The sequence below is a fragment of the Channa argus genome, chromosome 21 (assembly GCF_033026475.1).
Source record: "Channa argus isolate prfri chromosome 21, Channa argus male v1.0, whole genome shotgun sequence".
Classification (NCBI taxonomy): domain Eukaryota; kingdom Metazoa; phylum Chordata; class Actinopteri; order Anabantiformes; family Channidae; genus Channa; species Channa argus.
In genome coordinates this window covers 12,227,724-12,371,528 of record NC_090217.1, presented here as the reverse complement: position 1 = coordinate 12,371,528, position 143,805 = coordinate 12,227,724, and the positions used below count along the sequence as shown (strand labels likewise).

The window sequence follows — 143,805 nt, the reverse complement described above, 5'->3', positions numbered from 1 at the left end:
TGTCCTTAGTTGCTAGCAGCAATTTAAATTGTCTCTAAAGCTGAAACAATAATCGCTTGATGAATCTGTGACGAATGTACACTATAGACAATGTTTCCTATTGTCTATTCACGTTTTTTAGAAGAAACACTTTCTCTAATCTGCACACTGACATTTTCAGAAGGAGGTCATAGGGTGGTAGATTTATTTAAATTTGGTTTCACTGCCTTCCAGAGATTTTGGTTCAGCTCTGATAAGGAACATGTGAGTTCAAGTTGTGTCCTGGCCTGTCAGCTTTGACTGGAGTGTTGTTCTTCAGATGCCAAAATCCAAATCCTTAAGTTGGATCCCCTGTGCGGTCACCACCCAAGTTGTTTTCTACTCCTATAAAAAGTCCAGAGAGGAAGAATCCTACAGGGTCAGTCTCCTTTTTTTTTTTTTTTTTTATCGTAAACGAGTGTATTGTTGGTCAGACTGAAATATTTTAGAATAGTTCAGCAACTATTGGATGTAATTCCACAAAAATTTAAACATACATTCATGATCCTGAGAGATTAATTCATGAGGAGCAGGATATGTACAATAAGAAGCAGACAGGGGAAAATTAATTTTCTGAATTTGTGGTTGTGCTACGAAAGATTTAAGAAGAAGGATGCTGAGTCTTTAAAACGACTGAAAGCAGTGCCAAGACACCACGTTTGATTGTTCCAAGTTCAGAATTTCACACAAAGAATCACGGGTGCCAAGATTAAGGTGGATAGATGTTCTGAAGCGAATAGGCTAAAACCTGCTAAGCAGTTGATGCGGGGATTAAGGCAACATGGAGACTCTCATCCTGTGTCAGCGAAGTCTAAAATCAGTTATAAAGCAACAGGAGACAATCCATTTCTCAGAGAGACTTGATGGCTATGGTTTGTCAAAGTAGACGAAAATGGGGCAAACTTCAGGATAAATTTAAGTGCTCTTGACTCTGGGGTAAGTCAGCCGACAAATTTATCCCCCATTAATGATAATAATACCCTTCTTGGGCTATTTTCAGCCAACGGTGGTTGCCATCAGATACATTTTTAGCCTGCTTAAATGCTCTGGGTTTTTTTTTTTCCAACTCTTAGTTTCTGAGGGAAAATAGATGCTGGTGGAGAAACCTCAGACCGCAGCATTGAACTACGTCAGGCCCATTAAAACGCCAAAGTTCCCTAAGTATAGGGAGCACTCCTCATCACATCCCCATACACTCTCTCTCCTCTCTCTGTCTGTTTGAGGGAGTGTGTGTGGTGGTTATGAAGTCCAGGTTTATTTGTCAAGTGTGATGATGTAAATCGAATGTCATTCAGTTGGTGGATCATCCCCCAGCTGCTCCTCTATTACAGTACATGGTCTACATTTTGCCTTGATGGCTGACTAGCATCTCCATCACTGCGGTGCTCCGGGTTCATTTTAGACAGGAAGCCTTGAGTAACACCGTCTTTGACATATGTCTTAAAACAACAATGAGGTGCTCATACAAACACCGAAACAAGCTTTACCTGCTGTAATCATTGCTCCTAATACTTCCAAGAGATGTAAGTTATGAGCGACAAAATCCACAGTTCGTGATCTGTGCAAAAAAGTGTTAGCAAGGTATTTGAAGAAAGTTTAGGGCTTCACGCTTCCAAATTTGTCACATTAAGTTGATATCTTTTGATACAGCTGCCTTTCAAGTAAAATCCCCTTTTTTGTTACTATGCTTCTATTGTAACTTAACTGGGAAGCACAAAGATGGAATTATAAATCATAAATCAATGGCTTTTGGCTTGTCGCCACAGTGGAACGTGGATCTGGTCATGAACAACATGAACAGGAATGTGATGTTTGTAAGTATAAACCACAAGAACAGATAAAGACAAAAAATTGCGACCCACAAAACCACAGTTTTCACACGATTTGTTTTCTGAATTTTCTCACCATTATTTTTGATACGTCGATATTTTACATAAAGCAAAAGAAGAAAAATATTGAGGACAATGTTGTCATTTCCACCCACGCTCTTTTTAATTGGTTGCCAGTGAAATGACATCAGGGAATAGGATTTCATGACCCGCCACAGTGTATTGCACAGTAGGAGGTCAGCTTGAGCCAGTTTGATCACCATTTTTAGTGTTTATTTCACAGAAACATTTTGTGTCTCTAGCATTTCAGGACATGACGCCTACACTTTTTTCTTAAGCATTAAAGGATCAGCTATCATAGTGCAACATGCTCATGTATGGTGTGGGGTCTCAAAGTCAAAAATGTATGTTTGCAAGGGCCTTTTTTCAAGTATTTATCATCAGTGGCATCAGTTTGGAATAATTTCACTGTAATGTAGAAAATCTGCTTTCCCCATCATATTTTCAACAGCTTGATGATTACAAATTGCAACAAACTTGACTTAAATTAGTCAAGTTTATTCTCATTTACAAAATACAATGCACGGATATCAAGGTAAATGAAACAAAAACTTTGCCACGTTCCATTTAAATGTGGGCAGTCGCACCCTCTGGCAGGGTCACACCCTTTACACTGGATGCGAGCAGATGTAAACAGGTATAGTAAGATTGACCAATTATACCAACAATAGACTTCCATTACATTAACGTTTGCCCATAGTCCTTCATTTCTTATAGTGTGTCAGCGTGTTGTGCTGTTGCCAGATGCAGTTGGAACTTTACCTTTCAGAATGAACAAACAAAGATATTTGGGGTGTAGATGTGTATCCACTGGAGTCAAAAACACAGTGACACTGATGGTCTTTAATTGTAATGTGCACACATTCATGGTGTGTCAGTTCCTGTATGTTGTATCAAGAAGGAAAAAGGGCTTGTGCAAAATTTAAATTCACACACACTGAGATGACAAAGTTATTTTAGTATGATGAGTGATAAGGAAGTATGAAAAAAAGACACATGTTGATTGACGAGACCGACAGGAAAGACAAGACCCTACTACAAAGCAAGTTTCATTCATTGAATATTTGCTTTGTGGGAAAGGATTTCTTTGTAAGCCCTGCCTTTTGAAGGCCATCACACCCTCTGACTATCATCTGAGGAGCCCACACCTTTGGAAACAAGTTATATTTGTAAAGACTGGATTAAATGTCCGTCTTACCACATATCATCAGACAAGGTTGTAGAGGTGTCATCCTCCTCTAGTCTTTTAAACTGTGTAATGAGGGCATTGGTTCAGATTGGTCTGTTTGAAACTCAGCAATTTGCTGTGGTGCAGGTTCACTCACAGTTGTTGTGCCTGATGAGCCAGTGAAATTCTTCTACAACACTACTTGGCAGCTTGTTAACTTGCAGTGTTACATAGTATCAGTTTTCATAGTACTGTAGTCATATAACAGATTACGTCACTGGTTTAGCGATGTTATCAGCAGTTACAATATGAATTAGCATGTCACCATGATCAGAAACCATAATGTGTTTTTTTAACATATAACTAAGGAGAATGAATCATTTCTGGATAAACTTATCTCCTCAAACATCTGTTTTCCAGTCCACTCACATGTTAAACTCAACGAGCTTGAATCTAGCTAGCTGCTCAGGTGCAATAAAAGTTGAATGTAAATGTAGCTGGTTTAGCTTCAAGCTGCTTGACAAGCAGGAGAATTGTTGTAGGGATTTGTAGCTGATATTTGTCAAGTGCTCTGTTAAGTTGGCGTTCATAATTTCCCTTTATGTTAGACCAGATGTTAGTTTATGGGATGATTTGCAAAAATAACACAAATAAAAGTACCTCAAATAATACTGATTTAATGTTTCGGAAAGCATTATTGTAACTTCATTTGTTACTTTTAGTGAACACATATATGTAAAATATTACTTTTGACACTGTACACCATTAACTTTCATTGTGAGACACGACGGAATGGATTATTTATTTATGACAATGGAAACAAAAGAGGCCTGTGCTTTGATCACATTAATGATACTCATGTGTTTAAATGTCTGCAGAGCACGTGTGGTGGTGAGGTGATTCTTATAGAATTACGGAGGGTATAGTTCAGTTATTCAGTTGTTGATTCTGTTTGAACTTCTGGCAATTTGGATGCTTTCCTTTAAAAACCTGTAAAAACTTCTCCTTATCTCCTAATATCTTGCTATAAGATTTATCACAATGCTGAACATGAAATAGTTTCTCCAATGACTTCTCTTACCCTTTACACATCTTTCTTCCTCCATTTTGAACTGTCTCTGAGCCTGAAGCATTCATTCATCTGAACCCATTTGTCTCACTCTGCTTCCATGGTGATGTTAAAAATATTGTGGTGTATTCTGTTTATTCAAAGCCAAACAGGAACTCAAAACACAGTGGCATCACACAGTGGGAGTCATTGACCTTTATTCTCTTTTTGTTTTGTTTTTTTCTGTCTACTGCATCTGTGATGCTCAGGTTTGTCTCTATACAGAGGTCATAGTCTGTGAAAGGCAAGATTTCTCTAATAGCATTTCCTGGGGCAAGAAAACTCCAAACTACACTTTGTTTGTACACAGCTCAAAGAAAAGGTTCCAGGGTGGAAAACATCATATGCATACACCTTATACGGTCCGGGATATTGGGGCCTTTATGGCTGCATATAAAAATAAACAAGTGTGCTGTCATCACGGAGGCTGTTATATTCTAAAGCCAGGCAATTAAAAATGTGCTGATAGTAGCAGGGCAGCAGCCGAGAGCTGAGCTGGTGCCAGGACTCCATATGTGCGAGAGAAGAATGAACTCACAGCTGAGGTCACAGGAAAGAATGGCACATGTGGGGATGACTGTGTAGTTTGTGCATGTTGATGTTTGTATGCTTCGATTGTGTGCATTCACGTGTATTTTCTTTATGTGTCAGAATGTAAGTGCTTTTCTTACTTTTGCTTACTCTGTGCATGCTATGAGTGTGTGTGCATCTCTGAGTGCTAGCAGCCTACCATTAACTGTTAAAAAAACTCCCACTGGTAAAGATGATAGGCTAAGTTTAATAGCTGCAACATGACAGCTTAATAGGGTGTGAGCAGGGCTTCATTATTCGGTTTCTGCCAGAGTCATTCAGTGAAGATGAATGACATCTCAAACTCATAGACAAGCATATGTGCATGCTTGTTTGAGATGTGGCATGCAAGCTGACCTATGTACTCAATCACTCATCTGTTCTGACACACACACACACACACACACACACACACACACACACACACACACACACACACACACACACACACACACACACACACACACACACACACACACACACTGTTTTAGAGCCTAACACAAACCCAACTAAACATGCAGCCTTCACCAGGTGAGTGAGTTCACACTTCACACTCTGGATGCTGTATTCTGTGTTCTAAGCCACTGCCTGTGCTGTCAGCATTTGCATGTATATAAACAAAATGGGAGGAAATTCTTTGCAATCTTATGTGCCAGTCTGCATTTTCAGTGCTGCATTTCTATTTTGACACTAAAATTAGTTTGGGTATGCTGCACCTAAAATATTGCATTGCAGTACTTTTGATAAGGTGGTTCATGTTGCAAAACACACAAATGTGAGTTAACTTGTGTTAAGACTGTTTCAAAGTTGAGCTGAGCACATGCCATCTTGGTGGAAGTCTGAAAAAAAAAAAAAAACACCTTATCTGCACAAGTTAAAAATTCAAATTTTTTTTGTTAAGTGCAACCTTTTCCCCACATGTATGTTTGATAGAGGAGTCAGAGTAGCAGAATTGTAGTAGCACAGAATCATGGCTCTTCACATTATTATTGTTTTAAGAGTGTGAAATTATTAGTAACATTTGCAAATATTTGTAGATTTTAAATATTGACATGTGCAGCATCTAAGTTAGTTACTGCAAGACAGGTTTGGTTGTTACTTGGATCTTCAAAATGCAGCATAATTAATTTTTGGAAAACATGGCAACCTTCAAAAGAAATTGACGTTGAAAAAAGGATTTTTTTTTGACTCTACACTTGTAAATCACATTCACATTACTGTACATGTCATCTAAAGAGAAACTCCTTCTGACTATTTATGAAATGTTCAGAGAAGCCAATGTGATTGGCCTATAGCACTACTGAAAATTAAGCATGTTGACAGATTCTCACTAATTGCACTGTTTCTTCATCCTGACAGTGTGTTCAATGCCTGCAGCTATGAAAATTACACTGGCACTCCCATGGTGTACCATGACTCTGTACTCGACTGTGCATTGTTCCCTGCATTTTTAAACTCAAATTAGTTGATTTTAAGAGCCTAAAATGTGCAACATGCATCCTGCATGTACAAACCTTGGTATCACATGACTACAGGCAATTTGTGAACCCAGCAAATATTGAACATCAAAGTTTTAGGCCATACTGACTCCCCACAGTGCCTGTGGAAACCCCAACCCGACTGTTTCCGTTTCCACCTCAACACCAATATACAGATAAGCATGGTATTATTAAAGACCAGAAGAACATAAAAGAAGTAGAGTTAGTAGAACTCAGATGCAGTTAGAACCTTTAGAACATGGTGTATCTACTGTGGAACCTTTGTTCAAGCAACAAAAGTCTGTAAATGTTCTTATACTGTATATGTGCATTGTTTTATCCCTAGTTTATTATTTTTATTGGGACATATCTGACTCCATAGATTATGTGCATTCCTACAGCAGACAATCCTGGGATCGTATTGTCCTGTGATTGTATTATTAGTTTGTTTGTAAAATTGCACAAACATCTACAAGGCATTGTTTACTGCAAGAGTGCTAATATAAACAGAGATAGACACACATGGGCAAGTCACAAGTCCATAGCCTGCAGCATCTAGCTAGATGTGGGGGTGGTTGAGCTTGCAAAGACTTGGTGAGTCTGAGTCGTTTATTCCAAGCAAGCAGGAGCTGGTTAATAAATGATCTCACTGAAAAGGCATAAAGACAGAATCGGTTATCATGCAGAGTCATAGATACACAGTGTTGGGGACACATCAAACCACTGACCCTGTGGTCCGTGGATGACTGCTTTACCAACTGAGCCCCAGCATGCTTAAACTACAGGCTCTTTTAAAAAAAAACATCTTCAGGAGAACATGCCACACTGGATGGATAATTAAGTCATTGTTGGATTTGATCTTTTTATGATTTCTTCCACCAACTTTGTAGCAATTAGATTAGTGGGTGGGGCTAACATATAATACTAAATGTGGAATTGCTATCCTAAATTATATTCTAATTTAATTTCTGACTGGATTTTTGCAAAAAACAAAACAAAACAACAAACCCCATTATTTTTACTTTGTCAGGATATACTTTACGTGTCTTTCTGCCTTTTGTTACTTATTTTTCCTGTGTTTCCATTTCACATTATATTTTCCATCTGCAGTCCTTGAATTGAAACATATGCATGAAGGTGGCCAAGAACATTTGAGAGATTTGAGATAAGGTGTTTTTTATAAGATAAGGTATTTGAGAAAAGATATTTTTTCTTTATTAAGTAACGATATTATCAGACTTTTCAAATGTATGCTGTGGTGTGTGGTAAAAAAAAACTATACTCAACATGCATCAGATAAAAAAATTTTTTTATTATCACCATCCTCTATACTTTTCCCTGGATTATATTCCTGACTTTACCTCACCCCGTTTTACCAACACACATTATCCCGTCCTTCCTATCGTGCCTGGACCTGTCTCTGTTTTATATGCCAGACGGGAGGGGTGTATGTCTCCCCTTTCTGTTTCTTTACTATGTCTTAACTGCAGACTGCACACGCGACTTCCACTCGTCCATTAATGCCTCCGGATCACGAACAGGTGGTTACGATAATTCCACTTGAAGGTTTTTCCAATGCTGGCTGCACGCTCTCCTCAGAGGTCCAAAGTAGAAAAAATATTATGGTGCTTATACATAGGGCAAAAATTTTTAACCTATGAGAAGCCATTATGGGATTTAAATAGAAGATGTGTGTCATTGTGTAAACATACACACCTAAAGTTAGAGAGATACGTAAGTAGTGATACGCTGAGTGAATATCAAAGCCCGTATAACATGAAAATAAAGTAGCATGAATCTTGTTCGACAAAATGACGACAGTTTCCTTTTGAACTATACCATACAGTATGTGTGCATATATTAGAAGAATAATAGTTGTGAAAATGTCTTTTACTAACTGAGTTCATATAATTTTCATCTACACTAGAACAATTAAAAAAACCTACTCAGTGACATTTCAGGCCACAGCCCTTTCTACATCAGTGAGTGTAGCTTTTGTATGTCAGTCCAATAACTAAAGTTTTTTTTTTTTAAGTCAAAAGTAGCAGAACCTTGAAAAATAATGGTCATAATTCTGGTACTATTAAACAAAAACATGTGTTATAATCTCATATATGGAGAATTAAAAATCTTTTAAAAATATTTAATCACAGTCAGTGTACTACAAAGAAGGAGTGCTCATTACAGTGGCCTCGCTCCCCAGATCAGCACTGATGAGTCAAATGATTGTGGCCTTGATGTCTACAAAAAATTTCTACAGAAAATATAATCATGAGCTACACAGTCAAAGCTAAACATGGGAAAGTCATCAGAGCTGGGTCACCTATGGGTTAAGAAAATTTGGCTTGTGCTCTTTCCTGTGTGAGCCTGCGCTGGCTTAGGGAAGCCCTTAAAAAAGAGTTAAGTAATGCCAGTTACAGCGCAATGAAGCTGATGTAATAGCCAATAGAGTGTGATTGCTTTATTAAAAGGGACGAGCAACGTCATGTCTTTGTTTTACAATTTGGAAAAAAAAAAGCCCAGCTGTGCAGAAACTGATTTTCACAAAATTAGCATCATTTTGCCTTCATTTTACCCCACAATGATGGATTAGTAATGTGTGACAAGAAGGGATTGATCTCTTGGAGACCGAGCGATGTGAGGCCAACAGCGGGTCGAATGGTGGAGTGGTAGTGATGGAAATATGAAGGAATCAAATATTAAGAGTACCGTGCTTTATTTTGGATGCCAACCAAGACTGTGAGCAGTGTAAACAGTCTCTGAAAAGCCATATTATCCACACAAGACATATATGCAGAGGCTAATTTATCAGAGTTAACATTGTTTTTAATATTTTCTGGATTACACTGGCTGTTTTCTCATTTTATAAGTAGGTCATATTCTTGACTGTTTCTTTCCACTCTTCAGGAAATGAAAAGTCATTCAACGAGAAATGTTTTCAGCATTACAAACGTGCAGTCAGATCGTGACTTCTTCAGAGAGCTTGATGTGTGCTCCTCCTTCTTTATGTGGTTTTCGAGAGGAACACACTAACAGAAAGAGCCTCAGATGGAAACAAAACAGGTGGTTCTGGCAGAGCATAAGGTTTTAGGCGACATACGGTACATCACCCAAACACATTATTAATCCAATCCAATATACAATCCATAACCACAGTGTGATAATAGTGAAATCCTGTGTAAGTCCACTCACAGGACTAAAAGATAGCTAATGGTCACCTAATTCCACAGAATGCACACTAAAATATGAAGTGATATACATGATATTGTTGAAATTAAACCAAATTGTCAATATAAGAAAGTTTAACATCACTGTGTGGCATTGCAGTTACAGTTTTGCATCTTTCCAAATGGCAACAGTGTCATGGTAAACAAGATTTAGCACCTGACCTTTAAAAAATAAAGAGAAATAAATAAATACAGATATAAAAAATAATAAAGAGAATATGTAGGGTGTGTGTGTATGTGTGTATGCAGGGGCGGAGGTGTGTTTAATCAGTGGGATTTTTCAGGCCTTCATCCACCAGCCTCCCAACTTGATTGCTTTGATATGTAGCACCTGTTATAGTTAATATAAAAGCCAGAGAAGCTGCTGGTTCACTGACTGACATGACAATAAGAAGAGTCCATGTAAACCTTTTTTCACTTCACTTCTTCGGTAATGTTTAAGTGCTTAAATGTTAAGAAAGTATTAAGAAGTAGCTTCGACCATAATTTAATGTTTTCCTCCATGCTACATACATAAAGTTTTCTTCCAAACTAAGCCGTAAATAAGCAAAATATAAAACTGAATGTAATTTGCCAACATAAGATACAGAAGCATTAAAGCCTTTGGATTGATGGCTGAACAGTACTTAGAGGATTCCTCTGTAAACAGTCCTCTCCACTACATGTTACTCTCTGTCTGTCTCCTCCTACTCCTCCAAAGGTACAACTGTTTTACCTCAGCAAACTCAATATTGTGATTGAATAACCAGATTTTCCTTAAAAAGTGAGAAGGACCAAGCATTATAATCAAATAAAGCCCCTCATTGGGTAAAATGAAGGGTCATGTAGTGAGAGAGTAATGTGTGCAACTTATGAGCCAAAGCAATGACTAACAGCTGATGAGTGGAAACATCTATAGCATAAAGGGAGAGTCCAGTGCTGTGTGTTGCCTCCCTCGTCCTCCTTCCACTCCCTCCTGCGCCCCTCCCTTCCTGCTTTCCCGCCAAATAAAGTTTTCTCGGCTTCATTTCACAGGCATGCGATCTCTATTTCTCATTTTGTGTGTGTCTCTCTCTCTCCCCCTCATTTTCCCTTTTTTTCCTTTCACTCTCTCTATCTCTGACAAATAAACAGGTGTCACGTGAGCTCCTCTTCCACTCAGCAGCTCTCAGAAGACACCGCCCTGTCTGGCCTCTGTGGCGACCTGAGCTGTGCCACGATTGGCCGGGGCTGAGAAACTGCAGCGAGAGGAACGGAGAGTGGCAGACAGTCATGGCGTGTCTGAGACAAAAACACGGGGCGTCCTGCCAGCTGCTGTCCCTCTGGGGTGAGAACTGAGCCTGGCTGGCTGCTGGACAAGACAGTGTGAAGGGTTCCACTGCAACGCACTGTACATCTGTTTTGCAAGCACACTTTTACCACATGTTGAATACTACCAAAGTGCAGATGATTCCTCTTTAAAAAAAAATAAAAATTAACCTAAATAATACATAGTACAATTTATTCCTGAAGCAATTATCTATGGAGACGATGTCATTTTTAGAGAAGAACCAAATTCAGGAATGAAACCCTTCGCTTGTAGCCTGGTTGAGTGATGAAATGACTAGAAGCTTCAACTGAGGACAGATTCTTGAAGCACCTCATGGAAAACTGAAATAAATCACACTTTTGATTTGTCGATTTTTGAAAGAGGCCTGGCAATCAGTGTCATTTTCAAAGCAATGTGAGACAACAGAACTCTATTTTTTACCTCCCGTTGACGGGTCTAATCATCCATTCCCAAATTGCAGCTGCATCCAATCAAAAACTCTGCAGGATTATTGAGAATGGAAATAGCAAACAGTCTTAAAAGTCATAAAAACAGGAAGAATGGACGCTAATTGAAACCTGAACAACTGGGAGATTTTGAACATGCACAGGAGGATGATAAATTCTGCTAACGTGCTTGCAACATATCCAGTCACTTCAAAGTTAAAAATACTTTGTTTCCACAAAAGATTGCTGCCTGTAACTGAGAGACTCGTTGAAACCTGACAGTTTATAGTTCAGCTGAAAGGTGTAAAACTAACAATAGTGTATCAGTGCTCAGTTCATCTGCCGTTATTGTTTGTAAAGTGATAAGCAATGTATTTCATATATATCTTTATCTGTTATGCTGGATGTCACATTCAGCTGGCAGCTGTGTAAAAACACTGCCTGCCTGCCAACATGTCTGAGTGTTGTGTAAATGAAAATAGCTGCCCTAAAGAAGGGTCAGTGTAATAGCACATTTGACAATTAAAACCTGTAATTAAATTCCCTGTAATTAAACTCAATTTGGGTCATACAAACAATCATTTGTATGTTTAAGCTGCTATTACAGCTTCCTCAAAGATGACCTGCAGCAGGCAGAAAAAAAGCTCTAATCTAAGCTGTCATAGTTATCAATACACAGTACTTGTGTTAAATGATATTTTGATGTATCACTGGGCCTCACAGGGGGTATCAGGCCATGCTGCAATAATATGTGGGGCCCCATGGTACAAAAAAAACATTCCTTATTTTCAGCACCTTTAAATTAAACTATTATTCTATACTATTTACTGTTTATTTTGTTAAATTATTTACCCTACTGTTTGTTTGGGGGTTTTTTTGGTGGGGGGGTCCATGTTGCTGAACGTTGCTGAAAACAGTACAAGACAGTAAAGAAAGGATAAAAAAGGAGGACAGTGAGAAGAAAGAATTTTACTTGAAGGATTTTTAGCCTGTCTCTCCCTGCCACGCCTTAAATGTCTCACTTTTCCCCCCTTTGAGTCATAATTAGGATTTTTACATGTCTGAGCCTGTGATAGAGCAGCTGCTTAACCTCTGTTAAATGATCTGTGCGTTATATCCAAATACTTAACTGTGTCTTATAGCAATAAGCCGGACATCCCACAAGCTGATCTGAGATCAGCTAGGGAGTTGTTGGGGTCTTGGAGTATGTTGGGTCATAGAGCAGATGGACAAAAGTATTAAAATAACAGAAATTGGCGTAAATAACTTAAAAAGACCAGAAAAATAAAAGTAATACTCTGCTTTAAGTCAGCCCTGTGTTGCTTTCCTGTCTTTACACTAAGTCGTCAGAAGAAATTTCCTCTTTCTTAACCACCAAGGTGTTGATTGAGCTTTTCACTGGTTCATCACTTGATCAGCTAAAAGCAACAAAACCATCTCCTAAAGCAGGAACGTGTTACCGAGCCGTGTCTGTATTTGACATGTGTAAGCCATTGAATTTAAAGGGGATTTAGGGATTAGATTAGATTTTATATAATTTTATTACATTTTTAAATCACAGCTAATGACTGTGTGTGTGTGTCTGTGTGTGTGGTTATACTACACCACTGCTTTATCTTTTATTACAAAGAAATGTAGTGTGTCCAGGTTTTGCTCCAACTCCTGTCAAGTTTCCCATTGTTGTATAGCAAATGAAGCGGTATATATTATACAGATGGCAGATTTAGCACATTCTCATTAACACAGAAACACTGAGCCAGAGATTTCAGACAGCTGCAAACAAAAGTAAGCTTTCTTTCTTTGCTCTTGTGTTTTTGGTTTTTAGGAAGACACAACCCAAAAAGACACTACCAAAAAAAAAAAAAAAAAAAAGCGCATGTGTCATGATCCCTGCTTAGGTGTGTGGAGAAATCCAAAACTTTGACACTTCAATTACTGTGCATGTTAGTGAACAGTCAAACAGCAACAGAAGCCAAGGTAAACCAGTTATATGTAAACAGTCTTAGAAACCATTTGAAACCAGCCTGCATCCATCAACAAGGTCATTCAGAGTGTGTTAGAGTGCAGTGCATCAGGACAATAACCTTTGCTCAGAAACTTCCTGCACTTTTGGACTTCAAAAGACCCCTAAGGAGCCGTCCTTGGTTCTCCAAAGCTGTTTGTCTTTCATCAGGATATGATGCATGATGATGTCACCAGATGACTAAAAAAACAGTGTTGGAAAACTGAAGATTCCTGCTTCGGGAATGCCAGGAACGCTTACTGTCAGCCATTTCTGCCCCGATGGGGTTATCAAGCAGCTGTATGAACTGACCAGAGGCTTTACAATAAAGAGAAAAACATCCATCTATCTGTCAGCAAAAAGTTTCTTTCAAAATGCCGACAGGGTCAAAGGACAACAGGGTCAAGTGTAATCTACATGACAAGGGGTGGGTACAGACAATGGGAGGATTTGTAGAAATGAAAGATTTTGCATGTGAAGCTTTGTTAGAGGTGTAAAATGTCAAAGCAGTTCTTATATGTTTTCTGTAAACCTTGACTAAGGATATTTTTAAGGAGTTATTGAAGGAAAACAGTATCCACAAATCATCATGAAATTTGGGTAAATATTGGACTGAACATGTAAATTGACCATATACTTCTGGTGCCACTGATGTAAATGAGTATACTGAAAACAAATTAACACTGTTTATTTCTGCGGTGTTTCATGGAAACGCTGGATCACAGACAATGCTGCTATCATCAAGAGGCAAAGGCGGAGGCATTAACTGTTTCCACAACTCCTTCCATGACTCACGAGTAAATATTAGCCTCACTTATGTCCTCTTCCCCTTTCTTCTTCTTTGTTCTAATTTTAAAAGCCTGACATTGACAAATAAATAAGCTCCCCTTGGGGTTTCAAATGAGTCAGCAAAGCCTTTTATCACACGTCGATGTGTCACTGGGTTCAGACGTCTGTAATTTGATCTGAGCTCAGAAAGAGCAGAGTTCTGGCCTTTGACCCATGGCCCGGCTCTGCATCCTCTCATCTCTCGTGAGATGTGATGCAAAGCTACAGAGTTCAAACAGTGCCAGGACTATTGTACATCTGAGCACAGTTACCATTGTCCTCAACATGTTTTTTTTTATGTTTTATTTGTCTTTTGTTTCTGTCTGACAACCTGTTAGTCTTTCATTTATGGTAAAAGAGGATGTTTATGATTAGGGCATCTGTCCCAAACCCTCTCCTGCTTTTATTCTTTTTAACCATAACCCTCTCAAGCTATTTTTCTCTTAGTTGCATCTGATTATGTGTTAGTAGACCACAGTGGGGCTGTGCTCTATACCTGGCAAACAGACATGCTAACCCTGAAAGACCAGGTACTTACAGTACTACACTAGTTAAAGGGGAACTCCAGTTATTTAGTTAAACACTTTTATTAAATCTCTCACTCTCTAAGACAGAAAAAATGTGCCAAACAGAGCAGCAGGTGTCAACATATCCCACGTTTTTAGCATGGCCCAGGCTGCAAAAATGCAGGATCCTACAATTCCCATGTAATTCAGTCGCATGTTCCCTTAGACTCTCCTTGCCTGTAAACGCCCACATTTTTCAAACTCCACACTAAGAGACCTAAAACACAAGACAAAGAAAACCTTGATGTTAAAATCTGTGCTGTAGCTCTTCATAAAAAAAGTTTTGACCAATAGTAACACCATGGAGCAATGCTTCCATGAGTTTTGTTCATATCAAACACACAGATGTCGCAAGCCAGTTTCATTCAGTTCTTCTGACTGACAAGTGTAGCAATGTGGCAGCAAATGTAGTGACAAAGAAAAGCACAACTTCCCAAACAAGAATGCAAACAATGCAAGATTGAGAAAATTCCTCAACAAAACTGTCTTTCCTAACATATTTAATGAGGAAGGAAATGCGTTCGACCTGAAGGACAGACACAGTAAACTGCACATAAACATAACTTTTCATTGCTTACACGAAACCTCCACAGAGCACCTTTAAAGGACACTATTCTGAATGTAGTCAGAAATGGAAGAACTACTCACAGCTGGAAGTACTTAAAACCAAATTGTGGACAGTGGTGAGAGAGCTCCAGGAAGATCTTGGAAAACAAAAAAAAAAACAAAAAAAATATGGTGCTGCATCTCTGGAAAAACATTTTGGTTTTGGTTCATTGATTAGTTTCCAGTTTGAACGCTGTCATTGAGCTCCAACATTTCGGCTTACCCGGTGCCTGTCAGCACGTCTTGTATCATTTCCTGTTTGTACTAAACATTGAAATGTATTAATTTCATGCTGTAAAAGTACTTTCACAATAAACATTAGCATATAATGTGTTTTTAAATTGTAACTCATGGTAATAGTAGGAGAAACACTGATGCACAAGAGCATGTACAGTGCACACTCACTTGTGATCAAAGACATTAATGAGTTACAGGCAGAGCAGGGATAGCGAGCAGTCGCTAAGCACAGCTGTGACAGATTTATGCAGCACACAACCTACGTTGCCCAGTGCCTTGATAACTGCTTTTACTCAAACTGAAACCCTGCCACTTGAATTGCATTGTCCACAGGCACTTAACATATGTGTTGCCTGTTTTTTAGTTCAGTGACAGAGCATTTCTTAGAACCCTGACATACTATTTCACTGAAAACTAAAGCATGCAGCAAGAATTCCACTTACAATATCTATAAAATACAAGATAACTCCATGCAGGATATGTTAACCTTTGCTGACATGCTGTTTGCATCCTGAGTGGGTTGTGTTTGTACAACAGAATGGCGGTATGTGATACAATGAGAGATAGACTGTTGATAACTGCTGTCTGGTGTAGCAAACCGCACAGGGCTGTGAAACCACTGCTGAGGTCTAAAGATGAGGAACTATACAGTAACTGTCAAGCTTGGACCCCCGAGCACACACACAAACACGGCCTAAAACCCCAGCTAGCACAGAACATGTGAAAGCTTTGTATCTGTCTTATGTAAAATCCCTCGCAGAAAAACAGCCTATTAAATGAGAATGATGTGAGAAAATTAGGAAAGTCATAGTGTGTGGAGCGATTGCATCATCCAACGTGTCCTGACCAGCCCTTTCTACATTAACCACAGACACCTGATCAATACTACACACACACACACACACTCCATACACACACATCCTGCACGAATTCCAGCACACGCTAACCCGTGACTCACATGCCCTGGCCTATTATTAAAAGTGGGTACATGATAGACATGTGGTGAAAGAAATGGCAGGAGCATGAAGAGGAGAAGAGGGAGTACGTCGAGGTCAACGGGTTCCTCCGCGCTCCACTTATTGGTCATACCACAGAATCACTTCTAGCTTCTCCTCCGCCTTCTCCTCTGTGTCTCAGTCTCTTCCCAACAGACATGTAGCCTTACCACACACTAACGGTCTGAGTCAGAGAGCGGGCCGCTTATGAAATCCAGGTTTGCCACATCGGCCCCTCTCTCGGTTAGATAAAAAGACACATAAGTCAGCTCGATCTTTCAGCATTCATCCCAACTGCGGCACTGAGCTCATTCACTGCTGTTACATCTCCTCCTGCGTGACATCACCTGAGTGATGTGTGTGCAAAATGCGTGCGTGCTTGTGTGCACGCCTGCACACTTGTGGCCTACATGTTGATACACGGACCATTTAATTTTCATGGTTCAGCCTGGTCACAGCAAGACAGTTGAACAACTCAAAGAGCTTGACAGATATTCAAAAGCAATATGGACGAACATACAGTAAACGTGGCCACACATATTACCCACATCAAAAGTTTGCAGCAGGAATTTACAGGCAGGAGATGGCATTGTTGGTTTTGCTTATAGGAAAAAAAAGCCATTTGTGATGTTTTGCACAGAGACATGCAAAGGGGAGATATCACAGAACATAGTCCAAAGCTTGGAGGAACACACAGAACACAGAGAACTGCTACACTCAAATAAAATAAACTAACCACACAATTAGAGGAGCTTTTTGGGGTTTGCTTTCAGTTCAATAAACACAGCTGAGTAACAGAGCAATGTAGTGGGCACTAAGGCACACAATTGGTTTCTTCAGAGTTTACATGTTGGTGTAGTAAAAGTTTCCCATCACTTCCAACATTCTCATTTTCCACTAGAGAACAAAATGGAAAATTTGCAGCTGTGGTGTAAAGGCATTGTTTGCAAATGACCTAAACATAATACCAACAAATAGTCCCTGACAAGAGATGATGCCTATAATTGACGCACATAGGCTCAATTATACATGTACACACTTGATTTATTTAATTTAGTTCCTTTTATGTTGATAGGCAACACCAGGTTAATTTAGGTCATTGTATTACTATGTAGTAAACAAGGGACAAATCTATGGGTTAATGCCATAAGAAAAGATGAAGCAACATATCAATATGGCTGCCACGTATTGCACAATGATTTTAAAATCCTCATATACCATATGCACTTTGACGAGGAATTTACAGCAGTTGTAAATGTACAAACTTGTCATGCTGTACAGTATCTCTACCACCTGTAACAACCAAGAATCCAAAGTACTGTGAGTCACTGCTCAAACATTCATGTTGTTGTGTGCATCCAACTGCTTCTTGACCTTTGACCTTACTGAGATGATAGTGATGATCACTTACAGCTGAGTTGGAAAGACTTGCCTGTGTATGTGTTTACATCATAAAGGGTCTGCTGATAGAAAGCTTTCAGACACTGTATAGCAAATGTGCATGCATCTCAATTACATGTATCAGATTAAAGAAATACTCAAACTTCGGCTGCAAAACATTATTTTCCATTTTTTTTATACATTTGAGATGGTTGGTTTCCTTTCCTTTGCTTTCATGACATAAAGGAACTAAGTGATGGCTTCAACATTTTTTATATAAACAATATTTAAAGTAATAGACTGTAGATTCTCCTCTGTCTTACTGACTAAAAAGACACGACAGACAGGCAAAGGTCTTGATGTGAGGTTGCCTAGGGCTGAATGACAGAGATTGCTCAGAATGCAACATTAAACAACACCTTTTTCGTCTCTGGTCGTCCTGTAATTAAATGTACTGACAATTTAAGCAAATACAAGGTCATCTAAGAGTCATGCTATAGGACTTTTACTCTGAAGGATCCTAAAACTGCTACAGATGTGGTTCATATCTAGGTTTGAAAACTGATTGCCACCATTTAAAGGTCTAATCAGAACAGTGTGGAAACATTTAAAGTAATATGAGACAACTAACTGAGCTAAAAATCATTCCAAAAAAATCAAGGCCATCAGTCAAAACAAAATAAAAACATAAATATTATTTAATATTCAAAGGGGGGGGGGGGGTGCTAATAACACACAGGCCAAATAAGCAAGCAGTGAGGATACCAGATTAAAATAAACAAAGTGGGTTATGACAAAAATTGAATACATCTTGTGTATGTAGGTTTTGACAAGTGCTGCCTGCTGGCATGCAGCCACTGTAGCGGTGTTTACATAAGGGATTGAGATAACTCGTATTTGCATGCAGTGGTTGCAGTACTCCCTCCACCCCCTATGTGTGTAATGTAAGGTTTATATCTTACATGAGGATTATATCTACAGACATGTTAATCTATACAAAGTCAGGTGCTAATGAATAGGATAAAACCAATTAAAGCCTGATTTTGAAGTCACTCGTTTAGGAAAACCAGCCAAACCTGGGGAAGTCCTGAAGGAATATTTAAAAATCAAAGCTGCAAATGGCATTTGTCTGTACTTAATCTTATTTCTTCCTGAAGAAACCACTTCCCAGTTAAATTAATAAAGGATTATTTTAACATTATTTCCATTTAGAGACATAGTTAAGGTTGGCAGGAACAGCCTTACATGCTTCCCTGATTCGGACAAGTTTACCGCCTGAATGACACTGTGGATAACAAGGCCTAAGTAGCACCACCCAGCCACATCCAAACTACATCTAGTCCCACCGAGTACATGCCCACTCAATCTTTTTTTTTTCCAGAGAGGGAAGCAAGAAAACAAGGATCTTCTATCACTATCATGCGGCCAGTAATTTTCCTACAGGGCACCCGTGGGAGCCATACATTTTCACATATGGCAAGCTGAGTCTGGATTTTATGGGCTGAATTGTTTTGGGATTCTGGGAGAAGAGAAGGAGTAAAACTTTAACTGTCTGTGGCAAGACGGAGCAGTAGAGGGAGAAAGATGGTTTGATCCTGCAGTTTTTCTGTTGTGGCATGAAAAACAGATCGAAGTTCAAAGCTGCAGCCTGTCTTTTTAATACGCATTGAAATGTAAAACTTTTATACAAAGAGAGCACTCTACACAAGTTTATGCGAACCTCTTGGAGAATCTCACACTGCTTTCACTTGCAGGGATTATTCCACCCCAACAGCACTCCAGTTCTGCTCACAAACACACACACAAACACACTTGATTTAATTGAGGGCTGCATTTTCACTGTGCTTGTAGTTTTAGCTCAGTTCTTCTGTTTGTTGAGACAAAACAATACCTCAGTCTATACAGCTTGATGCAATCTCACACATTGATTCCAGCAAGATGAAGCACCAAATAAATACCTCAACAGCCCAAAATTATATTGATTTAACCCTTATCATAAGAGATGTTAGTTCAAAATGTGTAAAAATCATAAGCAGCAATGTTTGTCCTATGTGTGCTTATAAGTTTCTCAGAGGTTTGGAGTACATTTTAAAATATGTTCTTCAATTAGTGAGGCCTTCAAACTTCAGTGATTGTGCACTTGAAAGCACTGCCCCCTGCTGGACCACCACTTAGAAGTTAAGACATTGAAAACACATCTAATATGCTATTAGATGGCTTCTACAGCTTGTGTGAATGTAGAGAGAATTATTTAATATTTTTTAACTCAAAGTCAATGTCAATTTGTGTATATTCATATTTTTTTTTCAAGTAAATGTGTCTGTGTCTCCTGCACTGGTTTTTAACCACTTTAATTATGCAACGATGAAATGATAAATCTTTACTATCAGCGATATATGACTAAACAGTACCTGCAGTTTTATCTCCAAGAATGAGGTTTCATGGTCAGACAGATAAGGAAGCACCTGCCTGTTGGGATCTTTTAGATAGTGGTTATCAGTATGTAGGTTAAGACACTAACTGGATCAGAAGAGAAATTACAGATGTCCAGAGGTTACTGGATTTTAAAAGAAGGTAATATTTCCAGACTTATTATTATTCCAAAGAAAAAATGTTTAAAAGAAACAGTCTAATCACAGAAAACCACGCTTTGAAAATCACTCTCAACTCAAAGCACACAGCTTGTGATGGCACATTGCTCAGCTCAGTTTTGAGAGATTTGTGTTTCCTGTATGACAACCTTCATCTCCCAGTGGGACTGGGAGTCTCCTAATCCAGGTGTAGTGAATTCTACAAGGGCGGATTAGGGTTGAGAGCTTTTGTTCTCAGGCTTTAGAACATATCCTGTAAGTTTACACATGTGCCATGACAGGATTTCTATCTAATAATTTCCCAATTTATAAATTGAAATATATAGATGTCTAGCTGGTGTGGAACCTGCATTTTAGGCAAAATCCCAATTCTTGGTCTTGTGATAATAAATCAGCTGGGATTAAGTATTTATGAAAGTTGAGTATTTATTAAAAACCACAGGCCACAAACTCAAAAGTGGATTGGATTGGAAGTGTGATGACGTCGACACAAAACAGACACAATAGCTGAGTCACTGGTATCGACCATCGACCCTTTAACGCCTTGCAGGTTATATTATGGTCATTTTTTCCTGTGAGACTGTAAAAATGACTTCTGCTTTCACAACCCATGAGGAAGTTCCCTTAGAATAAGCTTTAATTAAGCCTGTCCTTCTCTTCCAATAAAACCACACCCACATCTGGGAGGATAATGTCCTCCCACTTAACACCCCCCCTACCACTTCACTTCTCTGCTTTTGAAAATCATAATTAGTAGTCTTTTCTATAATTCGACATTCACTTTTGTATATTTTAACATTTGAAAGATTTATGGTTGTCTTTGAACTGCATTATTTACTTATGTCCATGGTAGTTTGTTTTTTGTCTGGGCTCTCTTATAAAAAGGGCCTCTAATCTTAATGAGAGCCGGTAAAAAGAAAGTCAAATGAAATAAAGCTTGACTCCCACGTTCCTTCCATGTTTTCCTCCTTCCCCTCCACCCTAAACAATCTGTAAACCTCTGATTTATTGTTATTACAGCTGAGCTGAATGAAAAGAGTGGCAGGGGCACAGACAGGAAAGGCGGTGAGGAGGGAGGTACTGACATGGCCCAAGGCTAAGAACCGCAGACAGTACATGGCCTTTTCAATGGTGTGGGCCGACATGGCATTTTAAACGCGCCTGCTGCTGCAACCTCGATTTCCTCACGTAGGCCGATTGTCGTCTGGTAGGAAATCAAACTTATTTCAGAATGACAAAGTTGGTATGTGCACTGAAAAGAAGTATCATATAAATATAAAGACATATCATGAGAAAATGTGATATATATATATATATATATATATATATATATATATATATATATATATATATATATAATTTTTATTTTTTATTTATTTTTTTTAAAATCAAATAAAAACCCAGATGTTTTGTAAAGGATTCACTGGTACATTCTTGACTCTTTTTTGGATTGTTCAGCTTTGATCTTTGATCTTTGGCTGTTCAGAAAATTTTGCAAACACAAGACCCCCAAAACCAAAAGTCAAGGTGACAGTTTAGAGCATTGATTACATATTCCTAACCACCACAGTTATGTTTGTCATTCATTTTCTGTCCAGCTAGTACCTTCAGACAAGTACTGGATGATGAGTCAAACAGCATTGGCCTCTTTGTGCCAAAATGATTGTTGTTCAAAACCAGAGAGCCCAGTAATTGTCCAGATGTTTCATAGTTTTGACCCTCCTTCAGCATTATACAGCTGCATACAGCCTTGCTGATTGACTGACTAATTCACTCAACAAAAACCTTCTGGGAATATGTTTGCAATCAAAATGTATAATCTCTTCAATGTGGTGAAGAAATGTTCCCAGATCAGTGATATTTCTGGCAATATCCAATAAGTTTGTATTCTGTGCAATGATGTAAACATCAGTCAAGAACAGTTACAAATATACTTTTTCATGTTCAAAAGGACAAGTTGAAAAGTTCATGTTCAAGTTTAAATCTGTGTGTCTCTTACATTTTGATACTATGATGAAATCTCAGTGTAACTTCATCAGATTTTTATCTGAATATAGTTTTCACCTGAGCTCCAGCTCCAGTGAAGTCAGTGTTGCATTAAGAACAACTTTACAACTATACATAAAAACTATTTGTTGCTCATTCTTAAATGTGTGTGTGCCCGTGTGTGTATGTATCTGTCAAATACCTGCAACACTAATGACCCAAAGAATTATACATAGGCCTCATACCAAAACTTCCTGTTTTTAAACCTTCCTTTAAAACGCATTTCTCCTCCTTGGCATTTAACTCAGTTTGAGTTGTTGGATTTTACTGTGTTTTACTGTTTGTTTGTTTTTTTTGTGTGTGTCTTATATCTATAATTCTTTTATGTGTTTTACTTTCTTCATATCTGTCTACTGCACTTTGGCCAATTGTGTTGTTTTTAAGGGGCTTTATAAATAAAGTTGGATTGGATCGGATTGGACTGGAAAGTGCCCTCTGTGTTTCCCCCACAATGCAGCAAATTCACTTGAGTACCCTCACAGTAAAGCAAACATGATGAAATGCACTTGGAGCCATTGTCATTGTGAGCATGTTTGCAATCATTTGGTTCAAAGCACACTGTGCCTAAACTTTTGCTGCAGAGCAGAGCTGTGGAACCCATCCTCTTCAGGGCTGCAGCCCTGCTTGCTTCCTAACTATCCCTGCCTTACGCACAGCTCCTCGAGCTTCTGGTTGACTTAACCAACCTGACCCAGGTAATCAACAGTGGGTTGCAAGCAGGACTGTGTGTTGGTGTGGATCTTAACCTCAGTGGATTTCACCTGTAATGAAGTGAGGATTTGTACATATGAGCAATGTATCACCACTGATTAATTATACCAGAATTTGAAATATAGTTTGAGGTATTAATAAAGTTGTCACTGTTCTACTAATAGTCTTCTTCTGCAAGTTATAACCTGTGTTTTTCATTGGTTTCAGGGAAGCAGGAGTTGTAAATCTCACTAAGCATCTCACTAACATTAACATGTTATCTTTCAAGTCCATAAAAAATGAAAATCATTTCATGTGTGTGACTTTTGTTTTTTACCAGAACACTAACACTAACACTAACTGTTTTCCCCCAACCTGCTGTTTCCTGCTTCCTAATGCCCACAGTTTCACACGCTATATTCCCACCATCCACCCCTCCATCTCTCACCCTACGACCACTTCTCCTTCTCTCTATGCAACAGCCTTTGTTACTTATTTGCTCCTTGCACACCTAAATCCCCCGTCTCTGCTCTCATCACCTCACCCTTCCCCATCACTTCTTCTTTACTAACACTCCTTTCTTCCTCTCCCACTCCCCTGTTTCTTCCTTCCTCTGATTCCCACTGTACACTTCTGACACCGTCTACCTTCTATCGACTACCGCTTTCCACTTCATCCATTAAATCTGTGTCCTTCTGACCGCTGAGCTACCAGCTGGCACCAGGCAGAACCCAAACATCTGGGTTACCAAACTCGGCCCATAACGGAGCTCCAAAGGATACGCAGCTGTATAAACAGCTTGTGTGTAAAAATGCAAACTATGCTGCCGAGCACATGGGGTCCTCACTAGGTCACAATGAAAAGAAATATTATTAATAATGATAATAATGACAGAGGAAATACCTTTGCTTGAGACGTGACTGTGTGCTCGTGTGACAGTAGGGCATGGGAAAGATGACAGAGGCCTCAGGCTAAGATTAGATACTAGTATGGAAGGTTCAGTAAGTCACATTAAAAGACATATTGCACTGCAATTATAGTTAAAGTTACAGTATCATCACAGCCACTACAATACCTATATAAATAGACCAACAGCATGATGATACCACTCCCATGTGAGATGTCAGACTACAGCTTATGCTGCATTCATTTTCAACCATATTTACAAGCAACCAAGTGGAAAATAATGTGAACTTGTGATTTCAAATTGGAGACTTTGGGAATTTCTGACTATTACGACATATCCGATCTGACACAAAGAATTGTGGAAGTGGAAACATGAAGGCTTACAAAGCCACCATAGACAACATCAATTATATTGCTAATAAAATTGATTATTATGCTTTACAGGTTTATCCTGTGTGTTCTAAATCTTGACATCTAAAAATGTGTAGGCTTTGTAAATTTAGAATTTTATCCAAGAGAAATATGAAGCTCATGGTAAGCAAATTAGCCATGTTAGGCTGGCATTCCTCAAATAGCAGCAACAATGCAACAGCAACTACGTGAGCACCTTTAAGTCATTTATATTTTGAAGAATAATGCAGAATGAATTATGCTTTTATCAAGACAATAAGGAAATGGAGTCAATGTATTTGGGATGTTTTAAAAATGTTGATAATGAATATCCGCAAAATGTTTCACTTGGTTTATCCCAAAATATCCAATACTGCAAAACATTGTCCAAATTATAAAAACATTCTAGCAGTCAATTATTTCTTCTCAACACCAGGCCACAGACAGTGTTTTATTACATGTGGAAAAACACAGCTCTTCCTATTTATTTCACTGTGTGCATTTAACGCAGCTGGGACCACCAACACTGGGGCTCCATGACAACAACACATCCTTGTCCAAAGAACAGTTTGGATCTGGTTCCACCTTTTCTGCAACATAGCATCGCCCAAGAGTATGCAAGCATTCATTCCGTGTGGATGATTTTGTAACATGAGCTCTATTTCCACAGTTTACAGTTTGGTGTCTAAGCTTTTTAATTACACATTTTCATCCCTCCAACTGGACCTGATCGTGTCATTATCTCACCATTACATACACCCCTACCAACCTCTCATGCTATTTTGTTACAAAAGAAGGTTTAATCCTGCCAGCAATTTTGTTTGTCAAAACACTGGCATTGAAACATAATTAATATAATTATTAATGTCTGTAGTAGTCATTTTTAGGAAATTGGATTATGCTCCATTCATTGGCTATAGAAGCCTATTATGAAAGGGGAATGTTAAAGCAGATGTTTGTGTTTTTAAAGATCTAGATTCAAAATAATCTTTATAAAATTATAGTGCATTTTTGCAATTTCTCACATAACTAGTTTGCATTCAGAATACGAAATTTCCAGACAGACAAAAGCTGAGGAATTCAAGTACCTTTTGCATTTAAAGTATGCAGACAAGTATGCATGTACTTAAAAGCATGGTACTTTCCAAATTTTTTCCAATGCAACTATGTGCGGTACGAAAGCTACCAAAAAGCTATACCCCCCTCCCCCCCACACACACAGGCAAAATACCCAAAAAGTCCCTTCTGAGCAAAGCTGAAGGACACACAAAGGCTTAGGTATAGTGCAACAATGGACCGGCACACAGTTCATGAATGACTAAGCCAAGCTAGATGAGTTTGGGCTAAACTAGGATTACTTGCATGTAGACCATAACACAAGTGACTACTCATACATAGCCTTTCAAAATTCAACAAAAGCCTGACCTGTCTTAGGTCTGCTCAGTGTACATTTTGAAGAATCCCAGATGTGGGCAGTTCAGTGTGTGTTGAGTGGATTATAATAGATTATCTCACAGGGAGCCATTGGCCTATTCTCTTTTCCTTCAAATTCCAAAACAACACTCTGGCCCACTTGAGAGTAGTCTGGGCTTGGATGAGCTTTGCCTCTGGCACAGAGTCATCAGCACAAGAATCTGGCCACCCTCCAAAGACAATATTTGTCAGAGTAGCCTTGTTTCAAACCTTTACTGTTTATTACATTCTGCAGCCTCCACTCTTTTAGCATCATAGATGGGGTTTCAGATTCAACCTTAAGATTCCAGTGAAAAGCCCTTTCATGTTTTTAATCACTCTAAAAACGTTCAAAGGGCCCAGTAAGTGTTTTTAATCAGTCTGCACAGCTGCACAGAGAGTGAAAAAAAGTGAATTAATTTTTCATCTGCGTCACATGGTTCAAATCATTTTCTTTCAGTTTTCTTTGAGGATTTGACTTGAGGAGTGTCCACTTTGTATGTCAGCCCAGTGGAGGAGAAAGATGTAAGCAGTCTGGATTTAAGAACAATTATGGACCACAATGAAAAAAAATTACATCTCACCCATATTCCCGAAGTCTTGAATGGAAAAAGCTCACTTGGTTTCACAGCATATCCAGATTTTAGATATTTTCACCTTTTGAAATTTCAGTAAATATAGAAAAAGTAATTTTTTTTGTATGAGATTCAGTCATTTTGGCTTTTATAGTATTAAAGTGTAAAGATATAACATGCATCTGTTGCTTAGTATATGTTATATTTGTTGATAGAACATTTCAAACCACCTGACCCTTCCGACACAGATATTTACCTGGTGGAAAGTAATTGACACCTGTTAAGCAGAATTCTTCACCACTTAAAAAAACTTAATAATGCAATAAGCCTTTAAAGTCAACATATCGGGTCAAGTATCAAAACGCCCAAATGTGTCCAGTCTTTAGAGCTGTCGGCTTCCTGCACCTGCAGGCTTGGCATATGGCAGAAGTCTGGACCTCCCATAATAAGTCAGTCATGATATTACAAAAATACAAAATGTGTGTGTGTGTGCACTTGTGGGGACACTGAGAGAGAGAGACATTTTCATTTTGCTGCTCTTAAGGCCGCAGTGAAACCACTTACCTCAGTTGAACATGTCATTTCAAGAGTCTCACCACAAATTTCAATAGAAATTTTAGTTGCTGGCTATATTTACAGTGTTATTGTGTTGCTGCGTTTTTCTTGATTAGTGAGTATAACTGCAGTGAATAAATTCTTTTCTTGTTTTTGCTTTTTGCAGACTTCTTCACTGTTGAAGTCTGCTTCTTGGCTTTGCCTCTAATAGCTAAAACACACCACAGGACCAGATTATTCTGTCTTCTCAGCAAGAACATCAAACTGCTTTGTAGATCAAAGTGACATGTGTGCCTTCACATCTGAGTGTGTGCCCTCACATTTCTGCGTTTGGTGCCAGCCCCTTCTTCTTAACTGCAGCCCGTACACTGTGGATGGCATGCAGCCACGGCTCAGGTTTTCCATCATAAAGGAGCGGAAACCCTTTCTGTCTATTGTTTGAAAGCTCTCCCGATGGCACACCAGCCACAGCTCTCAACAGTGCAGATTTGCAAATGTTCTGTGTAATGTTAATAGAAAATGAGTGCTGAGGTCTCCCTTGAATGACTTTCCAGCATATTAGTGCCAGGAAGCCGTTCATTTTAATGTCAGTGGTGTATTAGAGTTGCTATATAGTGTTTTGACTGTAACTATCCCAGCATTTACTCTAAATATACACACAGCATTCTTCTTCTGCCGAGCATATCTTTAAGGCATAGTTAAGTAATTACTGGAAATTTTAAAATAAACATATCCGGTGCAGAGTCTCAGTTTAGTTAACAGGGTGATGGCTACCACCCTTTCATCGTGTAGATCCAGCACTGTATAACACTTGATTTGATGCCTGGAGAACATGACACATGAACTCTCATGTGCTGCACAGGGCTTCTGTCCAGCATCTCAGTTTGGCGGCATCCTGCATATTTCACACCCTCTGAAAGAACTTTTTGTTTTTAAGACATCCTAGTTGCTGAAACAGGCTGACATGCATGGTATGTATACCACAGTGATATGCATTGAAATCTGGCCAATGTCTCACCATTACTGTTACAGCTCAATGGACTTTATCTGACTTTATCTGACACCCCACCACCACTACCACCTGGGCTGAAATACACAATCAAGACCACCTTGAAAGTGGCTAAGCAGCTGGTGGAACTACAAAAAGGTGTGAAGATAAAAAGCAAGACCAGACTACTGGAAAAATGCAAGAGAGTGGCACCATCTGAGTCTCTGAAGACTGCTAAATACAGGCTCACAGCACTGGCAAGTATGCTAAGGAGATATACCAAAGAGGCAGAGGCAAAAATGGTAAACGCCCTGTTCTCCAAAGAACCATCCTAGGTATATTTCCAGTTACAGTAGAAAAAACACAGTAAGACCAGAGCCATTCAAAGAAAACTGAGTAGTACTGAGTACTTAAAGAGTGTAAGGCAAGTGGCTGCAGGACCTGAGAGCAGACCACAGGCATCTTACAGAACAGAAACCAGTCACCATGACAGTACCAGACATTCAACAGCTGGACAGCACCCGATCCAGGCATGATCTACACCTACTGGCTAAAGAACCAAAAAAGCAGTGCATGAAAGTCTAGCAACACAGGTGAATCAGCTGCTAGCTGCAGGCTCCCACCCAGACTGGCAAAGACTGGAGAAGGACAGTGCTTTCATCTACCAAGGAAGCTGCCTCTCCACAACATAAAGATCGTATTAGGCATCACAGCCGCCAAGCTACAGGTCCACAAGATCTAGGACATGAATACATCTCAGAAACAAAACCAGATACTGAAACTATCAGTCACTCATAGTGACTGAAGATCTAGGCGACTGACCTAGGTCCAGCCTGGATTCACTGCAGGAAAGCCTATGCCACACATATTGATCTGGAAATACCCAGCACTCTAGAAACTCAACAGGACATTGAGGGCATTTATCAAGAAATCAATGGGACTGTGGAAAACTGTGACTATTGCACAAGTGACTATCAAGTACCGGACATACCGAGGTGATGCACTATGTTTGCTGCTGTTCTGCATAAACCTGAACCCCAATAGTCAGATAATCACAAAAAGTTGGTGGAAATACCTGGTCACTGATGAAAATACCTGGTAATTCAGAATATTCAGGTTTCTAGCTGCTTATTGCACCAGTTATGGTTAAATAACTTGTCAGCTCTGACATAATAATCACTACAGTAACTATCCAGTGGAGCCCATTCTGGTTACCTTGCATATCCTGGACCATGAAAACCTCTAGTTGAGCTCGTATAATGTAAAATATTGGTCCATCTCTACCAGTAAAGCAATTATTGGCCCCTAGCTACAGAAGATATTACATAAGGCTTCTCCGGGTGTGTTTTGTCCTTTTTCTTTAGCGTAAGTCATCAATAATTTCACTGTCTTGGTATTTGGACTGGCATCCACTGCTCTCAGCTATCATCAAGTTCAATCCCCATAGCCTGGCACCAGTTGAAGGTAATACAGTGAGATCTCGTCTTCTTCACAAAGAACAATTGTTTTGGCATAGATTTCGATGTGCTCTCATTAGAGACTTTAGCACTCTCAGTCGCTGCATTATCTGGGCTAATCAATGACTGTCAAAGTGCAGGAGGAAAGTTACATTGCCAAACCACACGCAGGATACCTGACACCACCTCTAATCTTTGGCTGCTTGAAATACCAACCAGGTGAACAGAAGCACAGACAGAGATATTGTTGTTGAAATGATGATGATTAATGACTGTAAAATAAATGTGTTGTTGAGTGCCATTGACTGCCTTCAATGTAATTTAATGCTACATCCCTCATTTCACAGACCAACTGTGTTTAATGTCATTTTGGTTAGTCATACTTTTAGTTATTATGTGCCCTATAAAGATATTGTTTTTTATTTCCTACTTATAATTAGTGAGAGGATCTGTACCACTCTTATGTTTGTACTGTTCCACAGCCAGTAGTCATCTAGCTTAGCTTAGCATAACAACTGGAAGCAGTCTATATCAGGGCTAACACAGAGAGCCAGACACAGACAGACAACCATTTCGAGTCACGATCACACTTACGGACAATTTAGAATCACCAATTACCTTGACATGCATATCTCTGAACTATGGGAGGAAAGTGCATGAAACCCATGAAAAAATTGGGGAGAACATGAAAACTCCATCGTGAAAGGACACATCCGGCATGTAGATTCAAACTGTAGAATTAGTAGAGGCCCTATTCTAGTCCCCCTTGTATCCAAATTCACATTAACAAATAACACTGGTTCAATGTCACAACTAAACCCAAACACTGAGTGCTACAAGTTATTACAGCTTGGATATCCTAATAAACATGAACGGCATGGCTTGTCACTTTCACAAGTGATGAAGCTAATTAACAGACTCAAGCTAGAACTGGACCCCCTCAGGCATTTCCTCTCAAACACCTGCTTTCAGAATGGGTTCCTGACTGGGCCGAGTTAATTTGACGGAACTCCCTTTTCACATGTGCTTCATGTCCTATAAGATTCCCTGTAACTGCCTGTGATTGGTGAGCAGTGGTGCACACCATTAGTTCGGAAACAGAGCATTTGAAAGGGCACGTGGTGTCAGCCAACCACTGCTTCTGATGGTAACACCTCACGTTCAAACACATAGGTATAGCTCTGGCCTCCTGTGAAATATTGCTTTGCATCCCACCTAAGCAAATAGTTTTTTTTTTTAAATTCAATATTACTTTTTTGTTTGGAGACAAACTACCATAGCAGATGATACTGATTGCAGGCACGCTGCATTAATACGATTCATTCTGCTAGCTCTGTTTTCTGTTGCCTTTATAATGAGCTGGTCCAGAGCCCAAACCCTTGGGAGCAGTATAATCACAGTTTAATGAGCTGTATCAGGACCAGTGCAGAGAGCTGGGGGATTTGGAGACTTCTTGATGAGGCTACAGGCCTGAACCGTTACCCCAAATGCTCCCATAACTGAACATCTGGATTTAATGGCAATAAAACACAATGTGTGTGACTGTTATTTAAGCCTGTATTAGGTTTGGCCAATCCAGCTCATATTTATCAGCAAATTAGTTCCCAAAAATGAAGGCTCCCAATGTTCAATTGCTTCATTTATCTTCTGCAGCAACTTGTACGTATACAATACCACCCGTGGTATGTGAATGGCACCTAGCGTGTACAGCTGTATTTGTAAATTCTATTGCTCTGGCATTTTAATTACAGAGAAAGAATGTTTTTATATTATTAAACTGCATTGTATGTTTTTCCTACATTATTTTATTTTCATTAAAATGCCAGTTTTCCCATGCATTCACTGCATATTTCTGCAGCCATGCATGAGTGCACAGGGTTGGGAATTTTATTTTTCCACGCTTAAATTAGCAGAAAGTAATAAGAACTGATGACTGATCAAACATATCTGTTGCAAAGTGAACCCATTCCAGACAGTAATGCTATCAAGTGTTGGACAACGTGAATATGTAGAAAAATATCCTAGGGTAGAGTAAGTGAAGTGAAGTGTTGCTCAACAGTTAAGCAGCGCCAGTCTAACTTGACAATTAGTGCTACTCCAGTTTCCAAAGTAATGGACAAATCTTGGCATATTATCTGTAGGCTACCTAATAATTAAGAGGGTGTGGTATTGGACACCAACAAACACAAACAGTCACCTGTAGGATCACTAATGTGACAAACTGCACTAATAAAAGGCAGGTTATTGTGATTACAGCTGCAGTACATGAGACTACAATTGTGCCAACCTTGGCACAACCTTGGGTTTGGGCAACAGGATGGGGAAAAAAAGTGTCAGAATTTTGACAGATTTGCCAAAGCAGTAATAAATTATTATAATTAGGGGTTAAAAGTGAAGAAAATTCCATAGCTGTTTTGAACTCAAAAGTTTTATTTGGATTGTTGCCGTACAGCAACATTTTAATAAAAATATAGACAAAGCAGTTTTTCATTTCACCCTGTGCAGTCAGTCACATTTATCTTACCAAACTCCAGGGGACGGTGCTGTAGCTGAGCTTCACCATGAAATGACAAAAGCACTGAAATATGTGGTCTAAGGGAAGGAAAATAGTTTGATGAACTAATAAGCAAAAATAGGCTTTGGTGGTGGTTGTGTAAATATACTTGAAATGTTTAGCGAAATCATAAAATCCTAGGCTAAGGGCAAAGTTTCAAAATCATCTGTACACATGACACATGATACTGCAACTGGAGAGTCTGATACCAAACACCTTTTCTTCCTGGAAAATAACTTGGCTGCAGAGTTGGAATATCTGGAACAGTTGTTTACCTTGAAGAACAATGACTACAAGTGAAAAAGTTTTTACCTGGAAGGCTGTTTACAGTGTTTTTCTATTGCAGCCACTTAAGTACATTTAGGAACTTCTTCACTGTAATTACACACACGAATACAAGGAAGATCTCAATTATATGAAACAGAAGACCTGAAGCTTTTTGAAAAGAGGCTTCTTTTGCTCTCTTTGCAATGAAGACAATTAAGTACCACAGCAGAAAAGATGTTGAAGCTGAGGTCATTTCAAATGTAATCATGATTATCCCTTATATTGTTAGATTATCTACCTTAAACCATAATGATTTCTTTTGCCTATCTGTCTCTTTTGCACACACTGCCTGAATTGTCATGGTCTCCATAGACAGGTAAGGATGTATGTTCATTCTTTCTGAATGGAAACTGACTGGAAGGAGACCCTTCCCCAGAGGAAGCTCTCTAAGAGACTGACAGCCAAGAAACATAAAAGGACAGAGTCTGTGTTTGTACAAGTGGTTCATATAGTCCCAGACATATTTCTAAATGAGACTTAGTTTCGGATAGCAACTTTTTCCTCTCTGAAGGGTCCAGTGAATTACAAACGCCGGCCTCACTTCTCAGGAATTCCTTTACAAACCCTACTGTGCTACACCTGTGCCCAAACATTACTATCTACAGCTTGTCTAGATATCATTTTTAATTGTAAGATTGTTTTTCATCTGTTCATCATTATGGTCATATATGATAGAGCCTACCACAGTTGCTAGAATATTTGTATTTATTTCAAGTTTATTTGAAATGTCAACACCTAATTGATTATAAAAGCTGCTGAAATGTAAACTGGATTTTTGCAGGTCTGGCCAGTTCCCTTTGTTTACTACTATTGTTCCCTTTTTATATCTTTGGTTTTGGGAGCGAGACGGAGAGAACAGAGAGAGAAGATGAAAAACAATGAGCAACGGGCTCCACCACATACTAATTGATAGCATGTGAATAAGGGCACACTTGGTACTAAACTAGTGTATGACCCAAACCCAGGCCACCTGCTGTGGTTTTGGAGAGAGTTGAGTTGATCCTCCACCAAAGCAGAGGCCGTTCTGATTCAGACGGTTTAAACAAGGACGTCCTGGCTAGAGTCCTTAAGTCAGTCAATCAGCTCGTTCAGTCTGAAGTTCAAAGTTGACAAGGTTTAAACAGAGGGTGGTTCTTGCGTTTGCAGCAGCAGAAAATGAAAAGTACTCCTCCTATATTAGAGGGGAAAAAAGGCTTTTGGGGAACATCATCAATCACTGTTTCTAAAGTAATGAGAATCCACCATAGAAAAGGTTTTTATCAATGCGTGTTTTTTATATTTTCATTACGGTCTCTTAGGTAAGACTACATTTTACCTTTTGGATATCTCATTTTGAAACTCATAAATCAAGGCATGTTGATGCCAAGTTTACTCCAATGTCATTTAGAAAATTTCATTAAATGTCTTCTGTTTGCTCTTTGGTGAAATCCAACTTTAGTTCAATTCCACTGTACTTTCCTTTCTAAATGTTTTTTTCTCTCTTGACAGTTTTGTACACATCAGCTGAAACCTCTGGCCGTCTCTCTGTAGTACAGAGAGAAAGGCCCGTGGTGGCTGCCAGCTACCAAACACACAACTGTGCTTGTCACTCCTAGGACACACCACAGTCAGTGGCTTGGACGGTACACAGATAAGATAACACATGGCCCAGCCACTTCCCCTTTTCCCACATTTATCAAAAAGAGGTTGAGTCACCTTGTATGAACTGTATTTCTGCTGTGATGTCCGTCATCAGCCAAGTAATGAGCAAACAAAACATGTAGCAAAAAAAAAGTGCATGATGGATGCAAATGAATTCTCGTTGTCAAGTGAAAACCTTTTGTTTTCCATTGTTTATTGAGGTCTGTAGTGCATAAGTAGCTGGACTGCATAGAAACATATGTGCATGTTCTGCATAAGGAAGTTATTGTCAATATTTTCAAAGCATAATGTCGTGTTCCAAAGATGTGTCCCAACAGGACCGAAAGCAAATTAATTGTCCGCATTGCTGTTTGCTGAGGCACCAGTAGCCTGTAAAACTGTAAAACTTTTCCTGCTCCATCTTCCTCCCACAACAGCTCTGGATTGATCATGTATTTGTCACTCTGACAAAGTCCACCGAGTTTAAAAATTCTGCTTGTGGCTAATAGTTACAACATACTTTTCACACAATTTGTGCAGCAGTGGTTAACAAGTAGAAAAGACCACACCAAGCTATGATGTTGGGTGTGGTCAGAGGACAATGGGCCTAAAACTTCCAACACACTGAGGCTAGTGCAGCTACCTCCGTCTAAATCCAGTGTGGCAATACTTTTTATTTTTGAAATCCCAAACTCCAGCAGAATATTGCAGGAGACATCATACAAAAGTAGAATATTCTAAAAAATTCTTTTTTTGTTGACTAAACTAGAGTAAATCACCCCATTTTGAATTTTAGGAAACTTTGCAGTTGTTTGTTGTCTGTACACATAGAGATGATAAATGTTCTGCACTTATATAGCACTTTTCTACCTATTAGCACTCAAAGTGCTTTACACTGCTTCTTACTCACCCATTCACACTCACAATCACACACACTGATTCATAACTTCGAGCATGATAATGTCTGCATACCTGCCCAGTTATTAGCATGATATCAATCGAATCACCTCACTAGTTTATTTAACCAGCATGAATCAAATGGCTATAACTTTATTTATTTATTTTTCAAAAGAAAGGTTTCCATTTTTTTCTTAGTGTTACATTCCTGTGTGTGCATGCACAAATAACTGTGATGAGGGTAACTAGTTTTTTCAGATCTGGCACTAAAGCACAATATCGCCCTCACTCTCTCTCTCTCACTCTCTCTCTCTCTCTCTCTCTTCCTCCTTCTCTCTCTGTTTCTCTCTCTCCCACACACACACACACACACACACGCACACACACACACACACACAATTACACACAAACATGCACACTTCCTCTGTATTACTGCTCACTCTAATGTATATACCATGTGTTTATGGTCTCTCCATGCCAAACGTTTACCGTTTCTCCCTCTGTTCCTTTCTAAACTTGTCAATGATTTTTGTTTTTCATTCTAAAGAAATTATGGATTTTAAACATTTAACACATTGTTCAGCATCAAATCAATTCACATTGTAGGTGGCTAAAACTCATTCTTTGACCTACAATAACCAATTCACTATTATTGCCTGTGGAAAAAGTTCCAAATAACCTTTCGTGGATCTTTCCAGACATCCTATGCAGGTAAAAACCTACAGGAGCACAAATCACAATAAAGAAAATAAAGCAAAATAAAAAAGGATGAAGCAAGCTGGGGTGTGTGTGTTTTCCTTTTTATCCCTGCATGTTTTCTATTACTATCATATTAAGTAGGGAGCAGCTAAAGCCAAAGCATTACAGCCGAGGTACAACATTAGGAGCAAAGAGACCTCAAGGACCCGATAGTATCTTGGCAGGATGTATGAGAAATGTGTGGAAATTTGCAAGGTTGCTTGGACAAAATATACAGGAGCCATTACCCACTTAAAACAAAAGTCGGTTACCATTAGATGTTGGCCTTTTTCCAGGTCATTATCATCTAAAATCAGTAGGGATAAAAAGATTTAAAGCCTAGAGACAAGCAACATAATAAAATCAAACAATTAATCCTGCATCTGAGTGGAGGTGTAGATCATGCTGGATGCACAGAGACAACAGCTAAAAGCACTTGTGTGACAGCTATCGAGGAAAATAAACATGGCCACCAAGAGATATAAGCATCTGTAATCCTCTGGAACAAATACACACATTGATGAATGGCTGAGTGACAGCTTAAATACAGAGCCTATTTGTATGGGCGTACTTCTTCATGGCAACATTACTCACAGGCTGCGTCTACAGTTGTCAGGCAATTTTCTCTCTCTGCAAATAGCACTTCTTTTCTGGAATGCTTTGCATGCCTGCTCATTAGATCTACTTTACAAAAAAATGCCTTCAATTACAGTTGACATCAAAAAAAAAAAAAAAAATGAAATTATAGTCAACAAATTACCGCTAGTGGCTAAATAATCTCCCATTTCTTATCGCTACACACATGCTCAAACATGAAACAAATTCAAATGTGAAAACCACTGTATATTCTCTATCCTTATAGCGAGCAGTACATGCTAGTAATGTAGTTTAATATTACACTGATTGTCTTGATTTGTCATTTTAACGGATGGTAGACTTTACAGGAAAAGCTTCTCATTGGCACTCGCATTGTTAATGTTGGCAAGATACTGTGTCAGGATGCTGAGGGGTAGGTGAAAAGTCAAGAGGCAGTGTATTCCGAAAGAAAACGGTGCACGCACGGCCCTGTGAACCTGCCTGTATGCAAACGCTTACAAAATTCACGTAGGCTATGTGCAAACAGAACTGAACATGATGTTAGCAGCAAGGTTCTCACGTCAGTCTGTTGGTCCATCACTCTGGTCCACACTTTCATATTTCAACAGCTGTTGGATAAACTGTCCAAAGATTTTGGACATTTGTGGTGAGAAAAAAGGAAAAAACTTTCTGTGAATCACAGATTTGTCCTCTGGTGCCACCACAAGGTGTACATTTATGGTTTTGTGTGAAATATTCGACAAATGTTAAATGGATTGCCATGAAATCCTGTCTCCCTCTAGATAAATTAGGTGATCCATTAACTTTTTATCCAACGCCATCACCGGGTCAAAGGTTTCATTACCACCACTGACATGGCTATTAGCTTACGCCGAAATCCCGAATTGACTCATTCTCTACTCTAGAATACAACTGTGCTTTAGTTTAGACGTTGCTACTTTCTTTGTAATGTAGGAATGAGTCCTAAAACTCAGAAATCAGTTAGCATTTTTGCCCATTGTCAATCATGCACCTTAAAGTCTATTGTTTTTATCAGTGGGTTTTTAGTTAAATGCCTGAAATAACATTTGTGATTAACACAATGTCAAAAAATTTGTAAATATCGTTTAACGTGGCTTAAAAAAAGTAAATCGTAAAATCAAAATCGTAACCGCTCTTCACGTTAAACTAAGCCAACAGAAAAATCCCCTTCACTTTTTGTCAACAGAACCAGGAAGATGCTAAATTCCCAGTTGGCCTACAAAAATGTATTGACCCTACAACACTCTGTTGTAGGCCTTTAAAAAGTGTTAAAATATATAGGTCATTAATTTCCAACTAAAAATTTTGATTCTCAAATAAAACGGGGTACACTACATAATAAATAGAAGAAACAAGATTCTGGACACAGTCCTACTTCATAATGCCACCTCTAGGGCAACAAACCTTCTCGCTAAACCCTAAAAATAAACTTTTGAATCTTCTTACTGCATTATGCTTCTGATTTACTAAGACATATTAGAATTGTAGGACACACACAGCGTCCACATACATAAACCACATGAAGAGAGATGAGTCCACGAACTGAATCTTACAGACCAGACCACCCTGGAGCTACTTTGACAAAGCCTCCCCTACGACTGGTCTGTTTGCATGGGTGTGTACGTCTCGGTGTGTGTGTCCAAGTCCACTCCTCAGGCTCCAGACAGGCTCCTCTCCATGTCTCACACAAAGTCAGACAATGTAAGGTGAGATAGGATAATCTAAAAAATTGGGGGTATGACCCTTTAAAGTTTTCTTTGACTCAAATCAGTGAGTGCGAGACAAAGACAGAGAAAAAGAGATGGATTTTAACCCTTGTCATCAGATGCCATGACTAATGGTGGCATAATAGTGGTGTGAATAAACTTGGACACATACAGCAGACCACATGCAGACAGGCCTGACTGACACACCCTCCGGCCTGGAAATCTATGTGTGTGGCCTGAGCTTTCCTGCCCCTCTCCCCCCACCACACACACTCCATCTCTCTCACTTTTCTATCTCTACCTCTGTGCCTCACCCCCTTCCTTCTTTTACTATTTGAGAATAAAGTAATCTAAAGAGAGGCCCTGAAGAAAAGGGTCAAAATTACAACCAATGATGCTTTTGCTCTCCTGAAAAACTACCCCTATGAGTCAAGCACCTTCCTCTGTTTTACCTCGCTCTGTCTTTTCCCCTTCTTACATTTCCTCCACCCTCCCTGCTTGCTTCTGGTCTGCATCCAGTTTTCAGGCTTTGCTGTTACATGGCTTAGCAGCAGGAAAATGGAAATCCTCCACTCCAATTTTTTTTAATTTGTACCACTCTACTTCTCCGGCTGTCAGATTCACCGTTCCTCTCTTCCTCTTTTCCACTATTCTCCTCGCTTTCCTCCTCCTGCTTCTCTGGTATGTTCCCCATATGCTTTGATGGCTTTGCTCTGAAAGGGGGAAATGATTCAGGCTGCTGGCATGTATGGCAGTGGTGCAGCTGGGCAGTGCACCTGCAGCTTTGAAAAACAAGCTGACGAGTGCATGTTCGAGATCCTTTCGGTCCATGTGTATTTGTGTGTGTTGCTTGTGTGCATGTATATTTTGCATGTGCACAAACTCCCAACCTTTTCTGCCCCCTTCCTCCCTGTTTTCCTTCATTGCTACTTTCATACTTTTTTTTTCGTTGTCATTTCCATACACTGCTCCCAGTTCTATTTAAAGGAGCAATCACAGCACCATGGGTTCCTAAGTTCCAACCAAAGAACTCTATAGTAAATTGTAGTTACATATTTGTCTAGGGATGACAAAAATGCCTGAGGCACCCTAGAACAAGTTCTCCAAAACTGCATATGGGACCTGGGAGTTACAATCACCATGACCCCAAGCTAATTCAAATTAGTCTGGGTCTTCAAAAAAAAAAAAAAGGCCATTTAATTGCGATTTTTCAGAAGATAATGTGTGAAAGAAAATTATTGAAAATGAAATTACATTTTTCATTTTTAATTGAAGACCTCCCTGTCTCCAAAAATCATCATAACATTGTGTAATTTGCAGACAGAACCTCCAGAGAGTTTCAACTGCAAGTTTGCAAGTCCTGAACTAAGGTCATTAAATCTATGGAGAGATTATAAAATTCAATTGTTGGTTGGTTTTAAATGGGCCATGATGTTTTCACGGTTTAATTTCTGCTAAAAATAGTTTGTAATTAACCAACAGTGTAGCATCTCTTAAAAGTGGAATCCAGTAAGGTAGTACTCACTGCTGAAAGGTACTTTGCAGGAAAGATTAGTTTCAACAAGCTATTGTTGTTTCTAAGTGGCAGATAAGAGTGTTCTCTCTCCCTGACTGAAAACACATGACATTTGTGGTTGCAGTGGTGAGAGATATTTCACAGGGAGGTTTGCAGTGCAGGATGTTCGGCTTTGGGGGTCAGCCCCCGCTGACTGGAAGTAAAACTATAATTACCTCCACACTAACGAGCCAGTTGTCTTGAGCCGCAGCCAGGTGTTTAGCAGGAAACACTATGTGACAATTTGGGTTTGGTTTACACAAATTAACAAAAATACTTGGGTTTCAAGAACCAGAGTAAACTAGAGCAAACATTTCGGTAGCTGACAGGGCTCTTCTCTTGCCACATGCATTCATAATCCAGAGACATCTCCTGTCCCATTCGTACTTTGGGACAGGAGTGGGATTTTCACATTTATTACTCTGTGACAGCCTCAGTGAGCATTGTATGTTTTTTCAGTGAAGTTGATCCAATTTATTTTATTTTACCAGTTCTATATACTAGAGCTTAATGATACACTCAACTAATCATTAGCCATTTAATCATTACATTTATCTTATTTAATCAAAGCTGAACTGTAAAAAGTATTACAGAAATGTAGTGGAATTTAAAAAAGCTTCTCTTGTTAAGTCAATGTATATTTGTTAATTTCCAGTTAATTTGACCTAAAATGTCTAATTTACTTTTACACTTTATAAACATGAGATGTTATGGCCAGAGATCTGTCAATTTAAAATGATGAGTTGAATGAATGAAATGCATAGTTCACTCAGCTCAGTTAATCTGGTTTAAAGTTTAAAGTAACAAAGCTAACAGATTTCCCAGAAAACATTGTTTACGTGTAGAAACATATTTTTTTAGCTTGAAGAAAATATTCATAATGGGAACTATTTGAATTTAATATATTTCATATTACATTATCTCTTTTCATAATGATACACAATTATAGTAAACAAGATAAAACTTAGTGTTGCATTCAAGACTGAATGAATGAATTTAAGAAGGATGTGAAAGCAGGCTTAAATGTTGTCTTTTTACCGTACTAATTTATGTATAAAATAAGCAGCTGCAGCTGGAAGTTCCTTATGTCAACAGGAAGAAATTATGGCTTTTTACCTTCAAGCTAAACATTTCCATTACATTTAGATATCAATTTACTCAGTATGTTAAACTAATTTAACTGTTATCCACTAATTATTAACCATTTATCCATGTGTTTAATAATTACCCATTTTGCCATTTAACTGTTCATCATTTTTGTAGTGTATTTCAAAAATTATCTGCTTTTAGTTTCCATTTAGATAACAATGTATCCTTCAGTTATAGTTTTTATCTATCACTTTTAGCAAACTCATTATCCATTTGACTTTTTTACTTTTGATCTTTGTAACTGTACCTCAGTTCCTGTCTTATTTAAAACATGTATCCACTTTTAGCTAAATATAAGCATTTAATTACGAGTTTGTGCATAAAATCTGGTTTCTGTTTGTATCATGTCCACCTGTGTATATGTATGCATACATCATAGTCTGTGTAATTGTGTGTGTGTGTGTGTGTGTGTGTGTGTGTGTGTAAAGCTTGGTGTTGTTTGATGCCCTCGGGGCCTTCAGGCTCGCTCACCTGGCACAAGCTGACAACTCTCAGACAGTACACTACTGTTGTCTGCACCTGTGTTATGCTTTCATGCTGACAAAAATGTGCTTTCCTCTTCGTGAGCAAAAGATGTGCTTTGTTTTTCCTGACTCAGAGACTAAAATAGTAAAGCTGCCACAAACTCTGAACCAAGACTCTTTGTAGTAAGAAGGGCAAATGACTTTGAACACACAAACATAGTTTGCCAATGGGTGGTGTGGGGATTGCTCACTGAGTAAAACTGGCACACAACTACTGACTGAACACGTTTCCCTGGGATTTGATTTACCTCTTTGGATTTTCCACTGTGTAACAAATTCCATGATGTAAACTCCATTGTTATGTATTTACTATAAAATAATCTAGTGAAACTGTGAAAAGTTGTTTAACTTCATAGCCACTGATGGTGATTATTGCTATTCCGTGCGCTGCTGTCTTTGGTGGTTGCTGTGTCAGCTTACAGCTGTTGTTTTGTCGTCGTGATTGTGTTTTTTGATGAGACCTGCCAGGGGGATTAAAGATGGAAATATGCTTTATGCTAACCCTGGTGCAATGCATCACATGGAAACATGTTTAATAGTGCACGTGGTTCGTTTTAAATAAATCGTAATCAATGAAAAAAAAATTGAAAGTACGTAGGGGAAGGTGCTCTAAGAAATGTACAAAGTTTGAAAAAAGATAACATCCACACTCACTGACCATTTCATTAGGTACAATTATACATTCTGCTGCAATCCACTAGAGCAGCTCGCTCATGAACTATAATTTCTCAGTTTTTAACTTTTAATTGTCAGAAATAACTCTGTTTATCACTGAGCTTATAGTAGGCAGTGGAGTCATACTGGTTGCCTTAGATTGTAAAGGTGTACCTAATGCAGTGACCTGTGAGTGGAGAAGGACTGGGAATTGTTTGATAAGGGAAAAACATGACAATGAAAAAAATCTAAGTACTACTCTTACCAAACAGAGACTGTCAACTTGCCAGAGTTAAACCACCAGTGTTATAGCCACTGCTGTCACTAGAATACCTGATAATAATAATAAAGATCAGGTAACCAGACATTTTTTGGTTGGTCACTGTCAGTTGCAAAGTAATTTAATCAGAGAAAATATACTACTGCCCCCTGGTGGATTCAGAAAATATAACGTCTCTAAATTTCGTTAATGCAGACTACTATTTGTAAGCAAATAATTACCCAAATTTTTACGCTCATCAAACCATTCTGCAATTATCAGAAGTAGCTGCTCTCATTTAATATGTGTAGCTCACAACAATATACTCAACACCATTATTTCTGTGCTGTACAGTGGTATTTGTACTAATCCATGTTGCTATCTGAAGACTATCATCACCAACCACAAACATACAGCAGATTCTTCCTTTTGTATTGATTATAGCCACACTATGTCTCTCATTAGTCCTTGAGAAAAACCTTCAGTCATAGACATGGCATGGATGAGAGTATTTAAGAAAGCTTAAACGATGATTTCTACAGCCCCTTGAAGTCTTTTCCTCTTTCTCTCTCCTTCGTGGAGTTATAGTTGCATTATTTCTTGGAAAGAAATTTCATTTTGTTTCCTGGGACAAAGAAATAGAAATGAGAAGTTTAAAGTGAGATCATTTTTAAGAGCTTGTTTGATTGCAAAAAACTCAGAGACATCCTTACCCAATCCTTTTAGAAATCGATTAACCCTTCTGTGTTCGTTCTCATGGATAGAGTCTAAATATTCCTGCACCCTCACTTCAAACAGTCCTGGGAAGACAAAAAGTATCATGAACCACTGGGTCAACTCGTAGCTACTGATCAAGAAGTTGCTGTTGCACCTCTCTACCTTTGAGAGCCTGCCTGTGGAGCTCTCTCTCCTGGATGAACCAGCTGAACATCTGGGTCTCCATGAAGACCTCCAGAAAGCGACGAACAGACTTAGATGTGATTGCTTTACGAAAACCCTCCCTCTGGAAGGAGCAGGGGACTGGGGAAGAGGACGAGGAGGAGTAGCCATCCTCCCGTTCAGTGATTATGAAGAGTGGATAGTGGCCCACTAACTCCACGTAGAAACGGACAAAAGCCTCTGACACAACGGTGCTAAGATGTTCAGAGTCTGGAAAGAGGAAGCTAGGAATTGTAGCACATTTACTGTACAACTATACAGCTGCAAGATCCTGTTCATGCAAGAAATCAAAGAGCTACAACTACAAATTTTCTCAGCGTGTTGGTCTATTTTCTTTATTATGTCTTACCACTGGGTGTGTCACCACCTCTTTCGTTGGCCAGCTCCTTTCGTCTCTCTAGAACATTCTCAAGGGCTGATTGCAGCTTAGAGGGCAAGATCGATTCCTCATCATACATCTACATGGAAAAGGACAAGATAATTAAAAATGTAAAGACTGAAGTAAGTCCTTCCACATTCACACGTATCATTCAATATTATCAAAAACACACAAACATCATTTAAAACCTGGATTACCTGTCTGAGAAATCGACTGTTCCCAAGATCCACTACCAGCACCTGTGCACAGAATATCTAAATTATTGACTTCATATGTATATTGATGCATTCATGTGACAAATCTGTTTAAAGTAGGATAGCTGTTTGTTTTTTTTTGTTTGTTTTTTTTTGGATTACTCAACCTAAAAGGTTGAGAATGATTGTCTCTCTAACCTCCTCCAGGGGCAGTTCAGTGAGCTGAGCAAGGGAACTGGACAGCAGGCCGACAATGAACGGAGTGGGGGTGCAGACAATGTCGAGCATCGCCGAGGGCAGCACGGGAATGTAAGTGTGCTGCCACACAAAAGGGTAAAGCAGTGCCACAACGGCATGGCAGCACTGGGAGAGGGTACTGCAATAGGGACCAAAGACACTCATGAGAAAATGTACAGCCAGAATTTATTAAAAATGGTCAAATACACATTTTATGCATGTTCACACGAAGGTGTGACGCCCTAATACAATGACTTTTATTGCTGTTTTCCAATGAGAGGTGGAGATGAGAGGCCAGAGGAACAGAAAAAAAAATCACTTGCTCATTTTTATCACTTGAGGGCAGTATAATTTTAAAATAGTCCACACACTGTGATTATTCTTCATGGTCAAACCCTTCTCAGAGAAGAAAGCAAGGCTGCATACTTCATTTACGTCATTCAACTTTGCATTCCTCTCCTCTACTACTGTGACTGCTCCTTCTCACTCCCACAGGCTTTCTCCTGCAGAACAAACAAACTGGCCCCAGGGTAACAACAACTCAACAGGCCGCCCTTAAAATATCTCTATGGCATGTTCCCTGATTCAAACTGGGGCTGTCTTAAATTTATTTGAAAAATGTGTGTCAGGACCACCCACGTGTAACTTCATAATGAAAACCTCCATAATGTTTTCACCTAATATCTGCTTCCAGCATAATTACATAAACAATAGAGGAATGCAGCCTCATAATTTATGAGCGATCAAAAGAGCTGTCAAGTACAGATTTCGAGGGGATGTGCAAATCTGCGGCAGAATATGACCAAACCTGAGTTTGTCAGCGGTGAAGATAACCCTTCGTTCCAGCAGCAGAGAGCCCAACACTCGGAGCAGCAGCCGCAGACTCAAGCAGGAGAACAGACATTCAAAGTCCACATGCTCCAGACGGGAATCAGATGGCCGACAGAGCTCCATCACCTGGAACATGGGACCAAATCATTTTAATTGGACATTTTAAGTAAACTGTGACCACTTTCTATGTCCCATCGCCCTGCTTTTAAAAATATTTTAGTCAATACCTGAAATATAAATCAATAAAATTATGTGATCACATTTCAATGTCCTCCAGCATCACTCACCTCAGTGCCCGAGCCGGGGAGGAAAGTTTTTATTGTAATAGTTCTGCCCGGAGCTGGAAACTGGGCCTCCATGATGGCTCTCATGAATGGCTGCACCAGAGCTGGAGACAGAGCCCTCCGTCTCTCCACCTCATCCAGCACCTACAGATCACACACAGACACAAAGACACTCTTTAAAAACGTGTTTTATTATGTTAGTTTCACTAATATCATCACTGGGGACTTGTGGGAGTGATTTACCTTGGAGAACAGATTAAAACAGCCAAGGTGACTGACGATACAATAAACCTCTGGAAGCCGTTTGCCTTTTCCACTGGGCTGAAAAATCAAAGAGGAAACATTTGAAACACACTCATCACATAGAAACACACGCAGAAACACACACTTTTCCCAGTCTCACACACTTCCTCCCAGACTCTGAGATGGACTGTTTTCCCACAGCACCCCGGCTATTTTGGCGTGCTTATTTATTCAGCCGTCATTGTGGTATTTAGCCACTTCCTGTCCAATAGCAGCACATTTCTTTTTTTCTATTGATTTCTATTTACCAGTAAGCGCCGACAGTATCCAAACCTCCTACTGCCATCCTCCCCAGTCAAAACAAAGGAGAACATCTCGCTGTGAGGAATGAGCCACAGTAAACACATAAATAAACATGTGATTAGCATATTTTGATTTCACATATGAGAAATATACAACTAAATATATATGTTCAAGATGTAATACTGACATTTATGGTTTTGCACATGGACTTCCAAGAAATATTTTTCTATAGTACAGTACAAGTAATAATTGCTACCGATAGAACTATTTTGACCACTGATTTAACTTTTGTGGTTATTCATAAACACGTTTTACATTCACATGTATTTTAAATATGTAACTTTACCTTGGGAAGTTCTCCACTGGCTCCCAGTCTTTAGCATCAGGGAAACAGAACTGAGGAATAATCCTTAGCTGATCCTCAGTCTCCCTCATGAATTTGAAGCTTCGCTCCAGCTACAACAAAAGACCAAACTTCAATGCATTTTCACTAAGTTTATTTTCATAAATGTGTATGAATATTTAGTTTTAACTAAGCAGAAGATGGTTTCGTGGACAAATTGAGTTGGACCATTTTCAATATCTTGCCTCCTCATAAACAAATAAACAAAAACGGCCCTTTTTTTTCTGCTTCTTAATAATTCCAGGCGACACGGGTTCAGTTTGGTCCAGCAAAATTACACCAAAACAATGAAATAACACCTGACCTTAGGCGGGAACTGTTGCGTGACCTCAGGCAGGTAGTGGGCACCAGCTTTCGACTTCTGCAGTGACACAACCAGGAAATATTCAAACAGTTTGCGCTGGTGGAGCTCCTGTTCCAACGAGCTCTTCCTGGTGTTTGTACCGTTGGGGACCTGGCTCCTCTTCGGCTGGCTCAGTATGGACTGGACTGACATGAGGCGCTGACGGTGAGCTGGGAGGTAGCAACACACGGTATGGTTGTAAACTGAAGATGTCTAAATATTTTTTAAAAACGTGCATAAAACATTACGAATATAATCTTTGATAATCTACCTTTTGCTTTTTCTTCAATTTCACTCTCAGAGTCACTGTTCTCATCTGTTACTGAAAGTAGAAAGTCAAGTTTCTTAAAACAAGCACACACATTTACATTTCGGGCATTAGAAAACACACTCGAGTAGAAGCATCACTTTGTCAAGATGTCACTAACATCACCTCTTCCTGAACTTGTCTCAGCATAATGATAAATCCTTCTTAGATGTTTCTTCCCAATTCGAGCCTCAAAAATGCTGTTGACCCTCAGCACAACCTGTTGGAAAATCTATGACTTAGTGTGGAGAAGTACTTCAGCATTGTTTTAATTGACTACATATTTATTAAGGACATAGATGTGAGTAACGATACATCAGTCGAAATGATTGGGAAAGCATTTCAGTTTTTGGGTAAAATGTCTAACACACACCGTTGGTATTCTACGGCAGGTTCGACTGTACGGATCCCCAGCAAGCCAGGGGGTGTGTTCGGTGCCTGTTGGGGTGGAGGGAGGACTGAGCTGCGGTGAGGATGAAATGCCCCCACTGCTGGTACTGTGGGTCCGCTGGTTGGTCTTCCGCAGCTCCAGCAGCTTAAAGCTCTTAGCTGAGTTTTGCCTGAAGAAGCCAGGTCTCGAGGCCTGCACACAGAAAATAAAGATTGAAATCATTTTGATCTGAAGTGTTGGCACTGTGAGGCGTAATGCTTGTCTTATATTGCAGAGACCTTGTTAGTGTCTGCACCAGGAGAAGAGGGCAAAGACTGCTGGGAGCACTGACTCTCCAGCTCTATGTCCTCATAAGGGTTCTCCTTGGACGAGTCTGAAAAAGGGCCAAAAGTGACATTTTCATTTCATGTTTTCTTCTTTTTTTGTATTTTTTCAATTTATGGTCAAACTGCATTAAAATGTAAATTAGAAAAAAACAAGTCTAGACTTAATTTCTCGCTAAGTGACCATCAGCCTTTGACCATCAACCTTCACCATATCAATACATTTTTTTTAACATTTAAAAACTCAGTAAAGCATATTAGACGTATCTTACCCAGGATGTCTTCATAGTGATGCTCCTGAGACAATGAGTGGGAGAGGACTGGGCTAGTTGACCCTGCTAGGTCTTCAAACTCAAAGGATCTCCTGTGCAAATGAGTTCATAATTTATAATTATTAATGTGTCAGCTAATGTGTGTCAGAAAAATTAGGTCTGTGTCAGATGTAACACTCAACAAAGAATTCCCTTTTCTCATCCCTGTGTACCTCTTGATGCTTTCTCTGAGTCTCTCGCTCCTGAGTCTCCCATAAACACCAGTAGGAGGTTTTGATGAAGACCGTGTGGAGGTGGAGGGCAGAGGAGGCAGGTTCCGTTGTGCTCTTGGCTGCCTCTGAATCGTGTCTGTGGGGCTAACAGGTGGATGCTGGAAGGTACGCCTGGGTTTGGGGACTGGGTTGATGGGGGGCGCCCCTGGCTCTGTGTACATATTCTCCGGGGGCTGCTTCTCTGCATCTCTGACCCCAGAGGACCTCGCTGATCCACTCTGACCGACAGCTTCACATTCTTTCTTCTTCACTTCTACCTGTTTGTCCTTACTTGGTGGACTGAAGTAGTTTCCTAGCTCTGGGGGAGTTTTTCCATGGTTCTCCCCCATAGCTTCCAGCTTTTTAAAGAGACTGAAAACAGCTCTCTTCTCGTGGGTGCTTTGTTCTGTAGCTCTCTTGTCGTTGCCTTTCCTTGATGCCCCCACCTGCTGCTGCACTGCCACCGTAGTCAAACAAGGTCTTAAGTCTCTGGGCTTTTCTACATTCTCTTTCTCATGATCTTGTTCTTCTTTGTGAGCCACTCTTCTACCATCAACCTCTCTTTGGTTTTCACTGGGTTTATTGCTTTTGGGTGTACATAGCTGTTTCCCAGTGTCGACGGGGGAACAAGGTCTTGAATCCCCTAAATGTTTCCCTTCATTCTCTTTCCTGAGATTTTCCTTTTCCTCATGCACACACCTCTTGCAACTATCTGCACTCAGCTCATTAGCAGTTTTGTTGTTGCGTTTTGTCAGAGATTCTTCCCTTGTTACACTAGCACACTGACTTGAGGAACCTGAGGTAACAGGAGGATGAGTAGGCTCCTTTCCCTCCCACAGAGAGATCTTGTCCTTAATGTTGCCTCCATTTGATCTGGGGAACTTGCTTCCGACCAGCACAGAGGTTTCATTGCTGCAAGGGTCAAAGGTAGCTCTTCTGTGAGCCATAATGGCTGAATCTATTCTCTGGATGCTCAGGTTGTCTAATGGAGTAAAAGGGTGTTTTGGCGCTGCCTCTCTTTGTCTAGTTCGCTTGTTTTCGACTGAAGCAAGGTGGAAACCACAAAGACTGCCCTTCTTTAGCCTAAACACAGAAAGAAAATTAAACTTTTACTGAGTTTTAATCCAATAAAGCCATTAAACTACCAGCTATAATAGGCTGACTGCACAGCACTCAGTCCCTACCAAGCAAACTCATTTCCAACAGCTGGACACCACCTGCTGTCAGTGAAAGAGCATGAAGCATACAGTAGTTAATAGGAGGCAAGAGTTACTAGAGAAGCTGATTATTTTAATCACATCCCCTTCATATATATATGAAATATAATTGTATAAAATCAGTTGAAATGTCAGTAACATGTACTGAAGCTCATGTGACATCACACAAATTCTGTAAACCCAGCATTAGCATGTTTCTATAAGTGACACTTAGTTTAGTCAGAAAAATGCCCTAATATGCTAGAAAACAAGGCAAAGTAACTACCCAGAGCTACCAGAGCTCCCTGAACTTCCCAGTACGGTCACTGTGACTACTAGTTAGAGGACACTGTCTTTTTATGGCGACAGTGGGAAAATTCAGCCTGAGAGTAAATGCCAGAGGCCTATGAACGAGCATCTTCTTCTCATCAGCCTCACTAAATAAACACATGCCTGGCTCCGAGCCCAATTCATCAAACTGTTATGTTTTAATAAATAATCTGGAGGAAATGGGAAGCCCTAAGTTGAAAGACCTTTTGTGGCTTCTTTTTAATGGATATTATGAGTGAAGTGTGACCTTACCCCTGTTATATGTTTCTCAGGCTTTTTCAGGAATTTGTGAAGTATAACTTCTACAGTATTTTCTGATAGGTGATACACCCGCTCAGGTACAAACCTGCTGATGGTGGAGTAGATGCAGTCTTGCTTCGTTATCATTCTCTCAGTGGCCTCCATGATCTCTGTACACCTGAGAAAGAAGAGAGAGAAGGATATTAATTCAGTGACTTCATTGATTGCTCATTTCTGCTGCGACTTTCAAAGATTTGGATATTAACATTTCTGTGAAGGCTGTAGTTGACTATTAGCATCAGTCCCTTTCAGTGAGACTGCATGACTAATACCTGTAACTTGCTTCAAGAATGATTTTGGAAAATACAACACAGGTCACAGTTTCATTATTACCACACAAGTGAATTGATTTCACATTGATATCAAAATCAACATCCTTGATAAAACTGACATGTTAGGCCATGCAGCCATTCCCAACAGCTGATGATGTACAGTGTTCAGAAGCCAGCTGGGCAGATTCAAGGAAAAACATGACAGCCAGGGAGTAAGTGCAACTACCTCAAGCAGTTCATCACACAAACTAACATTTCCATAGTCATTAGGGAGTTCTTGTGATAGAATCATTCTTCTCTTATTTCCTTATTGTATGATCCTAATTCTCCTGACAGGAAATCAAACTTTGACCCTCGCAGTGACTAAATTGCTTTGCACTCCTCTTTGTGACTCTTAGATTTTCACATCCCTCAGGCCAATGTTTCAAAGTTCAGTGGTCTCTAAGATAGGACTTGGTAATTTCCCAGATCAGGAGCTGCTGTCAATATTTTGTGTAGCTGATATGTTGTCCAAGTGTCTGCATGCTGTATACAGGCATTAAAACTGTATTAGCATGGAAAGTAGTAATAATAATAAATAACTATAGAAAATAAAAGAAGCAGGCTCAAAATGCCTTTAATTTCCAGTGTGGAGAAAGTTATTTTTCATAAATATGTTTCAACAGCCTCCTAAACACCAAAAAAATCACCATAAACTGTATGTGCAACTTATTACCTCCATTTGAAAATGTATTTTTTTCCATAATCACACCTATACGATCATATTATTGTAATAATGTTACAGCTCCCATTCTTATATTATTTAATATAGAATCACCATTATTATTCTGTAGTAATGTATTTCATCTATCAATGACGAGCTGAGTGGACCAGTATATACTTGTTAAATCCCGTAGTTAATTTTAAATCATCAAATTTTTAAAATTAAATCTGTTTCTTACCTCCTTCTGTTGCACAGTCTCCATGTGTTTATTAGTAAAATGTGAGCATGTGGCCACAGATGCTGCTACAACAATATCCATTGGTCAAACTTCAAACCACCGTGTTGTATCTCCAGGTCAAATAGACTTCAATAAATTTTCTAACTTGATTTAAGCCTTAAAGCAATTCGTCTTACATTTAAGTGAGTTAGAATAGATACGCAAGAGTCTCCCCTATCCTCCCTGGCTCTTCTCGACTTTCAAGCTTTCATTTACTAAATCTCCCACTGCACCCTGAGTACAACTTCCTCCCTCTCTCTCTTTCTCAATCTGTGTCGCCCTCTCTTTATGTTTGTTGCTATCCACTTGCTGTCTGTCTCTAAACCAATGCTATGGACATTCTATATGGAATGAATTAATCTCTTTTACTACTGAATGAAATCACATTAATTCCATTCTTTCCTCTTGACAGATGGGATATGCCTCATGACATTATAATATTTCCCGCCAAAGTTTGTCACCACTGTTCATGAGCTACAGCTGCTTGAGCAGCCCCCTTATTTAGTCCCATGGTGTCTATTCACTGACACATGTAAATTGATAAGAAAGGTCCAGTGAGATTCGCAAAGCAAAACTGAAAATAAAACAGAGAAATAACAAGGGGTTTCTCCCATACATCATGTTTTTTCCATTACCATACTACAGATTAAATGATGAGGTCAAAGATTACCATAAAGAATTTTGGCAAACTTTTTACAAATTTCATTGATCATGATAACATCTTTATTTATTTTATTTACAGATTTTAGGGTAAAAAAAAGCATTTTAATGTATTTACTATAATTCAATTTGCATAGTTTTACTGCAACCTATTTCTGCATGTATTTGTTCAATTTTGATTTTGAATTTCAGTCAAAATATGTCTTGTTTTTAAACTGCTTTTTACACTTCTAAGGCACAACTGTAGGGGTTCAGCATATATAGATTATATATAGATTCACTGCAGATATTTGTAGTGTATGTGGCAAATTAACCCTTTATCCTTGCACAATGAAATATGTAGAGGCTACAAATTACTAAAAACTAATGTTATATGAACTTAAACTTTCAAATTTACATTTAGTGTGGCCACTGAAAAATGTGTTTTGCCAGGTAAAATAATAATAATGTACATTGAAGCACACAACAAATATACAGATAAATGCAAAAAAATCCCATAGCTAAGCTCACATAAAATAATAAATATAATAAAATAATAATATAAAATGGGTATACTGTCTAGTCTTTTAGTTCAATATACAACATCCCTTACATACAGTTTAAACACATGGATAAAACACACCTTGCATATAGGCTCACCAGAATTCAGTGCTGGGTCCTCGTTGCAGCGTCAGGCACGTTAAATCAAAAGGGGCTTTTTTTTGGCGGGGCAGGTTTTAAACTATGCGGAGATCTGCCTGCGGCCAATGACAGCTTGGTTCTACAACACAAGTGGCTCAGTGACAGGTGGCAACTGAACAGCTGTCTCCTGTCGGTCCCAGCTGTGCAGCCATGCCTGCAATTCCACTCCTGTACTGCTGGTGGCGGCAGAGCGCCGCTGTGTCCTGTCGCCCGTGACGTCGGCCACAGGGGGACTGGACAGTAAACACAGACCATCGCCACACCGAGAGCGAGCTGGTGAACGACACCCTGAGTTGAAAGGTAAGAAAATGCCTTGTTTGTTTCAGGTTTTCGAAGGTTTTTAAATAGTAACGTCCGCTGTTTGTTCGTAGACGTTTGCTGTGACTTTTTGGACCCGGAAGTGTAACATTAGAGAAAGGTTCGGTCGCCAGTGTTGTCCCTGTGTCAGTCCGTGTGGCAGAGATGAATTTCTCCCCCTGAAACAAAATGCTGGTACACATTTGTTGAACATCCATCCCAGTGTTGTTCATAAAAATGGGAGGTGTTCAAAAATGATGGAAAGCATAATTGTCAGTAAACACTTAAACTGTGGCTCGTCTGGTCTGTTATTTACAGAACATTGACAGAGTCCTTTGAACAGGACGCCTTCCTCTTAGTTTCCCGTGATAATGTTGTCTGGGAGTATTTGCAGGTAGTGGGAAGTTGCCACCAGACCCCAAATAAATGCTTACAGAGAGTTGTAGTGATGGGTACCCTACTGTGAGGCAGCAGTCTGCCTCTAACACCGTGGCTGAAACTGTTCATTGACAGTAATGCACAAAGGCCTTGTGTAAGGAAATGGGTTTTTACATTAGTTAAAAGTGCATATTTGGGAGCTAGAGTTAACAACAAATGCTCAATGTTGCTTGACCTTATCAGCTGGTTCAGTGCTGGAATAGAAAAAGTGTGTTCAAGAACACACGTTACGAGTATTGTCTGTATCTATATAGTAGTAACTAATATAGTAGTGTAGTAGTAAAGTAATGGACTCTGAAAAGAAGTACAGATATTAAAGTTTGATAAGAGAGTATTATAGGATTCATATTTGTTATCATGTGACAAACTGACGTTTCCCTACTTGAAAGTCCAGTAGATTCATCTCCCGTTCTTAGTTGAGCCCTGTGTGCATAAACTAGTTAAAGTTGAAGGGTCCGGTGGGGGAGGTGTAGTGGTTTAAGAGGCAGGGTGTATACACTGGGCCCACTGATGCCTCTGGATTCCAGAACACACCTCAGCATTCAGACCTGATGCATCTATAAACAGTCGTCTCTTGCACCCAAAGGCCTGGATGGCTTAAAGTATATAAAGTATATTTCTGCTATACTATTTTGTACAAACTATTGTCCTATTATTTTAATGCAGATTTTCCACTCTTTCCTTTTAGGGTTCTGTGTAGTTGCTCTTTTGATGTGCTATAGCAGAACCTCTTACCTATCCAGTGCTGTTTCCTCTTAAGACCTCCTCCAACACCACCTCCTTTCTCGTTCTCCTCCTCCTTATCCTCTCCCTGGTCGCCCCTGTGATGCCTCCCCCATGCTGTGGCTACCTGTCACAGTACACCCATCATCATCTGGTTACCTTCCTCCTCACCTTCTTTAGGTAAATGGACCCATCCATCCAAGTTTCATTGTTTGGCATTGTAAATGTATTCCTCATGGGTTAGTGTCTAAATGACCCTGTGATACCACACATGTCCACAGATTAACTGGGTGTGCCAGTACATAAGTGACCTTTTCAGTGTGACTTTTAGTAAAATTTTGTTTAAAGGTTTGTGTTTAAGATTATTTTTAATTGACTTCTTGCATTATTGCAGCATTTCTGCAACAAAAAGTAGACGGATATGAGTTTTTAATTCCGGTGAGGTTAGGGACAAGGACAACCCAGCTTAGATGCAGCCAAGATAGTGTGAACAGTGTGTGACCTGTGTCCAGTAGTTACGTTTGCTAAACAGAATGGAAAAGTAGGAAAGCAGAGGACTTTAAATGTACCATTTTGTAGTTGTGAAAAGTTAAAAGCATAAAATGTTTATTGCAGATGTGCACACCTACAAATTTGGTTTAGTGTCCATTTTGAGGATTATGTGGTTGGACAAAAGTTTTTTTCTAAAGCTTATTTTTTCTTTGTAATTTTGAAATGTTGAGTGCAGTGAGTTAAAAAAATGTAGAACATATGTAGTATTTATAGCCATCTGGCAAACTTCATGCCATATGCTTTGTTGTCTAGGTACAACTTAGTCACATAGTTAATCTTTAATTACAGCAGTTGTCATATCATCTATCTGCTGCCATGTTACCAGGTAAAAACACTCTTTATCAGGAACCATTTAAAGTGCCATCTGCAGTAGTCAGTGCACACAAGATTGTTTTCTGCTGCTCAGAAGAAAATTTGGATTTTAGCCAACTTCCTATTTCTGAGACTTTCTTTCAGAATTTATCTGCTGCTATTGTGAAATTTGACCTTGTGCAAACGTTACAAACATTATGTGACCTTGTGTAGCCCTAGACACCTGACAAGAATGCATTGGTCAATATCGAAGTGCCATTTTTAGCACATGCACTTTTATGCCCTTCCTGAACTGTTTTTCTATACAGGTGCTTCTAGTTAAATATCTGTTAACTACATCTTGCTTTTCCCTTCTGAGTCGGTGAACTTTCTTTCTCTCTCCAGTTATGTGTTGCTGCATGCGTCCAGAAAGACATTCAGCAATGTGAAAGTGAGCATCTCAGCCCAGTGGACACCGCTCGTCCACAATGACAGTGCACCTGCTTTCTCCCCTGAAGAGGTACTGAGCACTGAAAGAACATGATCATTTAATTTAAAACATACTCTGTCAAAGGACCTTAAAATATGGTGTTGAGCTGTTACCAATGAACGGTCCTGTAATGATTGATTATTTTATCTAGTCTTGCCATTGCCAGTGAAATGAGGACTTTATTTTACTGCCATTTAGTTACATATTATTTTGCAACATAAGATTTATACTCTTACCACAGTTATTTTAGATTCACTGTAGACAGTGTAGTACAGCGCAGAGGTTCTCAATCCTGGTCCCAAAGGACCCCTGCCTTGCGTGTTCTCTAACTATTCGTGTCTCATCCTGTGATGATTACGTCAATCAGACGTGTTCAACCAGTCAGGACTCAGTAGTGTAGAAATAGTTAGAAAAATACCAGGGCAACCAAACATCTTTATATCAGGTTTGGAAAATATTATAAAATTAGTGCAGAGGCCTAATGGTCCCATGACATTTAAACCCCAGCTGTAGCTAAACCTTATATATTGAATGTTTTTTCCTGCTGTCCCAGACTTGGGAGGACAATCGTCTGTTCAAAGATGAAAAGGAGGCCACTATGTTCCTGGGGGTTCTGGACTCTATCTTCCTCTTCTCATATGCTGCGGTGAGTAGTGCACATGAATTCCTGTGTTGGAACAACTCCTTAGAGTAATAATGTCTGCCACAAAGACTGGCAGAACCGGTGATGGCTGATGATGGCATGTATTCCAGCGAGCTGAAAAATGTTTTACCAAAAAATGTAAAACATTTATCTGACAGTCACATGAGCAGTTCCCATGACATGATTAAACAAAGTAAAAATAACCTTTATCGTCTCATAATACTACTTAGATTTTTTACTCTGCAGCTGGAGCAAAGAATGAAGTGCTCTCTTTAATTTTGCACAAAAATAGATCAGTATGCATTTTGTTGTTGCTGTTTTTGTCTACACAGGGTCTATATTTAAGTGGTGTGATTGGGGACAGATTGAACCTGCGCTATGTGCTCTGCTTTGGCCTGTGTGGCTCTGCTGCAGTCGTAAGTACACGGCCCATAAACCGAATAATGTGTCTAATCTTTGACAGTGTAGTATCCAATTCACTTTGGTTCTTATTAGCAGCCTTTGAAAATATGTCTTAATGCATTTGCAGGAATTTATGTTTGGCACTCTGACTGAATGGCTGCATATCTACAACATCTATCTGTACTGTTTTCTGTGGGTTCTAAATGGCCTGCTGCAGTCAACTGTCTGGCCTTGCGTGGTGGCTGTCATGGGCAACTGGTTTGGCAAAACAGGGTAGGTGACGTTTTATTCTATAACAAAACCTGCCTTTATCTAATGTCATTTCAAGTTTCACTTGTGGATAACTGCAGCATCTGTTAAGACTAAACATATTTAATCAAGCTTGCGTCTGTCGAGTTGAGCTTTATAGTACACACACAGACACACATACACACACACACACAATGACACCCATTCACTGGTGCCGCTGCCGAAATACAGACCCCATTTAGACTCAGTTTTCCCCAGTGGAAATTATGTAAACGTAATTTGACTGTTTGTAAAAATGTCATGTTCGGGAGTTACAAAATGAAAATATAGTGAGTTTTGTACTAGAAACATAATAATGATGGATTTTAATAATCTAACAGACGTGGCTTTGTGTTTGGTCTGTGGAGCGCCTGTGCCTCTGTGGGTAACATCTTGGGGGCCTTTCTGGCCTCTAGTGTACTCAAGTATGGATACGAGGTACACACACAAACACACGCCTAGTTTACCAATATTATCTACCATAATATTCTCACCTGATGAATTCTAACATGATGTGCTGTGTGCAGTATGCCTTTCTGGTGACCTCTGTGGTGCAGTTTGCTGGTGGGGTGGTGGTGTTCTTTGGACTACTTACCTCCCCTAAAGAAGTCGGTAAGGACCTTAAAGAGCATGTCATAATTATGTGTTACATAAATGTTGTAACATATACGCACGTGCTTTGTGGACAAACCCCCATCTCTTTGTTCCATTTTAATTGACCTTCTTCCCACAGATGCGAGTCTGAAATTGTGTCACACGTTCACTAGGAAACTGCTTTTTGTTTGTATTACTGACTCTCTGTCCACAGCTTAAATGTTTGTGTATGGGTGTGTCAGGTTTGAGTTTGGAATCAGACACTGGACTCAGCCCAGTTGAGACCGACACAGACAGCCATAGGCCTCTGATGAGTGACGAGGAGGACGAGGTAGAGGCAGAGGTGTACAGCAGACGCTATAAGTCAGTTCAGGAGCCGGATGAGCCTGCTGCCGAGTGTCCCCAAGCTATTGGTTTCTTCCAGGCCGTCTGTCTGCCTGGAGTAGTCTCTGTGAGTTTGAAATTCCATCAATTCAAAATAAATTATTCATTAAGGATTAACCAACATTATTCAACTATTGCACCATGTAAATTCTGTGTCTGTGTGTACTGTAGTATGCTCTGGCTTATGCGTGTCTGAAGCTGGTCAACTATTCCTTCTTCTTCTGGCTTCCTTTCTACCTAAGCAACAACTACGGCTGGAAGGAGGCAGAGGCCGACCGCCTGTCTGTGTGGTACGATGTTGGTGGGATTATCGGTAAGTGGCAGGATTAGCACTGCTGCTGGCATCATTAGCCATTAACTTAATTCATTGGGTTTTGTTTTAGCATGTTTGATACTATATATATATAACAAAATTAAGCTGAAAATGTTTTTTATTAGTTGATTGACAGAAAAATAAATAGTTACTTGTTCCAATCAGGAATGTGAAAGTTTTACTTGCTGGGAGGATTTGCTGGTTTTCATTATTGTGTGAGAGCAAACTGGATTTTAAACTGCTAATCACAGACAATCTGAATATGTCACCTCAGGTTTGATGAAACTTTTGTTATATTTATCAACTAAAACATCAATGAACAAAACAATCAGCAGACAAAGTGATAAATGAAATTATCTTTAAACGCCCCAATATAAATATATAGCATAATCAAGTGTGTTCAAAGTTTCTTGCTCAAAATGATGCAAATGAAGTTCGCAGTTAGTGAAGTGCATTAAGGTTGGTAACACAATCAAACTACACAAACACTTTTGTTAAAAACAATTTTCTATCATTTTTTCAGTGAACTATTTACATGTTTAAAATGTCTCTTAAACATTCTTGCAATTTGTTAATTTTGGCTCCTTTTTTGTCAGGGGGAACAGTTCAGGGTCTGATCTCTGACTTAATGGGAAAGAGAGCCCCCGTATTGGCATTCAGTCTTGCAGTAGCAATGGGAGCCCTGGTGGGATACAGTCGTGAGTAGATACACAGCGAATAGATTCCGTATGAGGTATGAACGGTCAAAAAGACGGAGGGAGTTCACCGATTCTCTCTGCTCTCAGGATCACCCAATGACCAGGTGATTAACGCGGTATTGATGGCTGTAACTGGTTTCTTTATTGGTGGCCCATCCAACATGATCAGCTCAGCCATCTCAGCAGACCTGGGGAGACAGGACGCTCTAAGAGGCAGTCAAGAGGCTCTAGCTACTGTCACTGGCATAGTTGATGGAACTGGAAGTATAGGAGCTGCCGTGGGACAGGTAAAACTCAGGGTTTTATACAAGATACCACTGACACGTGGCAGGAAAAGACAACTTTAACAAGATTAAATGTCAAGCTCTTTATTAGACACTTCGAATATTGTATACATATCTACTGCACATATGTACATATATGTGTATATTTATAAATTGATTTGAGCTTTACCTGTGTGTTCATATCTTCCCAACCCTCTAGTACCTGGTGTCTCTGATTGAGAGTAAGCTTGGCTGGATGTGTGTGTTCTACTTCTTTGTCTTCATGGTAAGATTCTGACCTGAAATCACACGAACACTTTTCGCCCCAAAAAATCAAAAGCAAACTGTCCTGCTCTACACCAACAGATCACAGTTGTAATTCTTGTAATTAGTCTAGATGTGTCTTTTACCACTTATCCAGACATCCTCACTGCCTATTTGTGACATCTTGTGTTTTGATTGCAGACAGGGGGCAGTGTTTTGTTCATCACGCCATTGCTCTTTAGAGAACTGCGTGCCATGTGGAGGGACAGACGAGCGGTCAGGCGCCAGCTATAAAAAGCCTCAACTTCAGCAGACACTAATATTCCTGCTATTATCAGGGGCTGCACTTTAGGTCTGCTCACATACGCCTCCTCAGGTGAGTTTGGGGATGCAGAAAGATTTGGTGAATGCTTAACGTGATCCAAGTGAGCAGCAGGAAAAGCAAAACTGTAAGCGCTACTAAAGTCTTACACATTTACTAAAAGCCTAAAATATGAATGCACACTACATGTAGTGTAAAGGCAAGGATTATGGGTTTGAGCTGAAGTGCCTGAATGGGAAGAAAGCTTTGAAAGGGACTTGGATGTCAGTGAGTTCTGTGTGTGACTTTAGGCTTTGCACAGCTATCCCAGAATGTACCAGTGTATATATTTTAGGTTTAAAGGGATGTAACTATTTAAATTTTTGATGTAGATAAATTTAGATTTTAAACCAGGACTTAACTTAAATCTAAGGCTCTTGGAGACAATTTAGGGATCAGAATTCCCTGAAGAATGTGAATAATGTAGAAATATATTACTAGTGTTTGTAGAGATATTTCCGTTCTTTTTGGTTGAGATAATCAATATTGCACTCTAGTTTTATTACCGTAATTAAATTTTACCACTTAGAGCTTTCTCTTTTCCTTCTCAGCTACTTGATTCCTTTTATACAGTTTTGTGTAATTACAATTAGAAACTATACTTTAAAGATTTTACATCATGAGGACAGGTCCTCTTGATGTTTGATTTTATATTTTCTTGTTCCTTTTTTTTACTCTGTGTTCACTTAAATGTTTACACCTCAAATTATAATGTTGTAAATTATAGGAGATCCCCACGAAACCCGTCACCCACACACATCCTTTGAAAACTGTGCCATTGTTTTGTCACTCTGAGGTATATTGTAGCATTCAAAACAAGTGAAAGATAAGAGAGGTTTTGCCTTAAAAAATTATTTGTTTGTAGGGGTTTATATTTTTTATGTCAGATGTACAAATATCTATAGGGTGGTATATGGTAGAGCTAATTGCTAGTTACCGTTTGAACACTACTATTCCTTCTGTTTTGTCTATTGTGAAAGTTAGACAACTTATATTTAACTGTCATTTGAAGGAAGGTTGCTTCAGGCAAAATTAGTTAAATGTGCCAAATAGAAACGTTTAGTTTGTGCCGGTGTATGTAGAAACATCATCCTTTTTTATCATCATTTGTATGGGATTTTATTGAAGCTTAATTAATTAATAATTTAATTAGGAGACTTGCAACCCTGGCATATCTGAGCCACTGTGATAGAATGTAAATGGGAATGTATAAGGTGTTTTGTTTTTTTCCCATCATATTTTTGAAGTTGTCCAATGTAAATGCAAATCTTGTTTTAAATAAATGCAAATTACAACTTGCAAATGACTATTTTAGATAAGATTCTTATATAATTTTATTATGGCTTCTAAGCTCCATCAAGCTCCATTATTAAAGCTTGTTACAAAAAGGATACATGCACTACTACAACAGAACCAGCAGGTGGCATCATTCCTGCTAAAAAAATAAAAATAAAAACTTCACCCTGTTAAGTATTGGAAACAAAAACTTCAGACCAATCTTTTGCTTAAATCAGTGTCATTCATTAACGTTTTATTATTTTTAACCCATATCAAATTAGCACTGAAGGCAACAGTGCCCCAACAACCCAGAAAATATTTTCTACAGAAATCTAACTTATTCGTTAATGCTCCAAGGATACATAAACTATTGAATTAAAATTTATTACAAATGGTTTACAAAGATTATCATACATTCATGCATATACAGAGTTTTAAAAAATAAAAACACTGCAATTTAGCTGTAATTTATGAAAGCAACTGTGAATGGGCACAGTGAGGCTAACAGATTAGAATTGACATATATAATTTTAGTTTTTCTTATTAATTATAAAAACCTTGAACAATGTCAGCAGTGTGATTAATGGGAGGAAAAACATTTCTGATCTGTATATCAGTTTCTCAATGTGAGTTTGTATGTTTGTCTTTAAGATTACCATTCAAAAATAGTTATCTTTTCAACAATGTTCTAAGTAGTGCAAAGATCTAGTTTTAGAAATGACACAATTAGTTATATTAGAACTGGGAATTTGTATTTTTTCCCCCACAAAACAAGTGATATAAACTCAATAATTTAATAGACTTTAAATGTCACATCCTAAACACAGAGAACAGACATGCACCCAAACACGCATACACATGGACAAGTTGCCATAAACAAGTCAACCCCATTTAAATGGCCACATTTGCTATTTTTGTATCTGTGAAATGCAACCATGAAAAAAACCAAACAAAAACATTGTCACTTCTACACCAATGTGTCTGGGTTAGACTGAAGTGACTGGTTGATGAAAGAGAGACAGAATCTGAATCTGCCCAGAGAAATCCTCTGATCCAGTCGGAGTCAAGAGACCCCCCCTTCACCACTACTGTTAATATTCTCTCTGTCTCTTTCTGGAAAAGCTTTCCAAGCAAACTGGTGCAGTGAAAGAGCAAAAGACCCTTGGGGGCCCTTGGGGGTGGGGGCAGCCAGAGTTTCCTGTGCACTGGGCAGGTCCGCACTCTGACACACTGACTCTTTTACCTGATGTGAAAGTTAACACAGAGCATAGAAACATGACAGCTTTAACCACAACAGAGTTACCCCCCCCCTCCCTCCCTCCTGCTTCTGTCTCTCTTTCATGCTTGCAGCCCGAAACAACATAAGCTTTACTGGTTTTTAGTTTTTTTGTGCTGTACTTGCTTGTGTTATTGAAACACTTGATGAGGTAGTAAAGGTGGATATTTCCAGGTTATGGCTTATTATCCAACCAGAACAGAAAAATAGTCAGATCCTGTTTGAGTTACCAAATTTTTTGATGGATCACATAAAACCAGCAAACCTGCTTTTTGAAACCATACATTTTGCCTTCTTTGAGTGTGTGTTTTGTCCCATAGGTCTAAGATCTTAGGATCTGTGATCATAACTGGTCACTCCAACAGTGAGTGACTAAACATCTCGTATCTAAATGGCAAAGCAATTTCTCTTTGGTTTAAACTGCCTCAGCTGCCACCTTTTAAAACTTGTGAAAACAAACCTATACACACTTAAATGCATATACTCTGTGTATATACACACACACACACACAACCAACACACAAGGCAAACATAGAACTGCACTGCAACCAAAAATGACACAGCTCGCCTCTTCATAACAAAAATGACTGAGAAGCAAAAGTTTTGATTCCTCTGAGCTGCAGCATAGTGACTAAACGCTACATTCAGTGAATTGAGAGGCGTATTTAAAACCTACAAGGTGAACATGAAATGAAAAGAGAAGAAAATGCTACATTACAATATTCAGTCCCTCCAGGAATTTGCAATGTTTCAACCAATCCCCTTTGAACTCTGCACAACTGACTATTAGAGGCAAAAAGCTGACAAAAACATACAACCAAATAAGGTCTGTTCTGTTGCCCAAAAATAGATGTTTGCAACCCCATTATGAAAATTAATACAAAGCAAAAATTGAATATAGTTTGCAATTAGTACATTTTCCTATGTTGTGAGGGTGTATTTTTGAGTAATGACCTAAAGTCTAAAGCATAATTTGGGGAAATGGCACAGGTTTCCACACCTTATATTACCTCGTTTCACACAATGCGTGTTTTTTTTTATCATTTTAATTGTATTTAGTCAATGATCTAGCATTGTAAAATAAATAATGGCAACAAAAAAACATCAATATTATTATTATTATTATTACTCAGAATTTAATTTGATATCGTACAGGTACCACCACATTACCTCATGACTGAACCTTTTAATCTGGTGCAAATTTCAGACCTGCTGCCAAATATTTGATACCTGGGTGACAATTTGGTCCTTTGCTTTATTCGCATGGTGTGAAACTAAAGGGAGGTGCGAGGTCAAGAATAACTCATCTAATGAAAAACCTTTTAGGACTTTTAACAGATTGGTGCAGACACTGAGGTCAAATACTATCCAAGGCATGTTCATTCGAAAATTAATGTTCAGAACTGGACCCTGGTCTCTGTAGTTTCCTGTAAGAGTGCATTCAAAAATAATTTCACAGTATAGTCAAAAGCTGCAGAAAACAGTATACAGAATATATATATAATATTTATAATTATATACAAAAACGTCTGTAAAGTCTGAGCCTGGTTAATTAACTACATGGTAGCTTCCTTGTGCTGAAACTTAAGGTATGCGGTGTGAGGACTTTTTAAGCCCATGTTTTAGGGGCTAGTGGACAGTCAGTTTGTACATTACTACATATATTCAAACGATAGGAGGTGATCAATGTGAGGTGATGTGCGGACCACTTAGTGATCCTCTACTGGGTCTTGTGCATTACTACTGTCGGGAAGATGGTTTGTAATGCAGAAAGCTTCCTCTTCTTCACTTTGAAGAAATCTGGAAAGGGGAGAAAAAGACCATGTCAAATTAAGAAAAAAATGTTTTCAAGAAGTCTAATAATATTTGTTTTGTATCAGTTCACAGTATGTAGAGAATTGTGTTAAATTGTGATTAGGAAGTAGAAACTAAAGCAGTTTTAAAGAACTACTTCTTTATTTTGGAAAATCCCCTTAGGTTAGTATAAACACTCACAAATTTCCTGTGTCCAGTCTTGATGCTAAACAAAGCTAAGTGGCTGTTACCAGTAGCTTTATATATACTATTCACATGAGAGTGGTTTTAAATTTTCCAAAGGATTTCCAAAAATATCCCACTATTCCTTTAACTAGTTTATTCCATGGTCTGACCTGTGATGGCAGACTGTCTGCGTTTCCCTGACCGTTGCAGCCTGTAGCACCCCCTGGTGGTGACTTCCATGTATTCATCACCTGACCCAGAGGAGCTGCTGGACACCGGGAAATCCTCGCTTGATGTTGATGATGTCCGACTCTTGCCCTTCTGCATTTTACCTCCAGTCTGTGTCGCTGGCCTCACTGTGCAGCTGTGGTAAAATGCTGGCACGTCTTGGCACCTGAGCTCCTCCCACTCAATGTTGGACCCCCTTCCTGGCTTGTCAGTCTGGAAATCAAAGTTCCAGCGCTTGTTGGCCACTTTCACGCTCATGCAGAACAACCGCTCGAAGTCCTGCTGTAACTGCTGATGGTCCACAGGTCCGAAGAGATTCCTCCGCACTGGCCCCACCTTTAAATTCAAGTCTTTAATCCCCGCCATACGTGAGATCTCTGAGTTGGACGCCATAGCTGGTCCCGCTTTTGAAGTTGGTGGATTGGCCATGTCCAAGTCCCTATCAAAGAACACACAGTCACAAAGTGTTAGAGGAAGGGCTGGGGTCAGCTCTGTTAGGCCTGCAGAGTTCTAACGAGGTGTGATCCAGGGTTTTACTGACATTGATTACCCACACACACAATCTGCACCCTTGGGCACCTATGTGTTTTTATGTGATCAAAGACACGTGTGCCCAAACCTGCTGAGTAATTACTGCAGCAAGAGGTAACTGTGCAAACACCAAATAAACCTGGAAACTATTCACTGCCCTGCCACGTCAAAGTGAACCTGCCTCTCCACCTGCTGCGGTGTGTGCCAGTCAGAGGTCGAGGGTGAAGGTCAGCAGGTCACACAGAGAAATGTACAGTAGGCTCCTTGTGAGGAATGTTTCGAGCACCCTCCAGGTTCCACATTTCATTAGAGCAACACTGTGGAATCTTGTTATTCTTACACTGCTAATTAATCGAGTTTCCTTGAGTTTATTGCTTCATCATATCACAACCTGAATTATCTCAATGTCAGATAATTTTTCACATGTGCACAATAACCACATCCCTTGCAGACTCTAGTCTCTGAGCCTTGGATCGACTCCCATTTAAAAAACTGCTCAGAGCTTTATCAGCTGTGTGTAGGCAGTAAAAGCAGAAGATACTGTACATGTTTTATGGGATGGGCAGTAAGCACTGTAGATATAGTATATGGTTCTGCTTTCTGATGGTATACTATATATTAGTATATAAGGTCTCTCTCAGAGACCATATTCCCCAATTCTGGGACCCTAGATCATTATGGGATCCAAGGCCCCCGCAAACTAAATAAGACTAAGCTGCCTACTCATACAGACAGACAATATACATTTTACATTTATAGGGGCCTTAGAGTAGTTCCTGTGCGTACAACATTATCTATCATACACTAAGCATTGTCACATTCAGCTAATATGTGGTCAAAACACAGCAAAAAAAAAATCAAAAATCAAATCTTTATTAATTTACTTAGTACTTGTATTGGGATTTTACAGGAAACAGTGGATTGCAGTTAAAACACTGCAAGAAATGTGCAGACTCACTTTTAGAAATACCAACACGGCACCATATCAGCCCAAGTTCAGCTTGAAGACAAAAATAAGAAGCCAGCTACTACAAAATACCCCAGAGGGGCCTGAGGGGGGGAACTAAAAAGCATTGCGCAATTGTTTGACACAAACAGAATGTATAGCATGAGTAGTAGCAGAAAGAGCAGATCTACAAGTCACACTGACTGCACCGACTGACTGTTTGTCTACTTACTTTACAAACTCTCCACTGAGAACAACAGGCGACACATTTTAATATTTTATAACAGTGCGTACTTTTTTTTTTTATCTTTAATGTAACCAGCAAAAAATCAGTTTTCAGAAATTTCCTGGACAATATTAACATGGCACTAAGCTTAATCAACACAATGACTTTAATACTGCTTTATAGTCTCTAAGTGAAAGTTGTTTGCTCGAAAATAAAGTGGGCGCGGTATGCAGATCAGGTTTCCACTGTGGTCGGTGTCCCCACTTCCAGTTAATCACCGAGAGAGAAACAAAACACTATTTAACCACAAAAATCACCACAAGTAAAAATCCAACAACTATCTGCGCATAACACACGCACACTAGTATGCAATGGTGGGAAATAAACGGATTAAAGTTAAATAAGCTTTGTAAAATCTAGGCTGCAGGAAAAAAACTTAACGTGACGCAGTTGAATTGCTTGCGAATGTGGGTCAATGAGATGCGACGCGCAGCCAGCATCCTGTCACGGAACTTGTCATTCATATCACACCAGCCACATTGTATATATTTTTTAATTTTAGGCACAACAACAAAAGATGATCATCATTTGCGAAGACGTGTTTTAAAACACGACAAACTGCAGTGTATAAAACAAGCACCAAATAGAACCAAACCAACCATTTCATCCAAAGTTTAAACATAAAAAAAAACACATCGACATGTACAATCATATTTTTGTTGTCTTACCATCAGAGTGAAGAAAGCAACGTATTAAAAAGCGGAATCCAGTCCCGGGAATGAAAAGTGTCCCTGACAAATCAACGCAACCGTGTGACGCTGAAAACTTTTTGCAGACACTACGCACGGGAGAGCTGCTCCTGTCCACTTTATCTGCGACTTGTTTGTTATGGACTCAGCGGCAGACACGGGGGAGGGGACGTCCTAGTAGACTCAGTCACGTGGTTTCCATCAAAACAGTCATTGTTGGAGCGCGGCCAGGACGTAAACAATACCATCATAAAGCCTTTCAAGAAGTAGACGCACCATAATCTGCGGCTGCGTTGGTGCAAACGTGCACAGGAAATGCCCCAAACAGCATGCAAGAGAAACACGTTCCGTAGCTGCAAATAGCAGCGTTTGGGGTAATTATGGTAATAAACGCGCTCTTACCTTGTTTTTCTGCTGTCAAATTCACCTGCGTGTTTCCGTGCGCTCCAGACCTGTTGCTCCTGCGCTCTGTTGAGCCTCCGTGCCTCGGTTCTCCTCTTCAGCGAATAGTAGGTCAAATATCTTGGCAATGGCGGCCATTTCCTCTTCTCCCCTCAAATGTGACACACATTCTCGTGTAGCGCTTGCATCACGTTTTGTTTTGGCTCCCGGCTCACGGCCCCTAGTCACGTTGAGCTGCAACGTGAGTGCGACGGGCAACTCCATTTTAACTTCTCCTGCAGGTTTACCACATCCCCATTCAGAGATATTTTTATTCGGTGCAAGTTGGGGGAGAGACGACCTTTTATGTGCATTTAGTTTTTAACCAGCAGTGCTGTTTCTCACTTTATAAATGTTTTTTTTTATTGACTCTGGTAATGATCACATTTCAAAAAAGCTACAAAAGATATTTGAATAGATAAACTAAGTTTTAAAAATGATTCGTCTTATTTATTTCTAAACTAAAGGCACGTGAGAATGTTATTGTTTTATAGCCACATGATGCAAAATTAGAGACGTAAAGATACGTTTTAATTCTTATGTGATTTTCCCACTTAAATGCATCTGCTCTGAAGCAATTAAGAAAGCACAAAGGTGGTGTTGAATTAATGAGCAAAACTTGTTTTAATTGGTAATTTTTGAAATCGTTTTTTAAAAAAACAAACTCTCCCCTGCTCCATGTCTTTCTTAGTCTCCTTAGATTAGGCAGAATAATCATTAGCTGAGGGCCAAAATTTAAAGTGACAAAATGACATATAGCTACTTTCTTCATGTGTGAAAAGCGCATTATTGATTTGCTTTATTAAAATTCACTCATTTTAATTTTCCTTATTTGTTACAGGTTATTTGTCTTATTTCCATTTCTTGAATAATTGCTCAGTACTATTTCCTAATCACATCATATATTATGGCACATTTCTTTCTTTCCTGATTATGTTACACTGCAGGTTCACCCTTCCTGTTGCAACTATAATTATGTATTCATGTTACAAGCACTTTGTTAGTTGGATTTATTCATTACATCTGTCACTGCCTTTCAGTTGCAGAATCACTGAGACAACTGAAGTGTCCAACTGCCCTCACGCAGAAAGGTTATTCAAGGTTTTACACACACCCATACACTATTTTTACACACTGCTCAAGCAGCGCAAGTAGAGGTGATGTTTTTGGAGAGGTTTATGAGATGCACCGTTTTCATAATGCCAAAGCACTTAGCAGCGACTGTGAAGCATCCATTGTTTGTGTGTGCAGTGTGTGTGACAGTGGCAGCCTACAATTAATTACATCACCACTATGGAATGCCACTGGGATGGAAATGGCTATTTTCACATGGGGGGTGGGGGGGTGGGGGGAGGCTATAGCAAAAGAAGGAAGAAACCCAAAGCGAGCAAACAATGCAACAAAGTGTGTTTATGAGTTAAAAAACACGCTTCAAACTTTGACCTAATTTACTTAGATATCGATTTTCAACAAACTGTTTGAAACTAACTCCCCTACTGGGGAGGGGGTTGAATCCTTAAAGAAGAAAAACAAAAAAAACAGGACCTTCATCAGCTTTATTAATATTTGCTTTAATTCTTCCCCTGGTCTTAAAAACACAGTTGCAGCTCCACCCTGCTTAATTCTCAAATCAGCCCTTGTTTCAAAGTTTATATGTTAATGAAAACAAGTTCTCCTATGTAAACAGTAAAATCATTCATTTCTGCACACCTCTAAAATTGTTACTCATTACTACAGAAATAACCGGGTTAGGATTAGGTCAATAACCAAGTTATTGACTGAGGTCAGGGAACGCCTGTAATAGAGGTAATGGCTAATGAACAGCAGTCGCCCAGAGAGCTTTGGCACTTTGAACAGAGGAAGGTGGTGTTTGGATTTGGCTAAAATGGCCAGAAACATAACTAGTGTCAAGAGTCAAGTCCATTTTTTGCTATCGAAGACAATGGGAATTCTTTAGACAGCTAAAGTTCCAGTCCTGGTGGTAAAATGTATAATAATATAACTTTCCGTAATAATGCAGCAATAGCATTCCTATATTCCTAATGTTAGTGTGTGCAGTAATGCATTACATTAAGTTTTTGTGAGTGGGAAACATGAACGTTTACGTAAGTGCATGTTAATTTCATGTGAATGGAGTTTAATAATTTAATTAATGTTACACCAAATCTTGAAGACCCTCATTTTTATCTCATTCTGGGGATTTTTTTGATTTCCTTCTTTTTGATCAGTTTACGCTTTCGTTGGTCATGTTCATTTGAACGTGGTTATCAGATCATTTGTTGTGTTTGGAACGAGAAATATTAACACTCACTTTAAATATAATCTCTGGCCATGAGGCCGCTGGGCCTGTGCCCGCTAGGCTCGTTTTAATCCATCCTTTCTGGAGATAATTTTGCAAAAAAAAAAAACAATTTAGGATCCATTGAAATTTTGTGGTTCAGTAGTTACATGTCTCCGATGCAGATACATTGTTGTCCTCAGTACATGACTAACAGCAGTTGTACAATGCCTGCCATGCACAAAGGAAATTTTAGCATCATAAATATATTAATGTTCAACAAAGAGAAAGGTACATCACATCTCCTCTCTCTTCCACTGCTAATACATTGAGTACAGTTGATCACAGTTGATTTTGGTCCCTAAATGTAATAAAAACTGGATGTGCTCCTCCACTGACACTGTTCTTTCAGACCGAAAATGTTTTTTTACGCGGCTTATTTTAGGTCTTTCCCATCATGACACATAATAGCCCATTAGGGTTGTGCCCCTAATACCCTACTAATCTGCATGTCAAGTGTCCTTTAAACTTTGTTATTTTTAAGGTTTACCCACAGACAATGAGGCTTCAGCAGCATGATTCCTTACTGCTTAAGCTGTTTTTACACTTAGTGTATTGTTCTAAATTAAATCCCTAATCTTCCGCTTGTTGTCCACAGTGCACTGTGTTTTTTTTTGGTGTGCCCACCCTCCCATCACTTGCTCCATGTTACAGTTGGTTATGCAGCCATTAAGCCCATTGTCTTGCCAGTGTCCTTTGAATTCATTAACATGGATGTAAAACAGCCAGTGTTTGAAACAGTTGATGTGCTGCTGGGGAACTGTCATGGTGGGACTTGTGCTTACAAAAAGAACCCATTCACCATTCAACCAATTCAAATGTTATTGATTCATTGAGGAGTAAAGCAAACAAAGGACACTACAGAGAGCCTATTCTCACTGTGCACATATCCTGCAAGTGCAGGAAGGTTTAACATTTGGATTTGAATGTTATTTGTAAATTCTGTGTCATTTAATGGTATTTGAACAACATTTGTCAAGTCTGGGAAAATTTTAAAACATCGATAGCTTAAAATAAGGGCTAGGGATAAATGATGCTGCTCAGAATTTATAAAGAAATGTCAAATAGTTATTTTACCATAAAAACAAAGAACTGCAAGACAGATTATAAACATACTGAAGGCAAAATAAATGTGTCTGAGTAGCCTCATTTATACACCTTTATAAACCTTTGATATTTTTGGAAATTACATTTCTTGCTAAGGGTTTGATGAGAAATTTGACAGCAGTCTCAAGCATGGAGCCAATGAAGCTAAAGATGGTTGGTTTATGCGTTTGTTCGGCATAAAGGAAACCTTTAGTTAAAAAAGAAGTCAGTCACTCTCACAAACTACCACCTTATGTCATTAGTCGTACAACTCATTTCACCTCTGTGCTATTTCAGAGGTTAAAACGCCGTTTGGTTTCATGCCAGATGAAAGAGGTTTCAAAAGGGCTGCAGAAGGTCAAAGGTCATAGCTGAACCAAAACTTTGAAACTGAGCATTTAGTTCGGTATTCGCTATTTAGCTAAACACCAAAAGGATGTACCATATAGTAATCTCGATTCAACAGGAAGTCTGCCTGGTGAAAGGGAAGTTGTGATAGTGAGACGAGTACAAAAACAGAGGCGAGGAAGCTGTTGCTTCACAGGTGCAGTATGGGGGTTTCCACATCCTTCTGTCTTTCAGTTGCGGAAGCAAATACTGAGAAGAGGCTCACCACAGACAGTCGATTGTTTACGGCAAGCATAATTTCCTGATGCGCCACAACATAACTGCAAGCAAGTAGCAAAAGAGGAAAGTTGCACAATGTTGAAATGTGGTGTTGGCAATAGTAAAGTGGCAGAGAATTACTACAAGAAGCAAATAAAATGGAATAAAACAAACTAACGGAACTGAGGTTAGCTGTCAGAACTGCCTGCTAATTGGTGATTGAAGAGATGAATGACCACATGTCCTCTAAGTTATATCCACAATGTGGACACTCGTCTAACCTCTTAAGCACCTTATCTATACTGATACACACTTACACGCATGTTTATATACTAGCATTTATGCAGGAGATAGAGACCTAACCCAAAACATAGTCCTGCAACAGGAGTGAAGGATAACTGTAGGTTATAGCAGTGCACCATTCCAGTAAGCATGGGATTTGCAGGAATATGAAATTTGAATATTTTTAAAGGACACTGATACATATACTGTAACTGCTATTTTAATACTGCATTGTCACTTTTACACTATCAGATTAAATGTGTAAGTAAGTGAGTCATGGAGGAGCTGGTGTGCTTTTTATTTTTCTCATGTCCTGCCTTGACTTCAGCTACATTAATCAGAAAATTGTCAAAGTAAAATCAAACTTTTTCCCTCAATCAGAAAAATTAGGTCAGCAAATAAAGATTTGCCCCAAATTCACGAGCTAGTCCTTTAAAAACATATATATAACAATAGACAATATTAACAGCTAACATTTACTAGACGTCAAGATGTGATTTGACCTGAGAAACACCACAATCTTTACCAGCATATAAGTAGTGAACAGGAACAAACACTACTCAGGCTGCTACAAAGCAACTTTCTTCTATTCTATTCAATTCAATTCGACTTTATTTATATAGTGCCAATTCACAACAAAGTCATCTCACAAGTCTTTTCTTTCTTATCGCCAATGCACTTAATTTTTGTTGTGTAAACTACATTTGGAACTTTGTATTTTGTGAATATAAATGACTGACACACACACACACACACACACACACACACAGTACTTAAGTGGGAAGAGTTTCTGTGGGAGCACTCGCCCAGCTGTGGAGGCCACAGGTGGGGATGTGGGGTAGAGTGGGGGAGTGAACCATGCTCTGATTACATATGTGTGTGGTTGCTTGAAATCTGGGGAGCAGGAAGAGTGGAGCTGCTCACTGGCTGCTGGATATTGTCAGGGGTTCACCAGGAGAGCTTACATGTCAGGGTGAATGGGTTTAAGACCCTGAGTCACTGTTTATTTTGGGGACTCCTTTGGGGTCGGCCTGGTGGTTCGGGGGGTGTCACATTAGGGGTCTCTTGCATTCACTGTATATGTAACTTCACACTCTCTGGAATATTGTTTTTGCAGCGTGTGTTTGTGGGCGTGGGAGGAGGTGTGGGGGGGTATAGGGGCAGGGTGAGATGAGTGTAAATCTATCCTCTGTTTTCATCCCTACATATGTGGCTGACTTGTTTTGGTCTCTCTGGAGTGACTTTGACTCAAGTTCAATGTCATAACTAGAGTTAAAGATGTGGTAAGGAAAGGAAATATTAAACGGAATAGAGAAGTGAAGCAAAAATTGTGTTTTGATTATGACCAAAAGAACACAAAATGCATATAAAATGCTGCTGCCAAATGAAATGATCCAAACCTCAAAATATACACTCAATTGTAAGTTTTGTTTGCATAGCAAACAAACACTAATGTAGGTGCTTCTATTATTTTGTTCACACATTTATATCTATATGATGCTACTCTAAACAGAAACACCCCTTTATAAGGCAACAAAGTTGCAAACACTAGAACCGGCAAAATATCACACACACTGAACCTTAGGTGTACCTCTTTCTACCTAATAAACTTTTTTTAATACAACATAAATGTAAGATGCTGCAGGAACAATACTAATAAACCCACCTCTGTGGAAAATATCCATAGCCATTCATAACTGCAGCATAGTCGTCTGTGCTTGGTCCGTGCAGCTGAGTTGAAAAGGTTGTGCTCTTCAGCTGATGTGTTTTTGCCCTTATCTACATCTGGGAAACATCTGTTTTGCATCTGGCCCCAGCCATGTAGCATTGGGATGTGCAGGGGTGTGATAGAAGGAGAGAGAGAGAGAAAGAGAGCAGAACAGGGAATGGAGTATATTAGTGTGTGCGTGACTAAGGCTAGATGAGGGGGTGAGTGAGGGAGCAAACTGTGCTCAACAGAGGGAGATGTGTGTCTGTATTATTATGGTCCTTGACTTCTTAAAGCGTAACTTCAACAATTTTCAACTTGCTCCCCATGACTTTGGTTTAGGGTTTACATATACAATATGCTTTTAAACTTCTCGCTGAATTTCCCTGTTTTCAAATATTTCTCTTCTTCTAGCTGAAAAATTTCTCCAGACGACATCGCCAAGGTTGAGGAGTTTATATCATTAAGAGTTCAAACAAAAGCAGGTTGACCACGATCACAACCTTCATGGTGTGAGCAACAAGATAACATAATCTGAACTGAAGTTTCCTCCAAGTGATGTCATCTGAAGGCAGAAGAGAGATATTTTAATGCTGCGCTTAGTGCTCAAAATGCTGAGTTAATATATTCAGGTATATGATTAAAACAAGTTGTTTACCAGGAAAAATGGATATGTCATGCAATCACGTCAGTGCTTGTGCCTATTAGACGGAAGATCTGCATGCGTGACTGGCAGTCTTATCTCGTTCTGTAGTGTAGTGAGTCAAAACATGTTTAGCCCACTTTTACTGGCTTTAGTGTTGAAATTGTGAGATCAAGATATTGAGAATATCTTTGAAAGAGGAAGGAGATAAAATCGATTGCAATGGTAGAAGAAGGCCTCTGAGTTTTAGGGGGAAGGCTACTGTAGTATTTTGAGTCCTTGTGCTTGGGGCCTTTGGTATTGATAGAAACATCTGGGCTTAGCAATAAAATAGAAGCAAATTCTAAAATGTAAGATTATTTCAGTGGGCCACACTAGTGGCTCTAAATAAGCAGTAAAATGGAAAATTTGAAATGAGATGCCCAGGAGTCAAGTGACCTCATGTTTACCAGTGGAGCTCCCTTTAGGTGGAGCCGTTTTTCCTTTTTGCCCCAAGTTTCCCCTTTTTTATTTTCCCTCTTCTGTCTTATTATTGTCAACAAATCCCATATAAAAAAGAACTGTTAGAATTCTGCTACCAATAGAGCTTCACTGTTGTTAAAAAACTGGAGTCGATCCCACTGACACAGTCACTGCTGGAAATACTCGCTAGAACACAAAATGTGGATTCATCCACAGCGAGAAACAGTCTCTAGCAAGCAAAACATTTGCTGAAAACAGTTTCCAGCTGTTTTCCACCTTATTGTGAAAAAAGAATTACACATTTAAGTTTGAGTTTGACTGATCCACTTGTCAATCAGTAGGGTTAAACTATAACATTGGCAGAAAAGTCTGCATAAGTTCCCAGTTTTTTGTTGGTTTGTTTGACTTTAATTGTTGTCAGGTCCAAGAAGGCAAATATATAAGATATCAGGTACTGTTTCAGCAATTGTAATTCTTTTTCTAAACAAATCTTGATTGGTGCAGCTTTATTATCTTATTTGTGTCAGTCTCCAATGAACCCTATTTAGAGGCAAGCAGGAGATGCGTTTGCTTCATCCTTGTTGGAAGCATGTTTGTTTTGTAGTTTACATATTTGAATAAGATTCCTGGGAACTATGATCTGGAACAGTGGCCAGTGCTGGCGTGGGCTGCAGAAACGAAGGGAGTGTCCGGCCCGTCTGGCTTGGAGTAATGTCTCAACTCTGCATGACAGAAACTCTTCAGTACTGTTTTACAGCTGCACCGTATGTAGGAAAAACAAACCAAAAAAACTACTTCGCATTTTGAGAAATGTGGCCATATATGTGCATCATTCCAAATGCTGGAATATATGTCTCCAAGTGTGATTTTAAAGGTATACCTGAAAGTAGCAGTGACAACCAGAGAGTAAATGTAGTGTGTGAGTTTGAAGGAGTGAGACAGGAAGCAGCTAGGGCCCCTCTCTAAGCCGCAAAGTAGTAGTAGTGAGTAAAAAGAGTCAGTACAGGGTGAAAGTGGGTTACTGCAGTATGTGCATGTATGTGTGTGAATATAAAGGTGTGTGTGCTACAAACTACATCTTAAAACTTATCTTACAGTTTAACACAGCTAATTAAATACACTTGCAAAATTTTGCTTATGTGAATAAATATTAACACTGTTTGTGTGAGTTGTGACAATGTGGTTTATTTCTTCCACAATGGAAACTCTTCGTGAATTTTTTTCCGTTGCATTTTTGTGACAGAAACAAAGAAAAAAAGGTTGCTGGCATGCTTAAAGTGTCCTTTTAAGTGGGTAGGCACCTGTAAATACAGATAAATACTCATGTGTAGCATATGGCCTGTGCAGACATATTTGCTGAATTTCCTTTTTTTTTTTTTTTTTTTACCATCTCAACTTCTCTCTTTACCTCTTCATTTGTTTGTGTTCATTATATCATGGGCTGCTTCAGTACTTTAGATTCCATTCTGGCCAGAATACGTGTCTTATGATATAACTCAGGGTCATAGCTTCCCTGAAGGATCCATCTCAGGGATGCGGAGACATACATGGCTACTTCTCTGGGGCATCTTAGTCCCATGTTTTGATTTGTGCTGGTTCTTAGATACTGACTGGCTTCAATGTGTCATGCAAATACTGGAGAATTGCAGCTTTCCAGAGTAGGGATGCACAAAGACTATTGTTTATGGTTGATATCAAAATGTTTTCATTAGGTTTGCATAAATTACAGTCTGTAAAAATGGTCAAAAGCATTTTAAAATGTCACTGTAACTGCCAACACATGAACACACACACAGCTTTTGACATACTTTTGAAGAAGTCTCAGTGCTCTGGAGCTTCACTGCATAGCACCATCTGGTGTTTGGTGAAAGCTTTCTGCTTCGTGTTCTAATGGGAAAACCGGGAGAGCCACAAAATGTCAGCCCTGAATATTTTTCTCAGCTGTGGCAGGTGTTTTGAGCTTACACTGCTCTCTGCTGGTGATGGTGCAGGGCTGCAGCTCTAAAAGGAGAGACGGAGAAAGACCAGTTTCCCTGGTAATTGTACGACTATTGCAGACTTGTTCACCTCAGTGTATGTAAATGAAGGTATCAAATGCACTTAAGTTCTTTAGGTTTGGGGATTTTTACTTATTATCAGGTCTTCTCCCCCAGGGGAGTGTGTACCCCAGGGGGTACATCTGCAGCTGCCAATGGGTACTTGGAAAATTGTAAAGGATTTCAGGCATTAAAAAAAACATCATGCTGATTTAAAATGTGCCTATGCACATGCCCCATGAGACACTGCAGGCCAGTCAGTCTCTATGCACCAGAACAAATCAAAACCAAAGGGGAGGCTATTTGTGGTCAAAAAAGTTGAGAAACACTGATGGGAATGATAGGATTCATGGGAGGGCCCTTTATTGGCAGTGTCAAACAGGCATGACCCCTAAAACACCTGCTGTCAGGGAAATGAGTTAACCGTCCCCTCTGATCAAAAGACAGTAACCCCTGTGTGTAGAGCTGCCATCTCAGCAGCATAGCGTTTAGTTCATGTGATGAATCATACATTTCTAATTAGGCAATGAGATACTGTTTTCTCGTTAGAGCCTCTATGTCTGTAAAACCTTCACACCCCCAGTTCATAATCAATATGACCTTAATGACATCCCTGCACAGTATACAACCATTTTTACAGGCTCAGTGGGTCCTGCTGAAGACTAGTAAATTGACTTTGAAGAGTAACACTAAGAGTACAACGTCTTTAAATCTTGTGAAGTTTTGCAGTAAAATTTAAAGTAAATAAAAAGAAGAAAACGAAAGAGAGCTACAAAATCACAATATAGTCACTTTTAGGTTTTTGAAAATACAGATATTCGTGTCATAACAGTACAGCGATGTACTGTTACTGTTATTTTACTATTTGTAGTTTTTGTAGTTTCACAATTAAAAAATAAGATAAGCCTATAGGGACAAAATGTTGTTAAGTAGAAGCGCAGTGATTTTCAACAGACAAAAAGTTGGACCTACACTAGACTGTAGTACTGACAAGTTTCACTTACATATGTTTACTAGGTTAAGGTCCATAAAACACAATTTGAAAATATACATACAATTTATATAGAAGAACTATTTTTCTCTCACCTACCAAATAAATCATCTCATGACTATTCATATTTATCTTGGAAAGATGTTAAGGGGAGATGCAACACTTAAGTTATTGGATTTTCTGTTATTAACACGTGCTTAATTTTAACCTTTTCTGATAGGACTTTGCTTTGATGTTTTCTCCTTGACTTAGATTTTTGCTTGCCTTGTACCTCACTTGTAAGTCGCTTTGGATAAAAGCGTCTGCTAAATGACTAAATGTAAATGTAAATGTAACCACAAATAGATGAATTCTGCTTGCACATGGATACATCATTTGGGACCATGGGTCAGAGCCTGTGAAGTTACTTTTACCTACCTCTGTCTGTCCCCAGGTGCCCATTTTCTCATAATTTGTTCATGCTCATATGCTCATCACTGTGCATGTGTACTTTTAGTTTGATTCTTTATGTACATTTTCTTCAATTTGTATCCATGTAACAGCCCCTTTGTCCTGAGGCAGTAACAGGAAACATGCACCACTAAGCACCTGAGCAGCCGAGCTCTGACAGTAATGACAATAAGGTCGATGCACAGTGGTTGAAACCCATGCGTTGCTCCACGGCATGATCTGCATGTGGTGAACCAGACTGTTCACTAATGGTCTCAGCCACATTTCTCTTTTCTATTATTTCCACTTGCACGCACTCCACACCTCTGTGCCTGCACACATCATGTGATCTCACATCCCCAGGTTATGTCACATTCCGGCGAACATGTTGGGGCTTGAGAGCTCGCCTGAAACTAAGAAGGAATAATCACATGTACTCTCTTTTCATTCAGAGGAATGTCATATTTTCACTTTCAGGATTGATTTGCACTTCAGAGCTTGTGGAATGGGAAATTATTATAAAACAGTTTAACTAACAGGCTTTCTAAACAGTGATTTATGAGCTTGTAGCTGTCAGAATGCACCTGTGTCCTTTTCTCAAATCTCTCATCCAGAACTTTCACGTTTCCTGCTTTTGTGAATTGTTATTCACTGTTATTGCTCCTTTGTTTGATCCTGTACTACCAGTTTCACCCTCCCTCCCTTCCTCTCTTTTTGTGCGACTGTATGTCAATCAACCAGCCATGGCAGTCACATGTGGAATTTTTCATTACCTCGCCCCAGGGCCACCATGCTGTCAGTGCCTGTGTATCATGTTGCCTTTTTTCCACTCCTGCCTCCTCACACATACACGTGCGCCCACACACACACAAATACACTGAGTCCCTCTCTGTGCTGGTTAGTGAGCTGTTGTCCAGCCAGCTGTATGGATCTGTAGTAACTGTCAGTGTCTGATCTCCTCTCCATGGCCTGCCGTCCCTCTGGCTCCTACACTGTAGTTATCCTTCCACTCAGGACCAGCCTCTACAGCCTGGATGGACTTCGCTTCTATCTATGGGTGAGGAGGAGGAAGGTGGTGTGTGTGTGTGGGTGGGTGTGTGTATGAGATCTGAAAAGCACCACTTTGATTCTAATCAGCCACATCCTGTTGTGTCTTTGTTGTGTGTGAATTTGAGAGTGTTCTGCTGAGTTAGTGATTGTAATCAGCTGCCATCTACACTCACAGGTGTCCTCTTTCCATGATTTTAGCACAATTTTTATAAATACTAGCCAGAATGACAACATGGCTCTCTTTGATTAGGCATTTACCACTACTGTTGCCACTACTGCTGCCACTACTGCTGCCACTACTGTTGCCGGTTTGGTTCATTCAGCCAAGATATGCAGTATTTGTAGTGACTGCTGAACCACTTTGTCACAGCAGATGAGTGAATTTAAAGCATGTTTTGACTGATTTTACAGTGTCTATGCATTTACTTTGCATGTGTGGTCTTATTAAATATCTCACTGTAAGTACAAGAAAGTACAAGTAAGAGAAGAGGGCAATAGTATATATAACACTAAGGAAGAACTGGGGTTGGTTTTTATGGATTTTCAGAAATACCGTGTTGTTGGGATGTGACCACTTAATAGTTTCATCATCAGGTAATTTATTTATGTGATCTACTTGATTCATTAATTGGGTATAAAATAACCTTCATTGAAAATATATGAAAAGGTCTATCATGTTCAAGTAACATCTTAAAATTCAGTATCTCGTTTTGTCTGATATTTGAACTACAGTTTAAAATATTTAAGCAACAAATCTGCACATCAGAAGCCTGCAACCAGAAAATAATAATAATAATAATAATTCATTTTATTTATAAATATCAAAGTGCTACGGGAGTAGATTAAAAGCAAGAATAAAACATAAAAAACATGTAAAGCATAGAAATATAAAACATAAAATATCATATAATGTTTGCAGCAGTAGATTTCTTAATGGTTGCCAATTATTTGTTGTTGTTCAACTACTTGTTGTGGCTTTAGTCAACATTCCAACAAACTTTAAAATGTTGGGAATTGTACCAGACTCCAAAAGGACAATCATAATTTATGTTTAATTTTTTTCAAAATGTTGTTTAGGCTTTATGTTTGTTAGTCTTTAATTGTTTTAATTTAAATATGTTGTTTAAAAAACTCTTTCTGTGATCCAGCTATACCATACTGTGTGTTTCTAATATTACTAATCACAACATGTAAACTTCCATTGACAACATAACCTTAGTAACCCTGTGGAAACATTATTCCTAATAGTTTTTGCTGAACATATAAACAGAGTTTTCATTAAGTGGGAATTAATGCAGGAGAATGATGAGGTTAGATTATATCAAACATTAAGATAAACAGCAAGTTTGACTGAATATGATATAAAGAGTTTTCAATATGTGTAATAGGAGTAATGAAGTATATTTGACTCTAAATGACAAAACTGCTGCACTACTGTGTATTTTTGATAAAACTGAATTATTACTGTGGAAATCAAAGTCTATTTCTGTGCATTTAACCAAAACTCATGTGTCTTATTGGCTGTTTTCCATCCTTGACTCAGCGCCTGATGCTGGAGTTGTCCCAGTGACAGATTTCCACATGTCAAGTCTGCTCCTCACAGATTCCTGTTAAAGGCTCAATATAACCACTCATATTTCCATTAGCTAATCTCACCAAAAGAAGCTGTCAAACAGTAGCAGGATTTAGATGATGATGTCAGACACACATTAGTGATGTTGACAGTCTACTACTCTCCTTTCGGCTTTATCCCGTGAGTTCGGGGTCGCCACAGCGGATCATTGTCCGCATGTTGATTTGGCACAGTTTTTACGCCGGATGCCCTTCCTGACGCAACCCTCCCCAATTTCTACCGGGCTTGGACCAGCACTGCATCGCTGGGGAGGGGGAATGGGCTGTTAGGGGTTCAGGGTCTTGCCCAGGGACACTTCGACATATAGCCAGGGATCGAACCACTCACCCTGTGGTCCGTAAGCAACTGCCTTTACCAACTGAGCTATAGCCGCCCCTAGTGATGTTGACAGTAAATACAGAAATTGATTTAAATGAAGAAATGCAGCCATTGACTTTAAAACACAAAACAACTCTTAGCCAACCCCATAATTCCATGGTTAGATCATTCCAAACATGTATTATAGTGTATTAAATAGATCTAAAGGCCTCCTGCTCTTGTGGCTCGGCTTAGAGACAAACCCTTGTGCCTCTCGAATACACTGTGCTTCATCACATCAGACTGCAGGCCAGTGGTGGTCAGGCTTATAATTTAGCCCCCTTGTGCCATCAAACACACACATACACACACAGATGTGAATATGCCATCCAAGTCAATATTTGGGATCAGGAAATGAAAGCTGAGACAGGAAATGCTGTGCAACAGAGCTTAACAGGCCAACCATGATATCACAGGGATTGTTTCAGACCCCGGCAGGACATTTCTCAGCATCCAAATCTGCCACAAACCTCTTTGTTACAGGTTCAAATTTACGTTTTGTTCCTGGTCCAGTTGTGCACCTCTTCTTTCAGATTAAACGTTTGAGAGATCTAGAGAAGGAGAAGGATGCTCTGTGGTGTGGTCTGGAGATCATAGAGAAGGCTCGTATCTGGTACCTTCAGCAGCTGCGCGACAATAGAGCTCAGCAGTACAGAATTGAGACTGACAGGGCACTTGGTTCCTGCCACAATGGTGCAGCAGAGGTAAGAATCATTGCTGGGTTTGGGGAGCTCATTGACAGTACAGTCCAAATGCAATATACTGTATGTTACATTTAATGCAGTCTGGTTAGCATGCCACACATCTATGCACTTCTTTTAATTTTAAATTAAAACTCATTTATGGTTTCCAGTTTCTCCTTCTTTTCTCTATGCTCACATGTTTTCAGGTTTACTGTGTAAAAATATGAAACGCATTTACAATTGTACATAACTATTAGTGTAAATGTAAATGTGTAAATCAACACTCTCAAGGCTTGGAGTAACAGTTTTAATCTCTACTGTATGTTTTTGGCACTAATTTAATTCTCACCAGTCATCTCCCCCTGATTGTATTTCTCTTGTTTCTGTCCAGGCTTGGTCCTGCCTTCTCAGATCTCGTATCCAGCGGGTAAATGGTTCTCTAGGCTCTGTGATGAGTGAGCCAAATGTCATGAGTTGCAGCAACCCCTCTCTCCCTGAAACCGTGACTGACTGCGACCTCCGGTGGCACAACACGTTACTGACTCGGGTAGGGAGACTAAAAATGTGTTGAGTAGTGTCTAATGATGAAAAGGTTCGAGTGAATTAATAAAAATAAAAATAGTTTTTATCTGTTCCCTATATATTATGTTAATATTTTTCTACACTATTGTTTCAATCAGATGATGCCTTTGCTTCAGTATTGTAGTATTGCATTACTGAAGCTGTTTGTGTGTATAACATGGCCATTATTATTATTATTATTTTTTTTGCTCTGATAGGAGTTGAGTGGCAAGAATCATCAGATTTCTAAGTTAGAACTGGAGAAAGACGCTCTCCTGGAACAGCTTGATGAGCTGTAGATCTGCTCGTGTGCTGCACTCCTCAGCTAATGACTTGTAAATATGTATTTAAATTAATAAAATACAGTTAATCATGCACCATTTTCCTGCATGAGCTATTGTTTTCTGATAGGCTATTGCTGTCAAATGACTTGTAATAATTACAACAATGCTGGGAGTTATTGCTTTTAATCTGTTGAATATCAGTTTTTACATTTGTAGTACAAATTATACAGACAAAATAATAAAGAGTTGAAAAAGTAACTAAGTCCATTTACTCAGGCATTGCACTTAGGTAAAAGTATTTGAACTTGTGCTTTACTCAAGTATTTTAATAGAGTGAAATATAAGGCTTTGTTCCTTGCAGTGTTCCAGCTTCAGTTACCTAAGTATTATTTTTATATTTATTATTAGGTATGCAAACTATATACAATATACTCCCACATAAACTGCAAAAAAGGAAAAAGTTTAGCCACAATTTAGCTGATTTAGCTGTAGTATCCCTGACAAAATACTGCACTAAGGCTCACTTGTTAGTACATCAGTAATAGTAATAATACAGTAATCTAATATAAATACTTTAACTCTGATTAGGATAATTCAGCATAATGGGTACTTTTACTATTGATACTTCAAATGGAATTAACTGCTTGTAATTTTACGTAAAACATTTTTAATGCACTGATTTGTTTTTAGCACTGATGTAGAAAGTGTGCTTTCACAGTGAAATTACATTTCTGAGGTGACAAAGAGACCCGTTAAACATTTCTTAGCAGTAGACAGAAGATGACCCAGCTTCACTGTGGGCCCCCTAATCCTGGTTCTTCTGTTTCCATCTCTGCATGCGACCTTACTGCCTCAGCATGTTGCAGCAACCTTTCCCGGTGGTCCCACATTGATCTCAATGCAACCGATAAACTTTATCGAGCCCATTAATCATGCATGTTTTGCAGGACTGCAGATACAGTACATTACAGAAATTTTAATCACCTGCACAGAAAAGCACCTGCCTGACACCTGCAGGCATTATTGGATTATGTTTACTACAAAGCAATGATGGTTTTGTTGTGCCATAGTTGTATTTTCTCTAGATTGCATATCTTTAATCATAATCTTGTTTTGTGTGTTCGGTTATATGAAGTGATGGTGCTGTCATTGGCCACAAAAGTTTGTTTACTCTGGGACCAAAGCGTCTCTGCCTGTCAGTCTAGAGGTGATTCCTGGAAACGTGCAATCAAGTGGGCATCCAGTCTTAAAGTGAAAAAATTTGTAGTTGGGTGCAAAACTTTCACTAATCAACATTCCTTCCCAACAATTACTAAAGTAATTTTTTAATTATCAAGGGGGATGCAAACTTTTGCAATGATATGTTTTCATTTTTTTTACTAACCTTTTTTTATGCACTTTTTATACATTGTTATTAATAGAAGTAGTAGTTATAGTTGTTGTGTCTATTATTATAATTAATTATGCATATTCAGCTAGTACAAATGTTCATTATCATCACAAGAAACACTAATTGTTTAGGAGTGTATAAAAATAGGTTATAGTAAAATAATGAAAATTACATTAGAGCAAAGGTTTGCAACCCCCTTGATAATTAAGGTAAAACTTAAATTAATTTCTGATGATGGAATATTTATACTAGCTAAATGTGCATTAATGACTATGTTAAACTACATCCACACTATTTCTTCTTTTTGCCATTTCAAAATAAGAGGATGCAAACATTTGCAACCAACTGTACAATCCTTTCTTCTGCCCCCTGTATTAAGTCATAAGCATGCATTAGCAACATCCTTGATGCCTGTGAGGAATGTGATTAGAATCAGTCTGTGTGCATCAGGAAAGAGCACATCCCTTATCCCTGTGGCTTCCATTTAAGTATCCTCATGTTATTTACCTTCAGTGTGCCATTGAACCATCAAGCCCAGGGTACCAGCACTTAGATAATTATTGGGTCTAATTCACAAACTGCACGGCCAAACACCTTTTTTTGAGAGTTTGTCATGCCTTCATGCTTGTCAATGCCATTCTTCCATACCAGCACGGTTCACTTGAACTGCACTCTGCTGGTCTCTTCAAATCCCTTTTACTTGTATACAATAACATGTTTACTTTTTGTGGCTTTGAAAAATTAAAGCATAAGAGCAGTTCACATGCAGGTTGGCGGAGGTGGGAAACATAAACACACAAACCGTGGTGGGAATAAGGTGTTTATGGAGGTTTCTTTTGTGGGGGCTGAGGGCCCGCTGATAAATACATTCCTTAAGCAATTAGGAGAGACCACTACTTCCTGAGAACCCCATAGCAGTAAGTAGGTGGTCTCTGAAGAGCACTCGGGTAACTAAAAACAATAAGAGAGACTTTCTTCTGAGTAGACACTTGTAGTTTAAGCTGTCATTTATGTGCTTTGGGGACCAGCTTGACTTTCACAACTACTGGTCTTATCTGATTAGAACAATCCACACTGCAGCATTTAAGGAGATAGATTTTACTAATTAATACTATTACAGCACATAGTTCCCTTGCTCTGACAAGTCAAGCACAGAGCAGCCATTATTGGCACAGATAAAGGCGCCGACATGTAATTGTCTTGTTTACTGTAGGCTTTCTAAGACCATAGCACATGTTTAAAGCAGAGAGTTCAGACAAATGCCACAGTCATTCACACACTCAGTGTTAATAAGGCACAGGCATTTTAGGGTAGAGAGGACCTAAGAGACTCAGCTGTCCACTTAAGGGGGTAAGTATACTAATAGGAGCAACCAGACGTATTTTACTTTCATGGTTTTGAGAATATTCAGCACTGTAAACTATGCATGTGAAGTGTGTGTAACAACATGTATGAAAATCAGAGGTAGATAAAGTACATTATACAAAACATTTCTTTAACCTATATTTTCAATATTAATGAATAAATTGTGCAATTAAGAAAATAAGATTTTATTACAAAAACAACAATGGCTTCCATTGAAGTACATGGAACTCACTTTCAATATTTATGAGCTGAGGTGCTCAACTTATCAAATTTCCCATAACCCTCATTATTATTTGACCTATTTTGTGTACTTGTACTGGCAGCAATATTGCAGTGTTAGTAGGTTTTAGTATCATAAACTGTGAAAACATGTGTTTTGCTGAGACTGAATATATATATTGGTCAACAAAAAAGACAACATCAATGGTCAAGAAGAAGATCACTACAAGGTACACAACCACCAAGTGGAAAAGAAATTCAAAAGAATCATATGAGCCAAAAATACAAAATACCGGTGGGAATGATGTCAATATAGGTGCTTTTCTCTATTACTGCACTTGTCTGTTGTCTGTTTAGTTACAACATGTTAGCATACAGCAGGTAACAGAGGGACACAAAGCTAGTAAACTATTTTCCTACTACTTTTGGATTCTCCATCACTGTTGCACTCTGCCATCTGTGGCAGTGACTCATGGTTGCGCGCATCTCCAAGCGACATCTCGACCCCAGACAAGTTTAAGTTCAGTAGGCTCTGGAGGTGTTTGATATAGTCAATTGCCGCCCGCAGAGTTTCCACTTTGCTGAGCCGTTTGTCCTCAAATTCATGCGGCAGATGCTCTCGGAGCCGCGCGTAACCCTGGTTTACGCAGCGCACCCGGTGCCGTTCCCTTTCGTTCCTTTTCCGGATGAACGCAGGCTCGAAAGAATAATCACACACACCTAGCGGGCTGTGAAAGGGGAAATAGGATACGCGTCTGTATGTTAGCCTCTGGACATGCACCGGGTCGAGGTATGCACCGTCTAGCTGGAGGGGCAGTCCCAGTCGGAGCGCGTCTTTGTAGTGCGTCCCGCTGTTGTCTATGGAGATGCCGTGGAGAGCCAGCTGAGGAACATATGGAACATGCTCCATTAACTCCTTGTTGTGATAAGACATCTCTCTAAAATCAAAAGTATGTATTTTTACAATAAAAATTAAGAAGAGGTGATATACAGTATTTAAAGAATTCTGCACCACATGAGCTACAATCATTTTAGCTCACCTGTCACTGTCTGTTCATAATCCTCTGTCGCCCTTTAAATCCCGTCTCTTTGTATTTAAATATGCAGAGTGGGAACTTGTAAAGGACAACTCTCCTCGATAAAAAAAAACTTTGTCAGTGTGAGTGACGAGTTGTTTCTTGAGGTTTCTAGGTTTTAGACAAGGTGGGTGTGATTTAGGGCGGAGATGCACATGTTGCTTTCTCATCAAGATAAAAACTGTTTACATAATGCTTTCTTCCTTCCGTTACAACAGTGATGCAGCTCTTATTATGTCAAAAACAATAAAGCAAACATTAAGGACACATAACATGTTGATTCCAAAAAATGGTTTAATAAATTTACACATCTATAATGAAGGCATAAGAACAGGTTTTAGTTTAAACTCCAAATGCAGTGTAGTAGATCTTAGCTGTGATTTGAAAACACCGACTATTCAAGCTAAAGGAAACTCCCACTGTATATATTACTTTGTGGTATAGAAAGTAGGCTACTATCCTTCCCTAACCCAATCTTTCAAAAGTGAAAAATATGGCAAAGAAGTAATCACTAAAAAATATAAACTATATATATATATATATCTGATCTGTTGTGGAACAAAACAGCTGAGCTGGTTCACATCATCATTTATTAGTTCATTATATTATATATTTCAAATCTGCATCGGCAAATAGAACTGTCAAATAAAGTAAAAACACCACTTTTCTTTGTAAACTGCAGAGGAATAGAAGTAATGAAACCCAATACATTTCCATTCTTTCAGAAAATTGTAGCTATCTGTTTAAACATTTCACAACACTTCAACATGTTTGACTGGTTATTATTTCGCCCTGTGGTTTCCTGACCTCCGCAGTCTGGCTTTTGGTAGGTGGAGGAAACTGACCTGAGATCCGCCACAAACGCCTCCGCACTGTCATTACTGCGCATGTGCTAAGCAGTACGCTGTCACGGCCCCGTTCAGGGAGCTATTGTGTCGGTATGTTGTGTGTTTTAAGGCATGTTCCTATTGGAAGGATTAGTTTTTGTGTAAAGAAGCAACGCTGTCGGCTGTTACGAGGTAGCCCCGTGCTTTCACCACGTTCTACCCCCTGAGTATTTTGTTTTGTGACTATGTACAGTGATGCGAGTTAGCACTGCTAATGCTAGCACTGTGATAAAACTGGTTGATGTTTTGCTAACGTCAACGAACAGATGCAGACTAGACATATTCAATTACGTGTTAACTATTGCTTTATTTTATTTTATTTTATTTTATTTTATTGCATAATTGTTTGTTTTGCACGGTGGTGCCTTATGTTTTTTCACAGGGACAGAAATATTGAAGCACCATTAAGCAGTACACGATTACTGATGGACTTGGGTTGTTGAATTCAGGTGAGCTAAGATATCTATTTTAGATATACCCGTGTATTTCTTCCATTGCTTGATGCTATTTTTTTTTTTTTTTGCATTTTATTCGAAGTATATCCACAATAATTATGTTCTAGACACAAGTTATCACATGTTCCTGTCGTAATATTGGAGCCAAAAGACAAACCGCTAAATATCTGGATACCAATCAGCTTGTTGTCTCACTGCTCAGGTCGGTTTAACTGATGTTGCCTCTGCAGGATGAACGACATGAACCTGAGTCCTGTGGGTATGGATCAGCTCACTGTGCCTTCAGTGAGTGCTAGCCACCTGGGTCTGCCCAACTCCCCCACACACAACCCCATTCCCACTCCAGGTATGGAAATCAGGAACAGGCTTGATTGTCAAGCCAGGAATACACCACTAATAAACGGACTGATTTAGAAACATGCATTTTATTTAAAATGCACAAGATTCTGTTTTATATTTGATTCAGGATTGTCCTTATATGAACTGAAATTTCCTGTTTTTGGTTGGCTTGTTTTTTCTTTCTTTTAAGATCTCTCAGGCTAATATAAATACATCCTTATATACATCTAATGTTGATGATTTGCAGGCATGCCCGTTGCCATCCCAAGCCTCGGTCCTTCGCTGGGCTCCCTTCCTTCTGCCCTCTCACTGATGCTTCCCATGGGTCCATTGAGTGACAGAGGAGTGATGTGCGGCCTGCCAGAGAGGAACTATTCTTTGCCACCTCCTCCATACCCCCACCTAGAGAACAGCTATTTCCGGCACATATTGCCAGGTAGGTCAGGGGTTTTGGGTGAGCTATACTGTAAAATCAGCTTTGCTGAATTCTTAAAGCAATAAGCGAGTGTGGATACTTTCATCTTTCTAACAGAAGCTTTGTTTATGTATGTTGAATAAAGTGGCCAAAACATCTGAACCACCTCTTAAAAATATGCGATTTAGTATGACTCCACCACCCACTATGACTTCAATATTGAACAGTATTATTGTATATTAGAATTATCATCTTTTTGCTTGTTTTAACTTAAAACCTGAGAAAATCTAACCTTGAAAAAATAGAACTTATGACAGAGCAGATGGATTGGTGTTAAATTGTACAGGTATACCTAATGTAGTGGCACATTAGTTTATTATTAACAAATTACATAAATCACATAATGTAGCTAAATAAACTAAAGGTCAGCAGTTTTTATAATGCACATTTGACAAACTGACCAGTAAACTTCACCTCTCTTTCCTGTGTAGGTATCTTGTCCTATCTGGCAGACCGTCCACCACCTCAGTACATTCATCCTAGCAGCCTTAACATGGATGGGACCCTGTCTGTGGCCAGCAACAATCCCTCAGGCCTAGACCCCTACAGTGGCCCTGGAGGCCCACTGGAGCAAGGTCTTGTACCCATGGACTCCAGACAGGTCAGTGGACAGGGAGATCTACACCAGACGGGCACCCACGAACTGGACTCTACAGGACTAGCCATGGAGTCACGTGTCAGCAGTCCAATGACCCCAGATAGGATGGGAGAGGAGCTGGCCACCATGGATGGAGTCGGGGTGGTGGCGGTGTCTGACACTCAGCAGCAGCTTGGAGGAGGAAGGCAGCCTCAGCCTCATGATTCCCTAACTGGAGTGGACTCATCTGGTGGGGTGATGCCCCCTCATGGACCCCCTGTGCTTGAACTACCAGTGGTAATGGAGCCTGATCATATGGGGGGTCGAGTTGGGAACACTGGGGGAGGAGAAGCAGGAGGACTTGGGGAGCAGCTCCATTCAAATGGGGAGCTGAACTCAGGTGTTGTCAGTGTGGTGCTTACTGGCTCCATGGCAAGTCAAGGGCAAATGGCACCGGTTTCTCTCCATGGACACTCTGGGATGGGACTAGAGGCAGTAAATGTTTCCCCAATAACTGCAGAGGTGTCACTGGGCCCAGAAAACAACCTGGTGCTGGTCAACTCTACTCTGCAGCTGGAGGATTCTACCTCCAACAAGGAGAACATGGTGACTGCTTACACCATCTGTGAGTGTTTAGGTGTAATAGTTCCTTCAGTCACAGAATTTAACGGAGATCAAAATGCATAAGCATGTGCTTTACATTGGTAAAGTGAATTTAGTACAAACTGATCAGCCACATCTTTAATATCACCTGGTGGCCTAAATGTTGTAGTGGACAGGAATCCGCATAGACACACTGACCTATCTGGTCTGTACTTTTCCCAAACGGACTTCTATATTTCTCATACAGTTGTAACATGTATTAACGTTTGTTCTGTTGATTTTTGTCTTCCAGGGTGCACACTGTGTGAGCGCTCGTATACCTCAGACTGCCCAGAGCATGGTCCAGTTACTTTCATCCCTGACACTCCCATTCAAAGCCGGGCTCGCCTCTCACTCCCCCGTCCACTGTGCCTACGCATTTCAGTGGCTGATGAGCCACTTGGTAATGAAAATAAAGTTTCCACAGGCTTTTCGATGGCTTTTGGTGAAGGATCTGCAGGACATCTGATTTGTAATCTTGTGGCTATATTCAGAAGATAATAAAGAAACTGGTTATTAGTCTGTTTATTGTGTCTTGTTGTTAATCGTGGTGTACCCAGTGTGGTTATAGTTCTAATTTAACAATACATGTAGAAAACACAAAAGTTAGTGCTCACAAATACTTGATTAGATTTCGACTAAATGTGCTTATGTGCCTCCTAGGAGTTTTTGCACGGGATGTTATTCCTCCTAGAACCTGCTTTGGACCAATGGTTGGCCAGCATTGTAGCAACGTGGACCTGTCTGATTGGCCAGAAAAGGACACACCTCAGTTGTGGAAGGTCTGTACAGTAGCTTTGGTTGCACTGTGGTTGTCATTAGAAGCGTTGAATCAATTATTAAAAGGTGTAACCTCTCCATCTTAGATGTACCACAACAACGTGCTGGAGTTCTACATTGTAACAACAGATGAGAACGAATGCAACTGGTTGATGTTTGTCCGCAAAGCAAGGTAGGACACAGAAACCACAAAATACATGTTTATTAGTAATTATCTTCATTCATTTCTGTAAATGGGGTAAAATATAGTAAAGCCTCGAAGTATCTGGACAGTTAAACATTTTAAAAAGTTAAGTACTAAGTCTCAGCTTTAATTTGAGAAGGAGTATATTACTATAGAAAGAACTGTATGTATGAGCTTTTAATACATAGTGTTAAAATCACGAAGGTTCATATATTTCAAATTAGCAAACTCATTATAGAAAAAAGTAATTGTGGAACATTTTATGACCCAAAGCACTAGCCCATCTGACAGACATTGTCTTGACTCATTTATGGTTTGGGCATGCACAGTGGCATTTAATGATGATTTTAATTCTGACAGATCCAATCGGATGAAAGCAGAGAATTCAATATTCTGTGTCTTATGATTCAGCCAATGGAGCAAATCCCAATGGACAACATTTTCTTTGCACAGCATTCTTAAACATACAGCCAAAGCAGCAAATAAGCTCTTCAAGGTGAAGATGTAGATTGTTTTTGACTAGCCAGGTCAGTCACCTGATCTCTATATGTCTGAGGTGTCTGCTGGTGTCTTTCGAGCACTGTGCTAAACAGACTATTTCTCCCACAGTTTTTTCCTGTTACCCAAATCTCCTGAGATTAAACTGCAACTGGACACTTTAACTGTAGTCTCTATTAGTAATCAATATGTGTATAGTAAATGTGTATTTTTGTGTATTTAGGACCTGTGAAGAGCAGAACCTGGTGGCGTACCCTGCCAATGGTAAATTGTTCTTTTGTACGACCACAGAGATTCACCCGGACCAGGAGCTGCTCTTTTATTACAGCAGAGACTACTCCAGGTTGATGGGTAGGATGATCAATATGTTTACATTTACTGACCACTTTATTAGATACACCTGTACAATCTAATGGAATGAGCCATGAGTTCTACTTCTACAGTGTTATAATTTCTCATTTTATAAGTTAAAACTGTCAAAAAGGGTTACCGATGTTGACAATTTCACTGTCCTTTGTGTCTCTCACAGGTCTTCCTCAGGTGCCTGAAGGCCAGATCTGCCAGTGTGGCAAAGAATGTTCCTCTTTCTCTGAGCTCAAGTCCCACCTTAGCAGCCACAACCATAACCAGACTCCCCACAATCACAGCCCATCACAGCAGGACCATGCTCAACAACAACAACAACAACCGCCGCAGCGGCAACAACAACAAGAGCAACAACAAGAAGAGAAGCTGACCAATGAGACCTCAAGCTCCTCCTCTTCCCCATGGCCTTGCCACACCCATGGTGCAGTACAAACAAATGGTGACAACGGCAGCAATAGGGGCAGCAGTAACAGAAACTCAAACATTTCCTCCAGAACAAAAGGCCAGGGCCATGTGCGAGAGAAGAAATTCAAGTGCAGCATGTGTTCACGTGCTTTCATTACGTCCACTAAGCTCAATGTGCACTTCATGGGGCACGTGGGGATGAAACCCCATAAGTGTGAATACTGCAGTAAGGCCTTTAGTGATCCCAGCAACCTCAGGATGCACCTAAAGATTCACACAGGTACAACTAGAGATAATGGAAGTCTGAACATTGATCTTTTGAAGTTCTTCACCAACATTGTGTTTCAGCTGCTTTCGGTAGATTTTTCATCTACCTTGGCAGGAAAGTAAATATATGTATAGAACCAAATTTTACTTTAATACATTTTCATCTTATAAAATGTATTATGTTTTCCCCAATCTCAGGACAGAAGAACTATAGATGTACAGTTTGTGAGAAGTCATTTACACAGAAATCCCACGTGGCATCACATATGCTCATCCACACTGGTGCAGAGAAACTCAAATGTGACCTCTGTGACCGAGCATTCATCAGAAAACATGACCTGAAACAGCACATGTTCTCTCATACACAGTATGTAACTCTTCCATTATATTCTATACAAAGTAAAAATGTAAACCACTATTTTAGAAGCCACTAATGCTTGTATGTATTATATTAGGTGTACTTTTGTGTCTTTCCTCTTCATATCTTTCCCTTTTTCTCCACAGCGAACGGCGGATACAGTGTCCAAAGTGCAACAAACATTTCCTTAAGACCAACCATCTAAAGAAGCATATGAACTCTCATGAGGGTCGCAGAGACTTTGTCTGCGAGAAATGCCACAAGGCGTTCCTTACTAAATACCACCTCACTCGTCACCTCAAGATATGCAAAGGGCCCAAGATGGAAAAAGCGTCCCGCAACAAGGAGCAGGAGGTCGATGAGGAAGAAGATGAAGAGGAGGAGGAGGAAGAGGACGATAACAGCAGGGGTGGGAGAGGAGAGAGACTGGTTGACTCATCCAATAATGAAGACTGTGGATTAGACGTTGGAGGGTATACCTCTGAGAAGTCCCTGTCCCCCCCTCAATGACAACACTGTGCCTCACACAATGTCTTGTGTATTTATTTATTTATTTTACTAAAATACTGACATTTACCTCTATTTTTTGCCAAAAATCAGTTAAAATACATTTTAATAGCAACATTTTACATATTCAGTATATTTAAATGGGTCATATTGTACATAATGAAAATGTAAAGGGTTTCTTCCCACAAGTGAAACAGTGCTGCTAAAATAATCTATCATATTACAAGCCAATTCATTAAGAACATGTGTAAAGATATTTTTTCTTTCTCTGTTTTATTGAGTTCTTTGTACTATTACTGGTTGATGGGGTTTATATAAGCTATCATTCATTTATTGTTATTAATGTGATTCTATTCTCAATAATATGGAGTAGTGCCATACTCGTTTTGTCATGTAATTGCTAAAGGGCCTGTTCTTAACATTTTATTTATTAAGGCAGAATTTTTTTTCTTTCAAATCTCTTTATGAATTTGAGTGTCTTAAACAGGAATCTTGGCAATAATGTGACAGTCCGACTACTTGGTGTTGAATAAATAATTGTTATAGCTCCATGCTATGTTTTGCATAATGTTTTAATAAATACATTTTACAACTATTTTGCGCAGTTATTTCACAGATGTAGTCAATTCCTAAGCAGAAATTGCAGCTTTGCTGTATATTTTGAGTAAATCACGAAATAAAGATTTCGTGACTTTGGACGTGTGAGTAAAAAAACATTCTCATGGTGGCAGTATAGTTGCCGTGTCTAACACTTCCTTATTTCAATTTTATTTAAATAGTTTTTCTTCTTAAATCTGGACGAAACTATTTATTATTTGGTTCAAAAGAATTCAATAACCTAGTGGATATGAAATGTACGTATAGTAAAATATTCTCAGAGTAGGAGTCCTGAAACAGGACTTTTATTTTGTATTTTGACATACAACGGAAGTACGTACAGTAACTTCCGTTTAAGTATGCTGCGGCGCAATTTTCATTCTCTTCAGCGTGGTATGAATTATCATTATTTATTTCGGATTGTGTCTTAATTTTATAGTACTTGTGTATTATTGGCTGGGCATCGGTAAATGAAACATAAAATTAAACCACGTTCCTTCTATGTAAATTTAGTTTTGTCTGTATGCTTGCTAACTTTAGCTAACTAACCGTTTAGCCATCAACTAGCATGCTAACTGTAAGTTAAGGGCAGTTTTCATGTTACAGAGCCTCATTTAGCTAATGTTAGAGAAGCCTTAGTAGAAGTAGAATTATACAAGTTTTTCCTTGTTTAAATGACTTGTTCAGTATAGCGCTCTGCTCTTTGAAATTTTTAATGTGTTTCACTTTCTTCCTTGTCTCAGCCTAAATCAATGATAAAGCTATGTTTACCCCACCGAAGGAGGGTATGCCCAGTATGATAGACAGGGCTCTGAGGATGAGGAGAGAGGAGCAGGCTCGACAGGTAGTCCTCGCCTGGGCGGTGCTCAACATGTCTCTAGCTGGCATGATTTACACTGAAATGTAAGTTAAAGGCAAGTTCAGTAATGTGTGCTACTGCAGACATTGCCAGTAATCTGTGATTCGGACATGTATTTTACTCTTTTACTATTTTCTGTCTTTACTCTTACAGTGCTCAATGTAAGTAATTTTGTACGTCGTTGTTCTTTTCTGTTAGGTCAGGAAAATTGCTGAGCCGATACTACAACATCACATATTGGCTTATTTGGTACATCGGTGAGGTTGCACTACACTTTAAAAGAACAACAACCTTAATTATCATTGAGCACATATACATTTTGCACATACATGTTACACTGAAACTATTTCTCTGCATTTAACCCATCCCCCTGGGGGGAGCAGTGGGCAGCCACTTTCATGCAGTAGCACTGAATAATGTGTTTACCTTGTGTTTTTAATTAGACTGTTTAGATTAAGATAATATTCTTAGTCATTCATTTTTTTTTCCAAACTCTGATATCAAATGTAAGTGGAATGAATGTATGAAATGTTACTTGACACTAAAAGACACTTTCTTCTACTATGTAACTGAGCACCACTTACGCTAAGTATGTTACTCTTTTTTTCCCCCCATTAACAGAACTGGTGCTAGCTTCTCTTTTTAGTCTCAATGCTCTTTTTGACTTCTGGAAGTATTTCAAATACACAATGGCTCCCTCCACTATTGCTGTATCGCCCGAGCAGCATCGCCTTCTGGGTCTTAGAATGACAAGTAAGCCTTTAGGTTTTAGTGACATGCTTTTCTTCCCCCCCCCAAATTTTTTGTCTATGCACTTAAGTCTATTATTGGACTTGACAGGTATGATGAATATTATTCATCCATTGCAGGCATTCAGGCCTCTCCACCCCAGAAGCCAGAAAAAAAGGAGACACCAGCTCCAGCCCAGTCGTCCCCACTACAGGGCCAGAGTGTGTTAAGTTTCAGCCCCTCTCGACCAGCCACCACCAGCCCAAAGTTCTCCCCCAGCTGTGTACCTGGGTACAGTCCTACTCTCAGCAACCCATCTACCCCAAACAGTGCGGGAGGGCCCTTTTCTCCCTCTGTGGCTCTTGGAAAAGTATGTTCATTACAGTAGTGAAATCGGTGTACTGGAATAAATTAAGTGGATACGGTCACAACTCAATTTTGTGTCTGTTGTGTTGGCTGTGTTTTAGGTTTTGAATTACAGTCCGTCCCCTGGTTCCTCTGCCTACCCCAGCAGCATTGGGCCAGCAGAAGGCTCTAGTTTGAGAGCTCGATACCGCACTTCCCCCTCAGTGTTTAATTCTCCAGGAAGCAAGGAGGACTGCATGGAAAATCTGAAAAGCCTGGAGAGATTTCTCCGTACTGAGGAGGAGAAGAGTCACCGCAGTCAGCTAGGTACAATAAGACTGTGCTATAGAAGCTTCACTCCTACAATATAACGATTAGGAGACTAATTTGGATCATACATAGTCATAGGTATATCTAAGACAGGCAGATATGCAGAAATAGATGTATAGGACTGTAGAACAACACATGTAAGATGTTATCATTAACTGATGCCTTTTGTAGGAAGTCCAGAATCTGTGTCTCCAAACCACAGTCCAACATTTTGGAACTACAACCGCTCAGTGGGAGATTATGCCCAGAGCCTGAGGAAATTTCTGTATCAGCCAGCCTGCCGCTCTCAGGCACCATCTGCCCACAAGGATGAGGCAGACCTTGGCTCCAAACAGGCTGCAGAGGAGGTCTGTATATCAACAATTTATACGTTGTTCTTGTGCTTTAGTAAAAAGAGACATGTCCCATCTCAGTTTTTCAGTAAATGTATTGGCATGAACATAGTTTTTTTCCTCTTTTTGTTCTATAGGTGTGGGCTAGAATCACAACCAGTCGACCTGTAGTAGACCGCATTGATAGTTGGACAGCCAAGCTTAGAAATGTAAGTGTTCTAACACATTTATAGAAATACAATTTTAATATATCTTGTTAGAAAACTGTACAGCATTAATTCCATACTGTTGCTTGCCACAAAAACTCAATTACTGTACATAAAATAATACTTGAATTTGAGTAAAAATCCTATGTATTGTGCAGTGGATCAGTGACACCATTCTGGTCCCCCTGGTCAAGGAAATAGACTCGGTCAACAGCCAGCTCAGGAGGATGGGCTGCCCTGAGCTCCAGATAGGAGGTAAACATCTGAGGAAAGCATGAATCAGAATGGAATAACACTTTATACTTTTATCTGATAAAAGTATAAGTATAGTAAACTTTTATCTTATATTAATGGATGACCCTTTCTACCAGCTGAACCACAGTTGACCCAACTTTAAGAGTAATTTTGAAAAAATAATTTTGAAAAGTAGAGATTATAAATTAATAACTCTCATGCTTTCATTCCACCAGAAGCGAGCATAAGCAGTCTCAAGCAGGCAGCAGTGATGAAGGCCTCCTCTATTCCTACTATGAACTCTATTGTACTGTACCTAGACATAACACCCAACCAGGAGTATCTAGTGGACCGCATAAAAGGTAGGTTCTCCTACATAATGCGTATGTGTTGTATTACATGTGGCTGAAATAAGAAGGAAAGAAATATGTATTTCTTCTGTCTCTTCAGAGCTGGCACACAGCGGCTGCATGAGCTCTTTCCGCTGGAATGGTGGTGGTGATCTGAAGAACAGGAAGTGGGACACAGACCTGCCCACTGATTGTGCTGTGAGTTTACACACAAACACACGTGTGCACATGTGAAATAAACAGTCACTGCAGATTCAGATGCATGTTTAGTCTGTTGTCTTGTTGAGGCTACTTAATCAATTACTCTCGGTTGATTTTTCCCATAAAGTGTCAGGCAATTGGAAAATATTCAGAACGCAAGTTATGTATTTTCACAGAATATGTGTACAAACAGATTATAGGAAAAATATTAATTAGTTAAAATAACAACCTGTGACTTTTCAAATGCATGCATATGATGCACATGTCCATTTATAGACATTTCAACAATACCTATATGACTGGGACTGTTCTGACTGCAGGGCCTGTGTTACAGTGTTAATCAACGTGCCAGATACATCTATCTAATACTAGTGGTCTCTCCAGTCACATAGTCTTTCTCTTTCCCTTAGATTCTTATGCATGTGTTTTGTACATACTTGGACTCCAGGCTGCCCCCACACCCAAAGTACCCCGATGGGAAAACTTTCACTTCACAGCACTTCAGCCACACCCCAGATAAACCTGGTAAGTGCAAACAAACTCAAATAGTAAGTAGAAATACAAAACGCCACTGCTTCTCGTTGTTAAAGAACATCTGCTTTTTATTTTTTCCTCAAACTTGACTTCTTTATGGTGCTCCAGTTCTTGTGTCTTAATTTGTATTTACTCACAGATGTAACCAAGGAGAACCTCTTCTGTATCCACCAAAGCAGTACCACTCCCCCTCATTACCAGCTCATCTACCAAGGACACATCTACAGTCTTCCCAAGGTAATATCAGAAGCACCCAGCATTTACTCTGTTCTTGTTCAGTAGTATTTCCAAATGTTCTTCCAAAACAGCTAGTTATTTTTTGCTATATTGGTTTAGAATTAAATCCCTCGAGACACCGCAACCTCTACATTTTGCTATTTATAAATCTCCCTGATGTAACAACAGTAAATCAAACATAATCTCAAAACTTTTTTATTTACTCCCTTAAGATATTACTCTCTTAAAATACTGCTTTTAAAATGTAAAATAATCAATTCCGGAATACAAGTAAATGAAAAAAACATTCTAGCACAGGTTTCCACTGAAGACACAAATTGACATTAAAAAAGCACAATCCAGCTTTTTTGACAGAATACACTAATAATTTGAACATCTACTGTTTGTTTGTTTTTAAGATTTTAACTACTTCTATTCTGACATGGTCTTTTGGATAAGGTACATGTCTAATTAAATAAATTTTGGATGAGGATAAAGCTCAACCACAGCTAGTTTTTTTTATTACATTATAAGCTTGTAAGCCCCAGCTCTTGTGAAATAAGATATTAACTTTACATACATACATGTCCTTTCGGCTTATCCCGTGAGTTCGGGGGTCAACACAGCGGATCATTGTCCGCATGTTGATTTGGCACAGTTTTTCCTTCCTGACGCAAGTGACGCAACCCTCCCCAATTTCTACCGGTCTTCGACCGGCACTGCAAAGCTGGGGAAGGGAATGGGGTGTTAGGGGTTCAATGTCTTGCCCAGGGACGCTTCGACATATAGCCAGGGCCGGGGATCAAACCACTCACCCTGGGGTCCGTGGACGACTGCCTTTACCAACTGAGCTCAAATAAGATATTAACTTAGGTGCAATGAATATGATCTTTTAAAAATTCAATCATAGGGAACTTTATAAATATAAGCCTTCTTGTATTCTCCATGTATGTAATGGATATTCCAGATAAAAAAACAACAACTGAGGAAGGATGTCAGTACAGGCTCCCTATTTAGGATGTCCTTTTCTACAGCAATGCTTTAATTGCAAAGGCATTAACTCCTCTTGATTTCTCTTACAGGGCAGGAACAACTTGTTCCACACAATCCTCATGTTCCTCTATGTCATTAAGACCAAGGAGTCAGGAATGCTGGGGTGAGTATCTTTGCTGCTGATATATTGTGAAAGAGTAGCTATCTCAAAATAACCTTCAACACAACTACACAGTCATTACCAAAAACGTCGGCACCCTTGCAGTTCTGTCAGAAAATGCAACTCTTCCCGTGGCACTGTAGCTAAAGCCCCCTGGACGTGGAAAGAAGTTAATGAAAAATTACAACAAAGGATTGTTTGAATGGTGGATAAAGGACCAGGATTGACTTCCAAACAAGCTGATCTGCCGACACAGGGAATAACAGTGTCAGCTGACACTATCCATCGCCATCTGAATGACAAGGGATTCTATGGTAGGAGACCCAGGAGGACACCACTGCTGACACAAAGGCATAAAAAAAAACAAGACTGGAGTTTGCCAAAACTTACGTGACAAAACCACAATCCTTCTGAAAGAACATACTGTGGACAGATGAGACAAAGGACATCATGGCACTGTTTAAAGAAAAAGAAATGATGCCTTCAATGAAAAGAACACAGACCCTACAGTCAGACATGGTGGAGGTTCAAAGATGTTTTGGAGTTGCTTTGCTGCTCCTGGCACTGGATGCCTTGACTGTGTGAACGGTATCAGAAAATGTGATGATTACCAAATACGTTTGGGGCGAAATGCAGTGGCCAGTGTCAGAAAGCTGCGTCTCCACCAGAGTTCATGGGTTTTCCAGCAGGACAACGACCCGTAACACACTTCAAAAAGCAGAAATGGTTATAAAGTAGGTGCCAGAAAGTTCTAAAATGGCCAGCAATAAGTCCAGATCTGAATCCCATAGAAAACCTGTGGAGAGATCTCAAAACAGCAGTTGGGAGAAGGAATCCTTCAAATCTGAATGAACTGGAGCAGTTTGCAAAAGAAGAGTGGAAAGTTCCAGTAGAGAGTTACTCATTCATGGCTACAGGAGGCGATTGATTTCAGTCCAATGTATTTTTGGGGTTCTGTGTCAAATTGTTTCAGATTTGACTTTTTTTTGTGTTGTTCCAGTGCAGAAAACAAGAAGAGAAACAATAAGCATGTGAAAACCAAAACATTTGCAATTGGAACAATTTTCTGAGAGAAGGGTTGTTTTTTCTGACAGAATTGCAAGAATGCTGATATTTTTGGCCATGACTCTATATCCTTTCAGATTATTATCACATATTGATTCATTTTAAAAAGTCATAAAAAGGGAGGATTACTTGATAATTGAAAATGTTTGCTTTTGCCTTGTTTGCATTCTGTAGAATAATTAAGTCAATTTTCACATTTTTCTCAGGAGAGTGAATCTTGGACTCTCTGGGGTGAACATCCTGTGGATATTTGAAGAATAATGCATCATAATTAATATCAACAAAAGGTGGAAAGTAGTGGATAGTATCCTCCTTGGTGCTGTATAGCTTCATTTGTCAGAATATTGCCTCTACTTAAGGACTGCTGTTTTAGTCGCACATCAGAAAAGCAGCATGTCACTTTAAAAATACAAAGAAAATGCACATTTTTGGACATTTTCTCAGTTTTAGTATACAGATTTTCAGCATGCTGTTTTGTCATTGACATTTTAGAAACTCATGTCTCTTGTCTCATGTCTCTCTACCACAGTGTGCTTTTGATGTGCAGCGCAGCATTGTTTGATTTGATTTACAGATATTCTATTTTGAGAATGTACCAGCATGGCAGCCTTGTAAATAATATACCTAAAAGTGGGTGATTGGCAAAGGGCTCAGACCTATTAAAGCTTGAATGTAGAGTGTGTGTGTGTGTGTGTGTGTGTGTGTGTGTGTGTGTGTGTGTGTGTAGACTTTTTTAAGTCACCTTAAGAAACTAGTGTTGTTAAAAATAAACAATTCATGAAAATACAAGCAATGAAGTTATTCTGTAGACGGGAATATTCCGATAGTACTAGGCTGTAATGCAAACATTGCTATGTATTTTCATTTTGAAAGGTGAAGAATGAAAGGAAACACTTCTGAATCAGAAGTCTGAGTTTTGCTGTACATACACTTTTTTAGGAGCTCTCAATGCAGTTTATTAAATTTCTGTTTTGGACAGTTTTTGGAGTTAGAATATTCTCAGCAATGACATTTTACAAACAAATAAACTTTACTTTTAATGGGTTGAAACGTGTTCATTATTTCTATATAATTTATTTGAGTTACTATTGTAAGCATCCACTTAGTGGCACTGTAGTTCAATTTATTATTTTTTTACAGTTTGACCTTATCAACCGTCCCATTTTCTTATGACATGCTGAATATCCACCTAAGATCACTGAAATGTGATGCCGTATCTAGTACGAACACATCGAAAAACTGGAAAACAAAAGTGATAAAAAATTATCTGAAAAAAAAAAATCTCTCAACAAAGGTTGAGGACCAGCTTCTTCGCTGGGGGAGTTCATAACGTAGCATCATGCCCTTCGTGTTGAACACTTCAAAACGTGAGGCTTATGGTTATAGTGATGAAAAGCCTTGCCTTACTTTGGAAGATCGCATTAAAATGAAATCTGCGAATGCATTGTGAACACTGAGTTATCTAAATTTCGTTTGTTTTGTAGTTTGCCCTCTTTAAGTGTAAACTACATTTCCCCCTAATTTTCTTTGCAATGCATCTTTCCCTGCTAGGAAATGTAGTCATGCTGTCAATTGGGTCTATTTTTCACTGAAATACAGTGTTTATGGTAATTGGTTTATGACATTCCCCGTGTTAATGTACACATTGTGAATTACATGTGGAGTATTCATCGCTGTTTTTAGAGTTGGCTCATGGTGGCGAAAGGTTGAGACACTCGGTGAAACTACGGAGACCATAATGCAATTGGTCACCGTCGCTACTCCGCTCACATCCGCTTGACTCGGTATCTGTGTTGGAAAAAGGACTTTGAGAAACTGCAGCGATGTCAGTCCAGGTTGTGGCAGCAAAAATGGCAGAGGTCGAACTCAAAGACGTTCCCATCGGCAAAGAATTGCCGGTTGAATCTCCAGTGACACCGACCGCAGAAGGAAAGAACCTCGGCAGGAACGACCCGCACGAGGCCGGTTCCTCTGCGGCTGCGTCCCCTACAGCGGAGCCCTCCGCGAAAGCCGGGGAAGGCAGCCTGGGCTTGCTCAACCCGAACCCCGTGAAGATGCCGCAGGCGTCGGCTATGAAGCGGTCCGACCCGCAGCAGAACGGCGGGGAGGCTTTTGTCAACCGTGACGGTACCGTCGCTGAAGCTCCGCGGATGAAAAAGGTGGGTGAGAAAACGTTTTGCCCGTATTCATTATATCATCGCTGCCACAGGACCACCACTGCTCGCCGCAACGAAACACTGCTGGGAAAGCTGGCATTGTGCGGCGATGCTAACGGGCTAGCTGCTCCCAAAGCTGACTCAGCCGTGTTAACGCTTTTAATAATGGTCTTCGGTGCTAATAACACGATATAAGCTGTAATAAAGGCTAAACACATGTTTAAAACTATTCATAACATTCTGACGACAACACAAAATCTTTAAGACATAACTTCTAACGTTAGCTGGAAAAGAGTATCCAACTGTTGTTACGAGTTTTGTTGGTACTTCGCTGTTGAAGGATGACAAACGTAACGTTACCTTTATTATCTTGCTTTAAGAAGGTATTTTGCTAAGATTATCAACCGGAAAAAGACGGTTACGTCCTGTATAAAATACGTTATATTTTATTTATTTAGCTTATGTAAACACATTTGTAACTATAAGTTAATTGCCTTAATGTTGATTTAAAAAAAAATCACATTTCATACTTTTAGCTTTAGGACACGCGGTAACATGTTATTGCAGGATGGTACTAACAAATCATATTTGTATGGTGGTGTTTTACAAGGCAATTAGACAACTTACTTGGAAGAATTCTTTGTTACCAGGAGGACTAATGTACAGTAAGTTAATCCTGAAGAAGTTTTCGTTGTTGTCTTTGTGCTCTAAGTTGACAGCCCTAAAGTTAGTTTGTTAAAAGAGTCTGTGCTCTCTGGTTGATTTCGGGTTGATATATTATGGCTATTGAGAGTAAATACATGCCAAGGTAAGTATAGGCTGACTAATGCCATGCCAGCCAAGTTGTATGAATCTGTGTGACCCCAGGATACAATAGCCGCTGCCCTTTTGGTTTATTGGATTGGATTAAATTTGGCTTTGCATGTCTTTTTCTTGTTAAACAAGGGTCTTAATATTTGTTTGGCTGTAGTTGCACCCTAAATGCATCTTATCTTGCTGCTTTTTTTTTTGCCAAGTCTTGATTACTACAGAAGTCAACGGTCAAGGAAAAAGCTGTTTTAGATAATGATTCCTTTGAGGATGCTGCCAGCTTTGTTATATTCTTGTTTACAGATGATGGTGATTTATAGCTTGTGGTCACTGTAGTGCACTTTATCATTGGTGGTCAGTCACAGGAATTGATTTTAGTTGTGTGTAGAGTGAGACTGACTCTGCTTCATCAACTTCCTTTAGGTACATGCTGTTAACAATCTAAAGATTATAAATTGTGTTTTTTTTTGGATGAGCTCTAAATTTGTGCTATGTCTGTTGCATCCGTGCAACATACAGCTGTAGTGTGTTTACACTACAACCCATACAGATGGATATCAAGCCTTAGGAAAGGATGAAATCTAGGAGTGGGAAATGATACACTTAATACTCACTTTCTCTATTAAGCCCTCGATGATTATCCTGTCCTATCAGATGATCCCAAAGAAAATTCTTCTAGGAGGCTCGCAGGATATGATTTGGATAGTACAGTGCAAAAATGGACTGCACACAGACAGCAGCTCAGAGCAAGTGGCTTTGCGTACCTCAGACTGTCATAATGTCAGAAAGTAGGCATATGGAGGTCAACCAGCATCTTGAGGCACTGGAACCACAGGGTGCAATCGACAGCAGAAGACACATCTGGAAGACCAACCTTTTACACATAACCAGGGTACCAAGAGTTTATTTCCAATGCTTTACGTACAATATCCTTTATGTACAAAAAAGTTGGTAGGCTGTCGTTGATGAAATTTTGTTGTTAAATGTTCCTTAAACAGCATCAAAATATGTGTTATTGTTAAAAGAATCTATGTGATCAGAATAGATATAACGTGCTTTAATTCTTTTATCAGTGATGCGAGTAATGCACTGGTTGTTCTCAATGTCAACAACAGCTTGTATAGTGCAATTATTTAATTTATTATTGTATTAAACGTGTTGCTGTACTCAAGTGATCATTCAACCCATATGGGACATATCAGAATTTTAAGAGTTAATTTTCTATTTCCATGTAAGAGAGAACAGCAAGTCTGAGAAATTTCTAATAGATGCAGATGCTCAGGACTACAGCCTGGCCTTGCGCATCTGCTGAATTGCCCAGTGTTGTAAAGTGTAAGTGAAGCAGTGGGGCTGATGATGCAAGGATTTGAGCAGCAGCAGTGTGACTGAGTGAGTGGATGACTGGCAAGCTTTTAATCCATGCCTTTATCATCCCACCTCATGAGGGGATTAAAAGGACAGCTCTCTGTTGTAGCTGAGCCCAGATGTAAGCTTTTTGAGTCAGTGGTGAGTTTAGTTGTAAACTGCATGCATCTCTCTGGCTGACGCAAGCATTGGTTTAGTCTCATATTGGGTCAGTAGGGTCACCTGATGCTTAAATTAAAGCAGTTGGTTTACCTATTCAGCAACCAGCGTACACACAAGCATGTTCACATTGTAAAACATCACATTGCTCACTGAATAGTTGCGAACAGGTGTTAGGAAATAATGCACTGTGATATTTTAAAATGGCTACAGAGAACAGCGTGTTATCCGTCTCTAATATAATGTTATGTCACCTTCTAAGCTGGTATTCCTGGCGCTGCCCACTGGTTAACAGGCTTACTGTTGCTGATGGCCGCTTAATTTGGAAGGTAACTCTCTGGAAGAAGATGTTATGTATTCAAAAGGACTGAAATCAGCCTGAAGTATTTGCACTTGTAAGCTCTAGTTTGTTCACCATGGATACTGTGTTTTATCCCAATTTGTTTTGGACCTTTCATTTGGCCTACTTTTTTGGGCCATTGAAAACCTTTGTGGTCACCTGTTGTAGTGTGTTTTATTTATTTATGTATTTATTCATTTTTTGCTATGGCAAGGTCTGAAAATATACAGGACTCTTTGCACACTGCAGTCTATTATGAAAACCCTGAAACAATTAACAGGCTTTTATTACTTATCTAGTAGAGGTTAAGAAGTCAGTGCTCTGTTGCTTGTCAGCATTGTGTCCTTAAATCAAGGTCTTCAAGCACCTTCATCTGCCTGTGCCTGTGCATGCAGGCCATGTGGATTTCTTCCCGTACGCCTTCTAATTTGTGAGTCACCATGGCTATTGAGCTGGTCTGCATTCATGCTCAGTGCTAATCATGCACACAACCTACACCTTTAGTCAGACGACTTCCCCCAAAATCAATATGTTGTCATAGCCTCGTCCAACTTTTGTCTTCAACAAATGGCATTGAGAGTAACTATTTTAGTAAGGCCCATGAATTACCTGAATGAGGTATTTGTTTGACTTGTTTGCATCCATGTTTGATCAGATTCTAAAAAGCTGTAATTGGCCATGACTGCAGGGCTTTACATATTAATGTATTTACATACTTTTTCAAATAGTTTTTCAAATGGACTTTAATGACCACACTGCAGTTTAAAAGTTTTGAATTCTAATTTTGGATTGAAGGCCAGTTGATAACATTAAAACAAATACATCTGGAGTCGCAGGGAGTTGCCTAGAATTTGCATCTGTGCTGTATTCTGCAGCAGCTTAAACCCCCTATATGTGTTTACATTTAGATTTTATTATAAGTCTTACAAACCTTACCCAAATTAGATGAACGGTATCTTTTAGGACCCATTTAACAAACATTTGCACACACTTCGATTCTGTTTGTTTTGATGCCACACTGTGTCAACTGCAATGTATTAATCTCTGTTTTTGGCTAAAGAAGTAGATTTATTATTATTCTCTCCTCTTAAAACAATATAAAGAGGAAAGAATTAAAAATGTGATTATTTAAATCATATAGATCGGTGATGCACTCCAGATGCCACAGAAGAAATGCAACCACATGTCTAAGCATGGTGTGGACCCGAAACATGTTAAAAAACGATCAAAAATAAACGTAGCATTAAGTTGGTCCACTTAAACCTTTCTTTCTTAAACGTAATACTGTTATATTTAAAACCATCATAAATTTCAGAAATCCCGTTCTGTTTACAATTACATGGTCAGCTTGAAGAGGGCCATTTCTTTCTGGTTAAACATTAACCTCACTTGTGAAACTGTCTCCGCAGTTTTGGAGATTATATGCTGTTGTGCTATTTTTTGTGCTGACAAGCGTTCATTAGTTATTGATTCCTCATAATGAACGAAAAGTAAGTTTGACAATTGTTTGAGGTCACTGGTAGGGTCACCTCCGAAACAGGAAGGATGGTGGACAGACCAGGGCCTGTTGGATCATAACACAGATGTGGAGAGCGAGCTTGAAGACTGACGATGATAAGCAAATGAGAGAACTCTTTTTGCTGAAAATGTGCATCCTTGTTGCATATGTTTAAATGATACGGTAATCTTAATTAGGCTGGTCAGGTGGAAGTGTGCAACTGCCACGTTGGGTAGTACACGTTAGTGCTGCAAACTGTTGTGGATTCAAAGTGATATTTTGAAATTCAAATTAAAAATGTTATAAATGTTGCAAGCAGTCTAACAAACATGAATAAGTTTCAATTATAATTAACATAATGAATAAGTTTCAATTCTAATTAATTGCATTCCATGCAAACATATTGTGATATTTTGGCTATATCACTTTGCTGTAGAAAAAAAAGGGGTATGTATTATATTTAGTGTTTAGTGTTTCATTTTGTAGGTAGAATATTCACGCCGTGATTATGAAATTCTAGTTTTTAGGGTTTAATCATCTGTATTATGCAGCTACCCTTGATGTTCCTTTGCTGCTTTGGCACTCAAAGCCTTTCTTCATGCTAACAGGGAAGTCACGTTTTTGGTCACTGAGTATGGCTGTATTCACTGTGTATGAACAACCATCATTAAAGGGCATTGTCAGGCAGTGAGGAGAATGATTTCTAATCAGTGACTTGGCTCTTTTCTGTGTGTGTTGTAGAAAGAATGGCATGAGAGGAAATGGAGAGCTCTACGTCTAGACTACTGTAAAACTGTAACAGGGAGCAGGACAAGAAATCCGTTTTAAAATAAATGCTTATAACAGAGGTCGCCAACCTTTTTCCCCCCTGAGAGCTACTTTTACAAAATGAAAATGGCAGAGAGCCACTCATGTTTTGTAACATTTATTCTCATAGCTTATTTCTGCACAGATTGTACAAAAACTGAAATTTTGCATTAAAACTAAACTACATGCATATGTATGTATTTCTGCATTTAGTCTGTCTGTATGCATTTCTTTCTATTGTATTGTCTTACTGGTATGGGTACCAGCAGCGGGTTCATTTCATTTGCAGTCTGGACGCAACAGAGGGGTGAACACCTCCTACTCTGACTGCAACTCCGAGGAGGCTGCGCGAGGACTGGGCCGCCTGTGCTAAAGGATGTGGGAGGGGGCCATGGTAGCTCCCGCTGCTCATTGAGAAGAGTGAGAACGATACGTGCTTTAACATCACAGTCTCCAAAAGTCTCCAACAACAGCATGAAAAGTAGCTAGATTTGTCACTAGTTGCTATTTTGAAAAAGATTCACTATAGAGGTCTGAATACTCGCTAAATGTACTGACAAAGTCGCTTAGTTGGAAACACTGGCTCATCAAGGTTGACAGCAGTGCACTGTTTGACAACTAATTGTCACATAATCATTTTGAGTAAGAATTTAATGAATGAATTTAATTAGATATACATAAATGTCTGTTTGCTCAAATTTGACGAATCACGTTTTCAAATTCATGTAAGATTAATTAACCCTTTGGCGAGCAGCTTGGAAAGTGGGTAGCTCTCCAGCACTGTGTCGGAGACCCCTGGCTTATAGAAACAGAGCAGTGTGTGTGATATGGCAGGTCTTAGCTATGTAGCCCTAAGCCACTAAGTATTTATTATGTGAGGTTTATTACACTTTCTATTGACCTTGTTTTGTAGATTTTTTGCCCTGTCTAGCTTGCTCACAGTCTCATTGTGTTCCCTTATAGTGTGAGTGCTGTCTGGCCTCTTGCAGCATAAAAGTCAACAGTACACAGCAAAAACGAATGATATCACACTTCTCAAACCATCTTCATTCATGCAGCTGCGACCGACTCAGGAAATGGGCTGTTGGTACTAAACACCAGTTTGAGTTTATTTCACCTGCAGGTTGCCAGATATTTAAATCTTCATCACTGTCCAGATGGGAAGCTACGCTTCCTTTAGGCTGCATGACTGAAGTGAGGAAGTAAAAACCACAATTTACTTCAAATACTAGTATTTATTACAGTCACTTTTTGAGATTGTATGGTTCAGATGAGCAGATCTTTTCCTCTTTTGTGGATCATCTTTGTTCTTTTTTAAACAAATTTTAACCTTTCTGATTCTTGTGGCTGATAAGGTGTTTGCATGTTTTGGTATGAACTTTGTTTTTCTGCTCATGAAGTTATCTTCAAATTATGTATCGTAATACCATCACCACTGCTCTGTGGAGGTTGCTGGTGATGTCACTGCATATGTTGCCCAGTACACCAGTAGTCTTTTTTTCATTTCAGGACATTCATTGTTGTTGTAATAATCCCGAGGGTAACAAGAAATACCTATCAGTCACATTTTCTAATACTTTTAACAACTTCATCTAATACAAAATCTTCTATGCTAGAGCTGCAATTTCAACTACAATTAACATGTTGCTTTTCCTACAGATGTTAAATAACATTGGCTCATTGTCAAAGTTTGCTATAACTACCCTAGAGAACCTCACTGTTGGCATGAGAGAGGGGCTGATGTTTTCAATACAGAAGAAAAAAATTGCATAATAAATGGCAGCCACAATATTGCTTTGAAGTAAATGTTTTCCTGTATAGTTTAGTCCTATTCTATATAGTTTACTGTGTTGAGGCATAAAGAACATATAACAAAACAAACAAATAATGCTGTACTTTTTTCTCATATTCAAATGTCCTCAGTGAACAGCAAAAACTAATAAATTATCTTCACTGTTCCAGTACTTTTGGAAAGGACCGTACATGGATGAACATATAGTATGTTTAGTTGATTCCCTGGCTGAGACATAAAATATGCAGTCAGTATCACACACAACATTTAATTTGTCTTAATCTACTAAAGAATATCATAATGTTATAACACATAATATTTCAACATAATAATGTTGAAAAGTTAGCACAGTTTCATAAATGTAATTGGAATATGTCTAATGACCGGTAGCACTCATCATTATCAAGGCAGACCTTTTGTGACAGCCCCCTGTGGCTGCCCTCTGCTCCCACCATGCAGAGAATGAATTTGATTGTAACATGTATGCAACATGCATATTTGCTCAGTGATGACAATTAAGATTCTTGAACTTGACCTGCCAGTTCTTTATGATTTTTGGCGGCTTCTGCCATAGAACTATGCCTTTGCTGTCCTTGTTTGTTTTGTTTCCTATTGTACTTTGGTTCAAAATGAGTCTTCTTCAGCTATTGTTGAACCCCATGTGTCAAATTCACTTCAGTATATTGAAGCCCCGGCACCTGTCTTTGAGCAGAAAGTTAAGTAGGTTTCTGGGATGTGGCATTAAGGTTTTAGTATTTGGTTTCTGTGATGTTATTAGGCTGGTACTGCCAGTCTCTTGTTCAGTGCTTCCCTGCTCCTAAGTGTTCCAACCACACTTATCTGCATCTGTGACTCCCCAGTTGAAACTCATTTCCTGCCTCATCGCCATAGCTCGCTATCACTCACTGTGTACAGCTCATTGAGTTACATGTCTTTCCATCAAAAGCTGTTTTACAAGTCTCAGGTTCTTGGAACAGCAAATTAAGGGGAAAAAGGGAGCGCTCACTTTTCCTGGAACCTGTATGTTCACAAAATGCCAGCACAGTCTGAAATTTTAAACCTCTAGGTTTAGTTACTGGTGAGTGAGTGAGTGAGTGAGTGAGCTTCCACCCAGTTGATGCGTGTGGTATGTGTCCATTGTGTCACTAGCCTACAGTGCTGTGTGCACACGAGGATAAGTAAAGAGTAGTGGACATTATTGCTGAACCTGCTGTGCTGTTTGATGAGGAATGCAGCTCCATATTTGGGTGCTGCATTTGAACAAAGGGCCAACATTGTGTTCAAAAAGTGCTGCATCACAAAAGAGTCCTCACAAAGGCTGAACTGAACCTCCACACACCCATCTGTCTGGCCTGCTTCCTATTAGTCAGTCAAAACCACCAACATCTGGCAGCCAGAGATGGTAGTTGTTGATGTCTAAAAAAAACATTTTACATTGATATACTTTTTCTTGCTACTGTATATAACAGTTTTATATGAATGGAGATCTCTAAGCATTAGGGTTCATGATTTGTAAATGCGGCTCATACTGTTGTTTTGCAATTGAAAATCATAAACTATTAAACTATGACAGTCTAAAGGACTGTTGATAAAAGAGGCAATGAAATGGTGTGTTCATAGCTTGGCTCCTCATGATTTAGCACAACAGATTGCATGCAAGTGTACGTAGTGCAGAGCATCTGTGCCGAAAGAAAGGAAATACAACATTATTACATGAAGTATTGCCATACATATATTCCCATTTAAATTTTCCCAAAAATGTATACCCCATATTCATGTGCGTCATGTTTTTTTCTTCGTCTTGTCTGTCGGTTGATAGTGGTCATGAGTGTACAGTGGAGTTATAAGGTTTGTTTTGTTTTTGCTGAAAGAAGTACTTGAAACAAAGCTGATGACAGCATTATGAGTGAACCAAAAACAGTACTGATGTGGGCCCTAAAACCAAAACAATGAACAGTGAACATTTTACATTGAGCTTTTGGGCAATTTAATTATTTAGCATGGCATTAAAGATGTCAGTTAAACTGTGAATTTCTCCACATTGCACATTGTTTTGTTTTTTGCAAGCATTCAATCATCTAAAGCTTTTGTCAAAAGTGGGGTCGACTGTGGCGCAGGAAGGTAGAGCCATAGTCCAAATGTCCACCAATCTCACAGTTGTTGGTTCAAATCCCGGCTCCTCCGGTCACATGTCAAAGTGTCCTTGAGCAAGACACTGAACCCCAACTTAGTTGCTCCCGGTGCGTGTTGACCAGCTGCATAGCAGCTCCCCCATTAGTGTGTGTGATTGTGAGTGCGAATGGGTGAAGAAGAACCAGTGTAAAGTGCTTTGAGTGCCAAAAGGTAGAAAAGCGCTATATAACTGCAGACCATTTACCATTTAAAGGATCAAACCTCTAAATTGTTCCTAAAAAGCAATACAGATTTGCTTCATAGTCCTAATTAAAAATAGACCATTGAGCTTATAATGGCTTTATTCTAAAATAGAACAGCACAACCTCTGCCTGGGTGCTATTGATGTAATTGTATCTTCCCTGCAGGGAGAAACAGCTATTTCTAGCCATTCCAATGAAAGAAAAACAAAACCCAAACATGTCATTGTGGAGATTGACCTCTTCATTTTGCAACTTTTTTGTTTTGCTTTCATTTAGCTTAATGAGTGACATTAACAGTCTGTTTGTTTTTCAGTCCACTGAAAGGATTTATTGACTCTAAGCTGGAGTGCTAGAAATGTGACTAATGTAATGCAAAGCATTACGCATGTACTGTTGGAGACTGATAACTGCATGGGTCAACAGATGGGATGGTTATGAATATGGAAACATACACTACAGCTTATTGCTCAATCTGTATAAAAGCCATCATCATGTATGATCATCACTGGTTCAAATACCTTCCATAAACCATAATTTTTATCTAGCCCTATAAAATAGGAAACAATAGATTTAAAGTGATATGATCAATAGTAATGTTGACCACTTTGCTGTCAATGTGAATAGAAGTTATTTAACCACCATTATCAGATGGGAACACTAAGCCTTGGGGCACTAAAGCTCTGGTTTAGTCTACATGGGTAGGCAAGAACCCATTACACAATGTGTGTGCATGTGCGCATGCCCATGCATATGAGAGAGAAAAACAATAGCTGAGACCAAGAATAATAATAATTTTACATTTGTATTTGATCATGATTTAGTATTAGTTAAATGTTTTATGAGGACTTTGCAAACTGAATATTTCCCGTAATTAACATTATTTCTTTATTAGTACATCAAAAGAAAGAAAGCTTGACCTTGTCCTTGAAGGACATGTAAAGTTTAAAGTCTTCCATTTACTGGCAGGTAAGAAGGGAAAAGTATGTGAATCAGAAAGGGGGAGAATACATTACAGAAAGCCCTTAGTGTATTGACACCCCCACCTCACCCCCGTTGAGAAGCAGGTAGGGTTTAATGAGTTGTCCAACTCAATCACTCATTGTTCTCATCTAGTATCTGTGTTCTTGGCTTTTGCTGGGACTATCAGACCATGTCAGACCATGTTTTTTTTTTTTTTTTGCAAAAGTTCATCTTCTTGTGTAATAGTCAGTGCAAACAAGCCTTGTAGGATAAAAATTCCCAGTGTTGCATAGAATATCATATTGCCTACTCTTTTATATATATATATATATATATATATATATATATATATATATATATATATATATATATATATATATATGTGTGTGTGTGTGTGTGTGTGTGTGTGTGTGTGTGTGTGTGTGTGTGTGTGCAAACACAGTTGAATTATGGCCTAGACCAGTTTTGTCTTTGAACTATTCTGTTCTTAACTCAGAGAAACTCCCTCTCTTCCTGCACACAATATTAGCTGGTTTATAAAAAACCTGAAATACCAACAAACAGCATACAAACATGTCATCAGGATTTGAGCTGCCTAACATAGCCCCTCTCTTATGCCAACAGTAATATTCTCCAAAACACTGACAATGATTTATGACAAAAAACTTTATTTCCTCTCACACACTGTGGTCACCGATCTCTGTCAGCTGATACCTGGCTCAACTGACCCAAGCAGTGTTTGGATGTTGCATTAGCAGATGTGTGTTTAGGTATTACCTTGTCAAATGCAGCCCAGTGCTTTTTTAAAGGCTGGAGGAAATTTGTGACGTTACCTTGCGTAGCCACGAAAACTGTTTCTGCTGCACATCTTCTCATTTAAATATCAAAATATATCTAAACTATGTGACTGTACTGTTTAACTTATTGTGGTCTCTTCTCTTCAACATCTGGGTTTACTTTTGCTGATGCCATTTTTACTATGGTTAGCAGCACTGCAGTTAAACTTGTTTGTATCTTGAACTGAATCACACTGACATTGTGAGATAAGTCCACAAGCTCATATTAGAGTTTGTCAACAATGTGCATAGATTAATGATCCCCAAAAAATTAATCCAACTGACTTTAGTGATGTCCTCTGACCTTTGTTTTGGGACTACGGCTATCAAAATGATAGTATTAAGCTTAGAAACACATTTGCATTCTGACTTTAGCACTCACAGTATCTAAAGCCTGTTTCCATTTCTGAAATTTGATAAACCTAATCACAGCTTTGTCGGGCAGCAGGTGGTTATTATTTTAGCTCTTCATTTGCAGGAATATAATGCATGTATTTTCTGCTGAAAGTGTAAGTAGGGTTCAAAGTGGAAGAGCAATGCATGACTGCTTCTGCTGCTGGTGGTGACGTGGCTACACTCTAGTGAAGCCCTGACTTGGCACAAAGCCTTTGAGATATATATGGTTTGTGGGCATGTGTTAGGGCACTGGCAATTGTGTGTAAGCTCAGTAACTGCCAGGTGGTAATGGTTGTTAGAGCACATTTGACTTGTGTGTGTGTGGGTCCGTGCAATTACAGTAATATTTCCACGTGTGTGTGTTTATGTGTGCCATTATTTACAGTGTGAGCACAGTGTGAGTCTGTGTATATAAATCAGCTGGAGTCATTCTTACATCACAGCTACCCTCAGGGCAGGACGGCACACTGATATGCACAGAAACACACACACACACACACACACACACACACACACACACACACACACACACACACACACACAGACCACCACAGACCATAACGCTAGCTGCTTCCTCTTTTCTGCAAATGGTCAGTTTTTTTTTTAACCATTAGATGATAGGAGGTTAATTAAGCTATCATACATAAGTCTGTCCATATGGCTGTACGTCATTCTTGGGAACACGATATCTCAGGAATGCATTGAGCAAATGTCTCCCAATTTGCCTAAACGTCCATTTGCACTTGAGGATCACAACATTTTTAACAACTTAGTATTTTTAGTAGTGTTTGTAAAATTTTATCAGCACAAACGTTAGCGTCTAGTAATACTGTGTATGTTCTCCCTTTGGCTTTGGGTAACCTTAGTCTCCTTCTTCAGGTTTTCAATCATTTATAAGTCTTGAAACTGGGATGGCAACAGTAAATTAGTCACCGTATTCTATTTAAACCATTCTTTAGTGTACTTTGCTTTGTGCTTTGCATCCTTGTTTTGAAATGAAGAGGGAGGATTCACTGAAAGCCGTTTACCAGATTCTAATGATTTTGTTGTACTTGTCTCTCTCTCACTTTAAGTAAACTGGTTAGGGAATGCAAACTTTTGAACAAAATTTTCATTATTAGTTTCTTTTTATACACATCTTGACCTTTTTGTTGTCTCTAATAATGAAAGTACATTTGTACTAACTGAACGCACATGAAATATTAAATTATTGAAAAACTCTTTGTTTAACTCAACTGCAGGTCATAAGTCAAGTACATCCATTTTTGTGAATGCACCATGACAAGTATGCCTGAATTTCTTACAATTTGAACCAGGCATCCACTTGGACTCAAGGATAAACTCCTTGGACTTAGTTGGCCAGAGGTGACAGATCTTGGTCCCCAAGCAATTACGGCTATCACTCCTGTCCCTTCCATTCCTGTGAATGAGATGTTGTAAAAGAAAACTTTTTTGTTTTTTTACTTAACTGTTGGTCAAAAGGTCACAGTTACTGTGACCTCCCAACCTTCCCATTTTTGTGATTGTGATATTTCAGGAATGCATTGGTGGAATTTCTTCAGTGGGACTCAAGGATAAACTGTTAACTTCTGATGGTTAAAGGTTGAAAGTTAAAGTCACTGTGAACTCAGTGCTATTTCTAGGAAATTGGGACTTTTTTCCCTCTGGGCATGGCCCCGCCTGATTGGTTTGTAGATCTAGAAATGTTCAAGCCTAGTAAAATTAGCTTTTGCTTTTAATAACATTCTAAAAAAGTAGATTGTTAATATGAAAGTGGAAGTGACTCTGCTATGTAATATGTTAGCCAGTAACTTAATGGTCATAATTCTGAATTCTGAATAACTTGCCAGTTATAATGTGTTTTTGTTGTTGTGGTGGTGGTTAAAGTTCATGCGAGTGATATGTAAATGGCAAAAAAAGTATCAGCATAACTGAGCATTGCTAAGACACGTAAGGAATGATCTCTGCAGTATGTGGATTCAAGTGTAACAGTGTAATTATTACAGTGAAAGTCACTAGTAAGCATGAAAGTGGTTATGAATTTTTTGCAAAACTATAAACATGTGCTCTGGTTCTAAAATCATACCGAAAGAATGAACAGAAAAGTAAATGGTATCAAAAGTTATCATGGTGAAAAACTAAGGCATAATAAATAAAAAAAGATATATAGTTCCCAGGATGCTTGTAGACTCCTACGTGACTTGTTTCATTAGTATCACTTGAGTCGTAAAACTTGGTAACATGGCACAAACAAATCTGCAGCCCTTGTGTCTAAATAAAGGGTTAGCACAGGCTGTGCTTTTTTTTCATCCTTGGACATTGATGCCATGCAAGTTGAATCCAAGGGCACAGTATCCCACGCTATCTTGAATTATGTTTGATTTTGCTTCAGTTTTGGAGCCATGGGAGTCGTGAAAAGGGTGAGACCGTGTGTGGAGGGGTGGAAAGACAGAGAGACAGACGGGAGGAAAAAAGGCACCTTTCTGTCTGCGACATTCTATTTTTGTTTTTCTTCTACTCAAGCACAATAGTAATCCAGGAATAGAAGTTAAAAGCAGAGAGAAACATCTCCAAAAGCCTTTTGATATGGCATCCAAATGTGTCTTAAAAACATGCACATAATAAACCGTAATCTACTCCCCAGACTGCACCCAGTTGTATGTGGAAGAGTATTGTGGCTGTAGTAAAGGAGGAATGGAAGAGAGAGAAGTGACTACAATAAGGAGAAATGAAAGCACGAATAGCTGCACGTTCCCCAGAGCATGCTGTGTGTGGGAGAGATGAAAAACAGAACATCCGTCGCTTTGTCCAGCAGCCTGTCATGAAGACCTAATAGACTACTTAACAAGATGACTTCCACTGTTTCTAGGCACAGCATTTTCCTTTTTCATCAAGGTGTCATGAGCACTCTTTGCTGCCAATGAGGCCTTTGTTTAGACTGCTGATGCACTAATATTTATTTGTGCTCCAAGGAAGATTTGATGGGGCGTGTTGGATGGAGACACTTTATAGTCACTGCCAACAAGCCTCTGTGTGTGTGTGTCTGTGCGCTATTCAAAGCTAAAACAGAGCAGGGAACCTAGAATATGTGTGTGTGTGTGTGTGTGTGAGAGAGAGAGAGAGAATAGAATTCATTTCAAACAATACATTGATTGAACATAGTACATTGAAAAAAACACATAGACGAAAAATTAAACAGATTAAAGATGGCTTTAAGTGAATTTTAAACAACACGAGAATGTAATATATATAGATGCTAAGTGTGAACAAACAAATAAGAAATCTTTAGTTGTAATAATCACATGTATCTTTATAACAAGCGTTCAGGTACTTTCACAGCTTTATCAACCCAACACCATGGTTATTTAATTTAGTTGTGTTAAAGGGCCAGTTTCCCCATTTTTACATATGGAATACAGTTTTCTCATCATCGGAGAGCTGTATAATGTTTTCTGTAGCACTGAACAAGCTTTCCAAACATGACACTGATGATGTCATTAGGTTTATTTGTGCTAAGGCTCCAAGACAAAACAATGATAATAGAGATCCTGATCGGTATCAGTAGTGAGCTGCAAGCTTCTGATGATTTCTATTTTGGGAAATTTTGAATTCTGAGTTTCAGAGCTTGACTCATAGTACTAAACGTAATTTAGCCATATATAACAGTTATTTAATTAATCAATTTTTCTTATAAATGTGTATATTTGTTAAGATGGTAGATTGTAAAACTTCTAAGGTATTTACATTTTCTTAGCTGCTTGTAGAAGCCAGTGGTTTTATAGTTGTTTTTTAATCAATAATATAATATCTATGGTGTTTTATGTTAAGTGCATGTTTTTTCCATCTGTTTCAAAGGATTTTGCTGAGTTATAGCCCTGGATTTTTTTTCTTAAATTGCTGCCAGATTGGGGACAGTCTGATGGAAGCACTTTTAGGATTTAGCTTTGAGGATATTTCCAGGCATTTGTTTGTAGCATTAATCCATTAACAGAACACGTTCCTCTCTTCCTCCCCCTGATGTGCACTGATGTTTTTTTTAATGCTATCACTCACTTTTCGAGCCCTGCTGGCAAAGAACATCTAAACATAAGCTATTAAAAGCCCACTGGCATTTTGATTTAAGAGTACTCATCCTTGCAATTTGCCTGTCTGATCTTCTCTGCCTATATGTTCTTCTTTTAACTTTGTTTAGTCATCATCACCTATTACACTATTGTCATCACATGGAAACTTGGCATGATACCATATCCAGGCACTATTAGCTAGGATGTGCTATCATAGCCAATAGTTCTATGATATCACATTGCTCTATTGGCATCACCATCACATGGCCAACCAGTGGTCGTGTAAAGGTAAAAGTTGACTGTGACTGCAAAGTTTATCTCACAGGAACACTGCAGCTATTTTGTCTTATATTTGGACACAAAGCATATCACAGTTGGGGCTGAGTGGAGCTGCTTTGTACCATCATCTATAAATCGTGAAACAAACTTTGTTGCTTGCTTTCCAGAACTGAGCAGGTGTTGACATAACACTTAATTCCCTGTTGTAGCAACTTGTGTTTTCAGTTAACATTATAATGGGTCAGCGGTACAGTGTATTTAGTGTTAGTTCAGTTGTGCTGTTTATGAACTTTCTAGTAAATGTTGTGGTATTTCCAGGTCAAAAAATCTTGTAAATATTTTGGCCAGTGTGTATTTTATTCAAGAGCATCCTGAATAAAGAACTTTCACTCAGTACCACGATATTGCACTATCCTGTGAAATGGACATAATTAAGAGTAAATCTAATAAGCTGCTGCTGTCTTCCCTGGAGTCACAAGGTTTTCTGTTAAGATAGATGACAATAAGTAAATAACCATTATAATTATCAGTAGGTTTAGTTTCATAACAAATTTGACACAGAGGGTAGGTTCCCACTGGCCCAAAAGGAGAAGGCATCCTTCCCGCTTCTCCCTTTGGCTTTCTTCTCACAGCTCTGTGCAGCAGGTCTCTGTAGGCCTAGCCTACCTCTAGTGATGTGCTTTAAGTGGTGTATGACTTGATTATTTCCTTGATAACAAGTGAATAAAATGGAGTCTGTGGTCGTTTTTCTGCAGCATCTTCAAAACTTCATCATATAGCCTTTTTTCCTATTTTCTTATTTTTTTCCATTAAGTCATCTCGCCAATTCATATTAAGTCTGATAGAAAAGGCATTATGGTATGCATCAGACATCACAGCTGTTGGCATAGTTTTCTCAATCATAGAAACACACACCCAATCAGATGTCATTCAGACTAGGCTCCAATTACTGCACATGGGCTCTCGGTATCTCTGACACAAACATTCACATTCAGTCCCTGTGGACAATGGCTTGGAGGTGGTACTTGAATGGCCTGGCCCACCTCTGTTTAACATGGATACCTAGAGACAGAAGATGATTATTTGGTTTGCATTTTTTTCTCCTTGGGGCAGTATATTATTATTTCTAATGTGTGCTGTGCCCGGGAGTAAAGACTAAGATATTCAACATGGTACGGCATACAAATATCTGTATATCAGTACAGTTTGAGGTCAGTTTATATAATGACATTCGGCACCAAATGGGAAAGGTTGCAAATGAGTCACCTTTTAGACAGGAGGAATCAATGCGCTTTCAGCCTCTTCTTTGTACAAGTCCACAGTTTAGTCCTTCAAATTGAAAAAAAGGGGTAATTAGCACAGAGTGCAATGTAAATCATGAACCGGCCTGTAAAACGTGTAAACCCACATGACTCAAAAGAAACACAAACTTGCTTACCAGCTCAAGGTAATAGTGAACTGTGGGAAGCTGACTGAGGCAATGTGAAAATTATTTAATTCTGTGTGCTTCACAGCAAGTACATGCCCAAGGCATGCTGGCTATGTTGGGTCCATGAACATCATCAGATTTCCATTTCATACCAGCAGCAACAGCCTCTAATTTGGTTCAGTAACTCCATTGCTTTGTCTCTCCTTCAATCACTGTATGCCACAAGGCTGCAAGTTCTCTGGACTATTCATGTACAGTGCATCCAGAAAGTGTTCACAGCACTTAACTTTTTCCACATTTGTTATGTTACAGTCCAAAATAAATTTAATTCATTATTTTCCCCAACATTTTACAAACAATACACCATAATAACAACATGAAAGAAGTTTGTTTGAAACTATTGCAAATGTATTAATAATAAAAAATGAAAAACAATCTTTACATAATTTTTTGCTGCCTTTGCATAATACTTTGTTGAAGCACCATTAGCACCAATTACAGCCTCAAGTCTTCACAATATCTTGTTTATCTTGTAGTACGACATTAACAATAGATTTAGTATGAATGTCAGCCACTATCAATAGTGAGGGTCAGGGGATGTGTTTTCATGTATGGGGCTAGTAGAGGACTTCAGTTCAAGAGGGCCAGTGTTGTGTTGCTGCAGGGGTCTCGGCTTCATCCCATGAACCATTGTGTTTCATTAGGATCAAATTCTTTCCATAACAGGTCTGAAATGCACAGAAAATGAATCTCTTTTAGTCTGGAATGGCTTCAAAAATTCAAGCTGTGTAAGCAAAAATATAGCAATGCAGAGATTTAAATACAAGTTTTGCCTAACTGTTAAGTCAGGTACTTTTTTTATGAGAAACCAAAATGTTCAGGGGCCAGTGTAAAGTTTAAGAGTGGAATTTTTAAATACAGAGAAGTGGAAACCCTGCAGATAGCACAGCTGTGAAGACAGCTGTATATCTTTAGCATCACATATCAGCTTATATCCCTATACTGTAGTTACAGCTAAATACATATACAACACATGTAGAGTTTCAACAGATTTCATCATGCTTACAAAGCCTTACTAAAATATTTGACTAATGGCCTTGTTTTTTATCAATTATTCCATTGTTTGTTTCTTTGTTTGTTTCCTTCAATAATAGTTATGTGTATAAAATGCAGAAAATTACACCAAGTAGTTGTTTTGTCCCAAATATGAATAAATACCATAATGTATTCAGTTTTATGTTAGAGAGTAAAAGCAACTTCCCCCAATTCATTAAGGTTTCCATGACTACTTAGTTATCAAAATGATTTCAAAAAAATGCATCTAGTAGTCCAATAATTGAACTACTTAATTTCAGTTCTAACCCTGTGAAATACTGGAAAATATGGATGTGTCAAAATGCTTTTCTTTTTTTTAAACCTTGAATACTTGCTGATCTTTAATTTCAAGCAGAACATTTTTGCTTGTGTCCAGCCGTAAACAGGACGGTTTATCACTCAACATAAATCGACTGTTGTTGTGGTCATTTGTCAGGTGCTGTTTGTATAACTTTAAGTATGTGGTAGACCTTTCTGGAAAACAGGAAGCATGTTTATTTAACCTCTGGTTAAACACAAGCCAAACAAATGCACAATGATGTGTGTTTTGTTAGGAATACATTTTCTAGAAGAGTTTCTTGTTGGTTCGTCCATCAGTGACATCACTGAATATGTCAATCTTGGCTTTGGTGCAGTAGAGGTCCCATTATCTTGAAGTGGGCACTAGTGTGGTCTCTTGACTGTTTCAAGACATACACAGAAATGGTAAAGCCCCACCCTGCAGTTTTCCAGGTAGAATTAAAGCAATCTTACCAGAAAAGGCAGCCTCTTTGCCATATGAGACTCAAGTTTCATACACAAACACAAGCTGTAACCAAATCCATCCTCATTGCATTGTTTTTGCTGTGGTGTGTGTGTGTGTGTGTGTGTGTGTGTGTGTGTGTGTGTGTGTGTGTGTGTGTAGTTCTTATTTTGTTCTACCCACATCTTAGTGAGGGTCAAAAGGTTTCAGGGTTTAGAGTTTACCTATGTTTGATTGACAATTTTAAATCTGAGGTCCTAATCAAATCGAAATAATTTTAATTTGTGAGGATGTTGATTGAGGATGTTGCCAGGTCAGTAGGATGAGCTACCCTTGCAATAAATAAACAGTATAACCACATATGTTGCTACAGTACATCTGTGCCTGTTTGTATTCCTTTTCTCTTACCCAGAGGGGTTTCTGTTTTTCCCCAGGCCAGCCCAGACATTCTCCCTGTCTTCTGTCTCAGATCCCATGGCGTTGAGCTTGTTGACTGTGTTCAGCCAGAGATCCCCTATCCTGTTCTGAACCATGGTGTCTCACTACCGCCGTAAAACTAACCAAGCCTTTCCGTGTTTGCATGTTTACCCCTTGGGTTTCCTCCAGGTTTCCCCCTCCCACAGTCCAAAGACATGCGTGTTAGGTTATTTGGCGAAATTTCCTATCCATGTGAATGTAAATGTGAATGGTCTTGACTGTGTAAGTCTCTCTCAGCCTTGAGGTACATTAACAACTTGTCAATTAGCAATGACAGCTGGGATTATCTCCAGCACCTCTATGAACCCTAACGGGACAATCAGTTAAGGTGATGGATGGATGAATAGATGGATTAATGGACAGATTAAACTCAATTGTAATAGTTGATCAGCAACATAAGCAGCTCTTACCAGCTTTGCACAGGCATTTGTTTTGCACTGCTAGTGTAAAACACTTGTAATGTTATCAAGTAATTTCTGCTAACACCATTAACTTGCCTTCGCTTGCTTCACTCCCAAAATCCCATATCATCTATGTAGTATTCTCTCAACAGTAGCAGTATTCTCATATTCTCATAACTATGTTTCACTTCAGATTTAAGTTTGAGAAACCCCTATTCTGGGTTCCCTGCTCTGTTTTAGCTGTGAAACACAGGCGCACGGTGGCAGTCTTGGATGAGCTCCCATGTGTCCCAGTATTGAGTTTACATTCATTATTCACATGTCATTAGCCTCCCAATCAGTCACCATTCATAATGTAAGGGAGTGCCTGGCAAGGTTAGAGAGTCAGAGAGAATGTCATAAATGTTCACAGAAATTAAAAAGTGGAAACTATCATAGGAAAGCCAATGATTCAGAAGAAGAATAGTTTGAACAGATATGTGTGTGTGTTCAGTATCTTTCAGAGTTGAAAGACAGATTGAATCAACTCCACATCATTTTTTTTTCCAAAACAGCTGCCGGTGTTTTGGAAAATGACCTTTGATGTGTTGCTGAGTCATGTAGATCTCATGTAGAGTGCGTAGCACTCTAATATACTAGTACAGGAGCAGAGTGTTACTGTCTCCATGATTTGTTATCATTGCCTGCATTGAACTGTATTACATAAGATTTAAGAGTGAGCCTCTGAATTTCAGTAACTGTAAAATCATTTTTGTTGTATTAGCAGCTCATGTTTCTCTAACTTTCTTATTTTAATCAACTTCACTTCTACAAGGTAGATGAGAGTGTATTACATTTCTGTCCCTGACATACTTTAGTGTTTCTCCTACAAAAAAGCACGGTGACATGAGAAATCTTGCATTTGCATTTACATTATATTGCATTACAACATCTGTGATGATTACTCGGTGATCAGTTATGTTGAATTATTATAAAAATACTATTTACTGACACACTGGAATGAGTAACGTATTGAAAACTGTGTCATTCTTTCAGTCTGCACCACCTGAGCTAACCTTTGGTAATCCTGTCTCAAAAAACATCTAAGCCCCTCGATCCTCTGTTCCTGACCTTCAAAATAGACCCTCACTCCTTCAGTGCACCTCTGAGCACTTGTAAAGTCATCATTTTTTCCAACAGAATTGCATCAAACTTTAATCCTATTGCTGCTTATTTTAAAAAAATAAAGAATTCAATGATCACCTTAGAGCAGGTTTCCATCCCTTTTTACAATGCCTAAGCTGGGTCAAGCTTGCATTCACTTTTCTGGGAGAGGGAGGTGAAAATCTAAGGAGGGGGGAACAATTCATTGCATTGTTTGGGAGCACATAGTCAGGCCAGTTTAGACTGGATTGTGTAAATAGCGGAGGCCAGAAAGAGGCAGAGAGGGGAAGCCTATGACATAATCAGACCTCCAAAGGTGAGGCCCTCAATAATGTATAAGGGCACATGCTATACTTGTAGCTTCATCACACAACCTCACGCAAAAACCCACACACAGGTGGCAATGCTAAAAGAGAAAAAGAAGGCCATTTGAAAAGGTGAGGAGCAAGGGCAGACAGGAAAAGAGCCAGCTGTTACCTATTATGTTAATGTGAGTTTCTAGTTTCTGCGTAATATGGTTTGTTGAAAGATGTCTTTTTCAGTTTTATTGTCATGATTCTACATTTTGATTGGCCTGTGCCATTTGTTTTAGGAAGGAGTGAGGGGGAAAAAGACATGCCAACGCTATTTGAGACATGTAATGTGATACACACACGCACTGCTTTGTAACTTCTCTGATAAAAAGCTAAAAATATTTTCATGATTTACACCCAAGGACAGTCTTTTTGAAAAGAACTGAACTGAACGGGACTGTTAGACTGATTTCTGGATTATTCAACAACTTCTCACAAAAAAGAGAGCACAAAGATTTCGTGTTTTTATGATTCACTGCACAGACTCCCACTAGCCTGCTTTGTTCTTGCAACATGGGTTTATTATAGGAATAAGTCAGCCATTGGTAATATGTAATATTATCAGTACAGGAGTTATGATGCGCCAGGCTAGTGACTGTGATGTAATAGTGGAAACTTTCACACAGTTAAAGATTCATGGTCAGTTAAGCAGCCAACATATCCCACCCTTGGAGTGTCTTAAATTGTGTGGCTTTGTTACTGGGCGATAACAGCCTCATTATCATCTTTGTCTGTTAAAGTCAGAATTAACTCAAAGTTGGTGGTATCTCTTGGAGAATGTGCTTTACTTGGTCCTTAACATGTAATTTCTGTTTTATTAAAAGAAGCTGTTCTTACAATAACCTAACGTGACCTGACTTAACAAGAAATTTAGTCAATGTCCTTTAAAATGTTACATTAGCTAGGATGGTTATGCTATTACAACTGTTTGTGTTTATACAATGTATAGAGCATAGTGCTCATTTAGAAGGTGCAAATGTTACAGTATTTTGATATCAGTTCTTTAAAATTCCTTATGACAATAGAAGTTGTTAAAATCTGATTTCCTCTCTCTCCCTCTCTCCACTGCGTAGATCCAGTTTGCCGACCAGAAACAAGAGTTCAACAAGCGTCCCTCCAAGATTGGCCGGCGCTCTCTGTCCCGCTCCATCTCTCAGTCCTCCACAGACAGCTACAGCTCCGGTAGCAATACACACACACACACACACACACACGCACACACACTTACTGCCCACTACTTACTTTTCAGACATGCCAGCAGATACCAAAACATTTTATTTATAACACCAAAGATAATGCAAGTCTTCCACCTGGACGAACGGTTGGCTGACCCTATCCATCACCTATGTACTCGTCTCTCTGGGTCTCATTCTCACACTTCTGACATTGCAATTCATGTGCAGCTGTGGGCTCTGTGGGGATTAGCTGCTGGTGGTCTGTTGGAGAAGAAGAGATGAGAAAGGTAGCTGGGAAGTATTGGATGTCATGGCATGGGAGACCCAATTCCCTAGGGCTATTTACAACTGAATGGTTAGAGATGATTAAGTTGGAGAAGATAAACATCTGTTTATGCGATGGAAACTTGTGCTTTCTATGCAGCATTTATGTTATGTGTGTTGAAATTGAAGGTTGCTTTGGTTGTTCATTTACAGCTGTTATTAAATGCGTAACTGAGGGTGAAGTGGATGTAGGAAGTGGGTTTATTAGTGACTGCAGAAAAACAAAGAAAACTATAGACCTACTTAAGGTAACTCAACCAGACAAATGACAATGTTGAGCTGTCAAAGTCTTACACAGACAAATGGTGCATGTTTAGTTGATATGCATATTTCTTTTGAGGCCCTGTTCAAATGTGTTTCCATAGCAACCCTATATCCTCTTTTACACTCTATTCCTGCAGAGATACTACTACAGTATATCCTCTGTGCTGCCTCAGTTGGATGTCCAATGGAGCCGTTCAAGAGACCTGCTGTAAAGAAATAGTTCGGCATTTATAGGAAAAGTTTCTGATGGCTTTTTTGCTGACAGTGAATAGAGAAGACTGGTATGGCTCTTAAGCTGGTGAAATATAAAGTCAGGAGATAGTTACGTTAGCTTATCTTAGCAAAAACACAGAAGGGGAAATGGATAGTTTTGGTCTGTCCAAAAAGAACAAAAACTCTCCCTCCAAGCCATCCCAAAGCTTTTGTTTTTTTGTGTTCACAATTTTTCAAGTGTCTTCAAACAATTGTCTGGTGATGAACTTTTAAACAGGTTTTTCGTTGGCTCCTTATGTTTACTGTTTATTCTGCTCATTAAACAAGTGCTTCTTACTTTAAGTGATAGGGAACAAAAGCCAGGGGCATTCATTTGCACAAAAATATATTCAAAGGTTTATCTGTACCTAAATGAGGCTTAAGCAGCCTGCATTATACAAATCAAGTGATCGTATCACCATATTGCTATAGAGTTGCACGATCAACATGTTTGTGTCTTCAACCAGGGGTACCTAACACAGCCCACAAACAGAACAAGAGTGGTGAAACACAACACCACCAGTGTAAGTATGTAGGTGATGTTAGAGCAGCAGCAGTTACATACTCATTTAGTTCAGAGTTGGTTACCATCGTTGATTAAAGAATAACTTGAAATTTATCGTGAGAGTAAAATTTTAAATATGTTGTCAATAACCTTGATAACATATTAGAAAAATATATTTTAAAGGTATCAACACAACGAACCATAATTGCAACCAAAGCACACTGGAATCCGTGTACCTCTTGCAGCCTGATTCAATCTGTGAACCTCTATTTCAATCCATACAAAACCATGAGGTTTCCAGTCAACCATTTGAGTTTTGACTGCATTTTCCAAAATGTCAAACTGTTCCTTTATGTTACCTGAGTAGTCAACCTTTTGACCTCCTTTCCTTTGGATGTGTTGTGTGCTGCATTAGCAACTTCATGTTGGGAGGCTCATTGATCAAGTCTTGCTTTCTCTTAAAAGCTCAGAACTAAATCATGCTAGCGCCTAAGAATCTTCTTCTCCAGATATTTTTTCCTGTATATTGTAACATGATGTGAGCACTTGACCTGTGATAAACTGATGTTAAAATGGGAAATGTTGTATTTGCTGCCAGTAATAAGCATATTTTCAGACTTTTGCTACCCTACAGCCCCCTATTTGAACTCTGTGCTATGCTACACCCACCATGTCCCCAACCCAATTCCCTGTCTTCTTCCATAATTCCCTCACCGGAGTGCTTCTTATTTCTCTGATGGTTCCCACAGTGCAGAGGACTCAATGAACAACCTACTAGTACTTTTCCCAAGACTACTTTAAGGATAGATGTTGTTCAGATTTTGATACAAATTTATTTCCAGTCTAAAAGTGCATTTACCTATCTACAGAGTAATTTCATTTGTTGTGAAAGTGTAGCTGTGTGACAAATGTATTTGCTTTATTGTCAAGTTAGCTGCAATGTACTTTGTAATTAGAATAATTTTTAGTCTGGAAAAACTTTGAAATAAGAAGCATAAAACTGAGACAAAATAATTACGGAGGCATAAAAGACAACCTTTCAGTGTTTGACTAAGACCTAATAAATCTTCCTGGACTTTATTCCCCAAGAGGAATTTATTGTAAAAACCTTTTGATTACCTGCATACTGTGGTTGGCATTGTTCCAATATTCTATCAGTACGCTTAACCCTGTGGCCCCAAGATCTTTTAAGCTTAAATTATCCCCCAACCTGTCAGCATGGATAGGACATTTCAGGATTTTTTTCCCTAACAATAAATATGGATTATTACCGTACCCTTTTTTCTTATTAGGCCTTTCCTCTCCTGGCAAAGTACAGGATGTTCTTTAACTTACAGTGCTGGCAAGGTACCAAGTCTTACCTGATAATGGTCCACAGTCATTCAGAAAGAGTGGTAGGAATGATACTGGCACCATGTACCTGCTCTACACAGGAAAGGGCCCACACCTGTGCAGTGAGTCATTCTAAACCTCAGAAATGGCATGGTGCTGGTTTCAGGCACTGAGGCATGCTTGACTGATACTTAATATACTAGAGTTTAAATGCATTTGTTCTGCTTTTACTTTGTATTGGATTCCTATATTGGAGAGTCTGTTTGCAATATAGGAATTTCTTTGTTCAAGAAAAAGTTTTTTTTTATAATCAAATAACTTGCTGCTACGCTAAAGCCCTGGCTTACCAAAGTTAAATTGTGGGGTTAGGGAAAAGTGCAGGTTTTATTCACAGTGAAGAAACCAATGGCATGTTGTTTGTCCTGCACTATGAAACCCAAAAGCTGTGGATAAAAGAAAACTGTGGAAAACAAATCCACTTTATAAATATTTTTAATAAACATAATCTAAAGTTTTATTGTTGACATAAAAAGGCGGCAGTAGTACCATCCTGTGCACATCTCTAGATGCATGTTTGCCGTGCTTTATACTTTGTAAATATATGTGTTATTGTTTATTAAAACATATTTTAGAAAAGAAGAAAACTCCAAGTAAATAATTCACAATCACATTTTTTGACTTTGAAGTTACTGTATAAGTGTATATCCACAGTATGAGTAGTGTACTAGATCCACTGGATGCAGCGTTTAGTCCAACTCTAAATAAACATGCACTTCCCATAAATACGTAGATGAAAGTAATAGAAAAAAACATTCATCGAGAAAATCTTACAAACCAAATGCACAGGCTTCACAGCAGCTGATGTCAAATGTTCATTAAATATGTATTTACATGCCACGTGTTAACATTTACATACATCTCATTTTTTTGACAACTCCTTGCTCGACATACTAAAGGTTCTCTTAAAGACTTAGTCTGTGATCAAATAATAATTTTTTAATGTTCTGGAAACTCCTAATATATGAGAACATATGTTTTCTTTGTTGCACTTGACAACATATACACTTTAAGTGCCAAAAGATCATACTGGAAATATTTTGCTTTTGTTTGTGTGATGTACTGACGATACCATTCTGTGTTTTTAGCGGCTTCATACACAGACAGCTCTGATGATGAGACATCTCCTCGGGACAAACAGCAGAAGAACTCAAAGGGCAACGGAGATTTCTGCATCAAAAACATCAAACAGGCCGACTTTGGACGCAGAGAGATTGAAATTGCTGAGCAAGGTAGAAACTATTTTAAATTTTTTTTTTTTTAATTAAGGAAAGGATGGTTTCAGGGGTTAATGCAAGTCAGTCCGCCATGGTTGCATCCAAATGCAGCACAAATTGTAACCAAATTTGATATTGATTCATAGTGTGTCTGTGTGTGTGCAAGCGTGCTAGGTTGTCTACCCTGCTGTGCTGCCATATGTCCCCTACCACAGCAAGTAAAACCACAATTGAAAACAAACACATTGTTCCTATTATTACCTAATTACTTCACTGAATATACAGTGTCAGCTAAACCCTGTGGGACACACACACAAACAATTACACACAGACATTATATTCTTAGCATTAGCAACTCATTCTTCAGGATTATTCAACGGATTTGCAATGACGTATTAGAAGGATTAAATGATGGGAATTCCATAACTCATCTGCTGATTCTTGTGTCTACGTACTAGTGTTTACCTGTTTGTGTTTTTCTTAACGACTTTTAGAAATGCCAGCCCTGATGGCTCTGCGAAAGCGAGCCCAGGGGGAGAAGCCCCTTGCTGGTGCCAAGGTGGTAGGCTGCACCCACATCACTGCTCAGACTGCTGTGAGTTGAAAGTACAAAGACACAAATGTCACACAGCCCATGACGCATTAACGCAGTGTCACGTCGGCAGCTACAACAGAAACTCAAACTCTACACCTTGTTTTGCCTCCTCAGGTGCTGATGGAGACTCTGTCTGCTTTGGGAGCTCAGTGCAGATGGGCAGCGTGCAACATATACTCCACCCAGAATGAAGTGGCAGCTGCCCTGGCAGAGAGAGGTGACACTCTTGAGAGAGTGTGTGTGTGTTTGTGTGTGTTTGTGTGAGAGAGAAAGACATTTTTCCTTTCCACTTCAGTCTTATACCCTTAAAAATACTCACAGACTGTCCCTTTTGTTTCATGCTCTCCATCTGTTTACTCTTAATCTGCTATAAATGAAACACTTCCCATTTAGGTTTCAGTGTTTTTGCATGGAAGGGTGAGTCAGAAGACGACTTCTGGTGGTGCATCGATCGCTGTGTCAATGTGGAAGGCTGGCAGCCCAACATGGTAGCTCACCTACATTCTAAAAAAACAACTTAATTCTATCCTTCGGTCCCTGTTGAATGTGCATACGCTATTCTACATATGCTATTTTTATCAGACAGTAACATGTTTCTAAATGCAGTGAGTCTGTTTTAATGTGATACTAGGTAGATTTCTACTGTGGAATCAACCACAGCAAATAGGTGAAATATGTGTCAGCTTTCTGACATTTCCTTTTGAATTTTCATCCAGAAAATTAACCTTGGAAATAATTATTTAAATACTTTTATTGGAATCCACTTAAAGTATGTAGTTCAAGAGATTTCCTAATTTTAAATAAAATTAAATTAAATTAAAATGTTTCATCTACAGTTTTGAGATTGTTTTAAATATGAAGCAAAGTCAGTTTTTCTTTCCACAACCTTTTTCTTATCCATCTTTCTCCTACTTCCACTCTCCATCTCTGATCATCTGTCAGATATTGGATGATGGTGGAGACCTGACTCACTGGATCTATAAAAAATACCCCAACATGTTCAAGAAGATCAAGGGCATCGTAGAGGAGAGTGTCACTGGTGTGCACAGGTGTGATATATTGTTGTCCTAGTAGTAGTAGTAGTTTCTTGTCAAAAATATCACATTAGGCACATAAGCACATTAGAACATTAATCATCATTTTAAATTTAGGAATTACAGAACATACAAGTGTATTTTCACACTAACCCAGATTGTGGTGTGATAACATCACCATCTAGTGGTGAAAATGCTCACAAGTTAGCAGATGAGACATTGTACATGTAAGGAAAAAATTATACGTAGAATAGTAAATTATTTGCTTATCATTAAAGTATAAATGACTGAGGAATTTGAAAATGACTGAGGAATGATTAAACCACAAAATGTATTTCTTTTGTATGTGTGTTCATTTGCATTTTAAACATTTATCAAGGAGTGATTCACTTTCTTGTTATTTATAGTTTTATTGTGTTTCGTGTATGTTTTCTTGTGTTTAGGTTGTACCAGCTGTCCAAGGCAGGAAAGCTGTGTGTCCCTGCCATGAATGTCAACGACTCTGTGACCAAGCAGAAGTTTGATAACCTCTACTGCTGCAGGGAGTCCATCTTAGATGGGTATCAAACTGTCTCCTGTTTCACCCAATTAGGATATTTGTTGTTTGAACATAAGTGTTGCAAGGGAGGTGAACCCACGCTGAATAAATGAAATGGTTGCTAATGGAATAAATGTGTTTCTGCCCTCAGCCTGAAGAGGACAACTGATGTCATGTTTGGAGGCAAACAGGTGGTAGTCTGTGGATATGGAGAGGTAAAGCTGGCACACCAATACAGCCGCTTACAAAACACTAACTCACAGAGAGATTATAGTCTTGGATCTGGTTTTTACTACTAGAAACTCCTAATGACTGTTGCAGAGGCTTACTACTTGTTGACAGGTTATACTTACTCTACTGGCATACATAGTTTTTGTATGAATGTTAAAAGATACAAGTTTTTTAAATCTGAAGTATAGACCTCACATATGACAATGTATATATTTCTAGTCTATTAGGAAGTGGCGCTCTGGTTTTAAGTTAGAGCCTGAATAAGACATACCGATTCAAAAAAAGTTGGGACGATGTGTAAAACCTAAAAAAAAATCAGAATACTATGATTTGCAATCAGATGTTGAAACTGAGACATTTTACCATTTTATGGAAAATATTAGCTCATTTTGAATTTGGTGGCAAAGTCCTAGGACTCGTGGTTTATTTTATGATGAGCCAAATGTTTTCTATTGGTGAAAGGTCTGAACTGCAGGCAGGCCAGTTCAGCACACGGATTCTTCTTCTGGAAAGCTGTTGTGATGGATGCAGTATGTGGTTTAGCATTGTCTTGCTGAAATATGCACAACCTTCCCTGAAAGAGACGTTGTCTGGATGGGAGCATACGTTGCTCTAAAACCACTATATACTTTTCAGCATCGATGGTGCCTTTCCAGATATGTAAACTGCCTATATCATAGGAACAGTTTTCCATTTTGCCTCAGAACACAGTGACTGGATTGTGTTCACATATGGCGTCTTCTTTGCATGATACAGCTTTAAGTAACATTTGTGGATTGCACGGCTAACTGTGTTCACAGTGATTTCTTGAAGTGTTCCTGAGGCCATGCAGTGATGTCCAGTAGAGAATCAGGCCTGTTTTTAATGCAGTGCCTCCTGAGGTCCTGAAGATCATGCGCATCCAGTTTTGACCTTTGGCCTTGTCACTTGCCACAGAGATTCCCCCTGATCCTCTGAATCTTTTGATGATATTATATAGTGTAGATGGTGGGATCTTCAAAGTCTTTGCAGTTTTACATTGAGAAACATTTTTCACCGGTGAACTCTGCCAATCTTTACATTCAATAGGCTCTGCCTCTCTGAAATGCTCCTTTTATAACTAGTCATGTTACTGACCAATTAACCTAATTAGTTGTCAAAGGCCTTTCCAGCCTTTTACTGCCCCTGTTCCAAGATTTTTGAGATGTGTTGCTTCCATCAAATTTAAAATGAGCTAATGTTATCCATGAAAAGGTAAAATGTCTGTATGAACATCTGATATGTTGTTTCATTTCTATTGTGAATAAAATATGGGTTGATGAGATTTGCAAATCATTGCATTCTGTTTTTGTTTAAGTTTTACACATCATCCCAGCTTTTTTAAATTGGGGTTGTAGTAGTGTACTGCACCTTTACAGTCTTGGACTAGCCATGAGTAAATTCAGGTAGTCTTCATCAGCCTGGACAGCATGTGACATGACACTAAAATTGTTTTACCTCTTGACATACTGTATGCCATGTGTGAGGTGTATGTTTATATTCCATAGGTTGGAAAAGGGTGCTGTGCTGCCCTCAAAGCAATGGGATCTATAGTCTATGTCACAGAGATAGACCCCATCTGTGCCCTGCAGGCCTGGTAAGACTCTACTTGCTGAGTTTGTTGTGGCTCTGTGCTTGTGCTGACATAGCATTCACCTTGTTCAGCATGTTCCTTTTTCCTAATCGCAGCATGGATGGCTTCCGACTGGTGAAGCTGAATGAAGTTATCAGACAGGTGGACATTGTCATCACATGCACAGGTTGGTTTGGCATCTCTCTTGTTATTTGCTCTGTCTTAGTTAAAATTCAAAGCACTTCTGCATTGTAACCGTGAGTTTGCTGACTAATTGCCTCACAGCAGCTCAACAGGGATTTGTCATGTTGGCTTTTTTGTCTGGACATAATCCACAATTGTAAATAAATGCAGTTATTACACAGGGAGAACACCAACATAGATTATGTGAAATAAAAAGGTTCGGGCTGACCCAACAAATATTCAGACATTAGTAATGAAGTTCTCAGCCCAGCAGCTCAGTTGTCCTGAACACTTAATTAGAGCAGAGAATTGCTTGTTTCTCTGCTTCATTAGCTAATACTGCTGGCAAGCTGTCTTTAGCTTACTTGAAAGCGCAGTTCAACAGGAGAGGTAATTAGGTAAGACACATGCAAATTGTAAAAGATTTTCCAAAATATAGATTAAAAAGTGCTGTGACAAAATATGGTCACGTAAATCTGTAAAGTTCTTGCAGCAAATATTCAGAAAGCTTGTTGGATCCCCAACACAATTATTAATGTTGCTGAAGAGAAACGAGGGCGAAATAAGCTATCATTTGGTTTAAATATTAAACAGTCTCAGTCATGAGATTGATAATTCTGACTACAATGATCAAAGTCCACAATCATTACTCAAGTCAATCGTGTAATGCCAAAAATATCGGTTTTATGTGGCTTAGCATTAAGAATTAAAGCCATATTATCATATTGGGTGCAAGAGTTTGCACTTATTCTATATTGAAATAGAAAAATTATCAGAATTTCAGTTCATTAACATAACATTTAAAGCCATTAAGCTAGTATAAATGTTCTTTAATAAGAAATTAAAGTTCACTTTTAATTCGTTACGGAGGATGCAAACTTTCAAACTAATTTTTATTATTTTACTATAACCTGTAAGTGTATCCAGAAAGTATTCCCAGCGCTTAACTTTTTGTTTCCGAAATTTTCAAAGATTTCAAACAAACTTCTTTCACATTGTCGTTATGGTATATTGTTTATCGAATTTTCAGGGAAATAATTTGATCCATTTTGGAATAAGGCTGTAACATAACAAAAAGTGGAAATGCACTGTATATAAAGTTTTCAAAAAAAAATATTGGGTTACAATAAAAGAAGCCTCTCCATATCAAATCTCAAACTTCCTCATCCCTTTATTTACCTCTATATCTGTTGCTGATCTTCTTCTTTTATTGAATTGTAATCTCATTGAGGTAAAAGTTTAAAAAAAAAAAAAAGAATTTCTGATCTGACCGTTTGAAACCAGCCAAACTGTCAGACGTCAGATATGGATCAGATCTAAGACCACATGGGAAAGTGGCCCAGATCTCAGTTGGAGAAAACAAAATTGATTGTTCTTATCCACACCTGTATGAAAGAATCTGGTCTGAGTCAATTTAGGGCAAAAAGATTTGGGCCACTTCAGCATGTAATGTGAGCATAGCCTGTTTGCGTGTTCAGATTTAACTATGCTTAAATATTCAAAGAAGTTGTAATGAAATCTAGTTCAGTAAAGACAGTCAGTCCACAGTTTCACACTTGGTTTTTGATCCTAATTGCAATTTACTTTCAGCTTGTTAGCATCAATACATTTGGTTTAAATCTGCACAGAGTTACAAAGTAATTGTTTGCAACACACTGTCTTGCTCTTTGTTTATTTGAACTTTTTTAAAAATGTATTCCTTCCCCTGCCTAAACCAGGCAATAAGAATGTGGTGGTGAGAGAGTACCTGGACCGCATGAAGAACGGCTGCATCGTCTGTAATATGGGACACTCCAACACTGAGATCGATGTGGTCAGTTCAAAACTAGCACAAACTAAATGCATGTATTTATTTATCCATTTTGTTTTCACCTTTTTAACTGAAGCAATGTTAAAACCACATTTGTTGAATTTCAGGTTCAGTTCAAGTGTCATTCTTTTAGCTGACAAGATATTTAGTAGCTGAAAGAAATATTATCAAGTGCAAGATTATCAATCAAAAATGGTCAAAACAAATCAAAGCAAAGTGTCCTAGTGTTCAATGTTGTCATAGTAACTGTTTTCTGTGAAAATTCTGCTGTTGTCACAACAAGGCTTCAACAAACTGCTAGTAATGAGTCTCAAACCAAGTAGAGCATTTCTCATTTTCAGGGCACTGTGGCTGATAATCAGTTTGTATTTATTTACACACGGTATCTTATTAGTCCTGTTAGTACATGAGAGATATAGTGCTCTGACTTTATCACCTATTAAACAGAGAAACCAAAACCATATGAGATGAATGAAAGGAAGGCAGGAATCAGAATGAATGGTGAAGGAAGAAAGTCGTTTAGACATGAGAAGTTGTGGCAAATTTCTTAAAATTCTTGAGTCCTGAATAAGCATATTTTGTCGACATTGGCCCATGATAGGTGGCTGATAGTTCCAAAATAGAGAAATGAGTTCATGAGAGAAAAGGCTACAAGAAACCAATAATTTGTCTTCATGCTTGGTCGGTGTTGTAGGCAAGCCTGCGGACTCCTGAACTGACCTGGGAGAGAGTACGCTCTCAGGTGGACCACGTCATCTGGCCTGATGGCAAGAGGATAGTGCTGCTGGCTGAGGTATATACTGTACACAGGCACCTTTTTAGTGACATAACAGCCATAATTTCAGGACTAGTAATCATGATATCAAACCCATTAACATTTAAAGCCACATGCACACACACAACTGTGCATAGTTCCAAAAGTTTTAAACCCAAATAGTTTTTTGTCCCAGAAATGTCTCAAATTTAAATTTAAAACATTCCAGATAATACATACTGCCATTATATTTCAGCATATTTCAAATAAATAAAATTTTGATCCACAGTGAGGTAAAAAATTCACTATCACCACTATCACCTCTTCAGAGTAAAACACACAGCTTTTCTCTGTTTCTCATCCTCCTGCAGTATTTCATTTATACATACAAACTCATTTGCTGCAGCCCTTGGGATCTCCCCAATTCACTGACTGCAGTGTAGCTAGAAAAAGCTTTGAATTTAAATTACGTAAAATTCTACAGCATCCCATTAAGCTACTATTAAAATTTAAAAACGATTAACTGGTATGATGGTGGTTTTAAACAGCAACTGTTTAATGGAGGCCACTGGAATTAAAAACCTTCTGCTTTTTTGTATGATGTACTCTAGTAACGTTATGACTTTTCTTTGTCCAGGGTCGTCTGCTGAACCTCAGTTGTTCCACTGTGCCCACTTTCGTGCTGTCTATCACCGCCACTACCCAGGTGCAAAACAGTGGATTATTTTCTTTTCCATTTAAATCTTTGTAGTTTTGTTTTGATTCTAAGGTTGTGCATTGCAAATGCAAGTAAACACTTGTGTCCCTGCCCAGGCTCTGGCTTTGATAGAACTGTACAATGCCCCCGAGGGACGCTACAAACAGGATGTGTACCTGCTGCCCAAGAAGATGGGTAAGTTAAAAATATGCTAAGCAAGAAAACTTGATGAAACTTAGTATACTATGATAAAATTGAACAGAAACCATAAGTAGAGTTGTGAGTTAGATAACAACACAGGCCAAGGAGATGATAAACTTGTTTGGTACTTAAGTCGTCACCAAGCAAGGAGATGAACAGGAAATGATTATGGTTTGTTTTTGCCCCAGCAGAGAGCCTGGAGTCATGTTACATTTATCTCTATAGACATCACAGTTGCTCTCATCTGTTCAGTGTAGTCTCACTGAATAGCCAGCTATTCACAGTGGAATAGGTCCTGTGTGTTTGTGCACATACATGCATGATTGTATGTGTAGCCAACAGGATAGCATGTCTTCAGTGTTGCCCATCACATTTCTTAGCCTACTTTGTGCCAGGGAAGCACACATTGATAATAAAGAAAAAGTGAGCCAAATGTAGGTCATCCTTTCAATTCCACGGCTGAGATTAAGAAAGATGAGGAGGGTAAAGCTTAAGATAGATGACAGTATTCTGTGTAGAGTTGAAAAAAGACAAGAAGAGATGATGAATCCTAGAACCTTCCTGCTACTTTTCTTGCTTTCCTCATTTAAAAGATGAATCAGGCCCAACACTCTGGTGAATGTTAACATACTCTTCCTCTCTGTTGTCTTCCAGATGAATATGTGGCCAGTCTTCACCTCCCTACATTTGATGCACATCTTACAGAGCTGAGTGATGAACAGGCCAAGTATCTGGGCTTGAATAAGAATGGGCCCTTTAAGCCAAACTACTACAGGTATGAAAACACCTCAGCAAACATTCTTATTTTGGGCGACTGTGGTGCAGGAGGTAGAACAGTAGTCCAACAACTCCACAGTTGTTAGTTTGATCCCCGGCTCCTCCAGTCACTTGTCAAATTGTCCTTGAGCAAGACACTGAACCCCAGCTTGGTTTCTCCCGCTGAGTCTTGGCCAGCTGTAGAGCAGCTTCCCCATTGGTGTGTGAGTGTGTGTGATTGTGAGTGCGAATGGGTGAATGAGAAGCAATGTAAACGCTTTGAGTGCCAATAGGTAGAAAAGCGCTATATAAGTGAAGACCATTTACCATTTACTAGCCTGTAGCTGGTTAGAGAGATATAATCCTACAAAGCAAAAAAATGTCAAAATTTGTGCACTGCATGATTGGGATTACAGAACTGGGGGGACATTTGTCAGCTTTGGAGCTTAATAACTGTACTTATTCGTTAGTCATGCTAACATCTAATGTCTGTCCACTACTTTGGTCCACGCTATGTATCTCAACAAATTTGAATTTTTTGTCCTTTCGGCTTATCCCGTGAGTTCAGTGTCGCCACACCGGATCATTGTCCGCATGTTGATTTGGCAGTTTTTACGCCGGTTTCTACCAGGCTTGGACCGGCACTGCACAGCTGGCGATGGGAATGGGCTGTTATGGGTTCAGTGTCTTGCCCAGAGACACCTCTTCTCTAGTGCCATAACAAGGCTCTTGTTTGTGGTTTTGAGTGACATACATCAAGAGCTATCAGCTGTACTTTCAGGTTAAATACTAAATAGCAAACATTGCCTCATTCACACAAACTGCAAACAGAACTGCCCAACTTCTTTGGACATGTTGCTGCGGTGTTTGTATGTGCAAAACATTGTATAGTGTGTAAACAGGTAGTGCTAACAACGGCTTACCTGGAAACAACCTGCATAATGTTATAAATGGCTGAATGTCTTCTTGATCTATTATCATAATTTGTTGTCTTTTAAAGGTATTAAATCAGTGCGGGGGCTGGACTGAGGAAGTACCAATGTTAGTATCTCCATGAATGGCACAGACTCACGGAGGGTGAAGCGGAGGACAGGAGGAAGGACGGACAGAAAAATCAACACACCTGCTTTATATTTGGGGGGAGGGAGAGGAGCACTGACTGAACCTGGAGGTCAAGAGAGGCGGAGGGTTGGGGTCCTCCCTTCACTTATGGCAGTCATTTTATTTATTCATGCTTGACAACAGTACTAACAATACCTTTTCTGGAGCTGCACCTGCCATTAGAATCCAGCTAGCTCCCTTGACATCTTTTTCTGAGAGATGTTCGATTCCTGTTTCTCAAATCGCCAACATTATCTCTTTATCTTTAGATACTCATTTGTGTGTCGAGCTGTAAATCCTCCATCCTCTCTTTCAATTGCCAGATCTTTTATTGTTTAACTATTAAAGAAGAAATTATTGACACTTAAAAGATATATAGCATATAAAAAACCTTGATTTAAAACAATGAAGATTACCATTTGAGATTTAGTGACTTTTTTCTTTTCCTTTTTATTTTTTGGATGTTGTCTTTTCTACTTGTGATTATGTTTTCTCTTGTGTTATACTTGCAAGGGCGGGGTTAGATATAATCGGAGGGGGGTTAGGCGGGATCTCAGGGTCCAATCATATCATGTCTTTTATTTCATCGTTTGTTTCTTTGAGTTTCACCATTGTGTCTGTTTTTAAACATTTTTTATTATGCAGTCTGTCCCTTTGGACAGGCCCTCTGTAATTTGTCAAAGCTTTCTCTTTTTTTTATTTTTATTTTGGCTCTTTTTGGGTAGTAGGACTGGATTGTGATAGGCTTTTCCCACCTGTCACTCAAACCCACAGTGAAATTATGTCATTGGCTGCTTCTTATTTGTTTTCAGGTGCTCACATGACGCCAGTATTTCAAGCTAGTGAGAGCTGACCTTTCATTTAGTCTTCTCCTTTAGTGAGAATGCTTATACTGTATTTGAAGCATGACAGGTTGTCAGAGGGGTATACTGTATATTTTAGATATTTATATTGCAGATTTTTCTCTCCTGCATCATCTGATATCATAGCTTTGGGGAAAAAGACTACATATGTCATGAAGATAAGCAATTACATGTTTTAATGATATGTATAATAAAAGTACTTAAACCCTAATTTTTAATACTGTGACAAAATATTTACAGAAAAACCAAATGAGCAACAAGTTGTTCGCACTCTGGTACACATATTTCTTCAGTCAGGTCCTTTTTGAAAAGTATGGTGCTGTTTAGATTTACTGTACTTAACCAGACACAATACAGCTTTTTGGTACTCGGAGTCAAAGGGTTCAGGTTAACCATAAAATTGACTCCGATTTTAATTTTTTTTTCCATTCAAGGAAAACGTGAACACTACCTTCTTTTTAAATGTGTGTGCGTTCTCCTTTAAAGGGATTTTCACATATTCCTGACCAAAAGGCTCAGATCCATCCGCTAGAATAAGCTACACTGTTTTCTCCGGCTGATATGACAGGGGAAATTAGAAAGAACTGACAGTCATTTCATCTGACAGCCAAGTGCATCCGGATGCTATACCAGCTCTGCACTTCAGCCTGTAATCAGTCTGCTAGTCTGCTAGGAGATGATGCCAGCTCTACTCTCACAGAGTACGATAGCAGCATGTCTAATCTACTGTATGCAAAGAAAATTTTATCATTTTTAACTGCTGGAAATGGCACAATAGCATTACCAGTCAAATATGTATGGTGATGGTCATACATTAACTTTAACCGTGGAAATATTTCATGCATATTTGTTTTCTTAGTGTCAGTTGAGAAGGTTGATATCCTTTTTGTCTCTATGCTAAATTTAAAGTGCAAGCCAGGTTAGCTGAAAACAGTTAGCCTTGCTCATCACTAGTTAAAGGTTACTAGTAAAGGTCACCAACAATAAATATTTTAACCGTGGTAAAATATGTGTAAAAACAACAGTTTTATTTTTATTTTACAGGAAGCTCAGCAAGAAATAATCTAGAACATATTTGCTCATAAAACAGCAACCTGACTTAGTTATTCCAGTCAGTAAGCTGTCGAATTGCTGGTAATTGATGCTATTTCTTTTCCCCTGTCTCATTTTTAAGCTAAACTACCCACCTGCTGGCTCCAGTAGTACCCTTGATACTCCCTTATTTTGAAAGAGCAAAATTTTACTATCAATTTTTATAATTTCTTTAATGCACAATTAGCTCTCAAATATTTCTTAGTCAGAAATGAAAATACATTTAATTTATTTTTTTTGCTGTTTTTTTAAAACTCCTTTAGCATTTTTGTTACTTCTGATCATGAAAGAACATTTGTGCTATGTGTAACATTATTATGGTAAGTTTAGGGTTAAGTATGCATCCCCTTATACTAAAATTGTATGTGGGGGTGCAAACTTAACACAAAAGATAGTACAATAACAATGTACACTGAGCTATTACAAATGTTATTTCATCACCAGAAATAACAAAAATGTTCAAGTAGTGTATAAATACTAGTAATACAAATTTAAAAAGTAACAAGGTTTACATCCTCGATAAATTATTTACTTTAAATCATTTCTTATGAAGATAGATTTGTAATAGGTAATTGTGCATTAAATATTATGTTGATGGAAAAAGGGGGCACTTTTGCACCTGACTGAATGCATAGTCTTAACACAGTGATATCAATTTTTTTCATCTCTTTGCAAGGGTGTGAAGTAAACCATTCTTCCACAGTATCAAACGATTTCTTTATATCTGATAAAAATATGTTCAATAGAAATTCAAATTTTTAAGTTATGAGAAACCTACACATAAACGAACTGCATCCCACTTTGCAAACCATTTAATGACATGATCCTGCACTGTGTCACAGCCCACACAACCTACATGTCACACTGTGCATTTCTCTCTGTGCTTTTCCAAATACCTTCTATTAGTGGTGTGATCTGTTGTGCAGTCTGGTTCTTAAACCTGTCTTAAGTTTTATTTTTATTTTTTGAAAGTGTGAAGTATGACCTCTTGAGGAAAAGCTGAGGTGTGTGTGAGAATTGTCTTTCAGTGTTAGTATACATCCTTTTTTGTAGGCCATGGTCTCTTCATTAACAGCTGCCTCAGGATCCTAGCCTGTGCGTTAGGGGCAGAAACCTTTCTTTATTCGCTTAGTCAGTGGTAAGCTGACCGACACATGGGTGGGTGGGGGAAGGGGGGAAGACACCAGCATCGTATATGTATATACATACTATATACACATATGACAACCTTTAAAAGTATAGGAAGGTTAAAAAAAAAAAAGAATCAACTCCTGTATTTATTGTTGTAAATCCTCATACAGTGCAAATTGGCAACATTCTCGAACATGTTTAAGTTGTCTAATAAAGAAAAAAACTTATGTTTAAATATTGCAAGTGATAATGGTAGATGAGCAATAATTAAAACATTCTGTAATCTTAATAAAGTTGTAAAAATTGTAACTTTTGTGTGTATCTTTTGATTTGTACTGTCATACTGGGTATCTGCCTCTATATGTTTGTTGTTCCATTCAGAGGCCATAGTGGATTGATATGTGTAGTGGGGTGTTCGCTGGGGAGGGAGGGGAGCCCACATGCGCAGCTGCTCAAGTCTGTCACATGTAGTGATCTCATCTGTGCCATCAGACCGGGACATCTCTACCATCAACAGAGTTTAGTTGGCGACAAGCCTTTATTTATTCTTTTCACACCAATGCTCCTGGGTTAAATGTGCAGTTTGATACAAAATAGGATGTTATTCAGAACAATACAAACTAGGATTGAGACATGGACAAATGTCAAGTACAAATCAAGCATACATACATATGTATGTATATGTATGTATTACATACATTTCTGTGCTTTAAAGAGGTAAAATATTTAACAAGTTCTGACATAAAAAGTTACAGAAGAGGTCAATTTTAGGAAAATATTTTAAGTCATAAATAGGAATTAGTGTCAGTTTCAGATTATTTCTTAGTTCAAAGCAATTTTAAGGGGCTGCATTATTAACGGCTACCATTTTTGTGTACTCTCAAAATACATCTATACAAACTGCAGTAATTACATTGTACACTAAATATCCTACAAATTACACATAATAGAAGTTCTTAAAATGCCACTTTAAATTTTATTTCTTAAAGACTTGATCTGCTGAGCAAGAATGTCTTTCAGCATTTCATTTGTGACACTTTGCCAGTATCAAATGTTAAATCTCCTTACTGCCTCACAGAACATTATAGTGCCTTTATGAATAATCAGTTTCATTGAATTTATACCCTTGTAAGATGTGGCTCTAAGATGATTCACCCTCCAGTGAATACTGATTTAGTCATGACTTGGCCCCCTGCTGCCCAGCCATGTGGTCACGTTCCAGCAGAAGCTCATGCCCACATTCAACTGTACAATCCAATCATGTCACCTTAAGTGGTTTTCACAGTCAGAGGTGTGTGGCAGCCTTCACACCAACCCCCCATCTCCACATATCAATAATTCACCGGCATGTTTGAAGGGAGGGTGACAGGGGGTGAAGTGGTTGCAGGGGATGCTCCATCTCACATTTAAACTGGAGGAGTCAGGCGAATTAAGATGCAGGCACATGAACTCATCTGAACAGCAGATAACAGATTGTACTACTAGTAATCTTTTATTAAAGAGGAGAAAATCTCATTTCATGTACCTTCAGTTAGACAGAGAGTGGGAAATAGCAGCCATTAAACAAGACTGTTGAACTTCCGACTGACATTTTAATAGTATAAATACTTCATTATTGCAAGAAACATAAAGTCGCCAGACAAACAAGCTAAAGTTAGATTTTCAAAGTAGCAGTTATCTGTGCTGCTTTTACAGTATTATTTAGATTTTATTTGAATATGTTTAAAGAACCTATAGAGCACTTCCTAGTATTTTTAAAACTATATCTACAGGTCAAAATTACTTGTCTAGTTGATGCTGCTTAGAAAGCTTTGCAGTAACAATCCTTAAAATTTTCTGGATGTTATACCTTGTTTTGTTTTTTTATTCAGCCCTCACTGACCTTTTGACCATTTTCAGCCATCAAACCCATTAAACCCACTGCCTTAATTCTCACACTGCTCAGGTTGAGGTTCGTCTCTGCTGTCACGATGACGCTCTCTATCCCCGCCCTCTCGGGGCGCACAGGGACAGAGATTCAAGCAGACTGGGGAGGAGGGGGGGAGAGGGGATCCTCCTCAACTTGGGCTCCTGGCGCGGTGCAGTCTCAGCTCTCCACCGGACCGGTATGAACTATCCGCGGAGGAAGAAGTGAGCAGGCGAGCGCGAACGATGCAGGCGGAGGACATGGAGGTACCTATCATTAATAACCTTAACGTTAACGGCGACAGGCAGAGCCCGAAAGGGAAAGATGTGTTCAAGGATCAGCAGAAGGAGTCGGAGGTAAATCCGAGAGGCGTTTGTGTACAGTCGGCTACTACATCCTGTGGTACAGCAGCGCATTGTAGGCGTGCGCGCGTGAGTGTGTGTGTGTGTGTGTGCGTGTGTGTTTGCTCGCGCGCGCGTATGTGCTGTTGCTGGGGAGCCTTCAGACCCGCTAAATGTCCTTCCCATGCAGTGACTCGCTGTCTTGGCTCGAAAGCATGCATGCATGCAGACAGAGAGCCAGGCAGACACCGAGGTGTTATTTTGGCAACCGGCTCCTATAAATAACCGAGCAGTAATCCAGCAGTGGTGCTCAGCCTGGAGAATGCAGGTGGGGAAATGTGACTGCTGCTGTCAGGATCACACCACTACTACCAAACATATCGGAGTGTCATATTGATTTGATATTTATGGCTTGTGAGTCTGACTCTAGATTAGAGTCACAATCACTTTCATTAG

The 143,805-nt window shown here is 39.0% G+C and overlaps 9 protein-coding genes across 23 annotated transcripts in view; 6 read left to right on the top strand and 3 right to left on the bottom strand.

Annotated features, from left to right (window-relative positions):
- Positions 1-42,332: 42,332 nt before the first annotated feature.
- On the bottom strand, positions 42,333-52,318 carry LOC137106377 (DENN domain-containing protein 2A-like). Of its 7 annotated transcripts, none has more exons than XM_067489552.1 (20): positions 52,118-52,318; positions 49,630-49,701; positions 47,719-48,840; positions 47,507-47,598; positions 47,190-47,284; positions 46,894-47,103; positions 46,647-46,740; positions 46,485-46,535; positions 46,175-46,383; positions 45,814-45,923; positions 45,473-45,542; positions 45,165-45,242; positions 44,925-45,065; positions 44,615-44,763; positions 43,768-43,945; positions 43,573-43,614; positions 43,346-43,454; positions 42,937-43,206; positions 42,771-42,857; positions 42,333-42,682 (listed from the first exon to the last, which is right to left on the bottom strand). In XM_067489552.1, the coding sequence occupies exons 2-20, from the start codon at positions 49,686-49,688 to the stop codon at positions 42,651-42,653; spliced, it is 3,198 nt and encodes a 1,065-aa protein (XP_067345653.1). In that variant the 5' UTR covers positions 49,689-49,701; positions 52,118-52,318; the 3' UTR covers positions 42,333-42,650. The 7 variants fall into 7 exon arrangements, with proteins under 7 accessions (XP_067345653.1, XP_067345652.1, XP_067345655.1 ...); XM_067489551.1 differs by having other exon boundaries at positions 52,135-52,318; XM_067489554.1 differs by lacking the exon at positions 52,118-52,318 and adding an exon at positions 50,797-51,093 and having other exon boundaries at positions 46,485-46,529.
- Positions 52,319-52,373: 55 nt separating this feature from the next.
- slc37a3 (solute carrier family 37 member 3) lies at positions 52,374-60,484 on the top strand. Its single transcript, XM_067489558.1, has 14 exons — positions 52,374-52,476; positions 53,600-53,814; positions 54,883-54,997; positions 55,521-55,613; positions 55,943-56,026; positions 56,140-56,285; positions 56,642-56,738; positions 56,828-56,912; positions 57,137-57,345; positions 57,450-57,591; positions 58,188-58,289; positions 58,377-58,576; positions 58,773-58,838; positions 59,018-60,484. The coding sequence occupies exons 2-14, from the start codon at positions 53,738-53,740 to the stop codon at positions 59,108-59,110; spliced, it is 1,509 nt and encodes a 502-aa protein (XP_067345659.1). The 5' UTR covers positions 52,374-52,476; positions 53,600-53,737; the 3' UTR covers positions 59,111-60,484.
- Positions 60,485-60,676: 192 nt separating this feature from the next.
- Positions 60,677-66,620, bottom strand: cdkn1d (cyclin-dependent kinase inhibitor 1D). Its single transcript, XM_067489559.1, is given in 4 exon segments — positions 60,677-63,501; positions 63,503-63,531; positions 63,882-64,378; positions 66,371-66,620. Coding segments are annotated over 3 exon segments (546 nt in total). The 5' UTR covers positions 64,369-64,378; positions 66,371-66,620; the 3' UTR covers positions 60,677-63,471.
- A 5,709-nt stretch (positions 66,621-72,329) lies between these two features.
- Positions 72,330-82,072, top strand: sapcd1 (suppressor APC domain containing 1). Of its 2 annotated transcripts, XM_067489561.1 has the most exons (4): positions 72,330-78,470; positions 80,987-81,157; positions 81,528-81,683; positions 81,916-82,072. In XM_067489561.1, exons 1-4 carry the CDS (start codon positions 78,378-78,380, stop codon positions 81,994-81,996), a joined length of 501 nt encoding a protein of 166 aa, XP_067345662.1. In that variant the 5' UTR covers positions 72,330-78,377; the 3' UTR covers positions 81,997-82,072. The 2 variants fall into 2 exon arrangements, with proteins under 2 accessions (XP_067345662.1, XP_067345661.1); XM_067489560.1 differs by lacking the exon at positions 72,330-78,470 and having other exon boundaries at positions 78,481-81,157.
- Positions 82,073-84,614: 2,542 nt separating this feature from the next.
- On the bottom strand, positions 84,615-86,236 carry LOC137106382 (achaete-scute homolog 4-like). Its single transcript, XM_067489563.1, has 2 exons — positions 85,996-86,236; positions 84,615-85,893 (listed from the first exon to the last, which is right to left on the bottom strand). Exon 2 carries the CDS (start codon positions 85,887-85,889, stop codon positions 85,356-85,358), a length of 534 nt encoding a protein of 177 aa, XP_067345664.1. The 5' UTR covers positions 85,890-85,893; positions 85,996-86,236; the 3' UTR covers positions 84,615-85,355.
- A 656-nt stretch (positions 86,237-86,892) lies between these two features.
- On the top strand, positions 86,893-93,366 carry prdm4 (PR domain containing 4). Of its 4 annotated transcripts, none has more exons than XM_067490794.1 (12): positions 86,893-86,969; positions 87,301-87,367; positions 87,604-87,719; positions 87,960-88,148; positions 88,619-89,389; positions 89,660-89,809; positions 90,070-90,188; positions 90,273-90,358; positions 91,092-91,219; positions 91,398-91,919; positions 92,105-92,273; positions 92,411-93,366. In XM_067490794.1, exons 3-12 carry the CDS (start codon positions 87,605-87,607, stop codon positions 92,772-92,774), a joined length of 2,613 nt encoding a protein of 870 aa, XP_067346895.1. In that variant the 5' UTR covers positions 86,893-86,969; positions 87,301-87,367; position 87,604; the 3' UTR covers positions 92,775-93,366. The 4 variants fall into 4 exon arrangements, with proteins under 4 accessions (XP_067346895.1, XP_067346896.1, XP_067346893.1 ...); XM_067490795.1 differs by having other exon boundaries at positions 87,576-87,719; XM_067490792.1 differs by having other exon boundaries at positions 86,900-87,050.
- Positions 93,367-93,690: 324 nt separating this feature from the next.
- tmem209 (transmembrane protein 209) lies at positions 93,691-100,972 on the top strand. 3 transcript variants are annotated; one of them, XM_067490050.1, is made up of 15 exons: positions 93,691-93,761; positions 94,112-94,271; positions 94,426-94,484; positions 94,849-94,980; positions 95,097-95,326; positions 95,424-95,628; positions 95,803-95,978; positions 96,101-96,172; positions 96,328-96,424; positions 96,640-96,765; positions 96,854-96,951; positions 97,365-97,479; positions 97,628-97,725; positions 98,787-98,860; positions 100,129-100,972. In XM_067490050.1, exons 2-15 carry the CDS (start codon positions 94,132-94,134, stop codon positions 100,181-100,183), a joined length of 1,677 nt encoding a protein of 558 aa, XP_067346151.1. In that variant the 5' UTR covers positions 93,691-93,761; positions 94,112-94,131; the 3' UTR covers positions 100,184-100,972. The 3 variants fall into 3 exon arrangements, with proteins under 3 accessions (XP_067346151.1, XP_067346153.1, XP_067346152.1); XM_067490051.1 differs by lacking the exon at positions 93,691-93,761 and having other exon boundaries at positions 94,256-94,271; positions 94,426-94,476; XM_067490052.1 differs by lacking the exons at positions 93,691-93,761; positions 94,426-94,484 and having other exon boundaries at positions 94,142-94,271.
- Positions 100,973-101,691: 719 nt separating this feature from the next.
- ahcyl2b (adenosylhomocysteinase like 2b) lies at positions 101,692-141,411 on the top strand. The gene is made up of 17 exons (XM_067490049.1): positions 101,692-102,081; positions 124,473-124,581; positions 128,397-128,540; positions 129,020-129,120; positions 129,235-129,337; positions 129,514-129,608; positions 130,063-130,169; positions 130,598-130,714; positions 130,844-130,907; positions 132,450-132,538; positions 132,631-132,701; positions 134,416-134,510; positions 135,202-135,300; positions 135,899-135,967; positions 136,075-136,153; positions 136,814-136,934; positions 137,916-141,411. Exons 1-17 carry the CDS (start codon positions 101,746-101,748, stop codon positions 137,920-137,922), a joined length of 1,806 nt encoding a protein of 601 aa, XP_067346150.1. The 5' UTR covers positions 101,692-101,745; the 3' UTR covers positions 137,923-141,411.
- A 1,704-nt stretch (positions 141,412-143,115) lies between these two features.
- Positions 143,116-143,805, top strand: part of strip2 (striatin interacting protein 2) — a 24,708-nt gene continuing 24,018 nt past the window's right edge. For 2 of the 3 annotated variants that reach the window (XM_067490522.1, XM_067490521.1), the window contains exon 1: positions 143,131-143,364. In XM_067490522.1, coding sequence (XP_067346623.1) covers positions 143,254-143,364 — 111 coding nt within the window. In that variant the 5' untranslated portion in view covers positions 143,131-143,253. Of the gene's footprint in view, positions 143,365-143,805 lie in introns of all 3 variants that reach the window. The other variant, XM_067490524.1, reaches the window with a different exon arrangement.

Coding starts and splice junctions, on each gene's coding strand:
- sapcd1 (XM_067489560.1), top strand. CDS start 80,858: ATGATATCACAGGGATTGTTTCAGACCCCGGCAGGACATTTCTCAGCA. Junction 81,158..81,527: donor GCCACAATGGTGCAGCAGAG/GTAAGAATCATT, acceptor GTTTCTGTCCAG/GCTTGGTCCTGCCTTCTCAG. Junction 81,684..81,915: donor ACAACACGTTACTGACTCGG/GTAGGGAGACTA, acceptor TTGCTCTGATAG/GAGTTGAGTGGCAAGAATCA.
- prdm4 (XM_067490794.1), top strand. CDS start 87,605: ATGAACGACATGAACCTGAGTCCTGTGGGTATGGATCAGCTCACTGTG. Junction 88,149..88,618: donor TTTCCGGCACATATTGCCAG/GTAGGTCAGGGG, acceptor TTTCCTGTGTAG/GTATCTTGTCCTATCTGGCA. Junction 91,220..91,397: donor AGACTACTCCAGGTTGATGG/GTAGGATGATCA, acceptor TGTCTCTCACAG/GTCTTCCTCAGGTGCCTGAA.
- ahcyl2b (XM_067490049.1), top strand. CDS start 101,746: ATGTCAGTCCAGGTTGTGGCAGCAAAAATGGCAGAGGTCGAACTCAAA. Junction 124,582..128,396: donor CACAGACAGCTACAGCTCCG/GTAGCAATACAC, acceptor CTGTGTTTTTAG/CGGCTTCATACACAGACAGC. Junction 136,154..136,813: donor CCTGCTGCCCAAGAAGATGG/GTAAGTTAAAAA, acceptor GTTGTCTTCCAG/ATGAATATGTGGCCAGTCTT.
- LOC137106377 (XM_067489552.1), bottom strand. CDS start 49,688: ATGGAGGCCACTGAGAGAATGATAACGAAGCAAGACTGCATCTACTCC. Junction 46,741..46,893: donor CCTGCCGTAGAATACCAACG/GTGTGTGTTAGA, acceptor ATTTTCCAACAG/GTTGTGCTGAGGGTCAACAG. Junction 42,858..42,936: donor CCACAGGCAGGCTCTCAAAG/GTAGAGAGGTGC, acceptor TTGTCTTCCCAG/GACTGTTTGAAGTGAGGGTG.
- slc37a3 (XM_067489558.1), top strand. CDS start 53,738: ATGCCTCCCCCATGCTGTGGCTACCTGTCACAGTACACCCATCATCAT. Junction 56,286..56,641: donor AACTGGTTTGGCAAAACAGG/GTAGGTGACGTT, acceptor ATAATCTAACAG/ACGTGGCTTTGTGTTTGGTC. Junction 58,577..58,772: donor TAGGAGCTGCCGTGGGACAG/GTAAAACTCAGG, acceptor CCAACCCTCTAG/TACCTGGTGTCTCTGATTGA.
- LOC137106382 (XM_067489563.1), bottom strand. CDS start 85,889: ATGTCTTATCACAACAAGGAGTTAATGGAGCATGTTCCATATGTTCCT.
- tmem209 (XM_067490050.1), top strand. CDS start 94,132: ATGTTTACCCCACCGAAGGAGGGTATGCCCAGTATGATAGACAGGGCT. Junction 94,272..94,425: donor GGCATGATTTACACTGAAAT/GTAAGTTAAAGG, acceptor CTTTTCTGTTAG/GTCAGGAAAATTGCTGAGCC. Junction 95,629..95,802: donor GAGTCACCGCAGTCAGCTAG/GTACAATAAGAC, acceptor TGCCTTTTGTAG/GAAGTCCAGAATCTGTGTCT.